This window comes from Acartia tonsa, chromosome 14 (genome assembly GCF_053477335.1).
Source record: "Acartia tonsa isolate MP-2025a chromosome 14, ASM5347733v1, whole genome shotgun sequence".
NCBI classification, from domain to species: domain Eukaryota; kingdom Metazoa; phylum Arthropoda; class Copepoda; order Calanoida; family Acartiidae; genus Acartia; species Acartia tonsa.
In genome coordinates, this window is record NC_137273.1 from 39833902 (window position 1) to 39978080 (window position 144179).

Consider the following 144179-nt stretch of genomic DNA (forward strand, 5'->3'; position numbering starts at 1 on the left):
ATTTCTCTTAACAGGGTTGCGTTACCCTCCCCTATAGTATTTTTAAACCTTTCTAGGACCTATACCAAGCAACATTGTAAAGAAGAACCATAGCGGTCAAGTGGTTACCATCCGACTCATAAAGTTGCAGGGGAAAAAATGGTAGAGAATTAAAGTCTCTAAATTTTCCATTATTGTGAAACTTCGAGCTCAACTGTGATTGGCTGATAGAAAGTGCTAAACTCAATTCTATTGGTTGAAATATTTTTAATATTTATGAAATTTAAATACCCTTGAATAACAAATATTTTTATTTTTTTAATATTTTCTTTATAAAAACAAGAAAAAATGAAATTTTTTTACATTTTTAATGATCATAGACTAAAAATCATTAATGAAAAAGGGACATACAAACGTATTTTTGCTTGCTCTATGACATTTGTCAGGTACTTTGGGGTGGTTCTGTTTTGTGGAAATAAAATTATTTTGAAAAAATCCATTGTTTCTATATTCTATCTTCGACCATATAGCTCTTAGGGTTCAGCTAAGGAGGTTTGTTAAATAGCCTAAAACCAATCCAAGACATACACAAAGCTTTTCTGCACTAAGGACCAGCAATTTCCGAGATCTGTAGCTTCAAACAAACCTAACTACTTATTGTTATAGCTTAGTTATTTAATATTTACTGAAAACAATAAAAAAAATTTATGATTTATGGTGCTTCATCAAACGATTTGGTATAAAAGAGAATTTTCATTTATAATCAATTATTAGTTTTGATTTCAGAAAATCTTCCAAAAATATTTTGAGTCTACGAAAATCCGCCAAAATTCAAGATGGCGCCGATAGTGGTGGTGTGTGTGTGCGCGCCGTTAGTGCTGTGTGTGTGTGTACTGTACTCAAAGTTTATTTTGGAAACCAACCACCGAACCAATTGACTGCTGCGTTTCGTCATTTGCGAGAAAATCCGCCAAATATTCACATTTTGACGATAATTTATTGTTTTAAGTTAAATATTTGATAATATTCATTATTTAGTGAAAAAAAGAAAGCTTTGTTATTTTTACTACGCAGTGTTTTGATTTTATATTTATGACGCAACTACTTAAAAATGCTGTGATTTTACGGGGATATGATAATGGACGATGAATTGATGTGCATTTCCAATGATGATGAATTAAATTACCCTTTCTGTTGATCAAAAGTAAGGTGTTGAAAAGTTTAAACTCTTTTAGTTGGGAATTAATTTATAAGAGCCCAAATATATTATTTTAAGCACGTTTTCTCTGCAGATAACGTATAAGAATAAATATGGTTATATAACTATGGGTACCAGTGTAATTAACAGTCCATTGTCTCCTCCCTGTGTACTTAGTTACGATATATAATAAACTAACGAAAATATACCTATGTATTTTGATAATTCATCTAGCTGAAATTTGTACTTTAAAAAGTACCCAACGTTTGAAATGTACTCTTAATTTTTTTTCAGAAATCATGTAGAATATAATATGTAACGAATTGTTTATTAGAAAATGGTAAGTATTTTACATTCTTGTATAAAATTAACAGTGCCTCTCTGTGTATTTGATTGTACCGAGAATCTTGCTAACCGCTGAACCGATATGGGTCTCCTTACAATATTGCAATGTTTCTTTAGCTTTTTATAATTTCTTGGAAGGTTTATAACTTTTAGTGGGAGGCCTCTAGGTGCTTATTATATCCTTGAGTGTTTACATATTATACGTGCATGAAAGTTCTTAAATTTTTGATAGTTGGATCTAGGTTTTTTTGAGTTGTCTATTTAAAAAGTTAAAGAATGAATTTAGGCTTTCTTTTCAATTTTGGTTGGTTTCAGGCTATTTTTATCCTTTCCACCCTCTAGATAATAGGGGAGCATCTACTATATAGAACTTAACATGGCATTAAATAATTGTTATTGTTTTTATTAAAGGAATTATCCTCAGCTGGAGAAATGGAAGAAGATATTTCAGCAATTAACAAGGTGACTTTTAAAAAACTTTGGGTACTTAGTTTTTATTGGTTTATTTCAAACCATTAGTGTCAAAAAATTTTAGGTAGCACCTCCAACTGCACATTAAGTGCGATGCAGGTTTTAGGTTCAAGTCTAGCCTAAACCACGTATAAAAAAAACCTAAAACATTAGAAATTAATTATGTATTTTGTATTGGTTATAGATATAAAAGCATGATTTACTTTCAGCTGAGTCATTGTTCTAGAAAGACAAAAAAAAAAGAATTTTAACTGAAAAACATTGCTTATTATTACCGTCAAATCTTATTTTTGAAATTTTAAAGTCCTAAAATAACTTATAAACAATCGACGACAAAGTGAAAATAATCAGTTCTGAAATTAGCGTCATCTTGACTTATTAAGAAACTTTATTACTTCAGGACAGGCGTTATTAGATTTGACTGATTTTAAGATACTTTGGTTATATCTAGGGATGGGAATCCGTCGAATTTTTGGGCCGGATTCGGATTCCGGATTCTAAAGGAATCCGTCAAAAAAAGTGACGGATTCTTGCGGATTCCGGATTCTTATTTTTGGCGGATTCCGGATTCGGATTCCGGATTCTAGCAGTATTTTAAAAGGCCGTCCGTCACAGAGGGATAGCTTTTTTCGTTAATTTATCACTATGTTACTTGGTTGAAGCCTTGATTTGTTTAAAGTGTTGACTTCCAGCATAACTAAAACATTTACATCACATTAGTAAATTTAAAAATTTAAGTGCTACGTATGTCCTAAAAATGTGCTTGGTATTTTCTAACCTATTTAAATTAAATTTAGCCTACCAATTTAGAATCCGGAATCCGCTATAAAAAACGGATTCCGGATCCGGATTCGGATTCCAAAATTGGCCGAAAATTGGGCGGATTCCGGATTCGGATTCCGGATCCGGATTCCCATCACTAGTTATATCAGCCTTTTATTTAACCCTTTATGCACGTCCTTTGTATGCAGCTTAATAGATTTAGGAGTATTTTTTTGAGATTAGGTCTTAAGATTGAAATTAAGCCGTTTTTTTTTTATAATAAAGGTGTAAAGAAACTATGTTACAATTTTTTATTATTTCTAGATGGAGGTTGAAGATGAAATGGTGCGGGACGACAGCAGTGGAACAACCCCAGGGGGGAGCTCGCTCAGCCCGCGGGGGGGAGAAGCCCTCAACACCTCGGCAACCATCAACGATTCGTCCCTGGATAACTTATATGGGCGGTTGATAGAGGCACAGCTAGAGGAGAAGTTGAGCAGCGGCGGTGGCGGCTCCAGGCTGCAAGATGAAGCCGTTACTGTTAAGGTGAGCTGAAGTTTTCTTAAAATAATATTTTTAATTGTTTAAAGTATTAAGGCCTCTATGGTCATTTTATGGAAGAGGGGGGGGGGGTTAAGTTATAGTAGTTGTTAGTGCCTATTTTAAGCACATTGTAAAGGAGATCCAAATCGGTCCAGCGATTCAAATTACTGTAGGGAGGGGGGGGGGGGGGGCTGTTTCATTATTCATTGGCTCAAAAAGTTTGGGTAGGTACTTAATTTTGATTGGCTAATTCATAACAAGTAGTGTCAAAACTTTTCGACCAATAATTTTAATTTACATAATGGGTAATTTTGTCTTACCATCATCATGTAGTATGCCCATCAGTTTGTCCATTGTCTGATCCCTTAAGATCCCTGATATGTCTTTTTTTCAGGAGGAAGAAGCGGCAATGAAAGCAAACCTTGTAAAGATGAATATAATACCAGTGAATAAACCAGAACCAAAGCTACAAACCTTACAACAATCAATAACAACAGGCGGCGGTCAACCTCGCTTAATATCGACAATTGTAAAGCAAGAGGATGACTTAGACAATGTTAAACCTGCTAAAGTACATGATGTTAAGGATCTCATCAGCAAAGCTTCTGAAACAAATATCAAACGTGAAAATAATGACAGTATGGTAACTATACCACCACCTCTCACTGCACCCCCAGGTGGTAATATATCCAAAGACTTAAATAGACTTGCACCCAATATTTCTTCTTCAACTTGTGACTCCAAACACAGTGACCTGAATGTAATAAAGCCTAACACAACAACAACACATAGTAGTAGTGGTAAACAAGAATCTTTGACATCAAAGTCGACATCCTCTAAAGTAAAGAGTAGCAGTGAGCACCATAGTAGTAGCAGTCGCAGCAGTCATCACTACGATTCGGACCGTAAGAGCAGTAGTAAACATTCACATCGACACGACAAGCATCATAGCAGCAGCAGTAGCGCGTCAAAACACCATCATAGTAGTAGTAATAAGAAAGTTGTAAATACCGGTGTACAATGCGACGAACTGCCGAAGCCTTTATCAGAATCATGTTCTACAAAACCTTCGCTACCGCCGAGTTCGCTGGTGGGCGGAATCGCCCCGGTTCGACACCGAATGTTTGGAATGATGGGCGCAAATCCGTTGACTAATGTGGAGAATTCAAACTACAAATATGGCCATCTTATGTATGTGGAGAGGTAAGGATATATTGTTTTTTTTTTGGGGGGGGGGGGGGGTTATTCAGATTTTTGCACAATATGAACAAATCATTTGTAAATTGTATTTGAGATAGAATTAACCGATTTTTTCACGTAAAGTTCCTGTTAAGAACTGATAATCCCCCCCCCCCCCCTAATCTTAATTTTTAAAAGCAAAGCTTTTCGATAATTAGGGTCGGTCCGTCCGTACGTCCGTCCGTCCGTAATGGATAGCTTTTTTCGTTAATTTAGGCATGTTAGAATTGTCCTATCGATTTCAAACTTTGCATGGTGATTCCTGTAGTAGTTAGGTACGAGTTAGAAAGCGTAGCAACTCTATAATCATTACCAGAATGTCCGTACGTCCATTTTAAACATGTTGATTTTTTACATTTTTAACAACAAATTTGCATGTGACCTAATTATCCGATTGGTTTGATTTTTGGTATACTGATTCCTGGGACAATAAAGTACAATATTATAAGCGAAGCAACTCTATAATCAAGTCCTAAAAATGTAAGGTTGTCCATAAACATTATTCTGTATCAAGCAGTTTTTCATCAAATTTACTTACAATTTTGCTTTGACTCTTTTACATTTACATTCTGATTATGCAGTTCTGACATTATACAAGTGTTAATGTCCGATTGTCCTACCGTTTCAGAGCTTCGCTTTTATGGATGTTGTCATCCTTGTTTCCTATACCTAAATCCTTTATTTTCAATTATTTCAAAATATGAGGGAGTTTGGAAGTCATTAATGCTCAACAAGGAACTTTTTGTATTTTGGGGTATTTACAATGTTTTCTTTTAGCATCTTTAAAAAAAATTCTGTCTGATTCGCATTTGACCGTGGATTTTTATGGTTTTCCTATCTAATGACTCGGAAACTTTCATTATTATTTGAAATATCTTGAAATTACATTTTGGTTCAGTTGATACTCAAGCCTAATTTGTTGGATACGTTAATAACTAGGTACTATAGATAATAGTTGACTTTCTTATTTTTAAACTTTTAATGTTAAGGTATGCAAATGGAGGTGGACTTGTATTACATTCGTGGCAACATGATTTAGATCAACTTTCAGAGGTAAATTATAACAATTCACATTTGAAATAACAGTTTTATATGTAATAAAAAATATTTTGGTTCATGGAAAGAAATTAAAGTAGCGGGTTTCGTCGTATATTCACAGTAGCTTTGCTCCTACTTTTGGAACCTGCCGGACCTATTAATACTTCCTAACACTGCGGACCAATCATTAACATTTACCTAACCCATAACCTATAATAACCTATGCAAGCTACTGTAAAATACGACAAAACCCGCTACTTCGTTTTCTTTCCATGATCCAAAATTTGTAATTCAATTTTTATTTTATTTATGTGTAGCTTAGGAGATACCTCGTTTTATTAAGAGTACTTGCATAAAAATTGTATGATTCTTCTATTTTTATGTACCTGAGAGTTAAAATGATATTTAAAAGCTTCCCTGAAAATTTCAACTAATTCAGCTCAGCTATTTCCATGTTACTAAGCTTCAGATATAAAACATTCTTAATACTTGGTTAGAATTTTTATCTTATTATGACATTTGATTTTATATTTCTTACATATTTGGTTAACGATATTGATATAGATATCATATTCTTTCCTTGTTTAGGTGGAGAACAAAGATTTTGCTGAAGAGTTTGTAACTGAGGGATTCAGAGAAGATGACGAGGGATGGGCCATCTACTGTTGTGCTATCATTCATGAGGCAGCTAAAGGTAATGGAAAATTTCTTTTTTTAGCCTTAAGCAGCGTTTCGGAGCCGTTTAATTTTGATGCGGCTCCAGCTCCGGCTCCTACCTTAAAATTAATATATCAATTTTTGTTCATTATTGAATTTGATAAAATAATATAAAATATTTTGCTTTTATTTCATTAAAGCCATATAAAAGTATAAGGATGTGTGTCTATTTGTTAAGTAACAAGTTTTTTTCACCAAGAATGGAAAAACGTTTTCAGTTTTCTTATTTTTTTACATTTTTTTCCCCTCCAACCACTTATTTTTTTATTTCCCCCCCCCCCCCTGAGCCGGGGATCCCATGTAGAATATACACCCCTGTATATATTTCAAATTATTTTAAAATTAGGGGGGGGAGGGGCGGATATCAGTGTTCATGAGGCACTAAGTGAAAGCACTAAGTAATCTTAACAAATAAATACTTTTTAATTTTCTTTAATGGGACAACGCGAGTCTCCAATGTTATTAAAAGCTAGGTATCCTCTCCATTCAAATAACCGCTCTAAAATGAATTTATTTGTCTTGTCACACATAGTGCCATTTAGCACTCTCCTCCTTATTTATTTTGCAGTAAACTGTAAATAAGGGTGGTAGAATAAACGAAAGGGAAGGAAGTCGACTCTTCAATTTTATTTTTATTTTGTAAGAAATCAGGGGTGTATATTCTGCATAAGGTTAATTTTTTTTCCCCTGCTGCAATTTTTTAAATTTTTTCTAATCCTAGTTTTTTCCTGCAAGGAAGGGGATAAAATGGAAAAATATTATCAGAACTCTTTATTTTATTCATATCATGCCCCTTTCCACCTATTTTTTAGTTTTTTTCACCAAAGAGGGGAGAAAAATAGAAAAAAAATGCTTTCAGTCCTCTTAATTTTCACACTTTTTTCCCCCCAACCACATATTTTTTAGTTTTTTTTTACCCCCCTTAGCCTGAGCAATTTCAAAAATATACACCCCTGTAAGAAATTGTTTTTGGGAGGTTCAATTTTTTTTCCGAGCAATTCCTATTCAGAGGTTGGTACCCTCCTCAAAATATTTCTTAACCTAGCTATCGCTGTACCTAAGAGAATCTACATTGTAAATGAGAACATTTCGTTTCAGCGGTTTGCGATATCCTTCGTAATACAGTTAGACATTCTCTTACTTTAATTTAATTTTAAGGGCTGCCTGACTTCTTGGAGTACCTGTCTGACCAGCACAGCAACCTGGCAGTGAAGCACAGTATTATCGGTCACGCCAGAGAGCTGGAGACAACCACCATCTCCACCTACAGGGAGAAAGTCAGTGAACAGTACAAAAACGGCACTTTTAGGTAAATTTTCAATTTATTATTTTTTTATTATTAGTTAAGCTACTCCATAATTTACTTTGACTGTCTGTCCGTCTGTAACTCTATGTAGGCAATCTGATTTTTTGTTTTGATGTGACTGAGAACATTTGCTCTATAACTCGCATAGTCTGTATGTCTAAAAGTCTATCCATTATTTTGTTCTTTGCTACATGCTAATGTTGTCATACTTAATTTTTTAAAGGCAAAGATTTGAAACTCGTGTTTTTTTTTTTTGAAAAAAATAACATGGTCTCAAATTGCCTAATTCGGCGAGAAATGCAATAAAAATAATTTTTTGGCGGCGGCGGAAAATGGCGGTGAACAGCGGGAGCGGTGGACCCGCCGCCGTTTTTTTTTTAAAGATACCAAAACTTTGGGTAATTAGTGACCCAGTCCAAAAGGTTTTACCCAATTATTTCTAAAACTAAGGGAGTAGCACCCAAAATAAAATTGTATGTAGTGGCACGAGTCACCACATTTCCCCCCCTTTAACTTTTATTTCTTAAAATCTTATTTAAATTTTTTTGACTGTTTTATTTCACCCGTGTTTTAATTATCCTTTTAAGTTTATTGATTCTATTCTTTTTGGTACCCAACAGCTATTTGTTTAGATTCGGGTACCTGGACAATATCAGCCTTGTTGGGACAGCCGCCGAGGAAAGTGGCGGATACTTCCCCGATATTCTGGACATGCTGGAGGAGATACCTATTCTTTCACTGGTAAGTGTCTAAACGTTTCGACCACTAAAATTTTCAATATTTAATTTCTCACTATGTTAGAGCATGCTAGAGGAGATACCTATTCTTTCACTGTTAAGGGAGGGAGGGGACAATGGGCTGTTTATTACACTAGTCCCCAGAGTTTTATAATAACGTTTTCTTCTTCGTTGGCTCATCAACTTTGGGGACTTTAGTTTAATTTTTATTGGTTGTTGTTTAAGTTGAGTGTCCAAACCTTTCGACCACTAAAATTCTCAATATTTTAATTTCTTACTATATTAGAGCATTCTTGAGGAGATACCTATTCTTTCAATGGGTTGTATATTACACTAGTCCCCAAAGTTTATAATAACGTTTTCTTATTCGTTGGCTTAACTCCACTTTGGCTCAACTCAACTTTGGGGACTTTAATTGAATTTTGATAGTCTTTTCATTAAGTTGAGTGTTGAAACGTTTAATAATATTGTATATCATCATTGGGGTTGATCCCAGGGTAAAGTAATGTATTTAAAACTAGCGCCTACGCCATTAGAGACCTCTAGGGGCACTTGTGGGATTGGGGAAATGGAGTTGAACTTCCAGAAAGAGAAAACACATTATATCCTTTTTAAAAATTACGGAACTTTTGTAAAAAAAAATTGTCTTGAAGCTTGACTTAAAGACCGACGGACCAAGTGAATTAAATATAAAATGAATAAAGTGTTTTCTTTTCTATTTAAACTAATTCTGTTATATATTTCAGACAATGCCTTGGGGTGACCGGTCGATTCTCAAGGACGCTCCGCGCAATAAATCTAACGATGGTCCTATTCTGTGGATTCGTCCTGGAGAACAAAGCATACCTACAGGCAGGAATAAATGGATATTTGAATGGATTAAAAAAGGATTTGTGGACTGGACCTCAAATTTTTATAATAACTATTTCCTATTCGTTGGCATAACATTAACAACTTTGGAGACTTTGGTAAATTAAGTTTAGTGTTCAAACGTATTAACCACTAATTTTATTTTCTGAAAGGGTAGTTAAGTTTTGTGTATCATCATTTGGGTTGTACATAAATTTTCCGGCCTTTGTCTTATCCCTTGATATCTCTGGGAACTACTGTATATATTTTGTTACTTATTTATGACTTTATTAAGAATTAAACTTCTATGACGCTACATTTCTCATTTATATTAATAATTTTGTACTTATTTTATTTTATTTCTAACATCCATCAGATAACCAACCTTTTTATTTCATGACCTTTGTTTAAAAATCCTAATTGTAAATGGCATTGAATTGCGCCTGTTTACGGGCTTAAGCATGATTCTCCATACTCTTAATAGTTCAGTAACGTATTAGACATAGGAGCAATAACAACTATTTTTAACGTCTGTAATATGACACAGTGTGGTCCAGACTCGAACCCGACACCTCATTTATTTCCTCCATTGACATATCCCTTTACCCCCCTGAATGATTATAGGAGAACTGGGCAAGTCTCCCCTGAAAAGACGACGCAACAATCACATCAATGAGCTCAAGTCTTTGCGATACCTACCTAGGTAAGTTGGGATTTTAACATTCGGTGATACTTTTAAAAATCAAAGATGGAATGTACCTACTATAATTAAAGACGAAGCTTTTTCTACAATTAGGGTCAATACGTCTGTCCGTTTCTTAACGGATAGCTCTTTTCGTTAATTAAGGCATGTTAGAATTGTCGTATACCTAATCATTTTAAAGATACTACTTTTTTTTAATATAATAACAAGGTACAAAATTATAAGCATGGTGTATCTTTTAACTCAAGGCCCATAAATGTAAGTATGTCCTTAAACATTATCTTGTATTTAATCATGTAATTAGATACAATTTTGTTTATTCTCCTACAAAAGGGTTAATGTTCATTTGTCCTTCCGTTTCAGAGATTTTTATTTTCATAATGTTGTCTTAGTTTTTATACATTTTCATTTTGAATTGTATTCATGTTATTGCAACCTTTGGTGAAGAATCCTACATTACAAAAGTATTAATATTACAGATCTACAGTAGAACGAGAGGTAATATTTGAGGACCGAACTCCGGCCCATGCAGATCACGTGGGATTTGGACCTGATAGAATGACCACAGGAGCTGTCGGAGTGTTAAAGGTAATTTATTCAATAGATAGAACAGTAAATTGTAATACAGTAAAAGGGTATGCGGATCATGTAGGATTTGGACCTGATAGAATGACCACAGGAGCTCTCGGAGTATTAAAGGTAATGTCTTAACCTGGCCGATAAAGAAAATACAGGAGTTTATGTAAATATTATTAAGTTTTTCCCCGACTTTAAGATACTTAATATTGCAGGGCATACATTGTAGCGATAACGTGGACTTCAACCGTACTACCAAGGACACCGTCATATTCAGTGTTTCAGTAAAACTTTGGGTACCTAATTAGAATTGTGTTTGTAGGGCATCCATTGTGGTGATAATGTGGACTTCAACCGTACTACCAAGGATACCGTCATATTCAGTGCTTCGGATTTTCTACATCTAACAGAAAAGTTACAGTTGGACCTGCACGAGCCCCCAATGTCCCAGGTATTTATTGCATCGTTTCATAGACAGCTTTCCGCGGTTATAAAAAAGAAACACTAATACCAGTTTTGTTAACCCCGAGGGGCCGAAGGCCTAGGATACAAAAACTGATGATAATATTATGATTTTATTTTAATTTTCGTGGAAAATTGTATCTAATATATTGCTGTAAATGATTTTTTAGTATGGCTGAGAACTGGTTGTATTCCAGTGGATACTAATCGGTTTTGAAGCCTACTGTAAAAAAAACTCTAGAAATGATATGATGCTTCCTAGTAGCAATAAGATAAAATACCTAGTGGAAGATTTATTTACGTTGGTTGAAAAGTTTAAACACTATTACTTCAGAATTATCTAATGAAAATTTAATAAAAATACCTAAAATATTTAAGCCAATGAATAAGATAATATGATTTTAAACTATGGAAACCAGTGTAATTTACAGTCTAATGTCCCCTCCCTCCATGGTTAACACATTCAACTTGTTTTAGTGTCCTGTGTGGATCGACGAGGGCAAGCTGAACCAATTACGCCGGGAGGGCGTGAGGTACGCCAGGGTGCCCCTAGCCGACAATGATGTCTACTTCCTGCCAAGAAACATTATTCACCAGTTCAGAACTGTCACTGCTACCACTAGCATAGGTTAGTTGCTTGTCCTTGTTGCGGTTTGTTAAAGGAATAGTTCTACGAATTTTTTTTATCTATTAGAAATCTTTTAGGATATGAAAATGGATAATATGACGCCTCTTGCAAGAAAATATGTGAAATATAATTAAAAAGTAAACTTTTATTCCAAATAACTTAAAGCCTGACGTGAAAACATAGCCCAATAATCACTAAGAGAATTAAACCGGCAAATCCAGTCCCCTTAAAAAAAACTTTATGGAACTTCTCGATTCCCACTTACCATTGACAGTATTCTTAATTACATATCCATTACATATAGATTACTTTAGAAAACCAGTTTTATATTTTATTGAAAACCGTGAATTTTTTTTCTCCAAGCTAATTTAGAAAAATATATTAATCATTAATTTCTGTCAATGATAAGTGGGTCAAATTAAGAAATAAAAAAATCCTGTATAACATGATGTAAACTTACATTCTTATAACACGTTAGAAGGAGGTTCAAGCCTTGGTATTGGCAAAGCAAAATTATTCTACATAAAAATAAATGTATTTTTTTTAAAAAACTAAAGCGAAAATCTCCTTGTTAAATGATGTGAATCACAACCCCGGGCTGATTAAAACAAATTTGTTATTTGTATATCGTTTTGTTGTATTTTGACTAATTACTATTCTTAATTTTTCAGCATGGCATGTTCGGTTAAAGCAGTATTACACTCAACCTACCTCAATTACACCTACCTTACCTACACATGAGATAGAGGTAAGTTTCTTTATATAAAAGTAACAGGATGTGTCTGTGTGTTTTTAGCATTATACTCAATCTACCTTACTTTCACATGAGATAGAGGTAAGTTTCTTTATATAAAAGTATCAGAAAGTCTGTTTGTCTTTTTGTGTGAAGCTTAAGATATTGTTAACCGTTCTTAATATCCTTCTATCAAGTGCAACTTTGAGGCCTATTGGGTTTTAACTGCTGAAGTAGCTTAACTTTGATATGTATTTTTCTGTGGATAAACGTTTTGAACGACAACGTCCATCAAAGTCGTCGCTTTGTTTGATTTTTGTACTAAAGTATCTCTATCTGCTATGGAATTTGGCATGAAAGTTTATTACACTAGTCCCCAAAGTTTTAAAATAACGTTTTCTTATTCGTTGGCTTAATAATTTTGGGGACTTCAGTGAATTTTGATCAGTAGTGTTTAAAAGTTTCAACCATTTATTTTAATCTAGGTTAATGGAGAGACTAAAACCTCTAGTTCCGCCGTTGTGTCCGACCCCTTGTCAAGCGGCAGTGAGAAGGAGAATAATGTGGCGGCGGCAGCCGGCGGTGGACCGCCAGCCGCCAACAGAAAGAGAAAGGTTGCCGCCAGCCTGAGCAGCAGTTCCGAGTCTGAATCTGAGGACCCGGAGTATGTTCCAGCCGGGAAAATGTTTAGACCTGAAGGTAACTTTTAATCAGGGAGGGAGGGAGGGGACATTGGGCTGTTTATTACACTAGTCCCCAAAGTCTTAAAGTAACGTTTTCTTATTCGTTGGCTTAACAATTTTTGGGACTTTAGTTGAATTTTGATTGGTGGATTCATTAACTTGAGTGTCCAAAAGTTTTAACCACTAATTGTAATCTAATTGTTTATCATCATTGGATATATATATATATTAATTTATTGGCCATTGTCTTATCCATTTAGATCCCTGAAATTTTATTGTATATTGAGGTGGGGGGGGGGGGGAGACCAGGGATATTTATGGATAAGACAATAAATGATAAATTACTATATATTCCCAAAGATAAACATAAAATATCCTGTTTTTTTTATATTTAGATTTAACTAATGGTTTGGCCACTTGAATTGTCCTAAGCATAAATATTATTTAGGAAAACCAAAGGCGGCGAAGCACACCAGTACAAAATCCGAATCTAAGTCCAGCTCCGACTTGACAACAACAACAACAAAACCTATGAAAGAGGCCTTGACAACCAGCAGTAGCGGAGCTGCTCTACACAACACGGACAACAACAAACTGTCTCTGGGCGGTGGTGGAGATATTAAGCAGCGAGACAAAGATGCAGAGAGGAACAGGGAGAGGGAGAGAGAGAGGAAGGAGGGCGGGAGTGGAAAGCATAAGGAGAAGAAAGAGAAGAAAAAGCATAAAGATAAGGTAATTTTTAATTACTCCTTATTTATATTGGTTGAAAAGTTTAGACACTATGCTAGTTTAAACCAAAACTGTACCTAAAGATAGAGTAGATAGAAATACTCTATACCTAGGACAAGGGTTGTTGGTTAGGTCATTCTTTGTCAATTTGACACGACACATCTTATGTGATGGATGAATGTAAAAACGATACCTACCTAGTAAAAAAAAAGAGGCTATTAAATGCGTGATTAAAAAATACTTCATATTAGAACATTGTTTGTTGAAAAGATTGGACACTTTGTTCAAAACCAAAACTGTACCCAAAGTTTTGAGCCAACAACGAATAAGATGAGTGGTAATAAAACTTTGGGGTAACCAGTTTTATTTCCACGACATTCCAATGTTCTCTCTCTCTATTTGCGCCAAATGGCCCAATGCATCTTGAAATGGTTATTTTTCTTAACCTAACCTAACAGAAATATTAAGTAATTATAATTATGATGAATAAAATCGATTTTGCGTTCCTAGGTCAATTTTTAGATTGACTTCTGAGGACTTTAATCTTCTCGCTGATAACAAAAAAAAACATTCGCGGATTTTTTTTAATGTTTGGGACATTTCTAAAATAATATTCTTAGGATCGCGAGAAGCGAGATCGAAGCCGAGACAAGTATCGCGACAAGGACAAAGAAAAGCATAGAGATAGAAAACGCGAAGGAGACAGCAGCAGCAAGAAAGAGGGAGGAGAGAGAAGGAGTGAGGATAAGGAGAGACGTGGAGGAGGAGCAGGAGATAGCGAGAAAAGGAGGGGAGAAGGAGATAGGAAGAAAGAAGGAGGTGGTGGAGGGGAGAGGAGGAAAGATGAAAAGAATAATTTATCCTACAAACTGTCAGATGGAAAGGTAATATTTTACGTTTCTTAAGTAATATCTCTTAAATGGCCATTATACAGTATGTGCATTAAAAAAATTTGTTTTGAAGAACTTATTTTGTTTTTTCTCAAATCTTCGGTAACTTGGTGAAAAGGTACTCTAAAATTAACTTGTCCGTACGTCTGTATGTATGTCTAGGGAAACGTGAATTTCTATGCTTCTATTTAAGATACAAAGCTAAAAGTTTCGTTAAATATTCCTATGACCTATATGCGCATCTAGTATATACAACATTGTTTTGTCTATCGGTTTTTAAGCTAAACATGAATTTCTTATTAGATATCAATGGTTTTTCTAGTATGGCTTCAAAACCTATTAATATCCGCTGGAGTAGAACCGGTTCTCAGCCATTCTGAAAGTTTAATATCTGCGGAAAATTGTCTATAAAACTCCGTTATTTCAGAACAAGAGTTTGGATTTAAATGGCTTTTCTAGTATGGCTTCGAAACCGATTAATATCCGTTGGATTAGAACCGGTTCTCGGCCATACTGAAAGCTTAATATTCGCGGAAAGTTTTCTATAATACTCCGTTATTTTTAGAGCAAGAGTTTAGTAACGGACAACTCTGTGGAGAGTATTAAGAACATGCTCGCAGTTGGAGCTAAAACTCAGGTTTTTAATTTATTTTTTGTTATTAGTAAAACAAGGATGACAACACCCATAAAAGCGAAACTAAAGTTACAGGGATATAAAGGGATAAGACTATTGCCCTGAATCAATGTACATTGTACATCCCCAATGATGATACTCAAAATTACCTCCTATGTAGATTATAATTATTGGTTGAAACGTTTGGACACTCAACTTGATGGACCTACCAATCAAAATTCAATAAAAGTCTCCAAAGTTTGTTAGCCAACTAATAAGAAAACTTTGGGGACTTGTGTTATGAACAGCCCAATGTCCCCTTTCTTTCTCTTCTTGACTATACTAAAGTTGTATAAATTAAGGAATCTGAGAGAAAAGCTGGCGATGGAAGTCGGGACGTGAGCCGCGACGCGAGCAGAAACACCAGCCGGGAGGCCAGCATGGAACCTGGACGCAGCAGGCCTCCAGGCGATACGGAGGCTAAAACTAATGGAGATTCAGGTAAAGTTTTCTGCTGGTATGGCTTTGGGACCGAATAATATCCACTGGATTAAAACTGGTTTTGTGAACAATAATGAAAACTGTATCGTATTAAAGACAATTTTTCATAAATAATGAAATGAAAATCTTTTGTAAGCCCGGGCCTTAAAATTTTTTCCTTTACTATCCGCGAAAACTTGTTTATAACTATGGGATAAATAACTATTTTGGCAATACTATTAACTAGAAGCTCAGCAAATGAGACGGATGAACAAACACACATAAAGAAACATAATATATCAATGTATAGTTTGTTACTGTTCTTAGCTTGTCCTATTAGATTTTTGAAATCTCAGATCCTAAAAGAGTTCTTACTTATAGGAACTTGGAATGGCTTTAGGCTATTTTACTACTAAATGCCTAATCGTCCTAAAATCACTAACCTTATTTATTCTTTGTCCAGGTTCCTCTGCTGGAAGCAGTAGAAGGCCGAGTGTTGATATTATCTGTGAAGTTGAAAATTCAAGGTAAAGCATATGATAATCAAGTATGGCTACAAATAACGTTCATTTCTGCTGGATTAGAACCGGTCCTTAGCCATACTGAAAAAACATTTTTTTGTACTACTGACAATTTTCTACGACTATTAAAATCATAACTAGGTGTAGTAAATATATTAAATTATCACACTTGCTGTTTTCAAAACACAAACACACATTACACAAGTCCCCAAAGTTTTATAATACAGTATTTTTATTCGTTGGCTTAAAAACTTTGGGACTTTAGTGAATTTCGATTGGTTGGCCAATTAAGTTGAGTGTTTCAACCACCAATTTTAATCTACAATAGGGTTTATTTTGTGTATCATCATCGGAGATGTACATTAATTTATCGGCCATTTTTTTATCCCTTAAGATATAAATGTCATTGTTATTATAGGCCAGCAGTAGTGAACCCTAGCGGAGTGGAACGGATAAACCCCAGCGGGGTGGAGCGTGAACACATGTCCAAACTTTTCCCAGGGAAACATCCCTCCCACAAGCATGGCGGCGGCTCCTCCAAGCATTCCAGCACTCCAACGGCCAGCCCAGCCGCCAAGAAATCCGCGAATAGCAGTAGTAGTACAAATAGCATTAGCAGCAACAAAAAGCAGCCGCCGTCGGTGGATGTTGTGCGCAAAAATCTCAACTTTTCCCGGCCGCCGGGAGCTGGCAGCGGCGGGGCAGCTGGCGGGGATATTTTGGGCTCCATAATGATGGGAATGCAGAATAATATGCAGAAAAAAGACTGAGCAGAAAATTTTGTTGAGGTGCTTTTGCCTTTTATCCTTACAATTTTAGGTTTTAGGTTTATATCTAAAAAAATATATTTCTCTCTTAAAATTCTAGAATTTTATCCTATAATGTAATAAGTTTTTTTTGCCTGAAATTAAAGAACTCTAAAATTTCTGGTCCAATTTGATTGTACTATTCAAGGAAGCTTTATAAATATCATATGGTGATTTACCCTCTCCTAGAGACTAGGGGCGAAGAAACTATCAAACCATAAGTTGTAAGGATAATTTGCATTATCATCTTATTGTTAATTTTTAAGATAAATTTATTTTTTTCCGTGTGTCTTGTATTTAGTTGGAATCGGGGAGGCGAGGGGACAATGGGGTGATTATTACACTAGTCCCAAAAGTTTTATAATGATTTTCTATTCTTTGGCTTAACATCCTTGGGGACTTAAATTTTATTTTGATTATGGTCCAATCGATTCAACCACTAATTATCATCTACAGAAGGGGTAATTTTGTGTATCATCAATGGGGATGTTAATCAATTAATCGGCCATTGTCTTATCCCTTTAGATCCCTGAGTTGGAATAGCAGCATATAAATGAATACCTTTTTATGACTAAAGTATTACCTACTCCAAAGCATTTTTAAAAATATTTTCTGAACCGGTTTTTCATTTTACAGTTTATATACTGCGTTTCTAATGACCTTTATTCTTGTTTATTTAAGGTAAGGTTTTAATATTTTTATTTAAGACGTGAATTTTTTAAAAATTCATTTAATTTTTTTAGAAACAATCCATTTTTTCTAAGTCTAATAATATTGAACAAATGAATATAGTTTTTATGAAAAAAAACTTCATAAGTTGCTCATTTATTGTAAATTAATATTGTAATTTTAATAATTTAAAACTTTGAATTTACTTGACATGCACTACAATATGTTTATTTTTCTCCAAACCTAAATTTTTCAATATTATATACTACACTATGTACCTTAGTTTTTGTTATAATTTGTTTTCTCAGTTATATTTTTTTGCATTCTCTCTCTTTCTTTGCATTGCTCATTTGTTTGCAACTTGTACACTGTTTGAATATGAAAGAAAAATGCGCCAGAATGTATGTTTAAATGCGAAATGCCGCGTCGTGTTGCATTGCTGCGGTGACAGTACAATAGAAATTGCGCGCAAAATGTGTTTACAATGTGCAATGCCGCGTCGTGTTGCATTGCGGCGTGGTACGCGTGCGAAAATGTGTTTAAATGTGCATTGCCGCGTAGTGTTGCGGCAGTACAAGAGAATTTGCGCGCGAAAATGCGAAGCCTAGTGCCTGATAAATGAAAATGTATTAAGGCATTTTTTTAGTCCTTAAAATATGAAATATCTTTTGAAAAGTTATTAATAATGAATATTATATCTATCTACCTACTGTACAAAATATGTTTTGTTTTACCATTGTATCATGCTATTTTGCCCGTGGTGGTTTCAAAGACTTAAAAGGTATACCTAACTCCATTTTGTTATTATGTATTAAATGATTTTAAGTCAAAAAATTTTGTTCGTAATTCTGTTATATATTTGTTGCATAAGAGTATACTATTATTTCTAGTGGTTGAAATATTAATACATTTTCTAAAATTTTATTTCTTTAAATATTCTAAATTACTTTTAATTTGTTTTAAGCCCACTTGATAACTAATTATATGATTTTAATATAAAAACTAAGTTTTAAAACCCAGTAAGAGAAGGGACTTTGGACTGTAAATTGTATTAGTACCTAATTTTCATGTATTGCCTTAACACTTTGGCTTAAAAATTAATAGTGTTTAAGTTTTCAAAGAATAATTTTTATCTTCAGAAAGGGCCTATCCAATTGGGATTGTACATCAATTTATCGTCCATTGTCTTATCCTTTCTTGGCAAAAATATTAATTTTATCTACAACTGCTAGACATAATAATCTACAAAAATAAAATGAAACTAAACCTAAAAAGAGAGACAACAAATGAAGAGCGTCGCACACACACAAAATATCATATTATTCACAAGCCCTCTCTATTTTCAGATTTTACCCACATTTTTTATAAAACTTTTCTTGGATTTTTGTTTTTGATATTGTTTTGAAAATGGCTGCTAGAGCTACAAGAAGTTCCTCTAATGTGACCAGGGAGAACGTGACTCAGATTATGCTGCCAGCAAAGAAGTTTGGGGCAGGTAATGTTTATATTCACTTACTTAGGGAGGGGACATTGTATCCATTGGTACCCAAAGTTTTATAAGCTTGTTACTTATAAATTTGGGGTACTCCTATTAAATTTTGATTGGTTGGTTAGCATTCAAACTTTTAACCAATAATTTTTATCTATAGTAGGTACAATTGTGATTGATATCTATTTATCAACCAATGACTTATCCCTGTTTTTTCGAACCGTTTATTAGGTATATTGTTGATAAATTTTTGGTTGGGGATTTCTCACCATCCAAGAAAATAGCCTAAACCCTTTCACAGAACCAGTAGCTATGTTCCCTGAAGATTTGAGTCCATGGTTTCAAAGATCTTAAGCTTCAGACGGTCAAACAGACCTCGTTTAACTTTGTATTATAGATGTGAAATATATAATACAAATCTGATTGTTTGTCTGTAGCTTAAGATCTCGAAAACCGCTGAACCGATTGGATTCTATTCTCCAGGGAATATACCTACTGGTCCTGTGGATGTTAAAAGCTATTTTCTTCGGGGATAGGACACCTCCAACCCCCCCCCAAGAAACAAAAATTCTTTACAATGCAACCTAATTTCCTACAAAGAAACTGATCAAACCCAGTTCTTTACATCTTAGGGCAAAGCCCCTAGAGGCAAGGGGGCGAATCTGCTAGTTGATTATATTTCGACATAATGTTTTTATTTGCAGACAAGTCTTCCCAACCGCTGATCACAGCTGCCGCGGGAAAGAAACGGAAGGCCACAGATGAAGTCGACCGCCAGGGACTTGGAAAACGCGCTGCACTTGGTGAAATCACAAACAAGACGACTGCGGCAGCGGCTGGCAATAATTCTAGCACACTTAGCAAAGGTAACATTCTAAAGAATAAACTCCCCCCCCCAAAAAAAAAAAATTTAAATCCCTAATTCGATTAGGTAGTGATATTTGAACTTTTAAACGGACATACTAAAAGATTTTTCAACTTCATGAAATACTATCGGCTACTACCATGAAATAGCCTGTTAATGCACTTGTGATGTTGGGAGTTTGGGGAAGTTTAAAGATTAATTTTATAACAGAAAAGTATAAAAAATGTCTAGGAATGATTTCTCTTAGGGTGGTGGGTGATTACTGATTATAAACCTTCCCTGGGCCCATAAGAAACTACAATGTAAAATGGAACCATATCGGTTCGGTGGTTATCGAGATCCTTGGTTACAGACAGACAGATACACATTATGTTACTTAAATATATACGGGAAATTTTTATTCAGGTGGACATTTCATTGCTGGACTTTTACGCAAAAGTTTGCGTCGGGGTAAGAAAATTGAGAAATCAGATGAACAGAAAGATAACAAGGTATATACAAAGGTTTTGCTTTATGACCAAGTAGTTGGATGTGTGTGAGTGTCTATAGGGATGGGAATCCGTCGAATTTTTGGGCCGGATTCCGGATTCTGATGGAATCCGTCAAAAAAAGTGACGGATTCTTGCGGATTCCGGATTCTTATTTTTGGCGGATTCCGGATTCGGATTCCGGATTCTAGCAGTATTTTAAAAGGCCGTCCGTCACAGAGGGATAGCTTTTTTCGTTAATTTATCACTATGTTACTTGGTTGAAGCCTTGATTTGTTTAAAGTGTTGACTTCCAACATAACTAAAACATTTACATCACATTAGTAAATTTAAAAATTTAAGTGCTACGTATGTCCTAAAAATGTGCTTGGTATTTTCTAACCTATTTAAATTAAATTTAGCCTACCAATTTAGAATCCGGAATCCGCTCTAAAAAACGGATTCCGGATTCGGATTTCAAAATTGGCCGAAAATTGGGTGGATTCCGGATTCCGGATTCGGATTCCGGATCCGGATTCCCATCACTAGTCTGAATATTAGATTTTTGCCGTATCTTAGCTGTTTTCCAAAATGTTTTCAGTTGGCCAACATAAAGGTACCCTACATCCCTTTCTTTTATCCCATTTCCTCCCATTTTAACTAGATAAACGAACTGACCAATAAATGAGGACTATTGTACCAACCTAAATTGACGACAAAAAAGATGATTTTTTTGCTTATTCTCCGTAAAGTTTGGTGTTACTTTTTTGGACAAATGTTCTTATTAAGAACAATTTGACTTAATAAAGCATTTGACTGAAAGGATACACTCAACTTTATGGAAAATTCGCGAAAAAAAATAACCCCCTTTTTCCCATGACAAATATCCACAGTTATTTTTAGGGATCGGAAGCCTCACGTAAGCCGCGTGTAAGCCTCAGTGAAATCGTGATTTTATCACTATAAAATTCAGCTGGATGTATAAAACGGCTCTTTAGCAGACAATCCTTCTTTCTGAAATTTTTTTTTCTGCTCACAAGCAGGTTTAAAACTGAGGCTTATGCGCGGCTTACGTGAGGCTTCCGATCCCTGGTTATTTTATTATTCATTATGTTAAGGCGGACAATGAGAGCTATGGTGAAAGTGAATCCTCTATGGAAATTATCGGCTGCGGCCTCCAGAGTCCCGACTCCAGTGCCACCAGCACCAGGCAACAAATATGGTTTATCTATACACTAGCGGCTACGTAAATAATACGTTACCTATCAATGTTGCGTTCAAGTCTTTATAAGTAAAATTTTATTTTTATTTTTTTGTGATTTCTCTTGGGAGGGTGGTGGTATCCTCCCCCAAATAGTTATAAACCTTCCCGGGACCTATGAGAAGCTACCCTGTTAAGAAGAGCCTAATCGGTTCAGCGGTTAGCTAGGTCCTTCGGTACACACAAACAGACAGACAAGCAGACATCCTCTTACTTCATTATAAGGATAGATAAATATAATTCACTTTTCTAGTCCGTACGTCAGTCTGTAATGCTGTAAGAATTTATTTGAACAGCGGTTATTCAAGATAGACGGCTGGATTTTTTGGATGAAGTTTCCCTACACCATTGAGCATCCAGTATATGATTTGCTTTGTCCGTTGCTCTGTCAGTAATACTAAAACAAGGATGACAACATCCATAAGTAGCGAAGCACAAACAATTAAATAAGGATTTAGATATTAGTTGTCAAAAGCATGTATATTAGGAAAAAATCACGAAACCTTTTCAACATTTTTTTTTAATTTCTTAATATTTATATTTCAGTACTATGATAAACTGACTGATGGTTAAAGTAAATTGCATAGTGGATGCTCAAAACAACGGGAAATTTAATTTTGATATGTTTAACTACAAAAATTTAAAAAAAACGGACCATAATAACCAAAGATATTAAGAAAAATGTAAAAAATATAAAAATAGCCAAAAACCTGAAAAAAGGCAATACTGACCGTCATAGTTGTTTTCTTTAAACGATAGAAAATTTAATTTTGATATCTATAACTGAAAAAATTTTGGAAATCGGACCATAAACACCAAAGGTATGGAATAAAATGTGAAAATTCAAAAATAGCTTAAAACCGGCTTAAAGACCGTCACAGTTGTTTTCTTAAATCAACAGGAAATTCAATTTTGATATCTTTAACTGAAAAAATTTTGGAAATCGGACCATAAACACCAAAGGTATGAAAGAAAATGTGAAAAATACAAAAATAGCCTAAAACCTGCTTAAAGATAGTCTGACCGTCATAGTTGTTTTCTTAAATCGACAGGAAATTAAATTTTGATATCTTTAACTGAAAAAATTTTGGAAATCGGACCATAAACACCAAAGATATGGAGAAAAATATGAAAAACACAAAAATAGCCTAAAACCTGCTAAAAAGCGGTCCGACCCCCATTGATGTTTTATAGTTAATTGTGCTCCTTAATAATAGGAATGTTGTCTCAAAAAATTTCAGCCTTTTATCTTTTAAAGAAGCCGAGAAATTTACGTTTCCCCCAAACTAAGACGGACAGACGGACGGACATTTCAAATTATAGAGTAGCTTCGCTACTAAAAATATGAATATTAAAAGATAGAAAAGCACACATATCACATGAAAAAGTTGTAGGTATTTATTTCTATGTATATTAAAAGTTAGAAAGATGCAGAAAGAGGGGACATTAGGATGTAAAGGGGGGGGTTTTTAATGCAACCATCTCGTAATCAATGTATAAATGGCACTTAGAATTCGAATTTCGATCTCAAATTTTGCATGAATAATCCTTGGTAGGTCTATTTTCCCTAAATCGAACAAAAAGTTGGAAAAGTAACGGCTGGCAGCTGGCGGCTCAGCCATTTAGCCGTTTTTTGCCTATTTTCAGGGCAAATTCATCATTAATTACGTAGGAATCAATTTTTTAAAACATATTTTTAGTTTAATTCATGTTAAATGATAGCAATAACCATTTTTTAAATTTCTAGTACCAGCTGCTAAACGGCTAGAACCGGCTGAAAACGGCTGGGAGCTGCTAAGAGTATGAAGAGTTGATAGGGCATGTGACATGTCTAGGGGTAGGTTTTTATGGTTGCTGAGCTCAAAAATGCTACCAAAAATAGTGGCAGCCCATCCATATGGCAGCTGGGTAACAGCTGCAGCTCACCTTGGAGCGGTAAAGAGTAGAATGAGTAGATAGGGCTTGTGACGTGTCTAGGGGTAGGTTTTTATGGTTGCTGAGCTCAAAAATGCTACCAAAAATAGTGGCAGCCCATCCATATGGCAGCTGGGTAACAGCTGCAGCTCAGCTGGTAGCGGCCAAGAGTAGAATGAGTAGATAGGGCTTGTGACGTGTCTAGGGGTAGGTTTTTATGGGTGCTGAGCTCAAAAATACTACCAAAAATAGTGGCAGCTAAATCATATGGCAGCTGGGTAACGGCCGCTGCTGAGCTGGGAGCGGCCAAGAGTAGAATGTGTAGATAGGGCTTGTGACGTGTCTAGGGGTATGTTTTTAGGGGTAATAAGCGCAAAAAAAAATACTACCAAAAATAGTGGCAGCCCATCCATATGGCAGCTGGGTAACAGCTGCAGCTCACCTTGGAGCGGTAAAGAGTAGAATGAGTAGATAGGGCTTGTGACGTGTCTAGGGGTAGGTTGTTATGGGTGCTGAGCTCAATACTACTACAAAAAGTAGTAGCCGCCCAACCATATGGCAGCTGGGTAATGGCCGCAGCTCAGCTGGGAGCGGCCAAGAGTAGAATGAGTAGATAGGGCTTTTGACGTGTCTAGGGATAGGTTTTTAGGGGTGCTGAGATAAAAAATACTACCAAAAATAGTGGCCGCCCATCCATATGGCAGCTGGGTAACGGCCGCAGCTCAGCTGGGAGCGGCCAAAAGTAGATGAGTAGATAGGGCTTCTGATGTGTCTAGGGGTAGGTTTTAATGGGCGCTGAGCACTAAAATACTACAAAAATTAGTGCCGTCACTTCTATGTGGCAGCTGGGTAATGGCCACAGCTCAGCTGTTTTTTGAGGCTTAAAAAATTGATTATTTCAGTGGAATTAAACTTCTCCCAATTAACATTTTACCTTTTTTTTCATGGATATATTACTAATAACTCTTTTTAATTACTAGATTTCACTGTTTCAAGGGCTGAAAACTACTAAACAACGGCTGAGAACAGCTATCAATAGCCAAAAGTATATAGCATGTGATGTGTCTAGGGGTAGGTTTTTATGGGTGTTGAGCTCTAAAATACTACCAATAAAAGTTATGGCCTGTCTATATGGCAGCTGGGTAACAGCTACAGCTGAGCAGCAGCCCCTACCATGCTGCCATGTGGATGGGCTTTTCTATTTTTGGGAGTATTAATGAGCTTGGCACCTATAAAAACTTACACCTTTTTGACACATCACAAGCTATGTCTTAAACGTTTACTTTTATCTGTTGGTAACTGTTCTCAGCCAATTTCAGCCGTTTAACAACTAAATCAATACATTAATAAGGTGTTGTTATTAATAATATAAAATGACAATCGTGTATTTATACTGAAATATTCAATATTTGGTTATCCTTCAATAATCCAATAGTCAATGAGTCTTAAATAACGGCTAACTGCTAAGCTTAGCTGTTACCCAGCTGCAATATGGATGGGCGGCCACTTTTTTTGGTAGTATTTTTGAGCTCAGCACCCATGAAAACCTACCCCTAAACACGCCACAAGCCCTATGAACTCATTCTACTCTTAGCCGCTCCCAGCTTAGATGTAGATGTTACCCAGCTGCCATATTGATAAGCGGCCACTATTTTTGGTAATATTTTTGAGCTCAGCACCCAATAAAACCTATCCCTAGACACCTCACAAGCCCTATGAACTCATTCTACTCTTGGCCGCTCCCAGCTTAGATGCAGCTGTTACCCAGCTGCCATATTGATAGGCGGCCACTATTTTTGGTAGTATTTTTGAGCTCAGCACCCAATAAAACCTATCCCTAGACACCTCACAAGCCCTATGAACTCATTCTACTCTTGGCCGCTCCCAGCTTAGATGCAGCTGTTACCCAGCTGCCATATTGATAGGCGGCCACTATTTTTGGTAGTAATTTTGAGCTCAGCACCCAATAAAACCTATCCCTAGACACCTCACAAGCCCTATGAACTCATTCTACTCTTGGCCGCTCCAAGCTTAGATGCAGCTGTTACCCAGCTGCCATATTGATAGGCGGCCACTATTTTTGGTAGTATTTTTGAGCTCAGCACCCAAAAAAACTTATCCCTAGACACCTCACAAGCACTATGTACTCATTCTACTCTTGGGCGCTCCCAGCTGAGCTGTAGCTTTTACCCAGCTGCCATGTGGATGGGCTGCCACTATTTTTGGTAGCATTTTTGAGCTCAGCAACCATAAAAACCTACTTTTTAATAGTATTTATGAGCTCAGCACTCTAAAAACCTACCCCTAGACACGTCACAAGCCCTATCTACTCATTCTACTCTTGGCTGCTCCCAGCTGAGCAGCGGCCGTTACCCAGCTGCCATAGGGATGAATTTTTGAGCTCAGCACCCATAAAAACCTACCCCTAGACATGTCACAAGCCCTATCTACCCATTCTACTCTTGGCCGCTACCAGCTGAGCTGCAGCTGTTACCCAGCTGCCATATGGATGGGCTGCCACTATTTTTGGTAGCATTTTTGAGCTCAGCAACCATAAAAACCTACCCCTAGACATGTCACATGCCCTATCAACTATTCTTACTCTTGGCAGCAGCCAGCCGTTTTCAGCCGGTTCTAGCCGTTTAGCAGCTGGTACTAGAAATTTAAAAAATGGTTATTGCTATCATTTAACATGAATTAAACCAAAAATATGTTTTAAAAAGTTGATTCCTACGTAATTAATGATGAATTAACCCTGAAAATAGGCAAAAAAACGGCTAAACGGCTGAGCCGCCAGCTGCCAGCCGTTACTTTTCCAACTTTTTGTTCGATTTAGGGAAAATAGACCTACCAAGGATTACTCATGCAAAATTTGAGATCGAAATTCGAATTCTAAGTGCCATTTATACATTGATTACGAGATGGTTGCATTAAAAACCCCCCCCTTACATTGGTTAATAAAGTTTATAAACATGTTCTGGTATTCGTTGGCTTAAAAACTTTAAGCATTTTTATTGAATTTTGATTATCTGGTTCCAAACAAGACGTGTCCATAACCTAGATAAGGGTGATTTTATTTAGCATCATTAGGGCTGTATATTAATTTAGTTGTCTTATCCCTTAAGATCCCTGATATTATATAATAAACCTTATTTCTGTGTTGATAATAGTTCAGCAGATTTGGTGCTCAGTTTGCCCACACCAGATTTCACCATTGTCTCCCCTGTCCGTCCGCCTGTACCTCAAGGTAAGAAAGGCTTTATAATATAAAAGTAACAGGATGTCTGTCTTGTGTCTCACATTTTGAGAATGGAGTTTCGCAGGGATCTATATTTGGATCCACGATAATTGATGTATTTTTATTTGAAAAAACGGAAAATTCTTCAATTAATAAAAAATAATGCTGCCTCGTAATAATTATGGCCGTTGGGGCCTCCAAAACAGTGGTCTTCTAAAATTTTGTATATGTTATTTTGCTATATTATCATATTAAAAATCATTTTTTTAAATATTCAACTTTTACAAATTAGACAAAAGAAAGGTTAGATACAAATAAGGACCTTTTAATAGTTATTTATCGCATAGCTTTCCGCGGATATTAAAATGTACAATTATATGATTAAAACCAGTTTTTTAGCCCCGAAGGCAGGCGCGAAAAAAAAATGCAGGGTGACCACCATGTACGTTATGTTCAATATGTTCATATTGAACACCATTTTTAGGTTTTTTGGTACGTTTTTGTTCGTTATTGATTTTTGTGTACAATATGAACATTTCAGCATACGTTATTGTACGTTTTTCTGTAATGTATGATTAGTTTTAGTAATCATTAATTACATTTGTGTTTCATAAAAATTTTTATTTCATAAAAACTACAAAAAAATTTCTCTGCGCTTCGCGCGCCATTTTACCAATTTATCCTGGGATTTATGACGTCATAGTGAAGCTGCCATAAAATAAAAAAAAATCAATCAAGCATTTCAGTAAATATAAAAAAAATTCCTCTAAGCCAATTACAAACCTTATCAGGACATATGCAAAGTTAAACTTTAAAAGAGTATCATATTTGTTCATCAGTTAGCAAGATAATTTTTAGTTGATATTTATGTTTTCTTGTACATATAGGAATGCAAAGTAGAACGATGTCTATCTATCTATTCGTCTTTCTTAAGCTTAAGATCTCGGTAACCGCTGAACCAATTGGGTTCTACTCTTCAGGTAATATACCTACTGGTCCTGTTGTGGTTTTAGGCAAAGAATCCCCCCCTCCAAAAAAAAAATTCTTTTTCTTTTTGTAAAATATAACAAGTAAGTGAGGTGGGGAAACTCCCTTTAAAAAAAACTTTACAATACCTCTTTTGGTGATGCCCCTAGAGGCTAGGGGCGAAGATGCTGGAATATTTAATCGTACTTAAATAAATGAATATAAACCTCATTATTAGTTGGTACTATTTACATGATTAAATTTTTTTAGGGGATGTAATTAAGGGGGGGTAGTTAACACCCAGGCTTTGCCCAAAGAGGTTTAATCAAGAGGTGTTATTTAGATTTAGAAAGAAAAAGTAAAAAAAAGAATTGGGGAGGGGGAAATTTTTTTTTTTTTTTGGGGGGGGGGGTAAGCGGGGTAGTCGAACTTTCCTTTTTTGATTTCAGTTTTAAAAGAATTTTTTTTAGGGGGATATTTTTCATTTTTTTTTTGGGGGGGGGGTTGTCCCACCCCCCAAGAAAATAGCTTAAAACCATCCCAGGACCAGTAGGTATATTCCCTGAAGAGTAGAGCCCAATCGGTTCAGTGGTTACTGAGATCTTAAGCTTCCGACAGACAGACAGACATCGTACTACTTTGTATTATAGATGTATATGTGTTTTATGGTACGTTATTGTACGTTATTTTTTCAAAAGATGTACGTTATTGTGTTCATTGTAGTTTTTTTGTGGTACGTTATTTTCAATATTAATATCAAAAAGGCGGTGGTCGCCCTGAAAATGTTTTAATCTTGTGATTGTACATTTTTATATGAGTAGAAAACTGAATATAAAACGATGCTATACGTAATTTTTCAGTATGACTAAGAACCGGTTCTAATACTTGGATTATTAATCGGTTTCGAAGCCATACTGGAAATGCACTTGTTGTATTATAATTTTTGTTACCTAGGTGTTGAGGATTTTGATTTGTTGACCAAAGAAGACCCCAACGAAATTGCAGAATACGCGAGGGACATCTTCCAGTATTATAAATCTAGGTAGGTAATAAAAGACATGAAAACCAGGGAGGGAGGGTACATTGGGCTGTTTATTACTCTAGTACCCAATGTGTTATAATAACGTTTTCTTATGCTTTGGCTTAAAAGCTTTAGGAACTTTAATTTTGGTTTATTGTCCAAACTTTTCAACCTTTGATAATAACCTCAAGAAGAGGTAATTTTGTGTATCATCAATTTGGATGTTTACCAATTTATAGGTCATTGTCTTATCCCTTTAGATCCCTGAGTAAAAATCTTAATCTTTTGATTACTTATATTGAATTTTAGTGTAATTTAATTTTACAGAAGGGGTAATTTTGTGTGTAATCATTTGGGATGTGCATCGATTTTCCCTTAATATTCCCACATAAAAAAAAAATTGTTTTTTAGAGAGTCAGCGTTTACGGTGGTGGATTATATCCGCGCCCAGGCAGATTTGACACCCGTCATGAGAGCCATTCTTGTCGACTGGATGGTTGAAGTACAGGTAGCAGAATTTTTAAACTAAAGACATACTGAAAAATAATGTATAGCATCGAATATTCACGACTATTTTTGGATGGTAAAAGTATAGGTAGCCGCATTTTTAAAAGCTTTTCCAGCATGGCTTAATATCCGGTGAATTAAAACCGGTTTTAATCTACACGAGAAAGCTATGTCTAGTATCGTATTATATCCAGTTTTCCACGAATATAAAATGTACAATCATAGGATCAAAACCAGTTATTTTAGCCCCGAGGAGCAAAAAGTACATTTTATATACGCGGAAAGCTGTTTATGATAAGATTCGAAAAACAACTATTCCAGTATGACTTAATATCCGGTGGATTAGAACCGGTTCCAGCCATTATGAAAAATAATGTATAGCATCGTATTATAGACAATTTTCTATTAATATTTTTGTAAGCCCCTGTCTTCGGTGGATTGGAATCGGTTCCAGTCATACTGAAAAATTATGTATAACATCGAATCATACCTAGACAATTCTCACCGAATATATTGAATAAGATGCGATAAATAACTTTTCTGTGATCAGGGTCCGTATGTCCGTAATGAAAAGCTCTTTTTAATAATTTAGAACTGTTAGATTTGTTCTATTGATTACAAACTTTGTATGATGATTATTGTAACCGTTAGGTACGATCTATTAAGCGTAGAAATTCTATAATCGTTACCAGAAAGTCTGTGCTTCTATTTAAAGTCCTAAAAATGTAAGTCATTCCTGTATTTAAGAACTTTTGTTACAAATTGACTCACAATTTTGTTTAGATTTATACACACAGATATGCTTATTACAAGTTCTGTTACTCATTTTATAATCAGTCAATATTAGATATCTATCGCATCGTATCATAGACAACTTTCCGCGGATATTAAAATGAAAAACCATAAGATTGAACCCAGTTATATTTTTAGGAGAGCTTTGAGTTCAACCATGAGACCTTGTATGCCGCTGTCAAGATTGTGGACATCTATCTGTCTAAGAAAAAGGTAAATAAAAGGAGAGGTTAGTTGTGTTAAAATTTCGTAAAGGTGTGAGTTTTAAGGCTTAAAAACAGTAGTAGAACAATAATATTTACTAAATATATGTATTCCTTATTGAATAGAACCATAGACAATAATATTATATATTTATTTCTACTACCTACTGTTTTCAAGCCTTAAAACTCACACCTCTACGGAATTTTAGCACAACCTACCTCCCCCTTTCACAGTTTCACTTACTGGTTTAATGGATTTACACCAGATTTTCATGTACTCGTAATAAAGTGAAACTTGCAGCGGGCTAAAATATTTTTCCCTCACCTTTACCTCATACCTTCCCTCACGAGATTTAATAACTGATCAGTAAATGACGGGTGAAATAGCAACATAAAATGACGACAATTTTTCCCCTGTCCTAATATCAACATATGTTCTACAATTACATCCATTGCTGGTTTAAACAATACTAGCCTGCACGCCCCCTCGAGGCCTCTAGGGACACCTTAGTAAAGGGAAGGGGGGAGTCTACCCTCCTCTTATCTATTTTAATAAGCAAGTTTTAAAAAGTAGTAAGTTAAAACAGGACATCGCACATAATGCTCATATTTTGTTTTAATCCTTATACTAATGTAACAGGTTGTTTGTGTGTCTGTACCGAAGGATCTCGATAACCGCTAAACCGATCGGGTTCTCCTTAACAGGGTAGATTCTCATAGGTCCCGGGAAGGTTTATAACTATTTTTATGGGGGGTTGGACACTCCAAACCTCAAATGAAAAATATCCCCACCCCCAAAAAAAGAAAATTTAATTTTTTAACTAAAATTAAAAATGATGGGGGGGGGGGGCACCACACCTCCCCCCTAAAAAAAATTGGTCCAACCCCCCCCCCCCAAAAAAAAAAAAATATTTTTTAAAAATCTAAAATAAGAAATTGGGTTATCAAATTCGGCTTCCCCCTCAAGTGCCCCCTAGAGGCCTCTAGGGGCGTAGCCGCTAATTGTTATAAAAACTAACATGTATCTTATAAGGGGGGGGGGGTTTTAATGCAACCATCTCGTAATCAATGTATAAATGGCACTTAGAATTGGAATTTTGATCTGAAATTTTGTATGAGTAATCCTTGGTAGGTCTATTTTCCCTAAATCGAACAAAAAGTTGGAAAAGTAGCGGCTAATGGCTGGCGGCTCATCCGTATAGCCATTTGTTGGGTATTTTCAAGCGAAATCCATCACGAAACCTCTCTCTACATAATGCTCTTTTCCGATCCAAAACGTTTTCAAACGGTTCTAGCCGGTAGTTGCTGGTACTAGAAATCTAAAAAATGTTATTTTGTATCATTTCTCATGATTTAAGGCAAAAATATGTTTCAAAAAGTTGATTTCTACGTAATTTATGACAGATTTACCCTAAAAACGGCAAAACGGCTGAGCCGTTAGCCGTTACTTTTTCAACTTTTTTTTCGATTTAGGGAAAATAGACCTACCAAGGATTACTCATACAAAATTTCAGATCAAAATTCGAATTTTAAGTGCCATTTATACATTGATTACGAGATGGTTGCATTAAAACCCCCCCCCCCCCCTTAGGTGGCAAAGGACAACCTGCAGTTGATCGGCGCCGCGGCGCTGCTTCTGGCCAGCAAGGTGGAGGAGTTGATGCCACCCCTAGTCAGCGACTTTGTGTATGTGTGTGACGATGCCTACACTAGGGACACCATCCTGGCCATGGAGCGTAAGATGCTTAAGGTATCCAAAGTTATGTATGCTTTGTACCCAAAGTTTATCTATAACGTAAAAAATTCAGAGAGGGCGGGGATATAAAATGGACTGCAAATTGCACGGGTACCCAAAGTTTTGTGAACCATATTGGTTGGCTCAAAAACTAAATACTTGAATTGAATTTTAATTAATTTGTTCATATCTATAGTAGTGTCCTAATTTTTCAACCAATTATTTTAATTGACATAAGAGTTAATTGTGTTTATCTTCATTTGGAATGGTGATCAGTTTATCGTCCATTGTCTTGTCCCTAAAGATCCCTTATTCTTAATTCTGGACATTTATCGTAAGGGGAATGTCATGAACTAAAAAAGGATTAACCTATTACCATGCAGAGTTAGGTCTTAGTGACTACGCCTCAAGGGGCACTTGAGGGAAAAGAGGGGGGGGGGGGGTGGGTAAAAGTCTACCTTCAATTTTAGTTTTAAAAAGAAAACGTAACAAATGTTTTATTTTCCATGGATGATTTCTCTGTACAGAAGTTGAAGAGATATTAAGCTACACAGACTGACGGATATCCTGTTACTTTAAATATTAGATTTTATTCTGGATTGTCTTTTACAGGTTGTTGGATTTGATATTGGTTTCCCGCTGTCCTACAGATTTGTCAGAAGATATGCTAAAGTTTGCAAGGTCAGTTTAATATTTTAATTGTGGTAGATTTGGTAAAGATACTATTCTATAATTTACTTTGTCTGTCCGTCAGTCAGCCCGTAACGCTTGATATATACCTAAGATCGCCCAATCAGACGCTATTTAAGCAACACCTCATTCTACAGGTTTCAGGCCATTTTAACTTTGAAATACAAAAGCATTTTTTAGACAAAATATATCAAAAACCTTATTGTTAATACGAGCTTATTTTTTGCAATCATAAGATGTATTTAAAACCAATCAGTAAGATATAAAAAAAAATAAACAACTATAACAAAACATTTAATATTAATTTTATTGAACATAAAATTCACATATTCTGATTCAAGATAGACAGCTAGAATTTTCAGGGATTGAATAAGTTCACATTATACATATTTCCATTAAATTTCATTAAGATATTCATTGGCCTATCAACTTTGGGGACTGCTTTTTGATAGGTTGATTCATTCAGTTGAGTGTTTAAACATTTCAACCACTGATTATGTTTAGGTTGGTGTATCTGACCTGACCTTTGCAAGGTATGTTCTAGAGACTAGCCTCCTGCAGTTGAGTGTTTAAACATTTCAACCACTAATTATGTTTAGGTTGGTGTATCAGACCTGACCTTTGCCAGGTATATATTAGAGACCAGCCTCCTCCACTACGACCTCAACATCAACACCTCGCCGTCCGTTTTGGCGGCAGCAGCCCTCACACTTGTCCTCAAGATCAAAGGTACGTGTAGCAACTTTTTATACCAGCAGATACGCCCCTTAAGGCCTTTAGAGGCACATAAGATGGGGTTTACGAAGTCTGTCTCCCAAATTATTTTTTAGAAAAGAATAAGCAAAAGAAAAGTTTTAGTTTTTTTTCCTCGCTTATATTGGTAAGGCCGTTTTTCCAGTAGGAGTGGAGGGGAGGGGGGAGATTGTTATTTTAGCCCACTACATAGTTTACTTTATTATAATGCATGAAAATTTGGTGTAAGATCCAAGTAAAATAAATCATTTTTAGGTGTTTCTGGGTGGGAGAAAACCTTGGAGCACTACAGCGGCTATGCCCTCAGAGATCTGGTGCCTACAGTACAGCAGCTACATGCCATGCTCCTCACACCATTGCCCGATCAAGTTCAAACTGTTAGGTAAGCAATAAATTGATGTACATTCCTAATGATGATACACAAAATTAAACCTACTGTAAATTACAAGAAGTGTTTTGGAGACTTAATGAACCAACCATTAAAAATTAAGTACCCAATGTTGATAAGCCAACGAATAACAAAACGTTCTGGGACTCCCAGGTTAATCACAGCTGAAGTGTTTGTTCATGTATTGACTATTGTGTTCTCTTTTGAGATAATATACTTGGAAGGAGGTGGACATTGGGCTGTAAATTATACTGGTATAAAAAATTTTCTCGTTTTCATTCGAATTCGGTGGATAGGATCTCATCCATACGAAAAAACTATGTATAGCATCGTATTATATCCAGCTTTCTACGAATAGGTATAAAATGTACAATCATAATATTAAAACCAGTTTTTTTAGCCCGTGCCTTTGGCACCTCGGGTCTAAAAAAACTGGTTTCAATCTTATAATTGTACATTCTATATCCGCGGAAAGCTGTTTATAATACGATGCGAGAAATAACTATTATAAATTCTCTCATTCAATTGTACATTTTATAACCGCGGAAAGCTGTTAAGTGTTTATAATACAATGCGATAAATAACTATCCTCTGTTTTAGGAGCAAGTACAGCCACAAGGTGTTCCACAAGGTTGCCACCATCCCCATACCTTCCACCATCCAGTTTTAGGCCATTTTTCTTAAAATAGAAGATCCCCGAGAAATCATGAAAATTTTATGTTGTTTTTAAATCATTATAACATTTATTTTAAAAATGCTGTATGACTTTAAGAAAATAGGACAAGAAAGTCTTTTCGATTTGGTTTAAAGGATGTCTAAGCTTTTTTGCGGGGGGGGGGGGCAAAACCTCACCATCCCCATTCCCCATACCTCCCACCATCCAGTTTTAGGCCATTTTTAAAAAGATCCTCGAGAAATCATGAAAATTTATGTTTTTTTAAATTGTCAGTATGTTATTACGTTTATTTGAAAAATGCTGAATGACTCTGGAAAAAATAAGACAAAGTCTTTTCGATTTGGTTTAAATGATGTCCAAGCCTTTTTGCTGGGGGGGGGGGGACAAAATCTCACCATCCCCATACCTCCGACCATCCAGTTTTAGGCCATTTTTTAGAAGATCCTCGAGAAATCATGAAAATTTTATGTTGTTTTTAAATTATTATTACATTTATTTGAAAAATACTATATGACTACTTAAAAAATAAGATAAAGTCTTTTCTATTTGGTTTAAAGGATGTCCAAGCCTTTTTGCCGGGGGGGGGGGGGGGGTGGGGTGGGGGGGACAAAATCTCACCATCCAAATACCTTCCACCATCCAGTTTAGGCCATTCATTTATTAAATAAAATAGAAGATCCTCCGAGAAATCATGAAAATTTATGGGTTTTTTTAAAGCTTTTTTTGTGAGGTTGGGGACAAAACCTCAATGGGTTGTTATTTACCATTAAAATCAAAATTTTTAAGGGGGTTTGAACCTAATGAATTTATAGATATATTTTGGGGTGGGTGTCAAATTGTCAATCCACTTCTAAGGCCTCTCCCCCAATCACCAACATTTCTTTTTTGTGCCCAAAATTATATTTAGATTTTTTATAGTCATACAGTAGTTATATATTTTTATATTGATCTCATGCACGCTTGTTTGTATATTAATAATATGAATTTGACATAATGCACTGCTGTACTTTTATGTACTTTGGTGCATGTACCCCCTGATATATTACTTAGTAACCAAGTACCTTTTATCCATTTTATTATTATATGTACCTGATAAAAAGTTATAGTACTAAAAGAACAATGATTTACCAGTCCTTTCTTTTTAGTAGCGAAGCTACTCTATAATTCACTTTATTTGTCTAATCGCAAGTCTGTAACACCAAGTGGAAAATAAGTTGTTTTCGGCTGAAATTTCGTGACATGGGCATCTAGTCCATATATTGCTTTGTCAGTCCATCTGTCATACTTCATTTTTTTTGAAGGTTTCGTGATTTTCTTTGAATTTTTTACACATTCTTTCTTTGTCATGAAAACTGAACATCTGTTCCATAAATCGCTATGTCTGTCCGTCTATTCTATTATTTTTTGTGCTTTGCTACTTATGGATGTTTCTCCCTTTTCTTTTCTTTTCTTTGTCATGAAAACTGAACATCTGTTCTTTAAATCGCTTTGTCTGCCTGTCTATACTATTATTTTTTTGTGCTTCACTGCTTATGGAAGTTGCCTTTAATTGGAAATCAATCTTGTTTTTATAGTACTTTAACAACTTATGTAATTTGATATAAAAAACAGACTCTAAAATTACCTGCAACTGCAAGGAGGGAGGGGACATTGGACTTAAAATTACTCTGGTACCTAAAGTATTATGAACACGTTTTGGGTACTAAATTTTATTAAATATTGATTGGTTGGTTCCTAAAGCTGATATCCAAAATTTTTCAATCAGTAGTAATAGTTTTAATCTAAAGAAGAGCCAACTTTGTTTAAGATCATTGGTGCATACATTTATTTATCGTCCATTGTCTTCTCCCCGCTAAAAAAAAGTACCTGTAAATTTTGTGACTAAAATCACTGCTATAATTGTGTTGAAAATTGATGTGAAATTTATGTTTTTGTTGAAACCTTTTCAGAGACAGACATAATGTAGTGTGCTGCTGTAGGGTCAGACGCGTGCGAGTGTGTGTAAAGATTGAAAAATCTGCCAATAGTTTTTGCTTTTATATGTCAGTTATATTAGGTAAGTATAGTTATTTATCATGTCATAAACAACTTTCCGCGGATATTAAAATGAAAGTCTTAAGATAGATTCCGATTTTGTTAGCCCTGAGGGGCTAAAGGTCCAGTCTACTAACAAAACTGGTTTTAATTTAATGATTTTCATTTTAATATCCGCGAAAAATTGTCTTAATAAGATGCTACAAATAAATTTTTAGTATGGCTGAGAACCGATTATAATCCAGCGGATATAACTCGGTTTTTTTTAAGCGTACAAATATCAAGGAAAATCTTAGTTAGCTATTTTACTTCACATAGGGAGTAAGGGGACATTATGTTGTAAATTGTAATGTGCCGAATGTTCTATAAATCTCTCATTGGTTGGATTTAAAACTGGATTCTTTGTTTAGGAATTTGGTTGGTCCAAAATAGTAGTGCCCAAACTTTTTAAAAATTATAGTGATAATTTTGTTAAATCATCTTTAGGATTCATTCTATTCATCGTCTATTGTCTTATCCCATAGGAACCTGACTACTACTTGTACCTAGGTCGTGCCGAAATTGTCACACCTGCCAGCTGTAAAAATGGGACAGAGGGCCTCAACAATAGTCAACAAATTATCAAAGTAAGTAAATTTCCGGTAAGGCTTTGAAACCGGTTGATATCCGCTGGATTAGAACTGGTTCTGAGCCATACTGATTAACCATTTATCGTTAATATCTTATCTTAATACAGGCAAATTTTTATTAATAATTTGATAAAAATCAGTTATACCTGTTTTGTTAGCCCGGGACATATGCCTCTCTCGGGGCTTACATAACAGGTAATTATTTTCTCTTTTCTGTCTCAGATAGGTGTCTATAATACGGTTCGGACATCGGCTAAACTCGCTAAAAAATAGCAAAGCTTCTTTAAGCAATAGTAGTGTCTGTTTGTCCTTATGTAACACGACATAATATAATCTTTTTTTTTGCATTTTCTTGTGACAACTTTGTTCGTTTTTTTTTGTGTTTCTTCGCTATATATGGATGTTGTTAAAAATTCAATTGCTGATGATTTGAACTATTGTTAGTAGCCAGGCCACTCTATAAATTTTTCCGTTAGTTAGTCCGTAACGCTATGGAGAAAATGAGATTTTCTCGGCCTGTGTTAAAGATAGACAGCTGAATTTTTAGTGAAGATTCCTTTGACGTATGTTCAGCTAATGTATAAATTGTTTTGCTTTTTATTTTTTTGTAGTTATTTATGAGAACTGAACATCTGCTCTAAAACTTAATTTGCCTGTCCATTCCATGATTTCATGTTGTGCTTGGCTACTTATGGATGTTTTTATGACCTTGTCGTTTATTTCAGTTCATTCTCTTACCACGGCGGGACGGGAGAATTTGGGGAGGATGGAGTGGACGGCTGTACGGGGAGAACACTTGCTAGCTTCAAGGGAGGGACGCCCTTTGTTTACTCAAGACAGGGGTAAGTGTCTAATTTTAATTTAAGATTCCCAAAACTATGTTATCAAAACTTTTGAGTAAAAAAATGAATATTTTTTTCACTTCTTTATTTTTTCACACACATACATTTCCTATCAAATTCTATATATCCATCTATCTATCTATCCTAGGTCTATGTATTTTGATGAGGATGGTGATTTAGCGCACGAATTCTATCTATCTTTTACAAATTCTATCTAATATCTATCCTTTCTATCTATCTATTTCATCTATCTATCTATCCTAGGTCTATGTATTTTGACGAGGATGGTGATTTAGCCCACGAATTCCATCTATCTATCTATCCATCTGTATCTATCTATGTATCCTAGGTCTAAGTATTTTGACGAGGATGGTGATTTAGCCTACAAATTCTATCTATCTATCTGTATCTATCTATGTATCCTAGGTCTAAGTATTTTGATGAGGATGGTGATTTAGCCTACAAATTCTATCTATCTATCTATCTATCTATCTGTATCTATCTATCTATCCTAGGTCTAAGTATTTTGACGAGGATGGTGATTTAGCCCACGAATTCTATCTATCTATCTATCCATCTGTATATATCTATGTATCCTAGGTCTAAGTATTTTGATGAGGATGGTGATTTAGCCCACAAATTTTATCTATCTATCTATCTATCTATCCATCTGTATCTATCTATGTATCCTATGTCTAAGTATTTTGATGAGGATGGTGATTTAGCCCACAAATTTTATCTATCTATCTATCCATCTGTATCTATCTATGTTTCCTAGGTCTATGTATTTTGACGAGGATGGTGATTCAGCCCACGAATTCTATCTAATATCTGTCTATTCTATCTTCTATTTATCTATTCTATTTATCTAATCTATCTATCTATCCTAGGTCTATGTATTTTGACGAGGATGGTGATTTAGCCCACGAATTCTATGAAGAAATAAAGAAGGGAGGCAAAAGAAGAATGAAACGAATTGAGAAAAATTTAACACCTCAGGTAATTGCAGGGAAAGAGGAGAAATTGGGCTAGCTGTTTATTACACTAGTCCCCAAAGTTTTATACTATCTAACGAATTCTGATTCGTTGGCTTTACAACTTTTGATAAATTGAATTTTTATCGTTTGGTTCCTTAAGTTGAGTGTCCTAATGTTTCAACCACTAAGAACTTGATTTACTTTTTTTTACTTTATTACAGTTTACATTCCTTTGACAGATTGATGATGATGAGAATTTGTCCGTCGGTCTGTCAGTCATGCTTTAAAAGATAAATATTAAAACAGGGGTGTATATTCTGCACAAGATTTATTTTTTTTCCCCTGCTACAAAATTTTTTATTTTTTTTCCCCCCTAGATTTTTCTTAAAAAGTAGGGGGGAAAATAGAAAAATATTTAAAGAACTCTATTTTTTATTTATTTTATCCCTCCTACCACACATTTTTTTAGTTTTTTTTAACCAAGGAGGGGGCGAAATGGAAAAAATGTTTTCAGTTTTCTTAATTTTTACATTTTTTTTCCCTCCAACCACTTATTTTTTATTTTTTTTCCCCCCCCCTGAGCCGGGGATCCCATGCAGAATATACACCCCTGTATTAAAATATACATAAGGTTTCGTTATTTTCTCGAATTTATTTCTATTCTTGAATTTAACAAATGCCCTACATATCTTCTTGTACAATACATATTCCCATCCATGATTTTTTTGTGTGCTTTGCTAATTATGGATGTTGTCATCTTTGTTTGATTACTCAAAGGTATTTTTTATTTCAGGGTGAGGTGAAATACAGATATCCAAGATTACATTACGACTTTCCTATTGTCATGTACTCGGACTAAAATTACACAAAGTTTTATTATTATCATGCAGAGGCTCGAACCTATATGGTCTATATTCAATTGTGAAATAAACTAATGATGAAAACGCAACGTGATGATTGATTGAACAAGAACGCCAATGATGCAAAGTTATGGTCATTTGTATGGTTGGGCCGGAAATCCGGCCAAATCGGATATCTGGTCCGACCCTAATGCAAAGTTATGGTCATTTGTTGTGGCTCAGACATTTGAAGAAGTTGCCCTTTTTTTTAGGGTTGGGCTTGATACTTTTTGGTCGGATACCGGATATCCGGCTGATTTATAATGCAGGATATCTGGTATCCGGCCGAATATCCGGCAACTTAAGGGATATCCTGATTAAGAAATCAGTCGGTTATCCGGTATCCTTATAGTTTTAATAACCGATTTCCGGCCGGATATTGAAAATGGCCGGATATCAGGCCCAACTCTACTTTTTTTACCATATATAATAAAAATTATTTATAAATTAAAACACTATCTTAGATTTTTTGACCAGTAGATTCAAAGACGTGTCTTTGGAATATAGGATTATCAAAAGGGTGCAGGAACGCCCCTAGAGGCCCCAGGGGGCGCTTGAGATATGGGGGAAGGTGGAAGATGACCCTTTACATTAAAAAATATTTTTTTCCAGAGAGTGGAAGTTTATCTACATAATAGTTTTGGCCCCCTCCTGGACATTTAATAATCTTAACTGTAAAGGAAAACCATATTGGTCCAGCGGCTAGCGAGATCTTAAGTTACAGACACACACTTAAATATATAGACATCCTGTTACTTTTATATACGGATTCAAATAGAATTTCCAATTCAAAAGACATGGCTTTTAATTTTTTGATCATTTTTATCTATGGTGATGAAATATGTTTTGGTGCTCTGTTATTTTTCAAATATACTTCAATGGGGGAGGGGACAATGGACTGTAAATTTCTCTAGTACCCAAAGTTTTACAACCAATTTTTCATAAACTTTGAGTACCAGCTTTTACTAAAATTTGATGGATTAATTCCAAGCTAGTATTTACCAAACTTATTATCTAATAATTTTATTCTAAAGAAGAGGTAATATTGTTTATCATCAATGGGGATTCATATCAATTCAACGTCCATTGTCACTCATATCCCTCAAGACTAATAATGTGATTTGTTTACCATTACTTTTCACATTTAATTTTTTTGAGAAAAATTTCAATAATCTTAGCCCGACGACGTGACGATAACTTGATGAAAAATGCGTATTATTTAATTTAGCTATTATAACCATTAAAATTCTTTCAGATATATATTCATTACAGTTAATGTACGTAATTTGTGTATTTTATGCAATGTTGCTCTATAACTATGTTTAAATAATAAACATACCTAATTCTTGGATAGATTTTTTTTCACGTTAAGTTTTTTGAAGAATTAGAAGTCAACTTATGAAACAAAATATGCTTTTTTTTCTTTAAATATGTGATTAACATTCAAAACTATGCATATTTTGTTTCATTGGTTGACTTCTAACTCTTCAAAAAAAAATTTTTTTTTAATTTTTACCTGTACAGAGAGGACCTGGAGGCCTGCAGCTCCGGAACCTGGAGGCCTATCCAAAAAATCTTAAATCAGGGGGAAATTCATCATATAAGAATGATTTTATCCCTAATAACCTATCCTCTCAGTCCAAAGATAAAGCCTATACTCACTGTTTACGCAAATATGTCAAAACTCCCCCCCCCCCCCTTGTTAAGCACGGCAACCCTTTTCTTGTAATAAATTGAAAAGTTGGGGGGGGGGGGGGGGGGCGGGTCATAATTCTTAATCCCAGTACTAAATATAACCTAACCTCTACCTGGCCAAAAGTAAAAATTAAAAACCATCCCCTATTACTCCCATTTATTTAATTTTATGTAAAGAGGAAAGAGTAGTTATTTTTGCTCATTAAGGTATTTTTTTGTAAAATGCAAATTTTTTACTATTTCCTGTCTTTACTAAACATTGCTTAGCTACCATTGGACAAATTATTTGTTGTTTGTTTAAAACTGATTTTATATTTTAATTTTGTTTTTATGTATGATTTATATTAAAAACACCAAATTATAAAATGTTCAGTTCAGTTAATTTGTTGGTGCTTTTATACATAGTGACTGTTGTGCACTGCTAACCCCCCTTCCCCCCCTCACTTTAAGCAAATTATTAAAAATGGATTCGATTGAAAATATTTAAGGGGGTCCATATTTTCTAATATAAGGGGGGGGGGTTTCAGTGCCCTACAAAGTACTTTATGTGAAAGCGTCAATTTTTCTTTTATATTTTGATTAAATCACAAATGGCCTTTCTTTTTCCCTTTAACTTTGTTTAAAATCACTAAAACTTGTTATTATTATTTTATTGTTTTTGTTGTGTTTATAGATAAATTTAAGTTTAATATTTTTTACCAATTAACCTATCCCTGTAACTTTAAAGGGGGTGGGCAAAAAGTGAAACCCGATCAAAAAATTGGCCGTAACAACTTTGGGGACTTTTTGATTTGTTGTTTTATTAAGTTGAGTGTCAAAACGTTTCAACCACTAATTGTAATCCGCTAAAGGGGGTAATTTTCTGTTTCATCATTGAAGAAACTTTTTGCTCATCCCCCCTTTTTTATTTACCATATCTAGTCATATATAAATAACATACAAATTTAAGTCATGAAATTCCAAGTTTTTAAGATATACATATTTCGCCTGTTTTTATATGAAAATACTTTTGAAAGTAAGTATATATGCATATATTTTAAATCTGAGCTCAAACGCAGGGAGGGAGGGAACATTGGGCTGTTTATGACACTAGTCCCCATAGTTTTAGAATGTTTTTTTTATTCGTTGTCTCAACAACTTTGGGGACTTAAATTAAGTATCCAACTTTTCAACCACTACTTGTAATCTACAGAAGGAGTATTTTTTTGTATTATCATTGGAGAATTACATAAATTTATCAGCCATATTGTCTTATCTCTTTACACCCCTGGCTCAAACGTCAGACATCACATAAAACGATAATTTTTAATATTGTTTAAACCTCCAAATATAATTATGTATTAATAAAATTTTGTATACTGAATTATTGTATTTATTCATATAGTTTTTTCAGCCTTAAATATTAACTCAGAATTTCGTTCTGTTTTGTTACATGGTTGTTTCCTTAACAGTGCCTAGTTAAGCATAGAATACCCCCACCATTTAAATAATTTGAAAAATAAAAAGGTTGAGGTAGTTTGTTAACCTAGGTTTGGTTAGGTCAAATAGATTGTGTCTTTGGCGGATAGAATGCTATATTGAATCTTTATAATAAAACACCGAACTCCTATTTTACTGATGATTAAATTCAATCTTTAAAAAAAGTGATATATATATTTAATTTTAATTTGTTCACAGGAAATATGATAGGTATCATTTTTGGTTTTGCAAGCTGTTCAAAAAATTTGTGAATAGGTATTGTTTATTTTAATCTCTATACATTTACACCTAAGAAAATTTAAAATATTAATATCAAAGCTACTCAATTAATTAACTTTGTTTGTCTGTCCGTCAGTCAGTCAGTTCGTAATGCTATGGGGGGGGGGGGGGGAATGTGATTTTCTCAGATGCTATTTAAGACGGACGGCTGATTTTTTTGTGAAGCATTATATATATATTTTGTTAAATTATGTTCGTATTCCCATCCATGATTTTTTTAGTGGTTCGCTACTTGGATGGATGTTGTCATCCTTGTTCTTTTCTTTGTTCTAATAACTGACCATCTGCTGTATAACTCACTTTGTCTTGTTTGTCTATTCCACGATTTTTTTGGTGCTTCGCTACTTATGGATGTTGTCATCCTTTTGTGTTACCTATGTATTATTATTTTGTCGCATATTGTGAAAATAAAGAATATACAATCATAATCATGTTTCTATACTGTTTTAGAAGTTATTCTATAATTAGGCTATGTACCAGTACCTGCGTCCGTCCAGTTGGCTGTTTTCGTTAATTTTGGAAAACGGATTCCTAGGACAAATAAGTACAATGTTATAATCAAAGCATCCAATTAAATAAGTCCTTAAAACATTGTATTGTTGAAATAAAGATTTTAAAAATATTATGTGTTTTATTCTCATATTAATAATTTGACTCCAATGTAATCGAATCATAGTTTTTGTATTTCTAAATCTAATAATAAGTTGATATAAAAATCCTTTATTTATAACCTTCTCTTATTATCTATTTGTTGAAAAATGGAAACGAGTTTATTTTGATAAGTACTTAGTTTTCTTTGTACCTATCATTCTAGAAAGTTTGTCGCAAGTCCTATCATTATACTTAAGGAACAGGATCTTTGTGTGTTTGTCTGTACCGAAGGATCTCGGTAACTACTGAACCGATTTGGTTCTCCTCTACAATGTACCCAAATGATAAAGAAGGGTACCACCACAAACCTCCCAAGAAAAATTGCTTTAAATATTTTTAAGTGCCAAAACTGAAGATGTAAGTGAAGGTTGACCTCCCTCCACCTCATGGGCTCCTTAAGGCCTCTAGGGGCGTGTCCGCTACATGGTTAGCAAATTCCCACGTACATGTATTTGCAAATTACGTTTCTCGTATATGAATTTTTAGGTATAGTCCCTTACGTGGCAACGCCTTTAAGTTTTTCACAGTAGCTTATGATAGGTTAGGTTAAGAATTGGTTAGGTGATTGCCTCGCATGCGCAAAAAATAGGGGAAAAGCTACTGAGAAAATATGACGAAACGCCCCTTAAGAGACGTTGCCACGTAAGGGACTATACCCCTAATGTTATTAATGTAAAATTTTAATTGGGTACTAGCTAAATAAATAATATGTTTTTAAACAAATTTCAGAGAAACGAAATGATTTTAATAAATCAATCCATGGGTAGGTAAATTTTCAATAACATCTAGTGTCAAACTCACTAGTTAAGTCTAAAGAACACAAATGTCAAATCTGGTATAGTCTGATTTAATACAGGAAATAATCCGTTGAGGTAGGGGACATTGGTCTGTTTATTACACTAATCCCCAAAGTTTTATAATACCGTTTCCTTATTCGTTTGCTCTACAACTTTGGGAACTGTTATTGAATTTTTATATGTTGGTTTATTAAGTTGAGTGTCAAAACGTTTCAACCTCTAATTGTAAAATACAGGATCGGCAATTATATATGTGTGTCATCATTGGGGATTTACATCTATTTATCAGCTATTGTCTTATCCCTGAAATATTGCCTGCGTGTACATAAGATTTCAGGGATGTATATTCTGCATTTAATATTTGTGACCATTGTCTATACTACCTATGCTATACATGATTTTTCATTGTGGCTGAGAACCAGTGGATATTAATAGGTTTCGAAGTCATGCTGGAAAATGTTTTATTATTCATTTGCTGTTTAAACTTGCGTGTATTCTAATGGGTTTCGGTCAATAGGTATTTATTTAATTTATTATCAGTGGGAAAGTTTGTATATCATCATTGGGGATATACAATACATGAACTTATCTTTAGATATTATGTAAATACTTTTAACTTCATCTTTAAGTTTTATGATCGACTGTTTGTTAGCTTGTATTTCAAAAAATAATAGTTATTTCTCACATCGTATTATAAACGGCTTTCCGCGGATATAGAATGTACAATTATGAGATTAAAACTAGTTTTTTTAGCCCCGCGGTGCCGAAGGCACCGGCTAAAAAAACTGGTTTTAATCTTATGACTGTACATTTTTATATTCGTAGAAAGCTGGATATAATACGATGCTAGACATAGTTTTTTCGTATGGATGAGAACCGGTTCCTATCCACCGGATTCGAATGAATACGAGAAATATGATTCTTTCCCACAAAGTGCCTCTGTTGAGCACAAACCACACTACACCCCCCCCCCCCTCCCCCCCCCACTTATTTTAAAATTACTTAAAGATAAGAGAATGACGGGGGGGGGGGATAGATTACTAGAACCCCACCACCCCATGATGATTTTCAAAATATAAAGGGGGGAGGCCGTATTCTGTGCTTAACTAGACACTTCGGTGGGAAAACCGTATCACCCCCAAACTATTTACTTACAGGTTTTCTGTCTTCTATTGGGTGTCAGTTCTCATTGGATGATGACAAGCTTACTGGTACCCAAAGTTTTATATAAATCCCCCAAACTATTTACTTACAGGTTTTCTGCCTTCTATTGGGTGTCAGTTCTCATTGGACGATGACAAGCTAACTGATGAACAAATCAAAGAGGAGGAGGTATGCGGCCCCTCGGGGCTAACAAAACTGGTTTTAATATTATAGACAGCTCTCCGCGCATAGTAAAGTGTTAAATAAGTGATCCTAAATTTGAGTAATTTGGTTTCGACTTATAAATTAATATTCTGCTATTTAAGTTCTGACACTCAACAATTGTTAATGTTCGTTTGTCTTACCGTCTTATTTTAAAGCTTTGGTTGGTCTGTAAATTACACTGGTACCCAAAGTCTATTAACCTCATTAACTCATTTGTTAGCTTAAAAACTTTGGTTACTTTTATTGGCTGGTTCCAAACTAGTTTAAAGTTGTGTGTAAACTTTTAAACCAATAATTTTAGTCTACAGAAGGGATAAGTTTGTTTATAATCATTTACAATGAACACAATTTATCTTCCATTGTCTTATCCCTTAAGAAGTTAAGATCCTTGGTAAGTAGAAAGTGAGGTCGAGGCAGGTTTTTGGGTGTCTACCTATTAAAGCTTAAAAAAATAGGCGCTTTCACACCAATTACCCTGTTGAGCACTATTAAATGCCTTCCCCACCGACCCTTACTTTTATAATAAATTGAAAATAGGGGGGGGGGGGAGTTTTTAATTTGTTTTTTAGTTTGGGTTAGGGTAGCCCCGTATTGGTTATGAAGCTTTACAAAGTGTCTCATAAAATCAGCCATGTGACGTCAGGGAATTAGGGATAAGAGAAGAAGTGGTAAAGAAAAGCCCTAATAATGAGATGGATAATCCCTCAATTTTATGACGTCACTTAGCTGATTTTTGAGACACTTTGTAAAGCTTTAATAGTTATAAATAGGGTGGAAAAATTACTTACACCACTTATTATTACAAAATAACGGGGTGGAGGGGGGGTATCAGTATAAAAATAAAATCCGCTAAATATTGTGATATAATCTAGGAAAAGAAGGATAAAAGAAATCAGCTGATCAAGATTTTCCTATCCGCGGAGCTGAAACAACAATTAGCAAAGGAAAATAAAATATAGCATTGCTTCAAGTTTATTTGTGTGACTAATAAAAAATGACGTCATACAATACAAATGACCGATGATGGGCCAGTTTACAATATACATTGTAATTGACCAATGGTAAAATGTTTATACAGGCCTTTCATTGGTCATTTATATTGTAAAATTTTGGGTATTTGTATTTAATTTTTATTGGTTTATTTCAACCTAGCAGTGGCCAAATATTTCAACCTATAATTTAAACTACAGAGGGGTTAATTTTGTGTATCAATATTAGGGATGAATATTAATTATTTTAGCTTGAATTCAAAATTGGAAGAGGATGGTCGACTTCCCCCACCCATTACCTCAAGTGCCCCTAGTAACCTTTATTTGCGCACTCGCTATCCTATAAGGATTTCTGAACCGAAATAGTTCTCATTTACAGTTTCTTAAAGGTTCAGAGAAGGTTTTTAACTATTTGGGGGAGGGTATCTTCACCCACTCAAAAAAAAGGACACTCCCGAAAAAAAATATTTTTTACTTTTTTCTTTCAATGGGAGTTGGTCGAATTTTTCTGTTAATGGGAGGGGGTCGACTTTTCCCCTCCCCCATTAAGTGCCCCTTTAATATACTAGAGGTTACGCCCCTAGCATCTAGGAAATATGAAGGACAAAGAGGGACTATAAAGATAGCTTAAACCATCCCAAGACATAAATCTAAAAATTAAATAGCCTAAAACCATTACAGGGCCTTTATTAAGGCTTCTTAAAAGAGAGAACCCAATCGTTTCAGTAGTTATTAATATCTTAAAGTACAGACAAAAAACCTTACTGCTTTATATAACAGCAATGACATTGATGTTTGCACCCAAGGAGAACCAAGAATTTGAGGCAACCAAGAAAATGTTGCAAAATGAAATTGAAATTGCCGAGCAGATTGTCGAGGCTCATAAACAGCAATGGTAATAACAATATTATAAACAAAGTAACAGGATGTCTGTCTATCTATGTTTGTGTGTCTGTTTGTAGCTTAAGATCTCGTTTCATTGATGTTTACACCCCAAGGAGAACCAAGAATTTAAGACAACCAAGAAAATCTTGCAAAATAAAATTGAAATCTTGAAAGTAACAGGATGTTTGTCTGTCTATGCTTGTGTGTCTGTTTGTACCTTAAGATCTCGTTTCATGCAGTTCCGACAGACATGGTTCTTATTTACTGTGCAGTGAAATAGGAAGTTTAGAGAAGTGTGAACTCATTTTTTCCCCTGGAATAATATTTCCAACATGTCTTTGGAAACCGATTAATATCTGCAGGATTAGAACCGGTTCTAATCCATACCAAAAATTATGTCTACCATCGTATTATGTCCAGTTTTCTACGAATATAAAAATGTACAATCATTATTTTTTTATGTTAATACCCGCGAAAGCTGTCTAATTCTATAATACGATGCAATAAAAATAACTATTATTACAGCCAGGCAAAGCTGCAAAGTAGCGGAAAGTCATATGGTAGAGGATATGGTCCTCCTCCAACAACAAATAAGACCAACAAACATGGCGGCTACGGCAGAGGAGGTAGACCTATACACAGCGCCGGAAATTCAGCTCCTGGAAACTCATGGAATAAAAATGGCGGGAAGAACAATAACGGAAACAAATATGGCGGCCATATTGGCTCTGGAAACAAAAATGGCGGACACGGCCAAATCTCACGTGCAACTGCTGAAGGATTTATCAGCAGACAGGTAAAAGTCTGGGAGGGGGGAAGGGGCATTGTACTGTAAATTACACTGGTACCCAAAGTTTTATAGTAACAATATCTTATTTGTAGTATTTTTCACGTATTTGATGCACGTTGTAAGATAAATGTGCATTACTTGAGATTAAGTTAAGGCCTATTTATTCTAGTTACAGTAATTTGCTAACATAACATGTAAGTTCAACCGTTTGGCCGTTTGCATCCTTAAATAATCGATTCAAGCATTGTTTTACAGTGAACTGCTCCTGACTATAACCTACTTTGTCTGTCCTTTTGTTCGGGATTTTGTATTCTTCGTTGATTCGTTGGCCATTGTACTATAGATTTCTAGGTATCCAAAGTTTTTCAAAACTTTGGGTACTTTTTGGTTAAAAACTAGCAATGTTTAAACTTTTCAATCTCGAGTTTTAATCTACAGTAGGTGTACATATGTTTATCATCATTGGGTACGTATGTCAATACACAAATCATTGTCTTATCCCTTAAGATCCCTGACATATTTGCCTCTAGGGGTATCTGGAGAGAAAGTTAAGAAAGCTGGAAGAGGATCATAGTAGGATTATCAAGGTTTTTGGGTACTTTGGGTACTTTGGATACTTTGGGTACTGATATATCAATTCATTATGACATATTTGCCTCTAGGGGTATCTGGAGAGAAAGTTAAGAAAAGTGGAAGAGGATCATAGCAGGATTATCAAGGTTTTTGGGTACTTTAAATACTTTGGGTACTTTGAATACTTTGGGTACTGATATATCAATTCATTGTGACAAATTTGCCTCTAGGGGTATCTGGAGAGAAAGTTAAGAAAACTGGAAGAGGATCATAGCAGGATTATCAAGGTTTAGGGTGGCGCTTTCTCATAAAGTACCTTGTTGAGCACTAATACCCCCCCCCCCCGTTAATTTTACCTGGTCTTAATTGTCCTAGGAATCCATATTTCAACAAGGATTGCACGATCTAAAATCAGATGTAAGGACATACCGACAAATATCTAATAGAGTATTAGAACTTTGATTTGCAAGTCTGAATTAAATTGTACGTAAATATTTTGCAAAATTGCTTAGATAAACGATAGAGTAATAGGACATACTTACATTTTTAGGATTTAATAATAGAGGTGCTCGCTTATAATATCGTACTTTGTTTTCCTAGGAATCATTATTCCAAAAACCAGATGAAAATGTAACGAAAATAGAGTTGCTATACTTCCTAAATCGTACCCAACTTCTATAGGAATCATCATGTATTTAGTTATAAATCTTATAAAAAGATAAAGATCATCAGGTTTTAAATGGAAGAATGGACTTATATTTATTATAGGATTACTACGATTTATAAATAGTATAAAACTGATATAGGAATCATTTTAAAAAGCTAAATATCATCTTACTACGTTACCTAATAGAATTATTTTAGATTAGGTTAGGTTATATTGGGCAGTGTGTTAATTTCGCATGATTAAGGTCTTCCCATAGGGGTTAGGCATAGAAAAAAAATGTGAGGGGTTAATGCTCGTAAAGAAACTTTGTATGAAAGCACCTCAACTAAATGGAAAGGCCCTGCAGACGTTCCGTGGCATCGACATGAAGATGAACAACAAGTTTGTCAACAGGAAACTCACCACTATCAGCATGCACAAACAGGCAAGTATAAGTTTGTCAACAGGAAACTCACCACTATCAGCATGCACAAACAGGCAAGTATAAGTTTGTCAACAGGAAACTCAACACTATCAGCATGCACAAACAGGCAAGTATAAGTTTGTCAACAGGAAACTCAACACTATCAGCATGCACAAACAGGCAAGTATAAGTTTGTCCACAGGAAACTCAACACTATCAGCATGCACAAACAGGCAAGTATAAGTTTGTCAACAGGAAACTCAACACTATCAGCATGCACAAACAGGCAAGTATAAGTTTGTCAACAGGAAACTCACCACTATCAGCATGCACAAACAGGCAAGTATAAGTTTGTCAACAGGAAACTCAACACTATCAGCATGCACAAACAGGCAAGTATAAGTTTGTCAACAGGAAACTCAACACTATCAGCATGCACAAACAGGCAAGTATAAGTTTGTCCACAGGAAACTCAACACTATCAGCATGCACAAACAGGCAAGTATAAGTTTGTCAACAGGAAACTCAATACTATCAGCATGCACAAACAGGCAAGTCTTTTTATGATAGTGAAGCTTTTTGTTGTTTTTTAATGACGTTTTTTGGAAGTGCATAGTTTTTTGTTACAATAGATTGCAGTCATCCTTGTTTAAAGTTTGTGTTTGCTTGACTTAAAAAAGTATTTGATTGACATTTTGAAATCCTTTTATGAAAGTAACAGGATGTTTTTCTTTCTGTCTGTTTGTACTTACGGATATATATCGCTAACCGCTAAGGTTCTTCTTTACAGTGTAATTTGTCATAGGTCCAGCATAGCCCCCAATCAAACTTTGAAACCCTAATTTAACCACCCTCAAAGTTTTAAAAAGTACATTAGATTACCCCCCTCAAACCCTTGAAATCCCTCATTTTAACCCCCTCAAAATAAAAAAGCTTTGACGTTCCTAAGATCCAGTGAAGGTCTATAAAAATATATATTTTTTCTTTTTAAAACTTAAAAATATAGTGTACTGTCAACCATATTAATGATTATGAAAGAAAATGTAATTGTAATCAGGAGATGCTTGGTGAGCTAACCAAGGAGAAAGCAGCAACTGTGGAAGATTTGTTATAATAGATAGATAGATAGATAGATAGATAGATAGATAGATAGATAGATAGATATATATATATATGTAGATAGATAGATAGATAGATAGATAGATAGATAGATAGATAGATAGATAGATAGATAGATAGATAGATAGATATATAGATAGATATATATATAGATAGATAGATAGATAGATAGATAGATAGATAGATAGATAGATAGATAGATAGATAGATAGATAGATAAATAGATATATGAAAGAAAATATAATTATAATCAGGAGTTGCTTGGTGAGCTAACCAAGGAGAAAGCAGCTACCGTGGATGATTTGTTGTAATAGATAGATAGATAGACATATAGATAGATAGATAGATAGATATAAGATAGATTGATAGATATATGAAACAAAATGTATTTGTAATCAGGAGTTGCTTGGTGAGCTAACCAAGGAGAAAGCAGCTACTGTTGATGATTTGTTATAATAGATAGATAGATAGATAGATAGATAGATAGATAGATAGATAGATAGATAGATAGATAGATAGATAGATAGATATATGTAACAAAATCTAATTGTATTCAGGAGTTGATTGGTGAGCTAATCAAGGAGAAAGCAGATACTGTGGATGATTTGTTGGTGTGCCTCAAGGTTCAACTTCAGGTCGGGGATGTATATTCTGCACAGGATTACAAAATTTGTTTCCCCCCCCCCCCTTAAGTTTTTTCTACCAAAGAAAATTATTTTTAGAAGGAACACAGTAAAAGTGTCTGACTGATTGTGACGTAACAAAAAAAATTAGCCAATGAGAGGCCACTATAAATTTTACCATTGGTCAATAATGGCCTCTCATTGGCTAATTTTTTTTGTTACGTCATAATCAGTCAGACACTTTTACTGTGTTCTTTATTTTATTCATATCATCCCTCCTCGCATATAAGTTTTTTTTCATTTAGGAGGGGAGAAAATAGAAATTTTTACATTTTTTCCCCCAACCACATATTTTTTATTTTTTTTCCCAACTCATGCTGAATATACACCCGTGCTTCAGGTCGAAGAAAGGATTAATCAAAATTACTTCCAGTCTGCCATAGAGAACTAAGTAACTTTACAAAGTGTCTCAAAAATCAGCCATGTGACGTCATAAAAATGAAGGAGATGAGAGAAAAGTTGGACAAAAACTCCTTAAATAAGATATGGATATTCCCTCATTTTTATGACGTCACATGGCTGATTTTTAAGATACTTTGTAAAGATAAAGAATTAAGAATCCAATTTGAAAAATCCACCAATTTTTTACAATATGTTATACAAAAGATTTTTTATACAATCTTTAAAGCTTAGTTTTTTAAAATATAAATTTGATTTTTTTTGAGCTTTAATTTGATTTTACAGAACACAGTAATAGTGTCTGACTGATTATGACGTAACAAAAAAAAATTAGCCAATGAGAGGCCGTTATTGACCAATGGTAAAATTTATATTGGCCTCTCATTGGCTAATTTTTTTTGTTACGTCGTAATCAGTCAGACACTATTACTGTGTCGATTTTACAAATTAAATGTATTCGTTTTGATTATTTTTTTGTATACCTACTAGTTTTCATTATTTTTGAGCGTAATTTTGGAGGGCAAGGATTGCTATCTACTGACTGATAGTATCAATATATAGCTCCCTTGAAACTCTAATTGTTTAGTCTGTAAGTTTCAGAATATTATTCCTATATATCATTACAGTACTTACTTATTTAAAGGCATCAGTTTTCATGTAATTTCTGTCGTTTTAACAATATTTTTTTTAAAAGTAAATTAGTATTTTGATACATTATTGTAAAATAAAGTATTTCCATAGATTATAAGTACATAAAGTTCCAAACTTTACAGGGTTGTATATTCTTCACGGGATAGCCGGCTAAAGGGGGGGGGGGAGGTTGAAAAATATGTAGGGTGGTAAAAATAAAGTCAAAGATATCTATGGGGAAATATTTGAAAAATCAGCAAAAAGCTACTTGTCATCTTGTCCTCTCATCTACAGACACAAAAATTTCCTGAAAATGATGGGAACTTTAATTTTACTGGGGGGAGGGGGGGGTAATTAATCATGTGTAGAATATACACCCCTGAAAAGGGTAAATATTATGAAAATTATGTTTGTTTGTTTTTGTGTTACAATAAAGTATTTTTTTAAAATTTCTATTAAATTTCATAATATAACTATTACATCAATTACGTAGGGGGAGAAAGTTACTCTAAAATCATCTACGTGACGTCATAAAAATTAGGCAGATGCGAGGAGAGTTGAGAAAGAACACTCCTCAATGGAGATGGATAATCCCTTTTTATAATAATTTTTATGACGTCACATTTTGAGTGACTTTCTCCCCCCTACTCAATTACCTCACACAGGCGAGACTGCTGTCCAACAACCCAGGATAACTACATACACGGGGTATTAGGTTAAGTAACACCCATCAGACAACCAACTCTTTAATTGTACGACCTTTGTCTGAGAAGTCCTAACTGTGCATGGTAATGAGTTACACCTGTTTTAGGCCAAGGAATTCCCTCTACTCTAACTATTAATGTTGCGCACCTGACATATCAGCAGTAGGAACCATTTTCAAAGTCTTTTAGTTATGATACTTTTAGGTAGAGATTCGAACCTATCACCTCCCCAGCGACAATTATATCCAAGATTAGCCAAGTTGCAAATTGCCAAATCATAAATATGTTATCTACATTGTATTTTGAAATTGCTATTTCTTCCAATCTAAATTGTTGCGCCCCCAGCATCGTGTAATGACAAGGATGACATCATCCACTAAAGTGAAGCTCTGAAACGGTAGAACAAACGAATATTAACACTTGTAGAGTATCTGAACTATAAATGTATAAGTATAAACAAAATTGTAAGTAAATTTGTTGCCAAACTGCATAAATGTAGGATACTGTTAAAAGACATACTTTCATTTTTAGGACTTGGTTACAGAGATACTTTTAACATTGTACCTTTTTGTAATAGGAATCAAGAGAAACGCCAAATTGTGTTAAAATTGAGTCAAAAATTATTCATGTGACGTAATAATAAAATGAGGGAGATGAGTGGAGTAGTGGGAAAGAAAACTCCTAAAAAAAGAGATGGATAATCTTTCATTTTTATTGCGTGACATGAATCATTTCTAACAGAATTTGGGCTTTGTCGGAATCAGTATTCCAAAAATCTGATGAATAGAATAATTAATTATAACATTCAAAAAATTATTTGTAAAAAAGTAAAAAAAATCAGCATGTTTGAAATGGATGAACGGACTTTCTGGTTTCATTTTACCCCCCACCCCCCCCAAAAAAAAAAAAGAAAATAAAAAATCTAACAAAAATATTTTTGAATAATGAATATTTAATAAGATTTAAATTACCCCCCCAAAAATTTTACCCGGGGGTAAACAAAATTTACCCTTGCCAACAGATTTCAGTGGTTTAGGGGATAAGATCGATAATGGCCGATTAATCTATGTGCCTCTCCAATGATGATAAACAAAATTAACCCTTCTGTTGATATTATTAAAATTATAACATTATACACTTAAAATGATTACATTATATAATAAGCAATAATTTCTAAGCTTTCCTGAAACAAAATTTATGCCTAAAAATAGATTTATGCTGATTACACAACACAATTACAACATTACAGTAATGAAAACATCCATAAAAATGTCATTACTTCATGATCAACTTTACTTGCTTCCATAGATCCTAACTAATCCTTAATAATTTTTTTCCTATTTTCCTTTCAATTTATGTAATTAAAATCATATAAAAATGTTTTAAAATGACTAAAATTTCTTTATGTTTTACGGAAAAAAATTAACGATAATGATATTTTATTTAATAGCATTTTTTATCTTAAAATTAGTTTTGTAAAAATCAAAAATTCAGACAAACTCAAATATTGAATATACTTTTGCAGTTATATGTGCATATGTTTATTGACGTATGAGGGGATGTACAGACAGACTGCGAATACGAGTATAGAGTAGCTCCGATACAATTTAATAATCAATAATCTAACAAAGTATTTCTAAAAAAATACACATTTATTAAACATATAAAACTGGTTAGAAATAGGCAGATTAATGGGATTATTATTATAGGATATATTTATTATGATATATATATTAAAGGCTTGGACGTCCTGTTTCTTAGTTAGGTAAGAAACGACGTACTTGAACACGTGGGAAATATAGATACCGCCAGCCTAGACTTATAGGCTTGTATCTAACCGAGTGCAGACGGGAGGAAGCGTATTCACTCTTTGGCCTGCAACAATCAACTAGCCCTCAACACAGCAGGATGGAGTATGATGGCGGTTACAAGTGGAGGTCTGACTCAGCCAGAGAAGTATAGGAATGTGAACAGGGATAAGGATACATAAACTTGGGTGTTGATTACCACACTTGCCCCCTCTGAGGGAATATGAAATATTCCCTCACAGTTGACCTGCACGCCGGCTTCTGCGGGTTGATGTGGTACTCGCAGGTTCTTCGATTGCGGCCATGGCCCTCTCTACGATATCCACAGGATTGGGTTCAGCGGGAGTAGGATTTTCTGGAGCTGCTGGAGGCTCTGGAGCAACAGCATTCTGGAGAGCTAACATGCCCTCACAGGGAGCCGTGGCTACTGGATCTTCAGAGGCAGCGCCAGCCTGCGGATTAACAGGCAGATCAATTCCAGATGGAAAGAGCTCATTGATTTGATTATCGAGCTCTGTGTCACTGTTTTCCTCTGCAGGATCCAGGACCTCTGGATTGCCTTCTCTATCGGTGGGCCTGTACTCATCAGAGCATTCAGAACCGCCATAATGGGAGATCAGCTCAACTCCATCATCATCTGGCCGGGGTACGTCCCCAGCAGGAAGAGATGCCTCTATGGGTGCCACATTCTGCCCAGGTACATTCATTACATTACAACGAGTATTAATATATTTAATTACCCTGTCAGAGTTTTGGTCTAACAGTCGACTAGTGGCCTCAATAACCGTGGTCATTCGTGATTTTAACTCAACGGTCGAGTCCTCAGAGACGGTGCGAATTTTGTCGCGCAAAGTTCTGCGGTTCCGCAGTAATTCTGCGGGAATTTCAATAAGGCGCTTGCCATGTTGTATATATGCTTTCTCAACAAATGAAGCATTGCTAGCAATTTTAGTTTCCAGACTTCTCTGGAAGGGGAGAAGAGCTTCCTCCATTGCTTCTTTTACAGTGGAGGATAGGACTTTTTTCCATTCCTCAGCGGTCACCCAAAAAGCCTTAGGCTCACTTTTGTTTTCTGCTAATGTTTCTTTCTTTTTAGGGGGTAATGGAGGCGGTTGAATTTCCACCTTAGCCTTTTTGGCTACTGGGCCGCCGCTGCCTGTTGGTGTTGGCGGACGTTTTTCTACCGCTTTTGGGGCAGATTTTACGGCGACTACCTCCAATTCAGGTGAGGCACTACGTTTTGGCGGCGATTCCACCCGATTTTTTTGCGGTTCCCCTCCCCTATTTTGTTCCATTAGAGGCCTGGTTCTAGACCTGGCTTTATCGGAATATTCGTTGGCTTCTAAGTTTTTAGCCTGCCGCAATTTTTCTTGCAAGTCTAGGAGTTCCTTTGGAACATCTTTTCTCGCTTGGCGGTAAACGTGGATTGACTTTGAGACACATTGCAGTTCACTGAGGTTTTCAGGGTTGCGCGGCGGTTTTACACGCGGCTGATACCTGTTTTCATCAGGTTCATAGTAGGCTTCCTCAGGGCCGCCCTGGGGATAGCCATGATTGCTGTCATAGTAATAGTCCTCTTCATTGTAAAAGGGTGCCTCTTCATATTCTCGACGGTATGAAGAGTGACCGGCCCCATGGGAGTGGTGAAAACCCCTTGAAAAATTCCGCCTGGGAAATCCTAAAACAAAAATAATAAACTTAAAATTAAGGGTCATTAATTCCTTATACCGAATAAGGAAATATTTTTACAAAGACGACCTTTAGGGACGACAATTTTATAGGTACATATGCTTGATACAGGTCGTCCGTTTTTGAGGGGATTAGTTTTCCCCATTATTTGCAAAATCCTGCAATTCGTGCGTTTCACTCGTACCTCCTTCTTTGTACGCGTGAATTTTGGTGCAGGCTAATATGTAGATAATAAAAGCGACGCATAATAACGACCCTATTCCTGTAAGGATGGCTGCTACTACAAGCACTATATGATACCAAGTACTGGATAGAAAATCAACCACCTTATGATACGTTTGAATAAACCAGGAGTCAGTTATTTTTACTTCAAAATTATTGGAGTCTGCGGCAAGTTGGCTGAGGTATAATTCCTCGGCACTTTCTGAGAAATTAGTTTTTTCTAGGCTTTGCCAAGAATGATATAGAAATAAGCTAATCGGTTTATCCATAAGATATTGATTTACATTTAGTATTTGCATACCCTGCCCTTGATTACCGAGGAATTTTCCTTGGTACAAATGTAAGAAAATTGGATTTTCGGCACATTTAGTCGGGGTTAAATGGGTGGTATTAACCAATCTGCGTGAAAATGGGGATATTCCCATAGTCTTATTATTAAATGAAACCGAAAAATGATCCACAAAACAGGGTAAATTTTCTCCCAAAGAAACATTGATTTTAAGACTGTCGCACTGTATTACTAAATCCAGCTCACCGAGCGCCCTAACTAGTTTTTTACGATGAGTCTGAATACTGCTTTTAGACAGAAAATGGTTCTGTAAACAGCGAGTTTCGGGGACAATTAATTTGTTATATTGTTGGTAGGAATAGAAAATCTCTAGTGGTAACATATCATCTTTTTCCTTAGCGTTTAAGAGTGGGAAATATGGTTTTATAGCATTTGTGAACCATACCATTAAGTTATCAATATTAGTTTTGTAATAAAATAATTCGGGAATTAGACTTTCAAAATGTTTTTTATCTTTAAGTTCTAGTGCTAGAGTAATTTGGGGATCGATCACTAGATATTTTTGGGTACCCTGTTCTCCTTCAAATGTAAACAATGAAATATTAAAGATGTCTACCGTTCGCCAAGGAGAAGTGAATTTTTGTGCGCTATCAGTTTTATCATCTGAGATAATTCTATCGTAGCCTAATCTCAGATTGTGATCTAAACAATTGTTTCCCACCCAGTGACTGCCCAGGTAACAGCCCGCTTTTGTTTGTAATAATTCAACAGGCTCAGCCTGGACCCCTATTTGTTTTTCCTCAAATGTCCCAGGGATAAAAATGCCGTTAATGTTTACGCCGTTCCCCTCGCAGGCGGGGTCGATGCCGTTAAGGATGTTGTTGGGGTAAGTAAGTGTCCCGTTTACCAGGAAACGCGTGTATGACATCTGGTGTTCATACACTGAGACTGATTTTCCTTCAAAGTTAAATATTTTAGTTTTGGACATGGTGTAACAGTCTTCATAAGTTACGAGGTTCGGTATCTCTACAAGAGCTGGAGCAGCGAGGTGTATGTGGCTATATCTGCCACAATACCAGTAATGAGTACTGGTTCGGAGGTGGCAACGAATTCCAGGTATAATTTTTCTTTCAACCTTTTGCAGCAGGTGAAATTGTTTTTGTTCAATATTAGTAATATTAAGAAACGCAGCGCATTCAGAGATTTTCAAACGCGGATTTTCGTTTGCTACACATTGAGTCGCATCTATTTGTATTATTTCGGACGCATTTGATTTTGCCAAAATAATAAAAAGCCCCAAGAATCCCAAAATAAATTTACCTCGAGCTCCTGGTGCCTTTGCCAAATGATGCTGCATTTTATTTTTATGCTTCTCGTTTTTCTCTGAAATATGTTAATTAGTTAGTTTTAACATATATTTTTTTGTTTATTTTCGTTATTATACATACGTAGATTAAGCTATATACATTTGCCACCTTGGTTTTATATTATATAATTATATACATTTTATTTTTTCCTTTTAATTGGGTTATGCAGTCCGATTTGGACATGTATGCGGTTATCCCCCCCTTGTGACCTAGTTTTTCTTTCTTCTTCTAATATATACTTGGGTACTATGCTTTGTTTGTTAACGTTGATAACCTTTTCAGGGCTGGATTGTTTGGGTCTTTGTGCAAAGAAAGAAGCCTCGGACGGGACGGTTTCTTCCAAGAAACTATTTTCGACGTGAATTTGAGGACCGGATGACCGATCTGTGCCAGGGGATTCTTGATCTTTGGGCTGTGACTCAAATGGTGAGTTTTTTTCCATTATATCCCCTCCCCCATCACAATCCACCTCCCCCTGGGGTAAATCCTGACTAGTTTCAGGGTTTTCTTCTATAAAATCGTCACCATTGTTATCTAGGTAGGTAAAATCGTCATTTTCCATACCTTTATTATCGTTTATTTTGGCTTGCCCGGTATTATCTATTCCTAAGGTTATTTCCTCAGACGGGACGATTTCCTCAATAGGAAAGACGTTGAAGGAAAGTGTTTCCCCCAATAATTCTACTTTAGAATCAATTTTCCGTATTTTATCTCTACTAACAACTTGGTTAGTTTTTATTGGATTTGATCCAAAGGGACTGAGCTCAAAAAGGGCCTCTGAGAATTTTTTTGTTACAATAAAAGGACCCCCATAGAAAGATTGCAATTTTTTACTGACCCCTATTTTGACTAGGTTAAAAAATGCAAAGACCACGTCGTTAACAAAAAGGGGAGATGAAGCCTTCCTAGATTTATTTTGAAACTCTAAATAAATCTTAGATTTTTTGGAAACCTGTGCAATAATTTCTTCCAAATTTTTTAGGTAGTTCAAGTAAGATCTGCAATCAATGTCCTGCCTTTTCTGCAAGATTGGAGAAAAGAAATCGAGATTGAGAGTTGGTTGCCTGCCGAACATGAGGTAATAAGGCGTATACCCCGTTCTTCTAGACGTACTAGAGTTAATTACAAAAGTGGTCAAGGCTAATTTTCTTGCCCAGTCTTTACTTTCAAATCGGTCATCGGATCTTAGACCTGCATAAATGCTTTGATTATGCCTTTCACATGGGTTACTATTAGGGTTTCTTGGGGGAATAAGTTTAGTTTCGATACCTAGTTCATCCATAACCTTTTTGAAAACTTCCCCAGTAAAATTTGTTCCCCTGTCACTTCTCAATGACCGAAATAAGCCGTAGATGGGTACCACCTGTTCAAGGATGACCTTCACCGTGCTTTCCACGGTGGCGTCCTTGATGGGGTGAGCGATAATATACCTAGAGAATAGGTCAACTAGTATAAATATGTAACGGACATGTTGTCCTTGAAAATAGTTAGGGGTTAAAGGACCGATAAGGTCTACTGACACCTGGCCAAAAATCTCGTGACTAATGGCTGAATGGGTGATAGGTTGCTTGTGTTTAGGTACCTGTCCTATTTTTCTTAGGCAGGTAATACAATTTTTAATGCGTGATTCGACAAACTTATTAATTCCTATAAGGAAGAATCTTTCATTTATCTTGCGTGTTGTTTCGTTAACCCCCTTGTGACCTATACTATTATTATGTGCCAATTCAAAAACTTTATTATATAATCCAATGGGTACGACGGGTCTTTCAATGAATGTTCCATTGCTAAGAGGTTGTCTAAATATTAGAAGTCCTTCCATAACGTATAAATGTTCTATTAATTTAAAAAGGACCTCTTTCCGGCCGGTTAGTTCAGCTTTCTCAAAGCTCGACAACTTCTTTTTTTCGAATATCCACCTACGAATTTCAGATAATACTTGATCTTTTTGTGTTTCAGATTGCCAAACATTGTTCACACCGACTTCCGAAGCCGAATGTAACTCAAAAATCTGGTCTTGGTATGGGCAATCCTGTTCATAAGGATCCAAGGTAAATGAGCTAGTACATTTTTCACAATCGGTTTCCTTATGTTCTTTGCATAAAAATTGCCCTCTAGATAAATTGTCGGCATTACAATGGTCCCTACCCTTTCGATGAATTACTGTAAAGTCAAAACTTTGGATGAAGTAAATCCATCTTACAGTTACACCATTTATTGTTCCTTTTTGCCATTTTTTGTAATGAACTAAGGAAATCGAATCTGTACGCACAATAAAGTTTCTGAATCTTAAATAATGAAGAAAGGTTTTAAGAACAAATACTAGACATGCTAATTCACCTTTATAACTTGGATAATTTTTCTCTGCCCCGTTACATTTTTTGGAACATATTCCAATAATTCTTTCTACCCCCCCCTGATTTTGGCTGAGAATTCCAGCGAAATAACTCGTAGAAAAATCTACGTCTACTATAAAGGGGTTAGGATTATCCCACTGGGGGTAGCCTTTACTTATAGAATTTGAGAACATATTTATGAAATTTTCCCAATCTTTTGATAGGGAATCGGTCCAATCGATAATTTTATCATTTCTGTGTTCATCTAGGGTACAAGAATTTTTCGCGTAGGATGGGAAATAGGCCCTATAATAATTGGAGAAGCCCAGGAAACGCTGGAGTTCCTTGCCAGTCCTGGGCCTGCTCCAATTTTTAATTTGTTCTAAATATTCGGGGTTCATTTTAAGCCCTTGGGAACTGACTATATGACCTAAATATGTACATTCGGATGTGAAAAATTTACATTTGGCTAGATTTAACTTAAGTTTTGCTATTTTTAGGACTCCGAAGAGTTTTCTGAGATGTCTCAGATGTTCCTCAACATTCTTTGAGAATATGATAAGATCATCAAGGTAAGATATTATAAACTCATATAAGCCAGGGATAAGGGTTAGGACTTTGTCCATCAAGTGGCAGAAAACACTTGGCGCGTTACACAGTCCAAACGGCAGTTTCTTGAAAAGATACTGCCTGTTAAGGGCTGTGAACGCGGTCAAGTGTTTACTTTCCTTCGAAATGGCTAGCGCATGGAATGCGCTAGTCAAATCGAGGGTGGTAAATACATTACCAGTGCCTAATTTTTCTAAATTACTAGAAATCAGGGGAAGGGGCCAATTAATTTTTCGTGTTACACTATTAAGCGCACGAAAGTCGATAACGAACCTAAGCTTGCCTTCCCCCCCAGCCGTCGGTTTTTTCTTTACCGCAAAGATTGGGGAGGACCACTCGCTGTAGCCCTCCTCAATGACGCCCCCCCTTAGCCAATTTTCAATTTGTTCTTTTAATTTGGCTTCGTATAATGGGTTTAACTGAATGTTTCTAGCCTTAATAGGTTTAGCCCCGGGGATCAAGTCTATTTTATACTGTAAGAGGTCACAGTTACCGATATCGGCATCGTCAGCCGAAAATATATCAAAATGATCAAGGCATAATTTTATTACCTTTTCCTTCATCCCTGGGTTATTTTTGATAAGATCACTATTTTCTAAATCTAATTTTTCTTTAATGAATTTAATTCTTTTAAGAAGTGTAGTTCCTGATAATTCATTTATTTGATTAATACTTTTATTGCAGGAATTTGGGGGATCTGATTCGAATTCAAAGCAGTATCCAACTTTAACGTTATCCAATAAGGTAATATTTTTTCCTGCTAAATTAACAAAATTTACCCAACATTCTCCTTTCTCATTTACATTATAAATACCCTCCATAAGCATTAAGCCGTTATGGCTTGTCATTTTAGAATTATTTGGGGATATATACAGCTTCCTATTTTTCTGATGAATAGGAGTTATTATCACCGTTGTATTCCCCCCCGGCAAGAATGTTGTTTTCTTTGCTAATTTTACGCATGTTTTATTTTGTTTCAATGTCCCAGTACCCCCCTTGTTACTCCAATTTATTCCCGGGATAAGGGAGTTTTGTTCCGTATGAACATTATTTGTAGGAATTAAGGGTACGTTTTTACTTTCTTCAACTATATTAATTGTTGAATTTTCTATGGGGATTTGCTCGCCATTGGGGAGCTCAAAGGAAAACTTATCTAATAATAAATTAATTCGATTAACTTTGAGAAATTCATATCCTAGATTTATAATTTTAGACGTCGTTTCAGGGATGTAAAACGTTTCTTCGAATATTTTATCTGACCCATCAAAGCTGAATTTTAAACTTACATGTCCTATGATATTTACTGGTTTTAAATCTACAGACAGAGCGCTAAGATTGGCGGGGGTGAATGTGATTTTATTATCATCTAAGATTTCTCTAGAAATAAGGGACCTAAAGTTATTTCCTGTATCCACTAAAGCGTGTTGCAGGAATTCCCCCCCCACGGGATTAAGAACTTTTAGTTTTGCACAGATAGGCATTATAAAATAAATTATATTTTTAGTCGAAGCCTAAGATGCATATTTTCCAAGATTCCCACCTCAGCGGTTAGACGATGGTAATCCTCACACAGAGACTTCCTGTGTTCCAGGTATAGTTGTCTGTCGAAATTTTTTAAATAATGAAATGTTTTAACAATATGGTTAAAATAATTTTGTATAGCTTTCTGGGTTTCATTAAGTTTTTTATCAAGCGCTTTTCAGCTCCAGAAATGTCTCAATAAGCATGAGAATGTTAATAGTTCTAAAGAAACTACTTAATTTTTATACGGGTCCTTATTTATATACTTGGATATATGATAGAAACCTATCGGAATAAAACTGAACTAAAAAGTTTTAAAAGATTGAAGGGCTACAAAGTAGCTTAAAAATAAGTGTTCAGCTTGCAACTAACAAGACATTAAAAACAGACTGACTTATTTTTTGACTTACATCTGTATTTATACAAAATATAGTGTCATTAGTCAGTATCTGATTCACGATACAGATAATTTAAGGTTAGCGCTAAATTATAGCTCAAAAATTATTAGATATGGTTAATATAATAAAGAGGGTCAATGATGACTGGTTTATTATTCTGATATTGTTAGTATTTATACTTAATTTTTACCACCTATGGGGTAGAACAAGCTTATATAATTACTAGAGTATAATTAATGCTGAAATCAGCTTAAAAAAATAGGATGTGGTTTGTAGTAACTGCTTTGGTAGTAACTGGCCTCGATTAATAATGTGCATTCACTTTTATATAGACTTTTTATTCCACTGGTAATCCTAGCGGAAGCTAATAGAACTAACTTTATTTCATTCTGCTAGTAATCCTAGCGGAAAATAATTTAATCAAAATGTTTTAAGATTTTATTAATCACATCTTAAATGATTAAAGATTTTAATTTTTAAATGCTGCTTGATTGCAGCTCAAAAATGAGTAAATGATAACAACAAAGAACTGAAGGACAACTGAATTAGATTTGAAAATTTGCTTGTATTTATACAGATTTTCCATAGACCCCCCCCTTCTTAACCTTATCATTTACTTATACGGACCGCGGTAGCATTCTAGGCGACATCTTTCGGATACATAATAAATTAAATATAGTTCTATTATTGTCACTGTACAAAATGCAATAATATGTATCCATATGGATAAGTTAATATACATAATTGCTGAGATATTTCAGCTACAAAAATCAGAGGCTAAGAGTGAGCAACTCTCAGATAAAGTCGATACTGAGGGTTCAACTCAAAAATCATTGTTTATATACAGATAATTCGCTTAAGTTCCCCTAGCGGTTAAAAATTAAACTAGAATGTTTTAGATTCTTACTATATATACATTCAAAATATACGATATTTACATATTAGATAAGTCGTGCAATATTAAAAATAAATACTACTAAATAGAAAATAGGTATTCACTTATTAGCTTCTTGATAAAGACTATAGATTTTAAAAAATGGAAATATTAAGTGCATGTGAAATGCTCCTCAGGTTACTTCCCTACTTCCCCCAATTTCCTGTATCAGCTACATTTGGATAGGGAAAGGAGGGGGAGGAGTTTATTTTGTGTTGCTTAGTCAGACTTAATAACAATAATTTGTTTTATTTTTTCGCGCCAAAGCATTGCTTGGCAAGGGATATTTGATATTAAGGAATTTGCAAGCTTAGCTTGGCATGGGATATTTTGTTTATCTTTCATATCAAAATATGAAACTCATTCAGCAAATTTTTATTTTCTGGGATAGGGACAATTAATATCGCATAAATCCACTTTTATATTTAGAGGACGTGATTTTTAACAATCGCTTGAACATATTTATCTATTTCAGATTCTTCGCTGGCTTCCTGATCCATTTGGTTGATAGTTTTACGCGCATACTGCTCAGGTATTTTATTACTATTACTTGGAGCTTTTCTGGGCGTGAATTTACTCCGTGTTTTACCAAAGCGGGACTCAGGATTTGGGGGCTCCCCAGCTTTCTTTTTGTTGCAATTTTGCACTACATGGCCAGGGATATTACAATGCCAGCATTTAATATTTTTACTCCTCCCATTAAAGGCTCCTATAACGCCCTCGATTTGATCCCAAGCAATAGGATCATCCTCATGGTCTACCCAAGAAGGAACCTCGTCAGGTTCTTCGGTTAAGTTTTCTTTATACATTGCCGTGTTAGTGGGGATATTATCTTCGATAATACTGATTATGGGTTGTTTTTTCGTTTCCGCAGAATTTTTAGGTAGGAACATTTCCATAGCTTGAGAATAGCAAGCAGAAAGGTTTTCCTTGCTAATATGGCCAGACCCATCCCAGTTAACGTATCTCTGTCCGAGATTAATAAGTTTATTTAAGTAAGCGTTGTAATCGTCCAAAAATTGCATGCTCTCAACATAATTGGCCATGTCTATGGCAAGGTTGGTATACAGCAGATTTTTGCTAACGTTAAGATAGAATTCTTTCCACTTCTTTTTAGGTATGAGACCAGGATTCATGAGTTTGAACACCCTAAGTTTGTTTTCAAAATAGGTGTCAAGGGGTTGATTAGTCTCCTGTTTTAGGTTGTAGAAGTACTGAGAGGCTACTTCTGGATCCGAGAAAGGAGTGACCAGCCTCCTAATCATCAGGTAATAACTTAAAGCAGATAAGGCCTGATTTCTTTCAGGCGTAATTAAGTCTCCTAATCGTTCCCCTCTAGAGTCATAAATTCGCTGGTATAAAATATCCTTAAAAAGGATTGGGTCACAGATTCTATATGTCTTTGCAACCCTCCACATATTAGAAAAGAAGTTATCAAAATCAGCCCTACCGTCCCACCTAGGGGCATCCCTCGCAAAATCGGAATCCCATTTTTGTCCCTTAATAAAGCATTCTTTAATAAAGTCATCGTCGGCGGCGCTAGTTGTTGCCGTTGCGGCTGCGCCTGTGTTTGGCGTATTTCTTGTAGAGGGTCTATTTGCTACATTGGGTGCAGACCTTGTAGTTTTACGGAGGGGTTCTAACGACTTAATCCTATCAGGGATAAAGGGAATCCTTTCTAGCAAGGTTTTTTCATATTCAGTTAGAGAAGTTTCTCTTACATTCATCCAATTGTCATTATCCGCCGGACCTATAAAGCCTACAATTGAATAGGCCATACAACCTGGGGCTGTCATCCTATCCTTGGCGACCCATTCAACCACGTTTATCTTTTGCTGGACCGATATACGGTCATAAAAAGTGGCATTAATTGAATCGTCACCTATGGTGTTAAAATGAGTCATGTTAAGACTTTCGTTTAGCGTTTTTTCCGCAAACAATGGGCCAAGATTTCCGTCCGCTGGGAGTTTTGATACTCTGCGTTTTAGGTCTAAAATGTCGGTATCGGCTAATAATCTGCGATGTGATTCTGTGTCCTTAAACCCTGCCCATTTTGTTTCTAATTCGAGCTGCATAATCTCGGATTCTTGTTTTATTAAATCTCTATAATGTGCCGAATATTCGTTTAACTTATCATTTAACGCTTCCGATATGAGATCTTTGATTTTTTCAGGGGAAAGCGGGTCAGCCTGCTGCTGCTGCTGCTGCTGCTGCTGCGAGGTGCCAGAGACGGCCGGAGCCGGCGGAGGCGGCGGTTTTTGTTTATCATCATTTTTCTTATCGGTCATGGTGCTGGAGTGTAGTGTTCGTTAACACTGATTTGTCTACCACGAAACTTTTTAAGAACTTGGGAATATCCCTTTCTTCCTGTTTTAAGGAGAAAATATGAAAATGTGTGAAATTAAATACTAGTGTGAAAATAAAAGGCGGGTTCCTTTTTATCTTTATTTGGCAGTTTGCCACGAAATAATTATTATAAATATTCTGTAACAAATTGTTACTGTAAACCGTTCCGTGAATAAACTTAGTTATCAGGAAAATATTAATTTCACTTTGCAATCGAAGCTACTTTACAATTTAATTTTGTCTGTACGCTAATTATCTAAACCTTCCCCCCTCAAAAAATGAGTGGTAGACAAGACTGCGCCAAAATGACGTATGAGGGGATGTACAGACAGACTGCGAATACGAGTATAGAGTAGCTCCGATACAATTTAATAATCAATAATCTAACAAAGTATTTCTAAAAAAATACACATTTATTAAACATATAAAACTGGTTAGAAATAGGCAGATTAATGGGATTATTATTATAGGATATATTTATTATGATATATATATTAAAGGCTTGGACGTCCTGTTTCTTAGTTAGGTAAGAAACGACGTACTTGAACACGTGGGAAATATAGATACCGCCAGCCTAGACTTATAGGCTTGTATCTAACCGAGTGCAGACGGGAGGAAGCGTATTCACTCTTTGGCCTGCAACAATCAACTAGCCCTCAACACAGCAGGATGGAGTATGATGGCGGTTACAAGTGGAGGTCTGACTCAGCCAGAGAAGTATAGGAATGTGAACAGGGATAAGGATACATAAACTTGGGTGTTGATTACCACATTATTAATTATAAAACTTCAGCCAAATTTGAAAAATTACAAACTTGGTTCAGCTAAATAAAAAATGGTATAAAAATAGTGCTATTCAAACTTTTTCTAATTTACCTAACTAGGTTCTAATACAAAGATTAAAATCATTAGATTCTTCCTAAAACATAGATACAAGAATATGAATATACAATTACAATATTACAATAATAAAATTACATCCATTAATCTGTCATTATTTAATTTGATAGAACTTTACTTTTTTCCTGTGTTTAAACTTAAATAATAGTAGAAAAATGTTATGCATATCGTTAGAACTGTCATAGCCTCTAGTTTTTTAATATATAAGAACCATTCCTGTGCTACGTACAGTATAGGAGCTACGTAGTAAAATGTTCCAATTACTTAAAACTTTTTATTCTTTTTCTCACATTTTTCAACGTAGCTCCTAAACTACAAATAGCACAAAAACGGTCTTATATTTTCAAAAACTAGAGCTTATGACGATTCTAACGGTATACGCAACATTTTTCTACTATTAACACAAGCCACGCAATTTGAATTTTAAAAATGTGTGTATTTTTTTCACACCCCTTAAATTCATAAATCTTCGAAAAAAAGGCCGTTGGAAAAACCGGTTTTTAGGCCATAATTTGTTGAAATAATCATTTTTAATTATTTGAAACATAAATGTCCCATAATAGGTTTTCCGAATATATAAAAGATTTTTAAAAAATTATTTATTTTCTATGCATAATTAAGTTTTTTTTAAAATCATTTCTCTTGAATGACCCTGTACAATAAGTAATAAGTTTTTTTTTAAAGAGTATAAAGTTTAGCATTTCTTTAATCTTTACGAAAACAAAGATGACAACATCCATAAAAGCGAAGCACTAATATGATAGGACAAATGGACATTAACGCTTGTTTAGCGTCAGAGCTGAATAATCAGAATATAAATGTTTAAGAATCGAAGCAAAATTGTAAGTAAATTTGTAGAAAAACTGCTTGAAACAGGATAATGTTTATGGACATACTTACATTTTTAGGACTTGATTATAGAGTTGCTTTGCTTATAATATTGTACTTTCATGTTGCAGGAATCAGTATACAAAAAATCAGATCAATCGGATGATTAGATCACATAAAAATTAGTTGTTAAAAAAGTCAACATGTTTAAAATGGACGTACGGACATTCTGGTAATGATTATAGAGTTGCTACACTTTCTAAATCGTTCCTAACTACTACAGGAATCACCATGCAAAGTTTGAAATCAATAGGACAATTATAACATGCCTAATTTAATGAAAAAAGCTGTCCTTTACGGACCCTAATTATAGAAAGCTTAGCTTTTAAAAATCATTGCCTAAACTAACTATAAAATGTGCTCTGTCTAAAAAACACATTTATGCTAAATCATATAATATCAACACATAATCAAATATATAAATACAATAATAAAAAGTTCAGTAAGAATTTAATATTAAACCTTACTGAATAACTAACAAATTCCAATCATTATCATTATATCTTAACTATTTTGTATATCTATAGCAGTATAACACGGATATTATTTCAAATAATAAAAAAATGATTATTTTTTACATCAATGAAAATCATAGTTCTAAATGAATATTTACAAGTAACAAGAAACAAAAAAAAGTCTTAAATTGATTTTAAAACTTTCCTCTTTTATCTGTAAACTTTTCAAATAAATGCAAATTGGTTACCAGTTGAAGCGATTATTAGAACTTGCCAGCTATTTTCTGGATAGCATCACTGTCTAAAAATTAAACAGATAATAAATTAAATGTGACAGCTATTTGTCCTCTTATCGTAAATAATACATCTGTAATGATATATGTACATTGGTTATTTTGAATTGCCACCAAAATATACTTAATTTTAAAATGACTACAATTCCACAAAAAAGAAATTTAATACTTTTTGTTTATAAAGCATAATCAGATATAGACCTCTCACATTTCTAATAATATTCTGCTTATCATTGATGGAATCTTTAACCATAAGTTTTTTGTAATTAAAAAGAATATTTAGAGACATAGCATAAAATAAAATATTTCAAAGTGAATTATGTTTACAAGCTTTTAGAGTTAATAAAACCTCAGAAATACCTTTATCTTATTTAGTGACAGCAGATCTGATCTTCTTGATGATGAAGCTGTTGTTGATGAACTGAACAGTCCAGACAACCAGATCATGAAGTCCCAGGACAGATAGTCCTAACCAAAGTCCTAGGCTACTGCCAACATCTATGATATACTTGAACATATCATAGTTTGGCACCCTCTCTGTAACAATAACTTTTTGATTGAAAGTCAGATAAGCTCTTGGGATACCAAACATAGAACCCTTTTCATTTACAACATAAGTTGTTTCCTTGCAAGAATGTTTGCATTCCTCTTCAAACTGGATATTACTCAATATACCCACCATGTCATGATGTCTACATAGTTCTTTGCAAATTCCTCAATAAATTTGCCATAAAATTTATAGTTTTCAGGGTAAGTTTAGTTACATTGTTTGTGATATGACAACCATGGTGGCACACAACTAATATTATTCTTCTCAAACTCAATTTGAATTTTATTGTCAACACATTTCTTGAAATCTTCCTCTGACATTGGAATTTCCTCCTTTTTGCAATAATTTCTTTCTTGGATCATAACATTGATATAATCCTTTGTCCTTGGTTTTATAAAAAGTTTACTCCCAACATGAGAAGCAACATCCAGCATGAAATAGCTTCTATAATTTCTGTCTGTTACAAACACTCTGGCATCATCTTGATTGTAATTGTATAAAACTATTTCTTGAGTATAATTTAGAAATGACGTTTCTTTACACAGTCCATAATTAGGTATGAAAACTGAACTGTCTTTAAATTTTCCTATACTTATATATATGCTTTTCAACTTTTTAAAATCAAATACTTGTTGTGTGAGCTCATCAAAAGTAAGATTCTTGTGATCTCCCCAAGATATAAAATCAGTTGTTATGTTGATACATTCACCATATTCATAAAATATGAAATCTTCCCAGCACTCAGTTTTTTCAGCATAGCCATAAAGCAGTCTATCATAAGTAGGATATCCTAGTTCTGTTAGCCTTGTGAGATTGGTCTGATTTGTAGGACATACAGTGATAAGGGGCATATCATCATCAGTGATATCTCTTTCATACTGTGACAAAACTGTAGGTGGGTCCATCAAGTTTATTGTGGCAATGTTTAGCTGATAACAAAACATGACAAAGGAAATTGTAAAGACAAGACATTTGAGGATTCTAAGAAGATCCATTGCTAAACTTCAAAAGCTGTGATTAAATTAAAATTAGTAGAATGAACCTGGAGGTTGGTGTCAGCTTGTTTAGGGACAGATCTCTCAAACTGGGAAGAAAAGATTCTCAACGAGCAGCAAACCTGTCTTTTATAGTTTATTTGTTAGTTATATGTTTATACACTGTTACTTGTAACTATTGTATGTGAGTGTTGATTAACCTTACTCCTAAAAGTATGAAAGCTTAATGTAACATTTGCTAGGTAGGTCTTAAATTATTTGTATTTTCCATAGAGACATAAATGTTTATAGTTACATACATACCTTGGTATAATATCAGGGTTATGGCCGAAAATTTCAATAACTTTAAAAATAAAAATTTAATTACACTCCAACAAAATATCATTCCTTTGGGTATCTCTTTGGGTTCCATACCTCTCCATGCATCCTGAAACATACTCCATTTACAATTGGAGTTCAAATCTTCTATTTGCCCATGAGACAACCAACCCTTTGATTGAATGACCTTTTTCTGAGAAATTTAATTGTGTGTGACAATGAGTTGCACCTGTTTTGGGTCAAGAAATTTCCCCTACTCTAACTATTTATGTTGCGTACCTTACATATCAGCAGTAGGAACCATTTTAACGTCATTAGTTATGATGCTGTGTCAGGCTGATATTTAAAACAATCACCTTCCTGATGTTGAGCGGAGTACATGTTATCAATAGAGTTTTGAGTTTCAGAAAAAAAACCTATAAGAAGGTCAAGCAGTTATGAAGCTCAGTTTAAACACACAAAAATACAGACATCTTGTTGTATCATATTATGTAGCCTTACAACTCTAGGGGCTTCCAAGGGTACTTTAGCCCATAAGATTTACACACAGTGCAGGAGAACTATATCAGTTCATTGGTTATCAATTATCAGAATCTGGATAGGATTAAAAAATATTTTTGTAAATATTATAACTAAGTTCTATTTGTGGCAGTATTTCTATTGAAAGATTCATCATTTTAAAAAAATTATATAATAATGAGAAAGTCAAATTCTTCACAACCCTAGACTTTTTTTTATGTAAAGTTATTTTAATTATGAACTAACACTTCAAAATTTGTTTAACTAAATGTTGGGTTACTGAAATATTTTTTACTTATTATAGTTATATCATTGGTTTTACATTTTTGTTGTTGATTAGTTAGACATAAATTTAACAATTAGTATTTAGGTTTGATTGGCTTCCAATAATAAGATCAGTTTCCTTTTGATATAAGACTTGGTTTGTAGGTCCAGCATAAGAATGCTTCTTATATAACATTAACCAGGCATTAGTTAAATTAGAAAAGCTAGAATTTGATTTCAAAATCTGAGTCTTTTAATTGATCATATTTTCTAAATGATATGAAAGTATTTTTTTGTCCCCAACTGTTTTCACTTTTTTTGGTTGGAAACTTTATTTATTTAATTATATCAATTGAGCAACAATATTTTGGCTGGGAAGGAGAGAGGAAAGGGGGGGGGGAAGAGGTCACATGCCCATTTAAATATTAAAATAAAAGAATAGAGGGTTATGAGCTAATCAGACTTCTTTTTACAAAACCTGGCAAGCACAGGGGCATCCAAGCCTTTTTATTTGGGGTGGAAATAAAAAGGCGCACGATGTGTGCTGCAATTTGTTTTACCCACCATAAAATTTTCACCTAGGGGATAAAATTTCCTTGGGGATGTTATTACCCCCCCCCCCCTTAAAACTTAATAAAAGTTTGGTCAAAAAATATATTTTCTCTAAAATTGTCCCTTTCCACAGGTGAATTGAGAAAGCAAATTTTGTTTTTATCTGTTAGCATATATAAGGGTCTTTGTTACATGTCTGGAATATACATCTATAATTTTACATTTATTTTTTGAATAGTGAGCATAACAAGGATGATAACATTATTAAGTTAAAATAATTATATATGATATATAATATTTTAATCATGTAGTTATTTATTACATCTAAAAATGTGGGTATGGTAAAAAAATATAAATGAAAAACAAAAGTCAATATTAAATAAAAAGATCAAATGATATACTTGTTAAAAAATTACTTTAGAAAATATTTCCTGTATTATGCTTTTATGCGTAAATGTTTGTTCATTTCTAACCCTTTTTGTAGAGATATTGATTTGACAAACAAAATTTTTAATTTGTGGTAAAAGGTAAAGTTTACCCAAACATTATTATTAAATGTTCAAGGGCTTTTCAAATTAATTAATTTTCATTTTATTGAAACTAATTGAAAAATGTAATATCCTAAGGATGACATTATTATTATGTGAAAATAAAACATTTAATACAATTTTGTCTAAACATATATTTATGAAAGATAATTGCAATTAAAACATTGTAATGATAGATAATTTTCCTGGGTCTAATTTAGCTAGAGACTAAATTTGATATGAAATATTTTATGATAATCTCTATAGCTTTAAAGGAAGCCTGCAAGAAATACCACGCTTTAACTGCTGAAAGACTGCCACAAGTAGACCAAATACCCCAAATTTGAAGCCTTCAGCTTCTATAACAAAAAAGTTCTAGGCATTTTAAAATGACATTTTATGTACAATGAAAATTTTGAAAGAATTGCAATGCTCATGTTGAAAACTTTGAAATTAAATTACGTGGCCTAGAAACAAAATTATAAGCTTATTTTTGTCATAAATTTAGGTTTCCAGTAACTAATTATATTTTTACAATAAAAATACCCATTTTTATAGTCAAAATCATTTTTAAAAATTAGGTTTTACTTGCGTTGTAACGAATGTACTGTAGCCAATCAGAAGGCTGAATCAGCTTAACAACCAATCACAGCTAAGCTTGTATTAGTTTACCCCTTTGTTTCCGCTATGATTTTTGTTTAAAAATGCAATTAAAATTGATTTTTTTTCATAGATTTTGACTATGAAATGTGGTGTTTTTATTGTAAAAATGTAATCAGTTACAGGCAATCTAAGTTTCTGACAAAGATAAGGTTATAATTTTGTGTCTAGACGACGTAATTTAATATTGTTTTTTCTTTTATGAGCATTGGAAATCTTTCAAAAATTCCATTGTATATAAAATGCTATTTTGAAATGCCTAGAACCTTTTTGTTCTTGAAGCTGAAGTCTTTAAATTTGGGGTATTGTGTCTTCTTGTGGCAGTCTTTCAACAGTTAAAGCGTGTTATTTCTTGCAGGCGTCCTTTAAGAGCACCTCTATATAGGAGGGGACTTCCCTCTAAGGGCTAGTAATAGATAAATAGTAGGGTTGGGCCGGATACTTTTTTGGCCAGATATCCGGCTGATTTCTAATGCCGGATATCCGGTCCCGGCCGGATATCTGGCCAAAGTTCGATATCCGACAAATTACCGGATATCCGGCGTCAAAAATCAGCCGGATATCATGGAACCGGATAGTTTTAATATCCGGCCAGATATTGAAAATGACCGGATATCCGGCCGGATAACCGGCAAGACTGGATATCCGGCCCAACCCTAATAAATAGCAGGGTCTAAAAAAATAAAATAGAAACTTGACTATTTTATGAAGAATTTTATTTCATTTTAAATATCAAACATTAATTGATGAAAATGATATCTAGAATCTTCTAAGACATCTTGCAAATAATATAAAAACTCTAATAGAAAAGATTTGGTACAAATTTTATAAAAAACAAGCTTTCATAAGTCAAAAATTATTTTACATGACTTAAAGTTTAATAAAATTAAGGTCACATGTTTTTTGGAAAAACTCATTAACATAGTTGTAAGGTATTGACATGACAAACAAAATGTTTAATTTATGGGCGGGTAGAAGTTACCCATTTATTGTTAATAAATTAATGAAAACTTTATACAACATTTCATTCAACTTTAGGTTTAATTAAAAGAATAGAAATAGGAGAGAAGAACTATAGTGTGAACCCCTTTTTCGTAAATCTGACAAAGGAACATAGCTAACTTATTAAAGGATTTGTAATATGCTTTCTCGTATTCATTCGAATCCGGTGGATAGGAACCGGTTCTCATCCATACGAAAAAACTATGTCTAGCATCGTAGAATATCCAGCTTTCTACGGCACCTAGGGGCTAAAAAAACTAGTTTTAATCTTATAATTGTACATTCTATATCCGCGGAAAGCCGTTTATAATACGATGCGAGAAATAACTATTACACTATACTAGAAAATAAATTTTAACACGATATAATTTACGTGAGAAAAGCTTTATCTTAAGAAATGCGACTATTTACAGCTGACTCTTTATATGAACAAAATGAAAAAAATATGCCCTTTCCCATATGTGTACAGTGTATGCACAGTACAACGCTAGGTCCTGTTGAAAACGTAACGAATGTACTGTTGTATTGCTATTTGTTGTTATTTTATTTTTATATAATTTATTTCGAGGTAAACATGAAACAAACTATGAATTTATGTATTTTAAATGTTTATAATAGATACGAATTACGAATTAAAGATTATAAATCATGTACATTTGAAGTCCGAGATATCATTTTTTTGTTTTAATAGAAACTCAAGAAAAAAATATGATTTTATTAACTTAAATTCATAAAGGGATTTTTATTATTTTACAATGATTGCAATAGATGAAGCATATTTATTATTAATGCACAGATAAAACATAGATGTGAAACAACAATATGAAGGCAGTACTTCATGTGATGGACTTGATTCGAGTAAAAGTTGAAAGAACAGCTCTAATTAACTCTAATAAAAAATCTAGAAAACTTCAGTTTAATTCAACCAATGAGATTTCATGTATGCTCCGATGCGATTCATTTATTGGCTCAATTAGACATTCCCTCTCTTTCTTAGTACCTTTATTATTAAAAGTATTCTTTCATAAAAGCTCATTTTTCAACAGAGGGCTGTAAATATCCAAAGATTTTATTTTTAATTTAGAAGTTCATAGCAATTCAATTAGGATTTATGTTAAACCATACTGGGCTAAACCCTGCAGGGTCTAGCACAACCCTCTATGTCAAATGTCCGGGTTATGCTTCTTTTATTCCAGGCACGAGGTATAGGACATCTGATTTCCAGGGAAGGATTAATTTTATACCTCAGATACAATCCACTCTCAGTAAATAGATGCAGGTCTCAGTCTGATGTTGATATTCTCTAATCATCTTTACCAGGAAGCTTTACCATAGTCTTCCGCAATTAGGCATCGAACAGTTGGTAGCAAAAGAATATACTCAGGTAGATGTACGTTGGCTTAGCTGATTGGCTTGCCAGGACTTGATCATTAAACTGCAAAGAAAAATGACAAAATTAATTTTTTTGAAAGTTTATGCATTTGGTAGCAAGTTTAAACATCATTCCATAAAAAATTATTCTTTTTATTGCAAAATTATAAATGTTTTAAAATATATGAAAATATGGTGCTACAAAATATAACCCGGAGTTTACTAGCAAATTTTATAAATTAAATACAAATATAATGGCTTTTACCTAGTCAGGGATTGTAGATTTCTTAAATAGGAGCTTTTTCATCATCACACTTTGCAAGTTGAACTTTTTAATCTTAAAAGGAAATAAATTTTGTAAGTAAAAAAAACATTATTTTCTTTCTTTTTCAAAATCTTTAAAATGATAAATTTTCATTCAATATTAAATAATCATTGTACCTTACTCAAAAACCACTATTGTTTTCGGGCTTTTACAGGTATACAGATACAGAACAGAATGATTCCAGATACAAACAGGTACAACTAAAAGATTTAAACATTTTTTAATTGTCTTTCTATTTTTTGAAATATCTTGAATCTCTTTATATTGCATATTAACGGTAATTTTGATAATACATTAATTAACAAAATGTATAATATAATCAAACAAAGCTCAGAATTCCTTTAAATGTCCTCTAAGGGCTCAAATGTTACAGGTAACAGGAAAACTTCATTTTCTAAATACAATATAATCTTTTAAATTTTCTGTTTTTTTAAAGTAAAACTTTTTCAACAATGATTTTAAACAAATATTGAAATCGTGTTATGACCATTTTGGTCCTGCTTTAATGCTAAAATTACTTTTTCTTAAAAATTAAATATTATAACAACAAATACTTACAACTTCCATGGCCTGGATAAGCGGCTCCTCTTTGCTATCCACAGCGGCAGGATATATGCCGGCAAGTTCACAGAATCCAGGTAATGTTTTTAAAGTCTGAAATAAGTAGCTATTGTTATTTTTTTAGCTAATTCTTAATTCAAAACAATAAAATAATACATTACAAATTCTGGATCCATCTTCTGGAGTTGTTTTAAATGTTGGAGGTGGCAGGTAATTTTCTCCAGACCTGAAACAGCATCAGTTGGACATTTGACACTCTAGTCAAATTACATTAACCTAACTTAGGGTAAACTAATGAAAAGATTTCATTTGCCTTGAAAGCCCCACTCACCCTTTTCTTCTAACCTTACTTTCATTGTTCTTGAAAAAGCTGGAATTTTGAAAGGTTAGTGTGCCAAGAATTAAATTCTGATATCTTTTGATGAATTTCCATTAAAAATACCATAACATGATATAACTTTCTGTATAAAAATTGGCTAAAGATTACTAGAACTGTCAAGAAGAGAAAGATTAACATTACATCATAATCCTTTAATCATTACTAGCTGCTACGCCCCCTAGAGGCCTCTAGGGGCACTTGAGGAGAGGAGAGTCAAATTTGATAACCCAATTTATTATTTTATATTTTAAAAGAAAAAGTTTTTGGGTTGGGTAATTTTTTTCTAGGGGTGATTTCTCTTGGGAGGGTAGTGGTACCCTCCCCCAAAATATTTATAAACCTTCCCGAGACCTATGAGAAGCTACACTGTTAAGGAGAACCCAATTTGTTCAGCGGTTATCGAGATCCTTTGGTACAAACACACATATATTTTTTTTTAAATCAATAAGGACAGTTTGATTCTAATTGATATGAAATATTTTGATATTGATTAGCAGCAATATCTCAAACCTTAAAAAGAGAAAATTTCAATTTTACAAGTTTCCAAAATAAAGATTGGCTTGAACCAAGATGAAGCTTCCCCCTTATCCATTCTGTTTTCTGGAATTTGAAACCTTGGAGGAGGGGGTTGGAGAGGTTCATTGAAAGCTTTATCTTCCTATGCAATTAGATGGCTTTCAATTTGCTTTTTAAACAGCAAATTTACACCTATAACAATTAATAATTGTCACTCTTTAATAAGAAAATGGATGTAATTTTGTCTTGAATTGCTTAAATCAAGGCCTTAATATATATAGAAAGGGACTTTTCATTTGAACAAAAAATTATTATATATGTACAAGTACATAGAATTTATTAGTGAGGCCATTTTGTTTAATTTTTGGGTGTTAACTTTATTGTTATTAAGCTTTTTAGGTAGTTCTTTAGAATTTATGAAATTATTGGATTTATATCAATGCGTGGAGGTTGAATTTATTTGCTTAAGAGTTTGTATAATTTAAAGGGTTTTTATTAGTTCTTAGAATTAATGAAATTATTGGGTTTTTATCAACATGTGGAGGTTGAATTTATTTGCCTCAAGAGTTTGTATAATTCAAAGTTTTTTTAGTTGTTCTTGGAATTAATGAAATTATCGGATTTTTAGCAATGCGTGTAGGTAGAATTTATTTGACAACACAGTTTTTATAATTAAAAGGTTTTTTGGTAATGAAATTATTGGGTTTTCAGCAATGCTTTTGGTAGTTCTTAAAATTAATTAAATTGTTGAATATTTATCAACGGCTTTAGGTTGAATTAATTTAACCTAATCATATACAGCCAAATTACATAGCCAATGAGGGTTGAAATATTACACCCTCTTAATTTTGAGGAAACTATTTTAACATAATTAATATAGCTACAGATTTCTTCATTTACACACTAGAAGGAAAGTAACAAAATTTAAATTTAGTTTTAGTTTTAGTTTTATAGGTAGATCCAATCATATGAGGGCAAAATTTTATACCAAAATTTCTTTTCCTATAAGTGTACAAACTTTCCCTCCCCCCTCATCATAAATAATAATTCCAATGAAAAAGAAATATATAAATTTGGGCCTAGGGAATATTATTTTTGTTCAAACATTACAAAAAATTTTGAGTGTCCATAAATATGGAAAATTCAAATGAACAATTGAACCAATGGAAACTTAGCATAGGAACAATTTAATTAATTGGTTACAGAAATTATTTTAATCCCAGTATTATATATTTTAAATCGATAACAAGATCTAATGTAATTGTTTATAACCCCCAACTGTTTTGATTTATACATTTTAAATATTTATATATATACAAATATATATTAAACATAAAAATGTTGTCAACTTTTACCTAATAATTTGAGGTTCTTCATCAGTCTCTTGGGTGGCTTCTTTTGAAGTATAACGTCAGCTTATCGTGGCCTTACAAAGTGCATCACAGCAACTAAAGGTTCCCAGTTGTTTTTGTTGTCACAAAAAAAATAGCCTCTGGCTCTGCCATTATAAAACAATGAATTAATAATAAATATCTAAATTATAATATTATATAGCAATAATTTGACCACCTGCGGAAATGTATTGATGTTTTGTAGGGAGCATCTTGAGAAAAAGGAAAGTAAATAGGGGGAGAGTAACTAAAATAGGGTAAAAAGTTTAAGACCTATACATACTGTACAAAATATAATTAATTGTAAATAAATATTCATATAAATTAATCTAGATGTGTATTTGCCAGTGTTGGATGTATTTATGACATATCATCGAAAAAGTATGGATGTGTAAATGCCAGTGTTGGATGTATTTATGACATAGAATTGAAAAAGTATGGATGTGTAAATGCCAGTGTTGGATGTATTTATGGCATGAGAAAAAGTAAGAAAACATTTTGCCAAAAATACATCAACTGTAAATTTGCTGGATGTGTAAGTGCTATAGCCCCAAACAATCACCTACTAGAAATTCCCTTTTGAAAATAAAGCTTTTCTATAATCAAAATAAATCAGTATGTATTTGATTGCTCTTATTGTTAATTTAGGCATGATATACTTGTCCTATCAATTTTAAACCATCCATTATAATTCTTTTAACTGTAAGGTACTACTTAGACAGCATAGCAACTCTGAGATTGTTCCAAGAAAGCCTGTTCATCCATTTAAACCAGATATTTTTCACTTTTTACAACTATTTTAGTAGGATATCTATCCTGTTTATCTTATATTTGAAATAATGATTCCAAGGAAATATAATAGAATATTTTAAGCAAAGAGTCTCTATAATCTTATAATTACATTCTATATCCGCGGAAAGCTGTTTATAATACGATGCGAGAAATAACTATTCTTAGATTTTTATTAATATAGAGAGTTAGAAACTTTTAAAACTTCCGAAGATAAGTTATATTTTGTCACCCTTTTTTATATCAACCTTTTGTTTAAGGTTATTCTAAAATTAATTTTATGAATTTTATTTTTATATATTCGTGGAAAAGTGTCTGTAATACAATCGGTTTCAAAAAAATAAATAGACATATTACCACTAAAAAAATAAAAGAAATTTATTTAAATCAATAGAAATTTTTTAACAATATATACAAACTTTTATAGGTTAAACCTTTAAACAAAATTAACAAATACAAAATATTCATAAATATGATGAAAAACAATAAAAAATTAAATAACAATTGTCAAGTTAGACCTTACAAAAATTGTATTTCAAATATGTTTTACAAATACTTTTTCTATTCATTAGGTAATAGGTATTTAATTATGTAGAGTAGTGTAATCTGTAATTAACAAGGCGTTTTGTGAGAAAGCAACCTTTATCAGGTATAAGGTATTACGACCAAGTGAAATAAATCTTAAATTATATTTGTTGCCCCCCAATGACAACTGTAAACCAAAGGTTTCGTGATTATTTTCGGATTAATTTTGTTATTGGTATAAGCTGACCCGTTATTCTTATTAGATAGACAAATAATATGAAAACAATAATTTTAACCAAAAAAAATTCATTGGTAGCTGTGTTTAGTGCCCTAGGAAAATGGGGATAGTTATCACCGCTTTTGGCCTACCTATTCTAGTGACGTCATAGTAGAGGGAAAGAAAAAGGGAAGGGGGAAAGAAACCCCCTAGAAAAGAGATGGAGTATAGGGAATTTCCTGACGTCAATAAAATAGGTAGGCCAAAAGCAGTTACATCTATCCCCATTTTGCTAGGGCACTACAGAGAGCTACCAAACAAAAACAATTATTTAAGTCTTTGCATATATTTATAGCTTTGAGTGATGGTCTGAATATGCGGGTACAGCGTTACAGGTAGAAGGGATAGGTCATCCTTAGAAATTATAACTATTTTGGGGGATAGTACCCATTATTCTGAATAGAAAGACACAAAATACAAAAACAATCATTTTAGCCTTTGGATATATTTATAGCTTTGAGTGATGGTCTGTACATGCGGGTACAGCGTTACGGGCAGCAGGGATAGGTCATCCAAACAAATTCGTTCACAATTCTGAAAATAAAAATATTTATCCTTATATAAAAGTAACAGGATGTCTGTCTGACACTGTACCAAAGGATCTCGCAAACCACTGGACCGATATGGGGCTCCTTTACAGTGAATATTCTCAAAGGTCCTTGGAAGGTGTATAACTATTTTGGGGGACAGCACCTCCACTCCCCAAAGAGAACTCGCCTCTGAAAAATGACCCCCCCACCCAAAAAATTGACAACTTCAGAATTTCTGCCAAACGGGGGGGGGGGGGGGGGGGTTAAACCTTGAGAGGGTAAAAGCGCCGCATGGAAATTTTAATGGATGTATTGACACCAATCTATACCCCCTTCCTCCGCACGCCCATAAACTAAAAAAAAACAGCATATTTTCAGGGATCTTAAGGGATAAGACAAAGTTTTTGAGTCAATTAATAAGATAACGTGGATACTAAACTTTGGGTACCAGTGTACTTTACAGTGCAATATCCCCTCCCTCCCTACAAGTTTATGACTATTTAATATTTTTACCTCGGCTAAAGTGATGGAGGCTAAATCTTTCAGTGTGACTTCTGTGTTCATTTCCAAATCAAATTCAATCTAAAACAAGAATAGATTATATTTATATGTAGAAAAAGAGCAATGTACTGTAGAAACATGGTTGATTTTGCACTTTAAAAAAAAGTCGCTTTAACACTTTAAAAGTTCAATTCCAGTTTTGTTTGCTAAGGGGCCGAAGGTTAGGACTAACAAGACTGGTATCAATTTTATGATTTTTATTTTATTATTTGTAGAAAACTGTTCAGTATGGCTTAGAACCGGTTCTAATCCAGCAGATATTAAACGGTTTTGAAGCCATATTGGATATTATTAATATGTACCTGTTGCGAATCAAAGAAATTTTTGAGTGTCCAAATGATTTGATAAGAATTCTTCTTTTCAAGGCAGGGTTTCAAACGCATGCTACTCGATGGAAATAACTCAAAGAACTTTCTAAAATAAAATAATTTGATAAAAATTAATAAAGAAGAATTGGGATCTTATTTTGGTGTATCTCCGATCAAAGTCTTGCTAATGAAGTTCATAAATATAAGGTAAAACACCCGTCAGACAACCAACCCTTTGATTGCACGTACGACCTTTGTCTAGAAGTCCTAGTTGGGATTTAATCAAGATTCTCAACCAATGAACTAACCCCCCCCCCCCAACAAAATTAAAAACAGTGAGAGAGGTTTACTTATTGTTTTTTTTGTGCATTACTTCAGGTTAGGTTATTTTAATTAGTTTTGAGTAATGGGTTGTCCTGCAGGGTTAATTCCTAAAAAAGGCCATCCTTATTTAAATTTTGGTGAGGCGGGGTTGTTGTTGCTCGACAGGCATTTGCCGGAAAAGCACAAGAGCGTGTGGGCCAACACAATTAACAATCCAATGTTCCCTCCCTCCCTGAAAAGTTTGTCATGTCATAAAACCAGGTAATGGGGGGGGGGGGGGAGACATTAAAATGATACCCAATATTTTGTAATCATGTTAATTTAAGACTAGTCCGAGCTTTTAAACCAATAATTTTAATCTACTGAAGAATTTTGATTATTTTGTCTATGACCATTGGGAATGTGAATAAATTTATCGTCCATTGTCTTATCCCTCAAGATATTTTATTGTACTGTAATTGGTTGGTTCCAAACTTTTCAACCAATAATTATGATATACAGATAACTTTTTTTAACATTGGGGATGCCTTAGATAAAACGGCATAATACCTGTGGTGTATAAGTTCATATTGTCTTGTAAATATTCTGTAAATATGTTCCAAACTTTTCAACCAATAATTATGAGATAGAGAATGGGGATTCCTGAGATAAAAACGGCATAATACCTGTGGTGTATAAGTTCATATTGTCTGGTGAATATTCTGTAAATGTCTTCCTCCGTGTACTTTTTTTTCAATCTAAAATAAATAAAGTTAAAATGTATTTGAACCCGGGAATCTAAAGGGATAAGACAATGGCCGATAAAATGATGTACATCCCCAATGATGACACACAAAATTACCCCCTTCTGTAGATTAAAATTAGTGGTTGAAACTATTGAACATTTAATGGATCAACCAATCAAAATTCACCAACGTTTAAGATGTTAAGCCAACGAATAAGAAAACGTTATTATAAAACTTTGGGGACTAAATTAATAAACAAGCTATTCCTCTCTGTTTTCAACCTATCCTTGTATAAAAGTAACAGTTTGTGTATCTGTCTGTCTGTGTGTAACCTCTAAACCAATATTTTTCTCCTTTTAAGTGTAGCTTATCATAGGTCCTGGGAAGGATAATAACTATTTTGGGGTATTCAACCCCCCATCTATTTTTTAATTGTAATAAAAAAAAAGAATTTATTTTTTGGGTGGGAGGATTTATTGCAATGGTTTCTTATTCGTTAGCTCAACATTTTTGGGGACTTTTATTGAATTTCATTTGGTTGGTTCATTAATTAGAGTGTCAAAACTACTAATAGTAATGTACAGAATGAATAATTTTGTGTATTAACATTGGGGCTGTACATAAATTTATCGGCCATTGTCTTTTCCCTTTAGAACCATGACAACATCTACAAAAGCAAAGCTCAATAAATCAGGCAATAGAACAAACTAATAGGGGCGTAATCAGAGAAAGGTTAAGAAATATGCCAAAATGTCCTAGGAATCAATCTAAAAAAAGGAATTACCTTTCTCCATGAGTTAAGATTATAGATTTTATCCACTGATAGAAATTCAGCACATCTCTGAAATAAAAAAATATTATCAAAAGTTTTGAAATAATCTTTTTTTGGTTAGGTTATAGTGGGTATGAGTAGCCCCTAAGGGTTATAGCCTCTCCCCCCCCCCCCGGGAATTATGAATAGGGGGGAAACTAACCCCCACATTGTTTTCAATTAATTTCAAACTGTCCGGGGCCAACTAAACTGGTATGGATTTATGTTTTATATTTTATTATTCGTGGAAAACTCTCTTTACTACAATATGATATTTTACTGTGGCTAAGAACCGGTTCTAATCCAGCGGATATTAATTGAAGCCATACTGGAAAATTACACAGAGAGAGAGGTGACAATTGCCAGTTTATTACACTAGTCCCCAAAGTTTTTAAATATTCTTATTCGTTGAATTAACAACTTTGGGGACTAAGTGAACTTAAGTTGAATATTCAAACATTTTAACCACTAATCATAATCTACAGAAGGAGTAATTTTGTGTATCATAATTGGGGATGTACATTAATTTATCGTCCATTATCTTATCCCTTTAGATACCTGGGAAAAAATAAAACTTACGGGCTTAAAAATCTTGCAAGAAATGGGAAGGAGGAGTAAGTGTGGAACCACAGGAAAATATCATCCTCCAATTTGGCAACCAGATCCTAAATAAATATAATTATGAATGGTAGGACAAACAAACATTATCACTTGTAGAGTGTCAAAACTAAATAAGCCTAGTGTATCAGAAGGTGAAAAAGGAGAATTGTATCAAAACTACATCCATAATTATCAAGGATGACAACGTCAATAATAGCAAAGATCAAATAATTGGATAACAAGGATGATAACATCCATAAAGGCAAAGTTCCAAAAGCAGACAGTTAGGACAAACGAATATTATCACTTGTGTGAGTGTCAAAACAGATAAAACATTTTTCAATTTGACGTAAGGACTTTCTGGTAATAATTATAGAGTTGGTACGCTTTCTCAATCCATACTGTTACAGGAATAATCATTTAAAGTTTGAAATCAATAGGTTATTTATAACATGCCTAAATTCACAATAAAATAAAATGTTACAGACGGAAGGACATAACCTAATTATACAAAAAGCGTCACTTTTTATACAAGAATGAAAGCAAAGATCAATAAATTTTAGGGAAAAAATCACACAACCTTTCGTGTCTTTTGAAGCAAGACCGACAAACCAAGTGAATTATATACAGGATGCTCATATGTAAATTGAATTTTCACCAAAAATTTGATCAGAATATTTTAAGTAACCCTACGCGTTACAGACTGACAGACAATATAAATTAAAGAGAATCTTTGCACACACAGGGAGGGAGGGGACATTGGGTTGTTTAATACACCTGTCCCCAAAGTTTTAAAATAACGTATTCTTAGTTGTTGGCTCAACAACTTTGGAGACTTTAATAAATTTTAATTGGTTGGTTCATTAAGTTGAGTATCCAAAAGCTTCCATTACTGATTGTAATCTACAGAAGGGATAATTTTATGTATCATCATTAGAGATGATCATCAATTTATCAGCCATTGTCTTATCCCTTTTTATCCCTGATCTGCGCAACTAAAAAACTTACTTCTTTGTAGTCAATTTCTGTCGGTTCCAGAAATTGATAATCTTCAGAAAGAACTTCATCAGCTGTCTTCAGCACCACGGACAATATATTTGGTATATCAAGCTCCGTAGCCAGATTTTTACCTAAATATTTAAAAACATTTCTCGTATTCATTCGAATCCGGTGGATAGGAACCGGTTCTCATCCATACGAAAAAACTATGTCTAGCATCGTATTATATCCAGCTTTCTACGAATATAAAAATTGGTTTTAATCTTATAATTGTACATTCTATATCTGCGGAAAGCTGTTTATAATACGATGCGAGAAATAACTATTAAAATATATATCCCATTGGACTATAAAATACACTGGTACCCTAAGTTTTAAGTCCTCTTTATCTTATATTCGTTTGCTCTAAAACTTTGGGTACTTTTATTGGGTAGTGATTGGTAAGTTCTAGCATTTCAACCAATAAATGTGATCTACAGAAGGAGTAGTTTTGTTTATCATCATTGGGGATGTAAATTAATTCATCGCTTCTTGCCACCCAAGAGGGCGGGTGGGGAGGGGGGGGGGCTAGATCCCCCCACCCCTAAATTTAATTTTGTTATAACCAAACCAATTCCTCCTCTAATACTTTTCCTCCAAGTGCATTGTTGACGTTAAGACCCCCCCCCCCCTAGATATACCACACTTTTCTGGGATCTTGCTGAGTCAAGTATCAACTGTTGGGAATATCAAAGGATGACTCCATGCAAAATTTGAGCCGGATCCGGCCAAAACCGGCCGTGAATTTTATGAAAAACCGGTTTTTTCCGGTTTTTAGGGGGTATCTGTAAATCGATTCAGCTGGAGCAAAACCGGTTAGAGGTACAAAAAATTTTACTTCACATGAAATTTAGCCAATGCAATTGCGTACAAAAATGTACTTCATCATCAACTTGATTGGACAACTCTTTCCCCTCCTAAATGTCCATTAAAATCTCGGAAACGGCAAAAATCGCCAAAAATCACGCCTTCGGCGGCAAATAACGGCTAAACGGTCAGCCGGAGGCGAATGAAACATAAATAAAGAAATGTTTGCCTCAAAAAGTTGTTCAACATCAAAGAGATGCTTGAAGTCTCTAAAACGACTCCTTCCCCTCCTTTAAGGGGAAAAACTGAAAAAACGTGATTTTCAAAAGTATGCACACTTTGTGGGTGTGGGGGGCACTGAACCCGTCACCCCAGGGTCACCAAATATAAAGTCTAGGCGGCCCACAATGCTGAATTTTCACCAAGTGAAAGTTTTGTGTCATTATCTCTTATGAGAAAAAAGTTATTAATTAATTAAAATTTCAAATTGTGATTTTTTGATGGATTTCTTTGATGAAATGACAGGCCGGTCAATTTTTAGGCCATTTTTTGCGGTTTTTGGGCCGTCACGCCCAAATGGTTTGAGATAATCTCATGGGACCTTTTGCCCAACCTAAGTCTGGTTATTTGTGAGGTCTAGGAAAAAAAACAGACTTACGCAAAAGATTATAATTATAATCTTTACACAGAAAAATGGCACGAGGTGAGGGTTTGAGGGGGCAAAAAGAGCCGACCAACGATTTTTGACGGCACGCAGCGACGTCGTGCTTCATCCAATCCGGGATTTTTTTTCTTCTTAGACCTTACAAATAACCAGGCTTAGGTCAGGCAAAAGGTCCCATGAGATTATCTCAAACCGTTTGGTTGTGGCGGGCCGAAAACAGCAAAAAATGGCCTAAAAATTGACCAGCCTGTCATTTCATCAAAGAAATCCATCAAAAAATCACAATTTGAAATTTTAATTAATTAATAACTTTTTTCTCATAAGAGATAATGACACAAGACTTTCACTTGGTGAAAATTCAGCATTGTGGGCCGCCTAGACTTTATATTTGGTGACCCTGGGGTGACGGGTTCAGTGCCCCCCACACCCACGAAGTGGGCATACTTTTGAAAATCACGTTTTTTCAGTTTTTCCCCTTAAAGGAGGGGAAGGAGTCGTTTTAGAGACTTCAAGCATCTCTTTGATGTTGAACAACTTTTTGAGGCAAACATTTCTTTATTTATGTTTTATTCGCCTCCGGCTGACCGTTTAGCCGTTATTTGCCGCCGAAGGCGTGATTTTTGGCGATTTTTGCCGTTTCCGAGGTTTTAATGGACATTTAGGAGGGGAAAGAGTTGTCCAATCAAGTTGATGATGAAGTACATTTTTGTACGCAATTGCATTGGCTAAATTTCATGTGAAGTAAAATTTTTTGTACCTCTAACTGGTTTTGCTCCAGCTGAATCGATTTACAGATACCCCCTAAAAACCGGAAAAAACTGGTTTTTCATAAAATTCATGGCCGGTTTTGGCCGGATCCGGCTCAAATTTTGCATGGAGTCATCCTTTGATATTCCCAACAGTTGATACTTGACTCAGCAAGATCCCAGAAAAGTGTGGTATATCTACCCCCCCCCCCCCCAACTTTCAAACAAAATCAAAAATAAAATAACAGAGGGGTTTTGATTTTTTAATATAAATTTCTATTTAGGTTAGGGTATATTAGGTTAGGGTTAGAAAAAAACTTTAATTTAGATAAATTTTAAAAGAGTAGGGGGGGGGGGGGGTGGGGGTGCTCCACAGACAATTTAAAGTACCGATTTTTTTCAAACAAACAAAAAATATAAGAACCTAATTGGTCCAGTTTGATAATATAGATATGATATAAATTATAACAGCAAAAGTTGTAAAATAAAATATATATCTTTTAGCGCATCGTATTATAGACAACTTTCCACGGTTATTAAAATAAACAATTGATTAAAACCAGTTTTGTTAGGCTAGAAAGACCGAAAGCTTCACCTTCTTTTTATTATCCGAGGATGGTTTATAAAACGCTGTTATGCATGATTTTTAAGAATGGCCGAAAACCGGTTCTAATCCTGCGGATATTAATCGGTTTTAAAGCCATACTTGATACTTACTTCTACACAAAGACACTCTAAAAAATTTATTTTGAACACTTTCTGCCATTTTAAATAACTCCAAAGTTTGATTTTATAAATCACTTTAACGATAACAATTATAATTCTTTTAGTAACAAGCTTGGCTTGTTATTAAATACTAAACAAAAGTTATAAGAAGTTTTTTAAACATGATATAAGTATAAGGATTATAGAATATGATGAAATATTATGAGCATGAGCATCAAGGATAACAACAGCCATAAGTAGCGAAGCATACAAAATATCATGGAATGGAGGACTAACGGACAAAGTGTGTTATACAGCAAATGTTTTGTTGTTATAAAAAATGAAAAGAAAGAGATAAAAGAATATGCAAAAATTAAAAGAAAAAGGTCTTTAGAAGCCTGACTAACAGACAGACAGATGGATAAAAACATGCGCATATGTAAAAGGTGTCAGCTATCTTCAATAAGAAAACTACCGACTGAGAGACAATGTAAATTATAGAGTAGCTTAGCTACTAAAAAGGTAGATTACATTCTAAAGGGGAATAAAGGGGAAATGGTTTTACTTAAATTACGTTTTCGCATTATCGTATATGATGAAATAATATGAGCAAAAGAGGGGTAAAGTTAAATCTTTGGGTTTTAGTAAAATGTTTCAATGTTCCAGCAGACGGAATTGTTAAATAAAACAGCCTAATACCATCCTAAGACCTAAGTGAATTTATACTAAAATGAAGAACTCTTTCGGTTCAGTGGTTAATGAGATCTTGAGGACCAACCTTAAGTATACAATAGGATTTATATGTTAAAGTAAAGGGGAAGTTATGTAATAATAGGTGGCTTTATGATTTGAAAATTTTATATAAGGAAGCTTAGACTGTAGCTTAAGATTTCGATAACTAATGAACCTATATTGAGTTCTCAATTTTAGAGAAGCTTGAAATTAATTGTTGAGATGGTTTAAGTCTATTTCCCTACTCTTCTCTTCCCTTTCAAATACAAACCCCTAGATGCTATGAAAAGTTAATCTTAAACGCAAATTTTTCATATTAATATTTATTTTATAAAAAAAAACATGTCTAAAGCCAGTCTCCCTCTCCCAATAAAGGGTTGTTTTGTTTGTAATAAGTGAGTGAGGTAATACTTTGGGGATTAAAACGGACAGTACACTTTAGGGGCGAAGTTATCCTATGGCTTTTCTTAATATATATTTTACTGTTGCTATTCCCCTAGCCTCTAGGGGTCTCAGGGGAGTTTAGAAAAATATCCTTAAACCAACCCAATACATTTACAAATCATCCCTGGAAAATATAACCCATACAACCGGCAATTTCCGAGATCTTAAGCTTCAGACAAAAACGCTTTACTACTTTGTATGATAGGATATATCTGTGTTATAAATTATACCTAACTATTAAAGTAATCATTATGCCAACTTCGAAATCAATAGGACAATTTACCATGTCGAAATTGTCCTATCGATTTCAAACTTTCCATGATGATAATTTCTATAACAGTAGCAACTCTATAATCATTACCAGAAAGTCCCTACGTTGATTTTTAGCATATTAGGCAAAATTATTTTATGTGAATTAATTATACTTTTCATCTGAATTTTAAAATAATGATTTCTAATACAATGAGGTACAATGTTATAAGTGTAGCATATCTATAATCAAGTCCCTAAAAATGTAAGTAAGCCCATAAACAGTATCCTGTATTTATGAGGTTTTGCAATAAATATACTATTAATTTTCTTAAGACTTATACAATTATATTCTGCTTTTTCAATTCTGACACTTTACAAGCGGTAGTGTTCGTTTGTCCTTAAGAGCTTCGCTTTTATGGATGTTGTCATCCTTGTTTGTTAATAAACTTACAAAAATATAACTAGCTTAAAATTTATAGTAATGAGAAAGATCCCATTTGGAAAACCCAAATCTAGTAGAAATTACGATTACAACAAGGATGACAATACCAGAGAGAGGAAGGGGACAATGGGCCCTTTTTTTTATTACACTAGTCCCCAAAGTTTTATAATAACGTTTTCTTATTTGTTGGCTTGACAACTTTGAGGAATTGGTTCATTAAGTTGAGTGTTCAAACATTTCAACCACTAATTGTAATCTATAGAATTGGTAACTTTGTGTATTACTATTGGCGATGTACATCATTATATCGGCCATTGTCTTATCCCTTTAGATCCCTAAATACTAGTTAAAACTTAAAATACAGGATAAATGTACTTTTCATGATTAAATGGTTAAATGACCGTTCAGTTGCTCGCGAAATTACCTTACTTTAAGCCTTTCAGGTAGTGGCGTAAACAGCAATTCATCTTGAGGGGGGGGGGGGGGGCGGGTGAAACCATTAGGAGATGAATAAAGGGGAAAGGAGGCATTTCTAATTTCATTTGACACCTAACTACCATCAAATTCGGTTTTGTCTGGATTTTAATCCTTATATAAAAGTAACATGATGTCTGCCTATCTGTAGATTAAGATCTTGCTAACCACTGAACCGATATGATTCTCTTTTACAGTGTGCAGCTTCTTATAATAGATCCTGGGAATATTTATTTAGTATGGCTTCTGAACTGATTAATATCTATTGGATTAAAACTGTTTCTCAGCCTTACTGAAAACTAATCTATATCATCGTATTACAGACAAAATTAAAATAAAGATCATAAAATTAATACCAGTTTTGTTAGGTCTTTGACAAAAAATATTTCAAAGCTAAGTAAGGGAGGGAGGGGACATTGGACTGTTTATTACGCTAGTCCCAAAGTTTTATAAAAACGTTTTCTTATTCGTTGGCTTAACTTTGGGGACCATATTTAATTAGTTGGTTAATTAAGATGAGTGTCTTAACGTTACAACCACTAGTTGTATTCTACAGAAGGGACGTAATTTTATGTATCATCATTGTATGTAAATCAAATCATTGGCCATTGTCTTATACCTTTAGATCCCTGGATAAAGTACAAATTAAAAACGAATATTGTATTAATTAATTGGTAAATTACCATTCAAATAAATTTAGGTTTTTAATTTTCTACGTATCTTTATAGCAGGGATCTGCGGGGATAAGACAATGGAAGATAAATTGAAATTCATCCCCTATGATTTGATGATAAACAGCTCAACCTCTTCTTATGAAAATTATTGGTTGAAAAGTTTGGATAAAAGTACCCAAAGTTTTTCAGCCAACGAATAAGTATTTTGTTGTTACAAAACTTTGGGTACCAGTGTAAATTTACAGCCCAGTGTCCACTCCCTCCCTTTTCAATGTATCTTTATAGTGATGAAATTTATCATTAACAAGGATGACAACATCAATAAAAGAGAAGTCCCGAAATCAAACAGTGGGACAAACGAACATGAATTTTAGTAGAGTGTTAAAACTTAATAAGTAAATATTAATTAAGTAAAAACAGACTTTGATTTAACTTATTAAACCTGTTGCAGATTGGCTTAAGTACATGATTCTGTTTAATGACATACTTACATTTTAATACTTAATTATAGATTGGTAGATATACAATGAATAGGATAATATTAATCATATCATAAAAAATTGCTAAAAAGTGACGTACGGACTTTCTTGCAACGATAATATAGTTGGTACGCTTTCTAAATCCTACCTAACCATTTCAGGAAGTATAATCTAAAGTTTGAAATCGATAGGACAATTCCAACATTTCCAATAAACAGGTGGACGTGCAAACCTTAATTACAGAAAAACTTCGCTATAAAAAATTTACTGCCCGAAGTTTAAAAATCATTAAAAATCAAAAAAAAACTTATCTTCAATGGAAATGTGTTCATAAAATAAAGTTATTATTTATAAGAAATTTGGTAATCCTTACAATAAAGTAACAGAATGTCTATTAGTCTGTATGTCTGTCTGTTTGTACATAAGAATCTTACTAATCGCTGAACCTATACAGTGTAGCTTTTTATAGTTCAATATTTTATATGTAAAGCTAATTAGTAAATAATCATGTTCTTCTCTATCTTTTCTCTATATATCTCTCTCTTTCTTTCTTTCTCTTTCATTCGCTCTCTTCCTCTATCTCTATCTCTCTCTCTGTCTCTCTCTCCTGTCGATAGGACAATTCCAACATTTCCAATAAACAGGTGGACGTGCAAACCTTAATTACAGAAAAACTTCGCTATAAAAAATTTACTGCCCGAAGTTTAAAAATCATTAAAAATCAAAAAAAAACTTATCTTCAATGGAAATGTGTTCATAAAATAAAGTTATTATTTATAAGAAATTTGGTAATCCTTACAATAAAGTAACAGAATGTCTATTAGTCTGTATGTCTGTCTGTTTGTACATAAGAATCTTACTAATCGCTGAACCTATACAGTGTAGCTTTTTATAGTTCAATATTTTATATGTAAAGCTAATTAGTAAATAATCATGTTCTTCTCTATCTTTTCTCTATATATCTCTCTCTTTCTTTCTTTCTCTTTCATTCGCTCTCTTCCTCTATCTCTTTCTCTCTCTCTCTCTCTCCCCCCCTCTCTCTCTCTCTCTCTCTCTCTCTCTCCCTCTCACTCTCTTATAATATGCTCTTTTGTACAGCTTATATTTTCACGAATCCTTGCAAACATTGTAAGTAATCGTTCTTGACATATTTTGTTGTTGTTCCAATGCAACACCATTTTATAATAGTGTATGTATGTATTTTTTGGTGCTTTCATACAAAGTTCTTTCTGAGCATTGATATAACCCCCCCCTCCCACCTCTAATTTTAGAATTTTAAAATTGAACGGGGGGGGGGGGGGCTGGAGGTTTCCTATGACTAAACCCTGCCTTACCCTAACCCTACATTAATAAACAAACAAACAAAAATCTTCCCCTTACTATCATCAAAAAACAAGGATGGCAACATCCATAAAAGCGAAGCTCTGAAACGGTAAGACAAACGAACATTAATACTTGAAGAGTATCAGAACTGAATAATCAGAACATAAATGTATAAAAGTAGAAACAAAATTGTAAGTAACTTTGTTAAAAACTATGTAAATACAGGATATTGCTTAAGGACATACTTATATTTTGAGGACTTGATTATAGAGATGCCTCGCTTATAACATTGTACTTTGTTGTCCTAGAAATCTGTATTCCAAAAATCAGATCAATCAGATAATTTTATCACATAAATATTTGTAAATTACTTGTTTTAAATGGACGTATGGACATTCTGGTAACGATTATAGAGTTGCTACGCTTTCTAAATCGTACCTAACTACTACAGGTATCACCATGCAAAGTTTGGAAGCGATAGGACAATTCTAACCTATTTAAATAAACAAAAAGAGCTGTCTGTCTGTGACGTACGGAAGGACCAACCCTACTTATAGAAAAGCTTGGCATTAAAAAAAAACAGGATGGGGGTGTTTAAGAGTGCCCCACAAGATGCTTTGTAATATAGCGCCTATTTTAATGTATATAGGTTTGTCCTGCTTCAGTTAATAAGTTACATCATTACTGATACAATACACGCGCAATAGTTATTTACCGCATCGTTTTATAGACACGATTCCGCGGATATTAAAATGAAAAATTAGATTATAACTAGTTTTGTTAGCCCAAATTAAGGGGGGGGGGGGCGAATGGCTAACAAAACTGGCATTAATTTTTATGATTTTAATTTTAATATTCATGGAAAATTGTCTGTAATACGATCCTATATTTTTCAGTATGGCTGAGAACCGGTTCTAATCCAGCGGATATTAATAGATTCCGAAGCCATACTTGAAAAAAATCATCTTTTTAGACGTTTTTGTACACTTTTTAGCACAATGAAATGTTATATTTGGTGTTTAATAGGTATTTTTTTTTTAAAGCGTAGCTTCAATTTAGATGCGTTCGTCCATATGTTTGAAAAGGCATGTTAGAACCATTTTTATCTATTTTAAACCATGCATTGTCAACAAAATTGTGTCGTTATTATGTCAGCCAACAATAGTCATTTCTCGCATCTCGTTTTATAAACAGCTTTCCGCGGATATAAAATGTACAATTATAAAGTTAAAACCAGTTTTTTTAGCCCCGAGATCACAAACATATGCGTCACATTTTTCTACTATTAACACAAGTCGCGCAATTTTAAATATTAAAATGTACGCATTTAATTTTGCACACCCTTTATAATCCAGGTATAATTCTGGCAGCTGAACACGTGTTGTCAGCAGCTGAGTGTAATGGACACTCTAATCAGACTGGCCAATGCATCAGAACCTTACAGGTATAGAAATTTTATAAGATTTTTAGTAACAAAGTTACTCTATAATTAACTTTGTCTGTTTGTTTGTCAGTCAGTCCGTAAGGCTATGTGGGAAGTGTGAATTTTTCAGCTGCTATTTAAGATATATGATTACTTTTTTTATATTATACATACATGGAATGTTCTGTCTGTACATAACGCTATTTGGTCGTGTGATTTCTTCAATAATAGCGGCTGCATTTTATGAGAAGGGTTCCAAGTATAACTTTATTTGGTCCGTCGGTCTGTCTGTAAAGCTACAAAATAAAAAAAAATAAACCTCATACAATTTGCATGGAAGGCAGTGCAATGTATTAAAACTCTGCAGGTTTGAGAATTTTAGGTGCTTTCATACAAAGTGCCAGTTTGAGCACTTATTCCTCCTTTATTCTTAAAATTAATTAATAAAAAGGATAAGGAATTTATTTAGGAAAAAATAGTACCTTTATGGGATCTATCACAAGCAATACTGTAAAGGAGAAGCATACCAGTCGAAGATTTTTGCTAATTCCTTTACTACAAACAGACAGACGGACAGACATCATGTTACTTTTATATACACAAAATTTACTTTGTTCCTTTAGTTATAAAGTGTCTAAGAGAAAGTAGGCAGCATATAGGAGAATCATATCAGTCAAGGGGTTAGCAAGATCCTTTATACACACAGACAGACGGACAGACATACTGTTACTTTTATATAGATAAATTATTTTAATTTTAGTGTCTGCGAGAAAAAGGACAGCATATTGGCGTTTGTCAAATGCCTACTGGACGCACTGGCAGTTGCTGTATTATAGAGGTAAGTCATCCAAAAATTTTAAATAATGGCTTTAAATTTTTTTGGTTGGGGTTGGGTAGTCTCATATATTTTCAAAGATTTGTTTGAGGGGGGGGGGGAACACCTCTTTATCCCCCATCCTTCTACTTACAGGTTGATTTCCCCCATGTTGTATCTGAAAAATAAACGAACATTTAAATCTAAAAATTAAACAACATGAAACCTTCCCGGTACCTTTGTAAAGCTTCTCCAAAAAGGTGAACAACCTGGAAAGTAAAACTAATTCGGCATTTACTTAAGAATGTAACTTTACAAAGTGTGTCCTCAAAAAAATGAGTGATTATGCATTTTTATGACGTCACTTTGCTTATTTTTGAGATACTTCTTTCTTTAAGAATTCGACAACAAAGACTTACTTCTTTTAGGAAAGAAGATCGACAGAGAAACCGCAGGACGAGGTGAAAAGTTCCAGAGCTTTCAACAATGTCATCAGTTCTTCTGTAAATTCAAAATGTCAGGTACTAGTTATCCCTTAAGATCACTGATTTTTCTTAATGTTCTATGTTTATAGGCTTTGCCCCAAGACGTAATTTAAAAAAATTAAATTAAAAAAATGATAATAATTGGAGCTGCCCAAGTATCAAATTCGAAATTGTCAGAGAAAAAAAATGGGATTGGGGGTATTTTTTGTTTTTGGAGGGGTTGTGGTTTTGGTTGTCCGAAGATAGCCCAAAACCACCACAGGACCAGTAGGTATTTTCCCTGAAGAGTAGAATCCAATCGGTTCAGTAGTTACCGAGATCTTAAGGGACGGACGGACAGATAGACGGACAGACATCAAGCTACTTTGTATTATAGAGTTTATATAACTATGATTTACAGATGAGAAATTATAATTCTAAACCTCACAGTTAGAAATATGGAATTTTTCAACACCAAATTTCTACATGATGTAATTGTTTAATTACTTATGGATGTTGTCATCCTTGTTATTTTTTCTTCAGATAACAAGAACAACTCAGCGAAGTAGGCGGGGCAGAATCATTGGGGGAGCTCAAGTTCTAGATACCAAGTTTCCTTCTGCTGTTAAGGTATCTATCTATCTAGCTATCTATCTGTCTATCTATCAATCTATCTATCTATCTATCTATCTATCTATCTATCTATCTATCTATCTATCTATCTATCTATCTATCTATCCATCGATCTATCTATATATATAACTAACAAGAACAACGCAACGAAGTAGGCGGGGCAGAATCATTGGGGGATATCAAGTTTCAGATATGTTTCCATCTGCTGTTAAGGTATTTATCTATCTATCTATCTATCTATCTATCTATCTATCTATCTATCTATCTATATATATATCTATCTATCTATCTATCTATCTATCTATCTATCTATCTATATATATATCTATCTATCTATCTATCTATCTATCTATCTATCTATCTATCTATCTATCTATCTATCTATCTATCTATCTATCTATCTATCTATCTATCTATCTATCTATCTATCTATCTATCTATCTATCTATCTATCTATCTATCTATCTATCTATCTATCTATTTATCTATCTATCTATCTATCTATCTATCTATCTATCTATCTATCCTAGATAACAAATGATTTTGGTGCCCCTTTCTTTTACAAACTGGTTTGTGGCGGAACTTTGATACAGGTATCTAGTAGTAAAGCTACTCCATAAAAATCCATGTTTGTCCGTATGTCTGCAGGTATCTAAAGGGATAAGACAATAGCCAATAAATTGATGTACATACATCCTCAATGATTATACTTCAAATTACCCTTTCTGTAGATTACAATTAGTGGTTGAAATGTTTGGACACATAACTTAACAAACCAACCAATTAAAATTAATTAAAGTTCCCCACGTTGTGTAGCCAATGCATGATAAACTTATTATAAGATTTTGGGGACTAGTGTAATAAATAGCCCATTGTCCCCTCCCTCCTTGGTGTTGCTGTAACTTTTAGAGGAAACAAAAAATTTTCGGTTGCTATTGGAGATAAACATTTTAATTTCTAGAAAAATTTTAATTTCTAGGGGTGAGATATCAGGAAATAGTTGAACACCTTTAAGAAGTTTAACTGTAAAAAAGAGCCATGTCGGTTCAGCGGTTAGTGGCATCTGAGACAGACACACATCATGTTACTTTTTATGAGAAAAATTGGCTATGCCCCTAGTTTTTTTAAAGAATTTTTCTGAGAAGGGGAAAATTTTTTTTAGGGATATCTTCCCCGAAATTAGTTATAAATTTGAAGCTTTATAAATTTGAAGCCATGTGACGTCATAAAAATGAGGGATTATCCATCTCTTTTTTAGGGGTTTTATTTCCCACTTCTCCTCTTATTCCTCATTTCTATGACGTCGCATGGCTGATTTCTTGAGACACTTCATAAATCTTTTCCAGAACCTATGAGCAGCTAAATTGTAAAGGAGAACCATATAGGTTCAGTGGTTAGACATAGAAACTCACAAACATCCTGTTACTTTTAATAAAAATAAAATTTATTTTTAGAATGGTTGGGTGATAACTGCAGCTCACTGTCTAGAAAAAAGCGATGAATTAAACCCAGAAAAATACAGGTATGCAATGAGAGAGCCTAAAATGTCACGTGCGAAGTCACAAATATACAGACAAATTAAAGTATATATTGGCTATCTGTGATTTATTGATACTGCATACCAGAAATTTACGTATATAGTACCTGGACAAAGTGTCTCAATAAATCAGCCATGTGACGTCATAAAAATGAGGCATTATCCATCTCTTTTTTAGGGATTTCTTTTCCACTTCTCCGTAGCTGGACAAAGTGTCTCAAAATTCAGCCATGTGACGTCATAAAAATGAGAGAGATCAGAGGAAAAGTGGGAGAAAAAACCCCTAAAAAAGAAAAGAATAATCCCTCATTTTTATGACGTCACATGGATGATTTTTGAGACACTTTGTAGAGCTTAATTCCAAGTTGAAGTATAGAGTGGATATATGTGAATTATTGGCACTGCATGCCAGAAAATTTACCTATACCGAAATCAGCCTTGTGACATAATAAAAATGAGGCATTATACATCTTTTTTTTAGGAATGTTCTTTTCCACTTCTTCAAAGCTGGACAAGGTGTCTCAAAAATCAGCCATGTGACGTCATAAAATTTTGGGAGATGAGAGGAGAAGTTGGAAAGAAAACCCCTAAAAAAGAGAAGGATAATCCCTAATTTTTATGACGTCACATGGCTGATTTTTAAGACACTTTGTAAAGCTTCCAAATTGAATTATAGAGTGGATATATGTGATTTATTGACAATGCATGCTAGAAAAAATGGAACACAGTATTATATTTGGAATGCTTCATTCTTTTTTTATGTACACAAGTCTAAGGAGTGGAACACAGTAATTGTGTCTGACTGATTATGACGTAACAAAAAAAATAGCCAATGAGAGGCCGTTATTGACCAATGGTAAAATTTATAGTGGCCTCTCATTGGCTAATTTTTTTTGTTACGTCATAATCAGTCAGACACTATTACTGTGTTCGAAAAAATGACCTCATTCTCAGGTATATTGTGTACAATCCTTCCACTGGAGAGAGAGAAGAATTTTCTCCACTCCTGACTCTGATACATCCATCTTGGAATTCTGAGTAAGTTTTTTTTGGCATTATTCTCATAGAAATTTGTTTTTCAATTTTGAAAATTTTATTCCCCCCCCCCCCCCCCATGACAATACTATGAAACCTGGACGCGGCGATTTTTTACAATTAGGTTAGGTTAGTTTATAGGCTAGGAGGCCGAGCGCCGCGGCCAGGTTTCATAATTTTTTCGGGGGGATGGAGGGGGAATACTCAAATTATCAAAGTTAAAAAAAAAGAGGATAATGCCTTTTTTTAACTAGCGGCTACGCCCCAAGAGGTCCCCCCATTTTAATTGTAATTTTAAAAAGTAAAAAGTAAAAAAAAATTGTGGTGGCATTTTTTCTAGGGGCGATTTTTCTATGGTTGGTGTATTTACCCCCCCCCCCCTAAAGTAGTTAAAAACCTTCCCTGAACCTGAATAGGAAGCTTCACTGCAAAGGAGAACCATATCGGTTAATATGTTAGTGAGATCCTTCGCTACAGACAAAAAAAAGCTTACTACTTTATAAAATTGGATTTGTAAGGGAGAAACCACTTTATAATTTACTGTCAGCCTGTAACACTATTGGGGAAATGTGATTTTCTCAGGTGCTTTTAAAGATAGACAACTGAAATGCTCATCTATACTTTACATTGTTTAATTTGTCTGTCCTTCTATCTGTCTGTCTGTATGTTCTTCTGTATGTCTCTCTTTCTGTCTGTATATTTTCTGCTTGTCTGTTCTTCTGTCTGTCTGTTCTTCTGTCTGTCTGTTCTTCTGTATGTCTGTCCTTCTGTTTGTCTGTTCTTCTTTTTGTCTGAACCTATGTCTGAATATCCTGTCTGTCTTTCCATCTCTCTGTCTGTCCTTTTGATTGTATACCCTTTTTGTCTGAATGTCATTTTGTATGTCTCTCTTTCTTTCTCTCTATCTGTCTGTCTGTCTATTTATCTGTCTGTCTCTTTTTCTGTCTGAGCATATGTCTGAATATCTGTCTGTTTATTCATCTCTCTGTCTGTCCCTTGATATTATACCCTTTTTGTCTGACCGTCGTGTTGTCTGTTGGTCTTTCTGACCGTCTATCTGTCTGCCTATTCTTCTGTCTGTCTGGTGCTTATGTCTATCTGACCGTCTTTCTGTTTGTCTATTTTTCTGTCTGTCTTTTTTTTATATGTCTGAACATGTGTCTGATTGTCCTGTCTGAAAGTCTTTCGTTCTGTTTTTTTTTGTCTGTTAGTCCTTCTGTCTGTCTGTCCTTTTGTCTGTCTGATTGTCTGTCCTTTTGCCTCGAAATCCTTCTGTCTGTCTGTCAGTCTATAACACTAGTTTACTCCAAATAACTCTGTGAAATTTTTTCATGTTTTTTTTTTATATTTTTAGAATATGATTAGATTACAAAATCTTAATTTCTTTGTAGGGATAATTTTAAATATGACGCTGGCTTGGTCAAGTTAAACATTCCTAAAGAGGTAAAATATATATATATATGATGATAGAAAGATAGACATTTATATAATAAGAACAAGGATGACAAAATCCATAAAAGCGTAGCTCTGAAATGGAAGGACAAACGAACATTAACACTTATTAACAAAATTATAAGTAAATTTGATGCAAAACTGATTAAATACATGTTACTGTTTAAGGACATACTGACGTATTTAGGACTTGATTCTAGAGATGCTTCGCTTATAACATTATACCCTGTTTTAATAGGAATCCGTATTTTAAAAAATCAGATAAATAGGATGATTTAAACATTCCAGAATTTGTTGTCAAAGAAGTAGAAAAATCATCTAGTTTTAAATGTACGTACGGACTGTCTGGTAACGATTATAGAGTTGCTGCGGTTTCTAAGCCGTACCTAACTGTTATAGGAATAAGCGTGTAAAGTTTGAAATCGATGAGACAATTCCAAATTAACAAAAAAAGAGCTAACTGTAACGGACGGACGTACAGACCAACCCTAATTATAGAAAAGCTTCGCTTTTAAAAACAGAAAGACAGATAGATAGATTGACAAACAGACAGAAAAATAGACTGCTATTTGTCGAATTGAACTGAAAAACCATCTAACAAATAGATTTATTAGGAGCGCACAAATAATGCACATAAAGTTTGGTTTCCATATAATTTCTTTGCATATTTACATCTATGACTGAATACAAAATCGTTTAACTGACATAGTTTTAGACATTGGAACAGTTATCGCCTGCCTGCTTATCTCCAACCGAGGTTATAATGATTTTTTATATATAAACACAGATTTTCTGAAATAAAACCTTAAATATTTCGTTGGTATTTTGAAACAAAGTAAAAGAATAATTTTAATCAAAACATGCATACTGGATACTAAATGATTTCTAGGGAATCTTCAAGAAAAAATTCTGCCGTCTAACTTGAATAACAGAAGAGTAAATCACATTTTCCCAATAGCGTTACAGACTGGTGGACGGACAGACATACAAAGTGATTTATAGAGTAGCTTAGCTTATTTGATAAACAAAATATTGATATTTTAGAGACATAGTAGAGTATCTAGAAGATGATTAAAGTCCCTCCACAGATTATGACGTCATACGATAGAATAGCCAATGAGAGGCCAGTATATACTGTAATTGACCAATGGTAAAATTTATGCTGGCCTCTCATTGGTTATTCTATCGTATGACGTCATAATCTGTAGAGGGTCATTTTTCATAGTTAACCTAATCTATATTTAACATTGTCTGTCCGTCATTCCGTAATGCCGTGGGGGTAATGTGATTTTCTCACCTGCTATCTATAATAGACAGCTGAAATTTTTAGTGAAGATTCCTTTGATCTGTGCGTATCTAGTCTATACATTCGTTTACCCATCTGTTTATTTTTTTATGCTTCAAGCCATATAAAGAACTTATTTTTGGTTCTTATTTCGTGAATTTCTCTGATTTTTTTTGCAATTTCTCTCTCTTTCTTTCTTTGTTATGTAAGAGCCAGAATAACTGGAAGTTGTCATCCTTGTTAATATAATAAATATTCCCGTATTCATTCGTAAGCGATTAATATCCAGTGGATTAGAACCGGTTCTCAGCCATACGGAAAACTTATGTTTAGCATCGTATTATATCCAGTTTTCTATGAATATAAAAATGTACAATCATAAGAGTAATCAGTATTTTTAGCCCACGCCTTAAGCATCTCAAGGATTAAAACCTGGTTTTAATCTTATATTTGTACATTTTTATATCCGCGGAAAGCTGTTTATAATACGATGCGAGATGTAAATATTATCTCTCAGGGCTAAATAACCTGGTTTTAATCTTATAATTGTACATTTTTATATCCGCGGAAAGCTGTTTATAATACGATGCAAGAAATAACTATTACTATAATACAGGATTTGTCTAATGTAACAGCAAGTATAACTGGATGGGGGCTGGAGGATGCACAGGATAGGTACAGCCAATCAGATCAACTCAAAGGTATCCAATGTTTTTTAAAAGGTCATTATCGCATCGTATTATAAACAGTCTTTTTAGCCTTCAAGTTGCCGAAGGCACTTGCTAAAAAAACTGGTTTTAATCCTATGATTGTACATTTTTATATTCGTAGAAAACTGGATATAATACTTTACTAGACGTAATTTTTTCGTGTGGATGAGAACCGGTTCTAATCCACTGGATAATAATCGATTTCGAATGAATACGAGAAAAAATATTTAGAAATATTTTACATTGCTCTTTTATGTCATTTTTTATAAGTAAAGCTACTCTATAATTAATGTCGTCTGTCCGCCCGTCCGTCAGTCCGTTCATAATGTTATGGGGGCAATGCAATTTCCTTGACTGCTATTAAAGATAGACGGCTAGAAGTTTTAGTGAAGATTCTCTGTATCAATGAGAAGCTAGTTTATAATTTACTTGTTACGTCAGTCTGTCGGTGATGCATCAAAAAAGACGTTAAAATACTCATATCTATTACATTAGAATAAAACACTATAGGGGAAAGGGGTTAAATAACTGTATGTCCCCATCCCAAGGATATTGTGCCGACTCTCAATTGGTCTTTGAAAATCAACCAATACTAATAGCGTCGGGAATATTAACACAGCTAAGAAGCACAAAACAATTTGCTAGCAGACGAAAAAGGTCTTTAGAAAAGGGAGACAGGTAGTTATCTGTACATTAGATCTTTTCATGAAAATACCCTTTTTCGAATTTTAATCTTCTGCTAACCTAAAAAGTTACTTTAGGGGCCTAGAAATATATGTACAAAATTTCAGCTCTCTATCTCTACTGGCGACCTAGCGCCAGGCATGTAAAATATCAACAGATAACGGTAGCACGGCGGTTTTAACAATATCTCAGTAATGTGAAGGTTTTAAGCTCTTCTGCATATTTCAATTTAAACACATAAGGCCAAAGATATTATATCCAAAAAATCTTTTGTCAAAGTCTACTCTAGACCTAGCGCCAGTCATTTTTCTAAAATCATGCATTTTATACCTGTGAAAAATGAAATCGCCAGCGCTAGGTGTAGAGTAGACTTTGACAAAAGATTTTTGGGATATCATATCTTAGGCCTTATGTGTTTAAGTTGAAATATGCAGAACACCTAAATTCACCTTCCAAGCCATTCTCTAAGCATTTAAATTTTTTTTTGAAATAACGGGATTTCAAAACTGCCTTTTGAAAAGGCCTAAAAAATATCTTTTTTTGTCCCTTTTTTCACTGTATATAGTTACAACTTATTAAGATATTATTCTCAGTTAAAAAAAAATTGGCGCTTCCAGCACCAAAACCGGCAAAAACAGGCAGTTAAACTTCTGAACCCCTACTTAACCCCCTGACAGACCCCCCCTCTATCTCGGCTCCTGTTACAGATAGAGACGTAAAACTTTTTTCTGGTTGTTCATGTGTATTTTTAGAGAATTGCTTTTTCTAGTCATAGCGGTCAGACTGCTACTTATCCGCTTTTTAGCGGCCAGTCGCTAAATATTATAACAGCTGTAGAGCGGCCAATTTAAAGCTAAGAAAACCAAATTTTATGACAAACTATTATTTTTTATAATAAAAAAATACCTTTTCTGACCATCGCCAAAAAACGACAAATAACAGAAACCGCCAATTTTGGCTGTAAAACGGCCAATTTTAAAGCTAAGAAAACTAAATTTTATGACAAACTATTATTTTTTAACGGCCAATTTTAAAGCTAAGAAACCCAAATTTTATGACAAACTAATATTTTTTGTAATAGAAAAATACCCTTTTTGACCATTGCCGAAAAACGTCAAATAACGGAAACCACCAATTTTGGTGGTAAAACGGCGATTGGCGGCGCTAAATAATATTTTTATCTGTTTATAGTTACAACTTATTAAGATATTATTCTCAGTTAAAAAAAAAATTGGCACTTCCAGCACCCAAACCGGCAAAAACAGGCAGTTAAACTTCTGTATCCATTCATAACCCCATAACAGACCCCCCTCTATCTCAGCTCCTGTTACAGATAGAGACGTAAAACTTTTTTCTGTTGGTTCATGTGTATTTTTAGAGAAAATTACTTTTTCTAGTCATAGCGGTCAGACTGCTCCTTATCTGCTTTTTAGCAGCCAGCTGCTAAATATTAAAAAAGCTGTAGAGTGGCCAATTTTAAAGGTAGGAAAACCAAATTTTATGACGAGCAATTATTTTTCATGGCCTTACTATTCACGGAAGTTTATTATTACTCAAGAATTAATATATATTTATCAAAAAATTTAATTGATTTGAAGCTTACATGGACTGCCGCCACTGGCTGCGGTCAGCTGGAAACAACAGCTGATTTAAAAAAAAATTTAATATGTCATGTAGGCATGTAAGATAAGCTTAATTTTACAATTTTAAGTCTATGAGTAAAAAAATAAATACACTGGAGCCATTCAAAGTTATTTGAAGACTAGGAGGATTATATCCTGCTGGATCATACCTGAACACCTAATTTTCATCTTATTTTTTACTAAGGTTGATTAAATATTACAAAAGTAATTACAAGAGAGTTGTCCTTACTTCTGATCTTAGAGCTTTGTCTTTATGGATGTTGACTCCTATTTTTTGTCTGTATTTAATCACTTATTAATGTTGTCATCATTGTCATATTATTTGATAAAAATATCAATGCTTTACAAATAAAATTTATAGAGAAGATCATCTTGATGTTTTTAATAATTAGATTTGTATATTTTGATTTTGTTGTTAACCCTTTGTAGACAAATTGATAATATTTCTAAATGTTATATTTTTTTAATTGTCTGCGTCTGGCATCTGACTAAAATAAAAATCTATTACATTAGTTTAAACAATTAACTGTCTTGACCCTTTCCAGACCTTAATCAGCCAACTTTTGTATGTAGTCTTTTATTGTGATCATAAACAGATAAAAATATTAATTGGTGCCGCCAACCGCCATTTTACCGCCGAAATTGGCGGTTTCCGTTATTTGTCGTTTTTTGGCGATGGTCAGAAAAAGCATTTTTTTTGTTATGAAAAATGATTGCTCGTCATAAAATTTGGTTTTCCTAGCTTTAAAATTGGCCGCTCTACAGCTTTTTTCATATTTAGCAGCTGGCTGCTAAAAAGCGGATAAGGAGCAGTCTGACCGCTATGACTAGAAAAAGTAATTTTCTCTAAAAATACACATGAACCAACAGAAAAAAGTTTTACGTCTCTATCTGTAACAGGAGCCGAGATAGAGGGGGGTCTGTTATGGGGTTAAGTAGGGATACAGAAGTTTAACTGCCTGTTTTTGCCGGTTTGGGTACTGGAAGCGCCAATTTTTTTTTAACTGAGAATAATATCTTAATAAGTTGTAACTATAAACAGATAAAAATATTATTTAGCGCCGCCAACCGCCGTTTTACTGCCAAAATTGGCGGTTTCCAATATTTGTCGTTTTTCGGCGATGGTCAAAAAAGGTATTTTTTATTATAAAAAATAATAGTTTGTCATAAAATTTGGGTTTCTTAGCTTTAAAATTGGCCGTTAAAAAATAATAGTTTGTCATAAAATTTGGTTTTCTTAGCTTTAAAATTGGCCGTTTTACCGCCAAAATTGGCGGTTTCCATTATTTGTCGTTTTTCGGCGATGGTCAAAAAAGGTATTTTCTTATTATAAAAAATAATAGTTTGTCATAAAATTTGGTTTTCTTAGCTTTAAATTGGCCGCTCTACAGCTGTTTTAATATTTAGCGGCTGGACGCTAAAAAGCGGATAAGGAGCAGTCTGACCGCTATGACTAGAAAAAGCAATTCTCTAAAAATACACATGAACAACCAGAAAAAAGTTTTACGTCTCTATCTGTAGCAGGAGCCGAGATAGAGGGGGGGTCTGTCAGGGGGTTAAGTAGGGGTTCAGAAGTTTAACTGCCTGTTTTTGCCGGTTTTGGTGTTGTAAGCGCCAATTTTTTTTAACTGAGAATAATATCTTAATAAGTTGTAACTATATACAGTGAAAAAAGGGACAAAAAAAGATATTTTTTAGGCCTTTTCAAAAGGCAGTTTCTAAATCCTGTTATTTCAAAAAAAAAATTTAAATGCTTAGAGAATGGCTTGGAAGGTGAATTTAGGTGTTCTGCATATTTCAACTTAAACACATAAGGCCTAAGATATGATATCCCAAAAATCTTTTGTCAAAGTCTACTCTACACCTAGCGCTGGCGATTTCATTTTTCACAGGTATAAAATGCATGATTTTAGAAAAATGACTGGCGCTAGGTCTAGAGTAGACTTTGACAAAAGATTTTTGGGATAAAATATCTTTGGCCTTATGTGTTTAAATTGAAATATGCAGAAGAGCTGAAAACCTGCACATTACTGAGATATTGTTAAAACCGCCGTGCTACCGTTATCTGTTGATATTTTACATGCCTGGCGCTAGGTCGCCAGTAGAGATAGAGAGCTGAAATTTTGTACATATATTTCTAGGCCCCTAAAGTAACTTTTTAGGTTAGCAGAAGATTGAAATTCGAAAAAGGGTATTTTCATGAAAAGATCTACTGTACATACATCCATACAATATATCTGCTTCTATTACACACACATCAATAACTAAATAATATTTAATTTTTCTTTAGAGTTAGAAGTTAAAGTTTATCCTCCAAGTACATGCTTCTTTGAGGAAAGATATGAAATCAATATTAAGAAGTAATGGAACAAAGTGTCTTAAATATCAGCCATGTGACGTCATAAAAATTAAGGAATTATCCATCTCTTTCTTAGGGGTTGGTTTTCTTTCCCACTTCTCCTCACATCTCCATCATTTGTATGACGTCACATGGCTGATTTTTGAGACACTTTCTTTCCCTACATATCAGAACAGCAAAGCAAATTAAAGGAAATGACAAACAGACAGACAGACGGACATAGTGAGTAATGGTACAGATTCATACAAAAATAACAGAGGTTAATCTTTAATAACAGCGGAGAAATATGATTGTTATATCAGAGATGGAGGGGACATTGGGCTGTTTAGTGTTTATAACACCAGTCCCCAAAGTTTTATATTATTAATTCGTTGGCTTAAAAACTTTGGGGACTTTTATTGAGTTTTGCTTGATTGGTTCATTAAGTTAAGTGTCCAAATGCTTCAATCACTAATTGTAATCTACAGATGGGGTAGTTTTTTATATCATCATTGGGGATGTACATCAATTTATCGGCCACTGTCTTATCCCTTTAGATTCATGATTTTATAGCATAACCAATATACCACGGCAAAAGTTTTACCAAAAAATAAGCATTCTATCTTAAAATAGCAAAAGAGAAAAACACATTGGATGTACTATAGAGTATTACAGACAGACTGACAGACCAAGTGAGATATAGAGTAGATGCTCAATGATGATTTATCATTTCTATTGGTGGAAAAGTTAGTGCACAAGATGACAGATTTGACCTTGCAGAGTATTACAGACAGACTGACAGACCAAGTGAGATAGAGAGTAGATGCTCAATGATGATTTATCATTTCTATTGGTGGAAAAGTTAGTGCACAAGATGACAGATTTGACCTTGCAGAGCATTACAGACAGACTGACAGACCAAGTGAGATATAGAGTAGATGCTCAATGATGATTTATCATTTCTATTGGTGGAAAAGTTAGTGCACAAGATGACAGATTTGACCTTACAGAGTATTACAGACAGACTGACAGACCAAGTGAGATATAGAGTAGATGCTCAATGATGATTTATCATTTCTATTGGTGGAAAAGAAAGTGCACAAGATGCCAGATTTGTTCTTGCAGAGTATTACAGACAGACTGACTGTGTCGGTATGTATTTCTTGTATTCCCCGGCAAGTTCGAACCCATTAATCCCTTTTTCCTTACACCAGAATTCCCCAGAGAATGAGTGTGTTACGTGGCATTCCTAACTATCTCCGCGCGTGGCTTGTAAACAAACAAGAGAGACGCGCACTTTTCCTTTGATATTTCCCATGTGAGGAGCTACGTGAATGAAAATAATGTATTGCTTGAATATACATGCGCTCTGATGTGTGGAAGATCTCAAATAAGCCTTCCTGCTTAGTTTGACATCATATGTGGTAAGAATTTATCTTTTAATTCTTGAGAATAAGCGTAGAATGGTACAATTTTATGAAGAAATTTAAATCATTAATTTTTCAACAAATAGACCATTTAACTGCTAAGTTTTGATATACGAATATTTACTTTTATAATGTTGATTATTTTATTCTAAAATTATCAATTTCTGATGCGATTTAATATGATTCGTGCCAATTTTAAGTTTTTTAGAAAATTCATATTTTTTATTAAATTAAAATCACGCAACCTTGATGCTAAAAAAAATAATAACAATTAATTTTATGTAACTAATTCTTATATTTTTGTTTTAGACTTACTGTTTTCATGGTAATAAATACACATTCGTAAACTTCACTATGTTGATCATTCGGGAGGCTTCGAGATAAGATTTCGAGAACGGCTAGGCATTGCGTTCCGAAACAATGAAAACAAGACAGAACAGATGCAGCTAAGAAGAATCTGTGAAGTTTTGTGAATGTGTTGGTTGTGATACCTTACCACACATTATTATAGTCATAATCAGTACAGTTAACTTTAGTGACAATCATGGGTCCTAAAAAGAATAAAGGTGATCAATTGAGAAAGCGGCTGCGCCCAGCCGTTGATGCCCTAACCAGTGAGCTAAGTAGAGTGATGAAGTTGGTCAGTGATACTTCAGAACTTGATGTTAGACATCTCACTAAGGAGTCAATCCTTGTCCACGACAAGTTCGAAACGTTCGACAGCATCATGGACGGTTTTAGCAAGCTTGGTGTGAGAATCCAAGAGCTTGATGAGTTTAGTGACATTTATTCTGATATAGTTACTGTGCAAAAAGACTATAGTGCCTTGAAGGATGCTCTTGATGCTATAAAAGAGCTTAATGACATTCAAAGTGTTATTGATTTAGTTGGTGATAATTTGCCTAACCATCAGGCAGAACTATATGATCGATGCTTGAAGATCGTGAAAGTTATTAAAGGGTCATATTTTCCCTTGCCCGATCCAATTATAAACACTTTGTCTGCATTGATGAAACAATTGGCTGAGGTTAAGCTTGAACCTGTGAAGCCACCCACGACGACGGCGGGTGCCCCAGCAGCATCGCCATTTGTGTCACCGTTTGGCACACCACAGTTCGCCACCGGTTCTATGTTCACGCCAGGATATATGAATCGTGTTGACGAGCGGCTTCTCCCCTCATTCGACGGCCAGGAAGCATCTTACGTAAGTTTTAAGGACAATTTTAAAAAGCTTACTGTAGGACAGGACCCGTCGTATTTGCAGTTATTGTTGAGCAGTGAGAAGGTCTGTAAAAATAAAGAGCTGAGACTCCAATTAACTCAGATTCAATCGCATGAATCTCAGTGGGCTTACCTTGACTCGCGTTTCAAGTCTAAGACACGTCAAATGCTCTGCCTTTTCAACCAATGGGAGAAAAAGTCTAAGCCGTCGGACTCCAACCAGATTGTGACTGTGTTAGCAGAGTTCGGTGGTGCAGTTAGCCAGCTGGAGCAGCTGACTAAAGATGATGAAGATGATGAGGTTACCACCAGCCAGTGGTTGACCGTGATCCTCCTGGAGATGTTATCCAAGAAACTTCCTCGAGACTTTCAAGACAAGCTTAATTTGGCATTGGGCAGCATGGACACCCCAAATGTGCCAAAGTTGATGCAGATTATCGAAGAGCAGAGGGGCGCTATTTTAATGCGGTGCTCGACTGATATGGACACCCCCTCTAAGAAGAAGGGTAATCCTGCGGCAGCAGCTACAGCCGTAGGTAAACCTGGGTCTCCAGCAAAGACCAAGAAGAAACAGCCTTGCCCGTCGGAAGGTTGCAGTTCTGAACACTTGTTGTTTAAGTGTTCTAAGTTTAGGGATCTGTCTGTTCCTGAACGTAAAAACTTTATCAAGAAGATCGGCGCCTGTCTGCTTTGCCTTCAAAGGGGACACAAGGTTGCTGATTGTCCTAAGGCCGAGAGACTTGGCAGCTGTACCATAGACAGCTGCAACCAGCCTCATAATTCATTGTTACACGAATCTGTTGCTGGTGGACAAGTTGCGGCAGTTTATGAATCACAGTTGTTCAGCAAGAACAATTATATGCTGATGTTGCAGCAGCTCCCAGCCGTGGCGGCTGACAAACGCCAAGTCACCGTCAACGCGATGTGGGATTCTGGAGCAAATCTCACACTAATTTCTAGAAGTATCGCCAAGAAGTTAGAGTTGCCATCAACTGGTCGCACAGCTACTATTTCTTTGGCGGATGGAAAGAGCCAAGCATGTCCTACGGTTAAAATCTGCTTGGTTGACCGCAACCGGAATTGCCATATTCTGGAGGCGGCGGTAGTGCCCAGCATTGGTACTGACGAAGGGTTACGTTCTATTGATCCTGCAGCCGCCGCCGAGATTTTCGATATGAAGCCTGATAATTTCTCTATGGTTGATGGTAAGATAGATGTTCTTATTGGGCACCTGACACCGGCTATGTTCCCGTGTGCAGATAAAATGGTTGGTGATTCTAGACTGTACAGAAGCTTATTTGGTACAGGTTATCTAGTTGTGTCTGCAGACGGCAGGACTGTTGCTAATCCTGTCGCTTGTAAAGCTACTAAGCTAGAGGTCAGCAAGATGGAGTTCCTTCCCACGGAGAGTCTGGGGATACAGCCGCCATCAATGTGCAGCGGCTGTAGGAACTGCCGCCATTGCGCTGCCATTGCCGCCGGGCAGTCCGCCTTGGACGTGCGCAAGCGGCAGCTGATTGAAGAAGGTTTGACGCTGGATCTTGAGAGCCGTATCTGGACAGCTTCATATCCTTATAAGACGCCGCCAAGTGTGTTGTTTGATAATTCGGAGCAGGCGTACAAGATTGCGCTGCGTGACCGGCAGCGAATGGTCAAGAAAGGTGAATATGATACTTTCTGCCAAGTGTTTAATGAAGCTGTTTCTCGTGGTGTTTACGTTAAAGCATCGCCAGAAGATCTGTCTTATACTGGGCCTGTTTATTATTCGAGCCTGGTGTGTGCATATAAAGACAGTATTTCAACGCCGTTGAGGATATGCGCCAACAGCAGCCTCTGTTGCAAGGGGATGAGTCTCAACAGTATTATGATGGATGGGCCAGTTCCATTATATTCCCTGATGCATAATCTTATTCGGTTCAGAAGCTACAAGTGTGCGCTTGTGGCTGATATCCAGAAGTTTTATAATAGTTTGTTAGCTACCTATGAAGATTCTCAGCTGAAACGCGTATTTTTTGCTGATACAGTTGATGGAGAGCCGGAGGTTTACCTCACCAAAACTGTTAATTTTGGTGAGGCCCTCGCAGGCGATATGGCCGTGACCGCCCTCAGACTCACTGGTCGTATTTTTGGTGGAAGATCCCTGCAGGATGTTCATGATGTTTATGGATCTGAGAAAATTAAAGGTTCTGATGTTGTAGCCAATCAAGATGTGTGGAGAGATGTTCAGCAGCCGCTCAGATCTGAATTTGTGTTGTATCAAGATCCTCCTTCTGTAAAATTGGAGACTTGTACGTACGTAGATGACCACTTAAGCGGTCATAACAGTAAACCTGAAGCTGTCCAGCTGGTCCGAGAGCTGGAGCAGATGATTGAACCTGGAAATTTCAGATTTAAATCTGTTATTTATTCTGGAGATGATGTTGACAGAGCAAAAGTTTTGGGCATTGTTTGGGACCCAAAACAGGATGTATTGTTTTTGTCTGTTAGAGCCAACCACGGCGCGAAGATTAAAGGTAGAAAGTTGCTGGAGGACCTGGACTTGGAGGATCTCTGGAGAAGTCTACCTGAAACGATAACTAAACGAGAAGTTTGGAGAATCGTACAACAATTGTACGACCCGTTGGGTTTAGCTTCACCATTGTTGCTTAAATCCAAGCTATGTCTACGCTCAGTTTGCATATATGGATGTGACTGGGATGATTCCATACCTGGAGAGTTGAGGTCTGAGTTTGTGAGCAGCCTCCAGGACAGGGCGGCACTTGGAAATGTGTCGTTCAGACGTTCGATGGTTCCTGATAAGCCATTGGGGCTTCCAATGGTAATTGGTTTCTGTGATGCATCAAGCTCAGCCTATGCAGCCATTATTTACCTGAGGTGGCCAACTGCTGGAGGATTTGATGTAGTTTTGTGTTGCGCCAAGTCACGTGTCGCACCAGTTAAGATGGAGTCTATACCGAGGTTAGAAATGTTGTCTTGTCTAATCTTGGCAAGGCTTGTGGATACAGTTGTCAGAGCCCTACCATTTGACATCTCTGGCAAAGTATTTTTCAGTGATAGCAGCTGCGCCCTAGCACAATTATCTAGTGACAGTGTTATGCTAAATGTCTTCAACAGTCATCGTGTTTCTGAAATACAACAGTTAACGAGCCCTGAAGATTGGAGATGGGTACCTACCCAACACAACATCGCGGATTTAGCTACGCGAGGTTTGTGTACAATTGAAGATGTACAACCTGGATCTACTTACCAGAAAGGTCCAAGCTGGTTGCGCCTGGAACAGGACCAGTGGCCCGTTAAAACGGCGGGTGAGGTTAACGCATCTATTCCTGAGAGTGAGCTTAATCCAAAAATGGCGAAGCTCAAGTGCATGTTCACACAAATGGTGGACAATGATTTCTGGAGGTCGCTGGCAAGGAGGACCTACAAGCAGGCAAGAAGGACTGTAGCCGCAGTTCTTAAGGCTGCTAACTTATTCAAAATGTTACTTGTCAAGAAACGTGGTGTTGCAACAAATGAGGATGGTGGTAGCAACAATGATAGTTCTAGGTATTATGAGAACTATACTTTCACAAACACTTATTTGGATTCTGTTTGTGACCTGTTTTTGACATCCTTCAACCAAGGGAAGGAAATGACCATGGACGCCGAGGGGAAGTTCGATTCTCTTCAGCCGTATCATCACAAAGTCCAGGTTTGTTGGCCCATAGTGGGTCACGATGGATGTTTTCCTCTTCGGACATTTACAATACTTAAAATGGCCGCCAGAGGTGACGAAGCTCTTGAGGCCGCAGCTGGAGGCCCAAGGAAAGTTATGAAGGACAGCCCAGGTGTTGTCTTGCTTAGCCGCCACAACAGGCTGGTTAAGCTGATACTGCAACAAGCTCATGATGAGCTGGGCCATGGAGGCCACAGGAAGACTTTGGCTCAAAGCCGAAGGTATGCTTGGATCACACATGGCCGCATGGAGGCTATGAAAGTGGTCAAGAATTGTGCTGCATGTTCCATTGAGTATGCCAAGCGTTCGAGTCCCGCAATGGCTGATGTCCTGCCCGATCGTGTGGAGCCGTCAGTGCCTTTTCACCATGTCCATATGGACCTTGCTGGACCCATAGAAGTTGTGAAACCTGGCGTTGGCACCAGGAAAACCAAGACAAAGTACAAAGTCTGGTTGTTGATAGTAGCTTGTAGATTTACACAGGCTGTGTTTATTGATGTTTTGACAGATTATTCAACTGAAGCCGTGCTGGTCGGCTTGAGAAAACTTCAGGCGTTTTACAATATGCCAAGAAGAGTTACAACTGATCGTGGTACCAATTTTGCAGGTACTAAACGCATTCTGGATGAACTTTTGAAGGATACAGGGATGCATTTTGAGTGGCATCTTGTGCCCACAGCTGCACATTCATTTGTTGGCACTGTGGAGAGACAGGTTGGGCTGGTCAAGCGAGTGTTGAACAAGAAGTTGGCCGGAGCTACCGTAACCTTCAATGATTTACTGTTGTTGTGTGCTGAGACAGCTAGAGTGCTGAATTCTAAACCATTGACTTATGCCACTGCTGGCGAAGATGTCAACACCTGGAGAATTATTTCACCTGCTGATTTGCTTGGAGGCAGGACAAATGATGCAATCTGTACGTTTGAAACCGGTTGCAAGGACAAGATTACCAAGAGGTTGGAGAACTTGGAGGAGTTGACTAGGCAGTTCCATCAGGTGTACAAGGAGCAGCTCATGCCCGAGCTGTTGAAGTCCATCAAGTGGCGCCGCAACGAGGTGCTGCTTGAGCCAGGAGATGTGGTGCTTGTTGATGACAGCACAAGTTTGACGAGGAAATACCGTTTGGGACGAGTTCAAGAGGTGCGCCCAGGTGGAAGGACCGTGGTTGCCAGATACAAGTTATCAGACGACGCCGCCGCCACAGATAACAAGATTTCCGCAAGACGACTACTGAAGATCAATCTACCCAAAGTTTAGTATAAGTATCGTTCTTGTTTAACTTTGATTTTATTTTTTCGGTAGATTTATCAGATTTTTTTTCGAAAGACAAAAAACGCAATTTTTGATACAATTTCGTTTAAACTTTCAAATCGATGCAAGATTTTTTCATTTGAAATGCAAACTTAAGTTTTTATACGTTTTCGCAAGTTCTTTCAATGATTTAAGTCTTTCCGAGACCTGGGATTTTTTTCAAGGAAAATTTCCTAGGTACCTATGCAGATATAAACATTTTTATCCTTGTTGGATTGAAATTTGATATGATAAGAAATTAACAAAATGAGAGTTTATACATCATTTAAATATTTCTTTATGAATTCTATTACAATCACATAAATAATTTAATATTACATGCATATTAAAATTATTACTATTTACCTTTGAACTGATGTACCTAAAGAAAAAATGCAGATTTTTTTCGCGATGAATTAAGTAGATTCTTTGATTTTCGTAGAATTTAGCTTAATAAGACCGCTTTGCGACGTACCTAAGCTCTGTTTCCTCGGCCAGGCCCGACGCAAAACGGCAAAACTAAAGCATAAAATATTTTATTTTTGATTTGATTTGCTTTGATTGATGAATTTAAAAGTTTCTTTGAATTATTTCATGATTCTTTTTATTTTTGCTTTGAATTAAACATCACTAATTATGTTTGTTTCAGTTGATGCAGCCCTGCGCCAGAAATCCTGTTAGAAATTATGCAGTATCAAAAGATGTGATGGAAAGTCATAACGTCCAACAGGATAGCTGGCACGAGGCATTTATTATTATTTGATGGACATTGTTAGTTTGTATCTTGAGGGATTCATTCTAACTGAGGCCCAGATTGCCTTTAATTATGACTGTATGAATATGTATATGTTGCTTTCTTCTTAAAACAGAGAGAAATTGGAGATTCAGCATTTTAGAGAAGTTCTTTTCTTACATTGAGCTTTTGTTTTATTTTAGTAAATTTAATTTGCATATTTCAATTGCAATTTTAATTTTACGCAATTTTGATTCACGAAGATTTAAAATTATGAAATTTTAATTTTCCGAAGTTTGATGATTTTTTTACAGTCATATTTTATTTAGATTTGAGTATCTATTTTATTAAAACATGTTTAGATTTAAGGATCTTACTTATCTTATCTGAAGAATGTTTAGATGTAAGGAGAATTATTTTTCTGTCGGAGAAAAATTCTAATTATTGAGAAGTTTTTATGCAATTTTACTTTTCTTTTCTAGCAAAAAGATTTAGTAGAAGAAATGTTATTATTTAATCTTTCTTTATTTTGATTAAAAAGTTTGAGTTGATTATTTAATTATCGATGCGATTTTTAGTATAAAAATCATTTACCTATTTTATTATGTAGGTACCTAATTGAAGTCTAGGTACTAATGATTATTAATTCATGTATTCGCAATTACATGGTCTGTAATTCTAATTTTATTTGAGATTATGAGGCCATGATATAATGAGATGTGTGAGTGGTAAATGTGCAATTCATGAATGTTGAATGCTTTTCCCATTCCCTTATTCCTGTCCTTATGTGGTAACTGAGGCAGTTTGAGTCGTTGTGGTATACGTAAGTTTCCATAACCAATTTTAGGCCTTATGGCCATGACATATTAAACTCTTGTAATTTATGCGTTATGAGATTGTGATTTCGTGGACACTGTCTGCACGCATGTTGCAAAGATGAGGTATTGTGTTCGATTCCCAGTGAATAGACGAGTGTGTGTCGGTATGTATTTCTTGTATTCCCCGGCAAGTTCGAACCCATTAATCCCTTTTTCCTTACACCAGAATTCCCCAGAGAATGAGTGTGTTACGTGGCATTCCTAACTATCTCCGCGCGTGGCTTGTAAACAAACAAGAGAGACGCGCACTTTTCCTTTGATATTTCCCATGTGAGGAGCTACGTGAATGAAAATAATGTATTGCTTGAATATACATGCGCTCTGATGTGTGGAAGATCTCAAATAAGCCTTCCTGCTTAGTTTGACATCATATGTGGTAAGAATTTATCTTTTAATTCTTGAGAATAAGCGTAGAATGGTACAATTTTATGAAGAAATTTAAATCATTAATTTTTCAACAAATAGACCATTTAACTGCTAAGTTTTGATATACGAATATTTACTTTTATAATGTTGATTATTTTATTCTAAAATTATCAATTTCTGATGCGATTCAATATGATTCGTGCCAATTTTAAGTTTTTTAGAAAATTCATATTTTTTATTAAATTAAAATCACGCAACCTTGATGCTAAAAAAAATAATAACAATTAATTTTATGTAATTAATTCTTATATTTTTGTTTTATACTTACTGTTTTCATGGTAATAAATACACATTCGTAAACTTCACTATGTTGATCATTCGGGAGGCTTCGAGATAAGATTTCGAGAACGGCTAGGCATTGCGTTCCGAAACACTGACAGACCATGTGAGATAAAGAGTAGATGCTCAATGATGATTTATCATTTCTATTGGTGGAAAAGAAAGAGCACAAGATGACAGATTTGACCTTGCAGAGTATTACAGAGAGACTGACAGACCAAGTGAGATATAGAGTAGATGCTCAATGATGATTTATCATTTCTATTGGTGGAAAAGAAAGTGCACAAGATGACAGATTTGACCTTGCAGAGCATTACAGACAGACTGACAGACCAAGTGAGATATAGAGTAGATACTCAATTATGATTTATCATTTCTATTGGTGGAAAAGTTAGTGCACAAGATGACAGATTTGACCTTGCAGAGTATTACAGACATACTGACAGACCAAGTGAGATATAGAGTAGATGCTCAATGATGATTTATCATTTCTATTGGTGGAAAAGTTAGTGCACAAGATGACAGATTTGACCTTGCAGAGTATTACAGACAGACTGACAGACCATGTGAGATATAGAGTAGATGCTCAATGATGATTTATCATTTCTATTGGTGGAAAAGAAAGTGCAGGACGATAGATTTGACCTGGACCTGATGATTTGCGCCGGACAGGAAAATAGATATACAACATCTAGATGGTTTATCTGGCCCTATAATCCGTCAAATTTAAAACAAAACTAACTCTTTTTAAAGGGTGTTTTCTTAATGGAACAAAAATATTGCTTAATTTAACCCACTAACCAATAACAAAAATTTATAATTTTATGGTTTTTTACAAAATATGACCTAAAACCAAATATTTCCAAAGTGTCTATTTTTTTCCATTGCCAATTTAAAGGGTGTGCAAAAATATGTATATTTTTAAAATTTAAATTACGTGGTTTGTATTAATAGTAGAAAAGTGTTATGCATGCATACCTTTCGAATTGTCATAAACTCTAGTTTTTGAAAATATAAGAACCTTTTCTGTGCTACGTATAGTTTAGGAGCAATAAGGTAAAATGTTTCAACTGACTTGTTAATCTTTCTCACATTTTTCAAAGTAGCTCCTAAACTACAAATAGCACAAATATGATACATATATTTTTTAAAACTTTGACGAGTCTAATGATATATATATAACTTTTTTTTCTATTAGTAACAAAAGCTGCGTTATGTGGCCATATTGTTCCTTCACTGGTTTCCTATTAGCTGACTTAGAGAGTAGATATATAACATTTAGATGCCCAATCTGGCACCCACAATCCGTCAAACTATAAAAGGGATTCCAAGCAGTCGAACCATTTTGTATGATATAATTTACACAAGTAAAGCTTTATTATTAGTCAATAAAACGATCTATAGTATAGTTGTATATGCAGATAACTACCCCCTCCCTTATTCAATGACCTTTTTCGTCTGCTACCAAATTGTTTTCTGCTTCTTGGTTGTGTTAATATCCCCTACACCATTGCAGAGGTTGATTTTGATTGATTCTAACGTCAAAAATATGGCTGGATTGTTTTTCCACTTTTTTCCTATTGGTTGGCTTAGAGATTATGTATCTAGATCTTCTATATCTATTTGGACAGGACAGAGAAATACAAGGACAGGATCCATGCAAAGGAGACTCAGGTACCAAATTACACTGGTAACCAAAGTGTTGTAACCAATAACTTTGGGTACTTTAATTAAATTGTTTGATTCCAACTAAGTAGTGTACAAACTTTTCAACTAATAATTTAAATACATGTTTTTTCATCATTGTGGATATACATACATCAAATTATACATCTTAACCCCTTATAATCAAACAACTACATGCCTTAGTCTTATATGACCTTCATTTCACAAAACTTTTTAAAAGCAAAGCTTTTCAGCAAATATGGTCTGTACGTAACGCATTGGTCTTCACATTTTATAATTATTCTAAGGATTTCCAACTTTCATAATGATTTCTGTGTCAGATAGATACAATTTAGAAAGTGTAGGAACTCTATAATCATTATCAGAAAGTCTATACATCCATTAAAAATATGCTGTAACTGTAATTCCTAAGGCAACAAGGTGCAATATTTTAAGCATAATTTCCGGTGTCTATTTAAGCAATTTTGCAATAATTTTGATGAGGCTTATAAATTAATATTCTGCTTATTAAAAGCATTGGCACTCTGTAAAGTGTGTTACCTTTTTTTTATGTTTTATTATTATTTGGCCACAACTTGGTCAAAAAATGCTCACAAATCAGACCTTTTTCGACCGAAGATACTCAAATGGTTCCTTTACAAGCCCAATCAATCAGTTTTAAGATATCTTTGTATTTCAAGGAAAATTGATGAAAATACTAAAAAACGGCAAATTTGGGTGTTACCTTTTATATGCACAGATACCATAAAATCAACAGAAAAAATACTTATTTTTACTTTTCTGTCATTTTTTAAGTTTGATTCTGTTAAATTGGCTATTCTTGAAGGGATTTATGCATAGATTATACTGAAACATAATATTGGGCAGAAATTAATGTATTTCAAAGAAAGAAAATTTTGAAAATAAGAAATTCGACCTCTATCACTTCAGAGGACAGCTGCCAACCTCCAGTTGACAGGATATAGTTAAATACTTGTTAGCAATAATAATTAGCTCAAAAAGTAAAACAAAAAGTTTTTTTAATATGGCAAAAAAATGATAATCTAAATCATAATTTTGGGGATGATGATCTTAAAGACGCTCTTGCTGTTGGTGATGATGACCCAGATGGTATCCAAATACATGAGCATTATGACAACTTATCTATTTAACTATGGCCTGATTTTTGTATTTGTAGCATTCTCCAATCAAGAGAAATCCCAAAACATACAATCATGGTTTTTAAATTCTCCAATTCATAAGGTAAATATAGTAGTTTTTAAAAGATGGTTATATTTCTTGTTACAACTTTTAATTGGAGGCTGCTACAAATACAAAAATTAAACCATAGTTCAATAGATGAGTTGTCATAACGCTCATGTACTTGGATACCATCTGGGTCATCATCACCACCAGTAAGAGCATCCTTCAGATCATCATCCCCAAAATTAAGATTTAGATTATCATTTTTTTGCCATATTAAAAAACTTTTTATTTTACTTTTTGGGCTAATTATTATTGCTAACAAGTATTTAACTATATCCTGCTTGTAAAGGAACCATTTGAGTATCTTTGGTCGAAAAAGGTCTGATTTGTGAGCATTTTTTACCTAGTTGTGGCCAAATAATGATAAAACATAAAAAAAGGTAACACACTTTATGTTCTAATGTCCGTTTGACCCACCTTCAGATTATAGAGCGTACCTTTTTTTGGACGTTGTCATCCTTGTTTAAAGGAACCCTGCATGAAATAAATCGATATAGCTGGTAAAAGACTGCCCCAAATTTGAAGCCTTCAGCTTCAAAAACAAAAAAAAATTGAGGCACTTTCATTTTATATGAATATGAAAAATTTGAAAGTTTTCCATGTAATTATGGCTACAATTTTTGTGTTATTGAACAAAACAAAATTGGGGTATTGGGTCTTTGTATTTGTATTTCCTGCAGGCTTCCTTTAATTGCTAGGTGGGGGATTATTGGTGGCTGAACGGGCTCTGATTGGTATAGTTAGCTGGGGACTTCATTGTGGCAGAAGAAATAGACCTACAGGAATTATATTCATCAAAACCAACATAATCCAGGGAACTAAGACAATGGCTGATAAATTTATTTACATCCCCAATCATGAAACACAAAGTTATATTTCTGTAGATTGAATTAAGTGGTTGAAACGTTGAACACTCAACTTAATGAATGAATCAATCAAAATTTACTAAAGTTCCCAAAGTTGTTGAGCCAACAAATAAGAAAACGTTATTATAAAAATTTGTGGACTAGTATAATAAACAGCCCATTGTTCCCCATCTTTCTGAACATAATCAATATAGGGGTTAAGGGAGTGCCCATGATTTTGGCAGAGTGGAAGGGGGTAAAATGTAACTCATACTCAGAGAGAGAGATAGAGTACAATAGGCTGTTTATTAAACTAGTCCCCAAAGTTTTATAATAACGTTTTCTTATTGGTTGACTTAACGAAAGCGGGGACTTTTATGAATTTTGATTGGTTGGGTCATGAAGTTGAGTGTCCAAAGTTCTAACCACTAATTGTAATCTACAGAAGTGGTAATTTTGTGTATCAACATTGGGTTTGTACATCAATTTATCGGCCATTGTCATATCTCTTTTGACCCCTGACTTATACCTCCTTGTTTAAAGGGAATAAACATAAAAACAAAAAGGAGTATTAGTAGACATGCATTAAAGAAAGACCAACAGTTTTGTTTGCCTTTCAGGGACCTCTAAGGGGGGTTAAAGCAGTGATTATCCCCCCCTCTTCCACCTTGAAAATTTTCTCCCCTACTTTATTTTTGAGGGTGTATGAAAATTATCCCCCTCTCTCTTAAAATAAGCTTGCACATCCTTTATGGCTTTTGGTTTTGATGAATATAATATAATTGTTTAGTATATCAGAGAATTGAGCCAATTAAAACTTGGATTGATAACATAACTGCTTAGACTTATGTTTTTATTAGCGAAGCTACTCTATAATTCATTTTGTCTGTCTGTCAGTTAGTCAGTTTGTAACACTGTGGGAGAAATGTGATTATCTTGGGCGCTGTTGAAGATAGACAACTGAAATTTTTATATTACTATGATATATGCCAATCTAGTCTATCCATTGTTTTGTCCATCTGTCTGTCGTTTATGCTTCAAAAGACAAACCTTGTTTATTTAGTTTGTTGTACTTCGCTACTTATGGATGTTGTCATCCTTGTTCTGAGATAAATCATATTAATTGTAATATTATTATTTCAAATTAGCTATAAGAATGATATATTTTTATCACGTTGAATTTTATTATTTATAATAGTGCAACTATATCATAATTATGTTATGTCCGTACATCCAGCTATCCGTGTGTATGTAACTCAGCAACAGCTTTTAAACTTCTGGTACTTTTATAAAGCCTTTATTAGTTGGTTCCTTAGCTAGCAGTGTCCAAATGATTTAACCAATAATTTTGATGTACAGAAAAGATATTTTGTTAATAAACATTCCCTTTACCTATAGGAAGCAGGTAACGAGATCTTAAGCTGCAGACAGACATTTGACATACTTCCAATTACTATTATATAGGCAAAAGGGTGTTGAAATAATAAAACAAAACAATTGCTCACAATTTGAAGCAACTTATTCTTGAAATGTAAAGACCTTTCTAGACACCTTAACCAGGTATCTAACCCAGTCCTTACCAATGTGAAATAAAAAGCCAGGCCCATTAAACATTAGAGCTAATCACAAACGGTTTATTAGGGACCCCTTAAAAATAAGGGTATCTTTAGCCTTACTTTAGTTTAGGGGAGATAGTCTACCCTTAAATTTAGTAATGTCAAGCAATAGAAATAGAAGAATAGAAGCATATTCTGAACCCTTTTTTCGTCAAATCTAAGAAGGAACATTTCTAGCAGACAAAAGTATTGTTTACTTTCGACTCAAGCTGATGTGGATTCTTAAGAAATTATGGACTCGCTACTCGATGGTGAGGCAAAATTATTTTTGTGAAAAATCATCCAAAAGCACATTAAAAATCTACAAAAATTAAACAAAATCATATGTTAATAACCCTTTAAGATTTTATTTAATTTTTGTAAATTTTTTTATTCGATTTTGGAGGATTTTTCACAAAAATAATTTTGTCTCACCAGCGAGTAGCCAGCCCAACTTTTTTTTAAGAATCCACCTCGTTACTAAGCTTTCAAATTTAAACGAAATTTTTGGGCAATTAATTCTGATTCCGCAAAGCTTTCTACTAAGAAAATGGACTGTTTACAGCTGACTTTTATGTATGTATGAAATGAAAAAAAAACATGCCTTCGTAGTAAAATGTGTACACAATTTCAACCAATGAGATCCAATGTAAATTCCGATGCGATTCTCCTATTGGCTCAATCAGACATTCCCTCTCTTTCTTAGTACCTTTATTTGTCAAGCTTAGGTAAAGATTTTGATAGGAATACTTTAGCCTTACATAAACCTATCATATCAATAAGTTGTCTTCCTTTGCCAGCCCCCCCCCCTCCACATCTACCCTTTTCAAACGATTCCCCCTGTCCCTTGGTGTTCTTTCAATTGGGGTTATATAAGAAAATTTTCATTAGCAAAGTTTCATTAGAATTAGAGGCGTTAAAAATTATCATGAATGAGGCTGTATATTCTATTTTAAGTTTTCTACATTTTTTCCCTTAATCTTAATCTTGTTTTTACTAATTAAGAGATTTTTTAGCTGATTGATAAAAACTCTTCCTATCTTTTAAGTAAAAGATTTAGGAATCCCTATCATAAACCCCTCTCCCTTTATGATGCCCCAGCCTTATAAATCCTCCCTTTTCATATAATTCTCCACCTAGGGTTACCTAAGGGTGTCGTTTATTTATTTTAAAAAAATAATGAATAAAATTGTTTCTTAGCTTAACAATTTGATATATTTTTTTAACAAAAAATTTTGTGGATTAAATTAAACTTTAATACAATAGAAAAAAATCTTATAGAATCATATAGAACTAAAAGCATACTCTTTGTAACAAGTTTTAAATATAACTCTTTGTAGAATTTAATTTTCACATCGCCATAGTTGTTCATTCAATTTAACAAAAAAGGATCAAAGATTCAGCACTTTTTCCATTTCAAATATTTGATTATGAGTCATGTGATTTATCTATATTTCATGTAGTGCCTGTATACCAAGCAAAGAAATCACTCTGTACAAAAAAAAATTTTAAATCTTTCTTTATAAATCTTACATCTTTAAAGTTTAGAGAAGTAGCCGCAATTATGTATAACAAATATAGGATGTATGTCTGTGTGTGCATGGGAATTAAATAGAAACTTCATTTGAAACTAATTAAGGCCATAATATTTTTTTTTTAATTCAAGCTAAAAGAACGATTTGCTGTTTTAAAAAATAACCAAAAAAATAATAAGGAAGTACAGCAGTACTACAGTATAATTAACCAATAGATATAATAGAACTAGATGGTCAATCAGGATCCATAATTTGTGAGACTTAACCCTTAACAGTTGGGCCCCTTGCCGCACGTTTATCAGTAGTTCAATGCCCCCCCCCCCATTATCTCAGCTCCTATTAAAGCTAGAGGGCTAAAAAAAATTGTGCATGTCCCCTGTTTGATAATGAATTTTCGCTTCCTCCACACTTTTATTCAACAACCTTTTTTACTTAGGGGGGGGATCACCAAAAAAAACATAAAAAAAAACTTGGGAAAAAATACAACTTTTTGGGAGATATATTTTTCATCCCCTCCATTTTATTGTATTTGGGGAGGGTTTCCTGAACCCCATAAAACATCCCCCCAAACCTGTAGTAGTACATCCTCATCCTTATACTAAAGTAACAGGAAGTTTGTGTGTCTGTCTGTGTGTCTGTACCAAAGGATCTCGCTAACTGCTGAACCGATTGGGTTCTCCTTAACAAGGTAGCTTTTCATAAGTCCCGGGAAGGTTTATAACTATTTTCTTGGGGGCTGGGATACCCCCAACGCCCCCAAAAATGAAAAATACCCCCCCCCTCCCAATTTTTAAAAATTTTTTTAACTGAAATTAAAAATGATGATGGGGGGGCACCCCCCTCCCCCAAAAAAAAAAAATTTTCTACCCAACAAAATTTTTTTTTACTTTTTCTTATAAAATCTAAAATAAGATATTGGGTAATCAAATTTGACTCCCCCTCCTCAAGTGCCCCTAGAGGCCTCTAGGGGCATAGCTGCTAGTAAGAAATATAGGTATACAAGTCAATTTCAGGTTCCATGTATAATTCTGATGGTCCTGATCCCCCAGGCATAGATGTCCAAGGGGGGGTGAAGTGGGGATTAACCCCCTCAAACAATTTGAGGAGGGATAAATACCCCCCCCCCCCCAAAATAAAAAATCTAACAAAAAAATTTTTGGCGTGCTTCCAGTGCATTTTTAATACTAAATATTTAATAAAATTTAAATTACCCCCCAAAAAATTTTACCCTAGGAGTAAATTTGGGGGGGGGGGGGTAAACAAAATTTACCCCTGCAAACAGATTTCAGTGAGGGTAATTAACCCCCCAAGCAAATTTTACCCCCAGGGTAAAAATTTTAAGGAGGTTAAAAAAAATTTGTGGCACGCTTCGCACGCCATTTTTTCCCCCTTAAAAAAATTCCCCCCCCCCCACAAAAAAAGCTTGGCGGCCCCGCTCCAGGTATCCAGAAATTTTTTTAAAACTCCTATTTTGAAATGAAAGAAACTCCAACCCCCAAAAAATTGAAAATTGAAGAAAAAAAAATTTGACAAGAAAAATCTTTTTAGTGGGTGTGGAAGGTCACCCCTTTTCAAAAAAAAATTTAATTTGAAATTGAAGAAAAAACATTTTTTAAGAGGGTCACCCCATCCCCAGAAAAATTAAAAGTGGAAGAAAAAAATATTTGTACCGGGGGGTGTGGGAAGTCACCCCATTTCATGGAAGAAAAATTTTAAAATGGAAGATGGAAGGGGGTTTGGGAGGGTACTCAACCCCCAAAAAATATAAAAAAAAAGAAAAGTATTTTAAAAAAAATTTAAGGTGGTGTTGGAGATCACCCACCCATGAAATAAAAAAGTTGAAAAATTAACAAAGGGGTTTGTCTTATAGGAACCCCTTTATATGTATAACAGAATTTGATGCCAGATAGACCATCTAGATCTTAAATATCTATTCATTGGTTGTCAAAGGTGTTTTAAAACAAGTTAGAGAAGAAAGAAAAATTACCTGCTTTCTCATTCATTTAAGAATACCTTAATTTATTTAGGTGTCCCTAACTTTTAATGTAAGCCTACCTTAAAGTTTTACTAAAAACCTTACATAAGTTTCCTAAGTAACCCTTATAAACCCCCCATCCTTCCCCTCTCTTCTCTCCTCTACCTGCTTTCTTTCCAATTAGGTACCCTTTATCTATACCTAACTCTATATGTAAAGCTAGTCTAATCCCCTCCCCCTTTTCAATGCCCCTAACTCATATATCAACCCTTTTGATCCACTTCTCCAAGGCTTACTTATAAAAAATAAAGGTTACCTTAATTAATCTTAAAAATAATAAGAATTAAAATTCTTTCATATGCAGACAATTTGATGTCGACTTTGTGTGGATTATTTTTAATTTTACTACAATAGAAAAAAATTATAAGGCAAGATCTTATAGAAATAAAAGCTACTCTTTGTAATAAACATATCAAATTTGATAATATGTGACTCTTTGTAGATTTTAATTTTAACATCTATATAGATGTTCATTCATTTTAACAAAAAAGTACATAGGTTCAACACTTGCTTATTTCTAATATTCGATTATGTGTCATGTGTTTTACCTATATTTCACATGGTGCCTATACCAAGGTAAGAAATCACTATATAACAAGGATGACAACATCCATAAAAGTGAAGCTCTGAAATGGAAGGACAAACAAACTTTAACACTTGTAGATTGTCAGAACTTAATTAGCAGAATATTAATGCATCAGTACAAAGAATATTGTAAGTAAATTTGTTGCAAAACTGCCTAAATGGATGATACTGTTTAAGGACATACTAACATTTTTGGGACTTGTTTATAGAGATGCTTTACTTATAACATTTTACCTTGTTGCATAAGAAATCAGTTTTCAAAAAAATCAGAAGAATCGGATAATTTTAATATACAAAAATTTGTTGTCAAAAAAGTTAAAAATCGACATGTTTCAAATGGACGTACGGACATTCTGGTATTGATTATAGACTACTACAGGAATCATCATGCAAAGTTTGGAATCGATAGGACAATTCTAACCTGTTTAAATTAACGAAAAGAGCTAACTCTCTGTGACGAACGTACGGACCGACGTACGGACGGACCGACGTACGGACGGACCGACCATAATTATAGAAAAGCTTCGCTTTTAAAAAACGTTTTTTAACCTAACTTAAAAATCTAACATCTTTAAATATTAGGGGTTGTAGCTATCATGTATAACAAAAACAGGATGTGTGTCTGTGTGTGTGGGACTTCTTAAAGGGAGTGTGAACGTAAAAATTTCTCATCTGATTATCAAATCTTAACATTTACTAAGCACATTTCACTACACTGATCAACCAAAAATGTTCTATTCACTAAAATATCCAGAAATAATGCCTTGATTTTATGGTATTTTGAGAGGGAAAAAGAAAAAAACAGGGAAAATCTGAACGTTTTTGTTTCTTATAATGTTTGTAGGGATATTTAACTTGTCATATATAGTTGAAACAATTTACTTACTATTAAAGATTTATTTTATGCAATAAAATTGCCAATTCGTTTTTTTATAACGTAGTAATTAGGTAATAAAGACATATTTTAAATTCGTATTATTGACAAAAAAATACCTCACTGTCTACAAAGGGTTGAATCTCATAGGTTATATAAAATAATAATATCCTTTTTTATTGTGTTGAACAATAAATAACCCACTTTGGAGAATTAGTTTACACTTTTATCAGACTGTTTATAAAGAAATATTGCGTCTTTATTATTTACAAATTTGTAATTAAAGGTGGGCGAGAGATGGGCCATTTAAAGTTAATTGGATACTAATAAAAAACCTGTTTCTGGCTTTGTTATTGTATTTGGTTTTCAATAAAAAAATATTGCTTATTTTATCAATTTCTAAGTAACTATACATTGGATTAAAGCAAGGATTATGTTAAAAGCCAGCTTAACTGTTAGGAAAAATCTAGAACTATGTGAAAAAGTTTAATTTTAGCTATAATGGGAGAAAAAAGCAATTTAATGCACATTTTATATAATACGGAAAATTTCTTCCTTTCCCCGTACCTTATAAAAATCGTCAAAAAAAGCCGTTTTTTAAGCAAACAAAAGCGCGTTATGCTCTATCTGTGAGATATTATAATGAATGAGATAATGCTAAGATTTGATATTAAGATGAGAAAAATTTACGTTCACAGTCCCTTTAAAAACTAATGAAGGCTATAATACTTTTTTTAAATTTTTAAGCTAAAAGAACAATTAGCTGTTTTAAATAATAACCTTTAAAAAAATATTCTACAAAGAAAGTACAAAAGTAAAGTATAATGAAACAATAGATATAGTAGATCTAGATGGTAAATCGGGCCCAACTTGATAAGGAATTTCCAAAGAGTTATCTTTATCCCAAAAAAAGTTAACTATTTAAAGATGATTTCTTATATATGTTATGTTGTATGCTTTACATCATGCGAGGGAAGAAATTTTTTAACCATATGATTAACCTAAGCAAAGGGTTTTCCTATGAAAGACTATTTATAGCTGATTCATTTTGCGAATGATATGAAAGGATAATTGCTCTTTCTAACCAAATTCTGTTTACTTTCTAACCAATATATGGCAGATTGATCCTCCCCTGTATTCCTATTGGCTGAATTTGGGAGTATGTATCTATATTATACATTTTAATAATTCTTACTTGATATTTTCTTTATTGGTGTTCCTTTATTTCTTCAAAACTTGAATGACAGCTTTAAATGACTTATTTTTGATTACATTTTTTTACGACAATTCTTCGCCTATCTTTTATGAAGTGTTGATTTTGGGATGAAGAGAACACTGAAAACATTTTTTACTGTGCTAAGAAAATTGCTAATAAAACATCACATGTTTTATTTTAATAAAGCTTTATTACATTTGTCCCTAAGATTTCAAAATAATGTTTTCTTATTTTTTGGAATAACAACATTTTGGACTAGTAAAATTTAATTGGTTTTTTCATTAAGTTGAGTGTTCAAACGTTTCAACCCCCAATTTTAATTTACAGTTGGCGTATTTTTGTGTATCATCATTAGGGCTATACATTAATTTATTGGCCTTTGTCTTATCCCTTCTAACCTTATACCTGATTTATTACATTTATCCCCAACATTTCAAAATAATGTTTTCTTATTAGTTGGCTTAATAACTTTTGGGACTAGTAAAATTTGATTGATTGTTCCATTAAGTTGATTTTTCAAACGTTTCAACCATCAATTTTAATTTACAGTAGGGGTATTTTTGTGTATCATCATTGGGGCTGTACATCAATTTATTGGCTTATGTCTTATCCCTTTGGATGCCTGTTTTTTTAACCTTTCTTTGTGAATCTAATATCTTTAATTTTGAGGGGTAGCTGCTATTTTAAATAACAAAAATAGGATGTTTATATGTGTGATGGGAAATCCAAGAGGGGAGGGGTATGTATGACCATTGTATTTACCTTCACTTTTACTTTATTTCTAAATTTTAGCGCATATGAAGGAACACAAATGAATAAATCAATCAGATAAATGTAGATGAAATCAGGGAAATAAAGGGATAAGACAATAGTAGATAAATTGATACCCCGCCCAAATTGAATTTTGAGATGCCTAGGCAAAAATTTTTAATTTTGAACCCTCCTCCCCCAAATATAAAAAAAGCTTGGACGTCCTTGTCCTGTACAATTAGTGGTTGAAACGGATGGATATTAAGATTAATGAACATACTAATTAAAATTTCGAAAAAAGTCCCAAAAGTTATTAAGCTATTGAATAAGAAAACGTTATAATAAAACTTTGGGGACTAATGTAATATTTTAGAAAGCCCAATGACCCCTCCCTTCCTGGATTGAATGCGAATTTGTACTTGCTTTCTACCTGACTTAACTAGATAAGATATCTTTAATATTTTAAGTATACCTAAGTAATTTTATGTAACCCTATTTAAATAATTAAGAAATAAAATAAAAAAAATATGAAAGATAAGTCTTAATTAGAGCAAAGTTTTTTTCGTCTACATAAATAGAAAAAAAGAAGCATTATAGATAACTAAAAGTGTACTCATTGCAATAAATTTTGAATCATGACTCTTTAAATGTAGAATGAAATGATTACATCTATTTTGTTGTTCATTCACTTTAACGAAAAAAATAATTTGCAAATGTTTAGGACACCTACCCATTTCCAATATTTGAATATGATTTGTGTTTTTTATATATATTGGGGGAGGTTAATTTACCATATTTTCTATTAAAAAAAATCACCCTATAAAAAAAATTTTAAGTAACCATTCATTCATAATTAGAAAAATCAAAAATATCTTTAAAAAGGCCTTAGATGGTTACTTGCTATTATGTATAACACAGATAGGATGTATGTGGCGGAATTTATAAGGAACCGTGCTCAAAAACTTTAAAAAGATAGGAATATTTTTTGAAAATTTTAGTTAGAAAAACAATTAGCTGTTTTAAGACATAACCTAAAAGGTACTCGTATATCAAACCTGCTTTTTCTTGACATAGCTTTATGTAACTAAGAACAAAATAGGAACCCCTAGTAAACTTCATAAGGTACCCTAAACCTTTCCTAAGTCTTACTTAACATTACTACATTTAGGAATACTTAACAATAACTAAGAAACTCCAAAGGGATACTTAACTAAAAGCTTACATAAGCCTGACATAAGAAAATACCATTAGGGACACTTATCTTCATTTGTGATTCTCACTATTGACAATATCTGCAAAAGAAACTAAAATAAACAATCTTCAACATTCATTCATTAAATTTAATTCAAACTTGACTTACAAATGAATTATAGAGTAGTTGAAAAAAGTGTTATTGAAAAACATAAATAATTGTTAGCCTATTTTATTACTGTATTACACATGTTTACATTATTCTTAAGATAAGGATAAAAAAGTTATTACAAAAAACCACAACAATTTTTGCATTTTTTCAAGGGTTTTTGTTCATCCTTGATAATAGAGTTTGTATTTACAATTGTTATGTTTAGTGTTGGAATAAAATTTTAATCTATAATTATAATGTACAAATACAAATTTACAAAGAGTCATTAAAATAAAATTAAATAGAAGTGATTAAAGTGAAATGAACAATAGAAATTTTAATTTCACCTTTTAAAACATTTAAAGTTATATTATAAATCAGTGGCGTGCACAGGATTTTGCTTTTCAAAATTAAGGGGGGGGGGGGTAGCTTTTGGAGGTGTTATATAGACAACAAGTAAGGTGTTATTTTATTGTTAGGAAGTGGATACTCCCCCTTAAACTTCAACCTTTACATATATACTAGAAATTCTCAAAAGGTGGATCATCACTCCTTAAGAAGTTTAATAGTTTCATCACAATTATCCACACTTTTTACATCCATCCACTTACACTCAAATGAATAATACAGAGCTGTATCGCCTAAAATAAAACATAAATCAAGTATCATTATTGGATGTTTAAAAAGAGTACTAAATAATTTAATACACATTATAAGCATTAGTGTCCTTCAAAAGTGTCAATACAAATTGTAATAAAAGGTAATATAAAAAGATTTGGAAAGATTTATTGATAGTTTATTTTATTAATTATATATTGATTACATGAAATATCGGTACTTACCACCATCATCCTTAGCCTGTACATCAGCATCGTGTTCTAATAATATTTTTACAACTTCATGGTGTCCATTCACAGCTGCAAACATGAGACTGGTCCAACCTAGGATATATTGAAGTAGACAGATAAAATAACAATACTTAAGAAGTAAGAAAAGAAGTAGTATATTTATTTACAAACATAAATAAACATAATTATATAATAACTAGATTAATATAAGTACCTACCATCATTATTCCTTGTATCTACATCAGCATTGTTTTCTATTAATACTTTGATAACTTCAGGTCTTCCATAATTAGCTGCATACATTAGACTGGTCTTGCCTAGAGAAATATACAAAGTAGATAGATACATTTTCAATTTTATTTATTTGGAAATAACAATGAATAGAAGAAAAAAAACACTTTTTAAATATTCCTTATTTGCTGAACCCTTCTTTAAATATATATTGATGTAGATAAATGGAATAATAAGTAAATATTAGTACTCACCATCATTATCCTTAGCCTGTACATCTGCATTGTGTTCTAATAATGAATATACAACTTCAGGGTGTCCATACTCAGCTGCAAACATTAAACTGGACTTGCCTAGAGAAATATACAGAGTAGATAGATACATTTTCAATTTTATTTATTTGGAAATAACAATGAATAGAAGAAAAAAACACTTTTTAAATATTCCGTATTTGCTGAACCCTTCTTTAAATATATATTGATGTAGATAAATGGAATAATAAGTAAATATTAGTACTCACCATCATTATCCTTAGCCTGTACATCTGCATTGTGCTTTAATAATAATTTTACAACTTCATAGTCTCCATATCTAGCTGCATAAATTAAACTAGTCTTGCCTAGAGAAATATACAGAGTAGATAAATACATTTTGAATCTTATTCATTTGGAAAATAACAATGCGTAGAGAAAAAATTACACTTTTTAAATATCTCATGTTTGATTCAGCATTTTGTAAATACTTTAAATAATACAATAAGTGAATATTAGTACTCACCAATATTATCCTTAGCCTGCACATCAGCATTATTTTCTAATAATAATTTTACAACTTCAGGGTGTCCATGCTCAGCTGCCAACATTAAAGTGGTCTTGCCTAGAGAAATATCATAAAATAGACAAATATATTAACAAAAATATTTAAATGCAAAGAATGTAAATGAAAAAAAAGAAGAAATATAAGTTGTTAAATAATTTTTAATTACTAGATAAATATTATTACTTACCATAATTATCCTTAGCCTGTACATCAGCATTATGTTCTAATAATAATTTAACAACTTCCAGGTGTCCATATCTAGCTGCAAACATGAGACTGGTCGATCCTAAATAAATATTACAGAGTAGATAGATAAAATTACCAAAAATAGTTAGCTATAGATAGAAAATAATGAATGAAAGAAAAGAAGGAATATATTAAGTTTGAAAAACACTAACTAAATTATTTGACAGGCTAGATGAATATTTATACTGACCAAAAGTAATTTCCCTAGCCTCTACATCAGCATTGTGTTCTAATAATAATTTTACAACTTCCAGGTGTCCATATCTAGCTGCATGTAGTAGACTGGTCCAGCCTAGAGCAATATAACAAAGTAGATAGATATATTTACAAACAATAGTTAGATAAATTGAAAAAAATAATGAATGAAAGAAAAGAAGTAATATATTAAGTTGGGAGATAAATAGATATAATTAATTAATTGCTAGATAAATATTAGTACTCACCATAATTGTCCTTAGCATGTACATCAGCATTTTTTTTTAATAATACTTTGATAACTTCAAGGTCTCCATTCTCTGCTGCATAGATTAGACTGGTCTGCCCTAAAGAAATATAACAGAGTGGATAGATATAAATACAAACAATAGTTTAAATACATAAACTAAATAAACTATTTTGTAAATTAGATAAATATTTGTACTCACCTTTTTCATTTACCTTAGCCTCTACATCAGCACTGTTTTTTAGAATTGATTTTACAACTTCATGGTGTCCATTCACAGCTGCAAACATTAGACTGGTATTACCTAAATAAATATTACAAAGTAGATAGATATATTTACAAACAATAGTTAGATAAATAGAAAAAAATAATGAATGAAAGAAAAAAGTAATATATGTAGTTAGAAAGGTAAATGATTATTTGATTACTAAATAGATATCTGTAATCAACAATAGTTAGCTATAGAGTAAAAATAATGATAAAAGATAAGAAGTAATATATGAAGTTGGAAAGAAATAAACTCAATTATTAGATTACTAGATAAATATTAGTACTCACCAGCATTATTCTTAGCCTCTACATCAGCATTGTGCTCTAATAATATTTTGACAACTTCAAGATGTCCATGTAGAGCTGCAAACATGAGACTGGTCCAGCCTAAAAAAATATTACAAAAGTAACAGATATGATTTCAAACAATTGTTAGGATATACAGAAAAAAATGATGAATGAAAGAAAAGAAGTAATATATTAAGTTGGAAGATAAAGAAATATAATTAATTAATTACTAGATAAATATTAATACTCACCATCATTGTCCTTAGCATGTACATCAGCATTCTGTTCTAATAATAATTTTACAACTTCAAGGTGTCCATACTCAGCTGCAAGAATAAGACTGGTTGATCCTAAATAAATATTACAGAGTAGATAGATAAAATTACAAAAAATAGTTAGCTATAGATAAAAATAATGAATGAAAGAAAAAAGGAATATATTAAGTTAGAAAAACACAAACTAAATTTTTTGACAGACTAGATGAATATTCATACTCACCATCATTGTCTTTAGCCTGTACATCAGCATTCTGTTCTAATAATAATTTTACAACTTCAAGGTGTCCATATTTAGCTGCATACATTAGACTGGTGAAGCCTAGAAAAAAATTACAAAGTAGATAATTTTCAGAATAATTAGGTATATATTAAAAAATAATGAATGAATAAAACAAGTAATATATATATATAATTAGAAAGGTAAATAATCATTTGATTAATAGATACATATAAGTACTCACCTTTTTTATCCTTCCCATCTACATCAGTAATGTGTTCTAATAATAATTTGATAGCTTCATGGTGTCCATTCTGATCTGCATACATAAGACTGGTGAAGCCTAAAAAAATATTACAAAGTAACAGATTTAATTTCAAACAATTGTTAGGATATACAGCAAAAAATAATGAATGAAAGAAAAGAAGTAATATATTAAGTTGGAAGATAAAGAAATATAAATAATTAATTGCTAGATAAATATTAGTTCTCACCATCATTGTCCTTAGCGTGTACATCAGCATTTTTTTCTAATAATAATTTTACAACTTCAAGGTGTCCATACTCAGCTGCAAGAATAAGACTGGTTGATCCTAAATAAATATTACAGAGTAGATAGATAAAATTTCAAACAATTGTTAGGATAAACAGAAAAAAATAATGAATAAAAGAGAGAAGTAATATATTAAGTTGGAAGATAAAGAAATATAATTAATTAATTGCTAGATAAATATTAGTACTCACCATAATTGTCCTTAGCCTGTACATCAGCATTTTTTTCTAATAATACTTTGATAACTTCAAGGTCTCCATTCTCTGCTGCATAGATTAGACTGGTCTGCCCTAAAGAAATATAACAGAGTGGAAAGATATAAATACAAACAATAGTTCAAATACATAAACTAAATTATTTTGTAAATTAGATGAATATTTGTACTCACCTTTTTCATTTACCTTAGCCTCTACATCAGCACTGTTTTTTAGAATTGATTTGACAACTTCATGGTGTCCATTCACAGCTGCATACATTAGACTGGTCTTACCTAAATAAATATTACAAAGTAGATAGATATATTTACAAACAATAGTTAGATAAATAGAAAAAAATAATGAATGAAAGAAAAGAAGAAATATATTAAGTAAATATAAATAGATATATATTTATAAATAATAACCAGAATTAGTTTTAGGCTCTACATCAGCATTGTGTTCTAATAATAATTTGATTATTTCCAGGTATCCCTTCTGAGCTGCATACATCAGACTGGTGAAGCCTAGATATATATAACGGAGTTAAAATACATAAATTAAATAATTTGATTATGGTATAAATATTAGTATACTTACCATATGAAGTTTTATCCTCTACATCAGCGTTGTGTTCTAATAATAATTTGGTTACTTCAGTTTGTCCATTCAAAGCTGCATCCATAAGACTGGTTCTGCCTAAAGAAATATTACAGAGTAGACAGATGTGTTAACAAATGATAGTTGTAGATAAAAATTTCTTAAGATAAATATTAATACTTACCAAAATGTTTATCCTTAGCCTTTACATCAGCATTGTGTTCTAATAATATTTTGACAACTTCCAGGTGTCCATTCTGAGCTGCAAGGATTAGACTAGTGTACCCTAGAAAAATATTGCTGACATAATTAAGTTAGAAGTAAAGAAACTAATAATAGATAAAATAAAGTTAGAAAAATAAATTAGTATAATTATTTGAATAGTAAATATATACACAGTGGATCAAAAAAAATGCATCTTCCCGTATTGGGAATCATCCATATGGAGCATGAAATAAATAATTATAGGTCCATGTTATCTGCAAAATGTACATCAGAATAATTACTTTTTGCATTTTTTGATATCCATAAAAAAGTGGCTGTTGGTAAAATGATCCTAACAATAACAATTAGATTTCATTAACTTATTTATTTTGCAAGAAATTGGATGAAAAGTACAATATTTCCTTTTTTTTAGCTTTATACAAAGGGCTTTTTAGGTTTTTCAGAATTTTTTTTTATTTCTCTATGGCAAAGTCATTTTTAGTAAATAATGTCTATTAATACTGTGTGCATTGACAAATAAAACAAGTAACTATTTATTTCATTTCAATATCTTAAAAAATAAGTTATCTTAGTTTAAAATCATTGCTAAATCGCACTTTCAAGATTTTTTACAACTGCCCAAAATCAAAAGACTATATGGTTCCACCAGATTAAAACAGTTCTGAACTATGATAAAAATAGATCTTATAGTTTGCAATGGCCCTTTAATTAAACAATATTCTGGGTGTGTCTTAGGGTGGGCCCATTTCCCCCTTTTTTTAGATTTTACTGTTATCATAAGTTGCGGAAGTCATATATATTAGGGTGGGTCGATTTTGGACATTTTTTTTCTGATGCCAAAGCGGGGATCTGCACTCAATTTATATAGATATAATACACCTCTGGATGATTTAAAATTTATCCTAAGTCTTAAAACCGCTGACGACCAGACATTCAATTGTATAGCTATTTGTAAATGGGGGTCAAAAATTTATTGACTCAGAACTATGGCTTCATGGTGCTCCCTGGAAATGCCTTGAGGAGCTGAGTCAGGAACTTTTGTCCGTTTCAAAAAATCTCGTTCCTAGCCTGAGAAAATCTAAAAAACCTCTACAAATTGGACAATTCTCAATAAACCTTAAAAATTTTTGGTTTTTTAGTGATTTCTAAGGCTAGGAACGAGATATTTTGAAACGGACAAAAGTTCCTGATTCAGCTCCTCAAGGCCTTTCCAGGGAGCACCATGAAGCCATAGTTCTGATTCAAAAAATTTTTTGAATGTCGTCTTTGCATACTAATAAGTAATGAATTATATTTTTAAGTGGTCATGTTCTAAAACTCTATTTTTTAAAATTCTTTTTCGGTCAGAAATGTTTTTAAGGTTAATTTTATCTGTTGCATATCCCCGCTTTGTCTAATTCCGATATGAACCCACCCTAATATATATGCATGATAAGCCCCATTCAAGTTTCAAAAGTGACTTGGCTCTTATAGCTGCCGGCGCACGGGGGGTTTAAAAAGTGCCCATCCCTCTTATAAAACCAAAAATTTTAATTCCTTCAAACACAGGCATGTTGCATATCAAAATGACCGCATTGAAATGCTGATTACGAATCTGAAAACCGTTTTGAAAAATATTACTCCTAGTTTGAATAAGATCTCATTAAGTATCTAAAAACAGCTGATTTAGTCAAAATTGTTCATTTTGGTAGGTTATTTGAAAATCTTTTCAGACTGAATCTATATTTTTCAAAACGGGTTTCAGATCTGTTATCAGCATTTCAATGCGGTAATTTTGATATGCAACATGCCTGTGTTTCAAGGAATTTCAATTTTTGGTTTTATAAGGGGACGGGCACATTTTATACCCCCGTACGCCTGTTGTTTTTGGATATTAAAACCTCTTTCAAGTTTCACAGGGTTTTGTATTGGCCCAGTAACCCTTGCCAATGTGAGATTCCAAAATCTACCCACCCTAGATCTAAACAATCTATAATACAAAGTAGAATGATGTCTGTCTGTCCGTCCGTCTGAAGCTTAAGATCTTGGTAACCACTGAACCGATTGGATTCTACTCTTCAGGGTATATACTTATTGGTCCTGTGGTAGTTTTAAGCTTTCAACCCCCCCCAAAATAAAAATTTCCCCCCCAAAAAAATAAATTTCATATTTTTTTCTAATCTTGATGTTTTTACTTATTTTTATATATTTTTATATTTTTTTATACTTTTTTATATCTTTTTATATTTTCAATTATTTTTCTTTTTTTATAAATTTCTTTTCTTACTTTGTTTTATCAAATTCAAAAAGATTGTGAAACCTTCCTTCTCCTGTAGGGGCGAAGCCCCAAAAAGGCTAATGGCAAAGAAATTTTAAAAAACAATAAAAAAAAGAAAAAATTCAAAGGTTTTAAATAATATTAAATCAATATAAAAGTTATAAAGAGTTATAAAATGTTATAAAGGGTTATAAAATGTTATAAAGAGTTATAAAATGTTAAAAACTACAGAAAATATCTAAAAAAAATCTAAAAAAATTTAACCTCCAGAACACAAATTACTCCCCCCCAATTAAAGAATTTTACCGCCTCCAAATAAAGAGCTTGGATGCCCTTGAGTCCTACTGGTTGTTTTCCAAAATTGAAAAACATAGTTTATTTGGTCCACCTGATATTATGATTATCTTATAATTATCCAGAGTCTCTACATCAAAACAATCAATATGCAATATACATATATCCAAAACTCATTATGAAAACTTACCATCAAATTGATTATCATCAACTGCATTGACATTGAATCCAAAAGAAATTAATTCTTTCACAGAATTAACATCACCATCTTTAGATGCTTTAAACCATTCTAAATGCAATCATTAAATGAATATTTCATTTATAAATTCTTTGAGACTAAATAATTTTATATTGGAATAAGATATATTATTCTTTTCACATTTTTTCATATTAAATTTTGTATTCTATGAAATCTTTTAAAAGCTCACCTCTATAATATTTTCTATTTAATATTCTATTTTCATATTCCTTGTATAGCTTCTGATATAAAAAAAATATGCTTTACTTATTGCAAAATGTCTAATAATTGATATTTATATCATATTAAAGTTTTGAATATAGTAGTATTTGACATAAGAATTTTACTATATAATGACTAGTTTTAAAGTTTAATATTTTAAGATAATTTCATACCAAAGTAGTTTCATTTACAGTACAGTTATACGCTCTTGATATTTCTACAATATCTGCTGGCGATAATTTGTCCTAATATTTATATAAAAGAATCAAAATTATATATGATAAACATAGCAGATATATCATGAAGTTTGTTTCTAAAATTTATTCATTTTATTTTGGTTCTTATGAAGGGAGTGTGAATGAAAAAATTTCTCATCATATTATCAAATCTTAACTTTTCTAAGCACCTTTCACTATACTGATCAACTAAAAACGTCCTATTAACAAAAATATCAAGGATTTATACCTTGATTTTACAGCATTTTGGGAGGGAAAAATGGAAAAACAGGAAAATCTGAACACTTTTTTTATTCAAATGTTTCTAGGAATATCTAACTTATCATACAATTAACTTACTATTGAGAATTCATTTTATGAGATAAAATTGCCAATTCATGTTTTGTTAATGTAGTAATTAGGTAATAAAAATTTATTTTAAATTCATATCATTGACAAAAAAATACCTTACTGTCTACAAAGGGTTGAATCTCAGAGCTTATTTGAAATGATAATATCCTTTTTTTATTGTGTCGGATAATAAATAACCCACTTAGGAGATTTAGATTACACTTTTATCTTAAGAAATATTGCACCTTTATTATTTCACAATTTGTAATTTGTAAATTTTGACCGCTTCCCCCTTCATTTTTTGTATAACCATCTTATAGTAAAGTCATACATATTTTTTCTTAGTGAATTGTTAGTACCTATATAATGCTTTTTATCATAATTATTTGTTATCAAAGTTAGGTTTAAATGTTTTACCCTTAAAGAATGTTTTATCATATACTTATTTTGTTGTTTTTTTTCCAGATGCGATTGATAATGAGTATTTTTTACTTGAAATATATTTTGGAATGATGAAGTAGACATTTTTCCTTTTAAATTGGGTTGAGAAAGATTTATAACTAAATAGTTAATTAAAGGTGGGCAATAGATAGGCCAACTGAAGTTACTTGGATACTAATAAGAAAACCTGTTTTATGCTTTGTTATTGTATTTGATATTAAATAAAAATATTGCTTATTTTATCAATTTCTAAGTAACTATACTTTGGTTTAAAGCAAGGATTATGTTAAAAGTAGGCTTAAAAATTAGGAAAAACAGAGAAGCATGTCAAAAAGTTTAGTTTTAGCTATAGAAGGTAAAAAAGACAATTGTCTGCACATTTGTATACTCTGGAAATTTTCCCCTAATCTTTGATACAGTAAAAATTGGCAGAAAAAGCTGTTTTTTAAGGAAACCAGTTTCCATTTTGCCCTATCTTTGAGATTGTATAAATGAGAGGGTGTTAAGGTTTGATAATCTGATGAGAATTTTTTTGTTCACAGTCCCTTTAATGTGTTCATTTATTTGCTTGTTTGTCCAGATATGTTTAGAAAAAGAATTATACAGATGTTTCAAAATTAATTAAAACTTTGCTTACTGGATACTTCTCCAGAACATTTTCATCCAAATGGACTTTATATTCTTCTTTAATCTCTATACATGTAGTGTTCCATTTACAACCAGTGGTCTTTGGATAGTGCATAACACTGTAGAAGTCATATATTGTCTGAATTTGTTGGAAATATTTATATTTAAATAAATTAATTCTTTTAAAGGTGGGGAGGGTTTATAGAACCACAACTCAGATACTTTGCCCAAAAGATAAAAATCACATTCTTTTTGCCATTTATGCTCAAAATTATAATGATAATAAGCATCCTAACTCTTACCAAAACTGCTGATGACAGGATATCTGTCAACAGAAATATCTGCTACCTGTAGTATAGTGGTTACTTTATCTGGCATTAAACTGTCTTTGATTTAAAATGTGTAAAATTTAAATAAATGTATTATGCAATACAACAAATTTATTTTTATTACTAATTCAAGTGTGATATTAAATAAGATTATTCAAACTTTTTTAAATAATTTTAAAGAGCCCCCCCCTCTAGTTTTTTCAATCTCATTTTTTTGTAGGCAAGATGGAGAATTGTGACTTCATGAGTTTTTAAGTTTAGTAATTATACGATGGCAAGAGTTGATTTTATCAGGATATCTGGTCTGTGTCGGTCGTGGCACTGGTCAAAGTCGGTTGGGTAGCACCAAAACTAGAAAAAATTCTAAATAAATCTTAGTTTCTACATTATGATTTTTGTGTATAAGGTAGAAACCTAAATTTTTCTTTGGGAATACTTAGATATTAATGACCTTCAGAGAAAAGTGGTGTTATGACCGTTTGACCGCTCCCTGACCGACTTTATGCCTGATTTTTGTCTGGCTTTTACCACAGACATATATAGTAATTTTTTTGTTATGAAAAATAAAAGTTCGTCCTAAAATTTGGTCATCCTAGCTGCAAAATTGGCCATTTTACAGCTGTTTTAAAATTTAGCGGCTGGCTGCTAAAAAGCAGCTAAGGAGCGGTCTGACCGCTATGACTAGAAAAAGTAATTTTCTCTAAAAATACACATGAACCACCAGAAAATTCAAAATTTATCCTAAAACTTTAACTTTTATGAATTAAATCCAAAGAGCTATTTTTTACTATCATTATGGGCTAAATATTTCCAACACTTTCATTATAAGTTTCACCAAAATCTTGTTCTCTAATTTCCATTGCTCTTCTAGCTCTGAAGTCCAGATTTTCATTAATAATTTTAATATAGTCATCTCGATCAGGCCTTAAACAAAAATTTTTCTGTTATTGATTTTTTGTTTAATGGATTTTAATCAAAAACAAATATATTTAGATTCTTTGATACATGGTATACCTGTTTTGTTCATGAACCATACCAAGAACATGGCCCAACTCATGCAAAATGACAGAACCTAAAGTGTTATTAAAATATAAACTGCAAACCAAAAAAATAGGCAAATCCGAATTTTCAGAATAGCAGCTTCATTATTCATTTGGGACGAAATTACTGTAAATATAATATGTAGATGCATCTTTTTGTTACAAGTTTCCACCTTTCATTTTTTATTAATCAGCACCAATGAAGCACAAGATCTCAAAAACAGCATTTTCACAGTGGGATCCAGTGGGACATCCAAAAAATTTAAAATTGACTTTTATCTATCCTAGGAATTAATAATAGCTGTAAGTAGACAGCTAGAAAAGAAATTTTTAAAAAATATTCATTTTTGGCGGATTTATGCCATTTTTAAAAAAGGTAGTGAAAAATTTCTTTTCAGTTTTGATGATTTTCCAGATTTTTTTACACAATTTTTTCAAAGCAACAAAAAATACATTTATGTTCATCTTATGAAAATAATTTTTGATTGAGGTACTTCTCAGATACCTGTACCAATGTCTAATTAAAGAAATATTTAAAAAAATATTTTTTTTGGTGGTGTAAATTGACATTTTGTGAGAAAATTTCACCAAAAATATTAAGATTTTTAACCCCAAAAAATCAGTTTTCTCCATTTTACCCAAAAACGGCCAGGATGCCCCGGGTTTTGCAATAATAACATTAATATGCAACATGTATTGTGTTTAAAACAGTTTTCATAACCTGGGGCCTCCCGGCCGTTTTTGAGTAATTGAGCATTTTACATTGCATGGTTTGAACAATTTCGTTCTTGTTAATTTGAAATTTTCCCTCGTTAGAGGGGGAAGGAGTTATTTTAGAGCCTAAAGTCAACTCTGCAATGTTTTCTAACTTTTTGAGGCGGAACTTTTTTTACTTATGCATTATTTGCCT

General features: G+C 33.8%; 7 protein-coding genes across 19 annotated transcripts in view; 5 read left to right on the plus strand and 2 right to left on the minus strand.

Annotated features, from left to right (window-relative positions):
- Positions 1-1462: 1462 nt before the first annotated feature.
- LOC145305862 (uncharacterized) lies at positions 1463-19024 on the plus strand. Of its 8 annotated transcripts, XR_013874753.1 has the most exons (23): positions 1463-1517; positions 1934-1984; positions 3080-3301; positions 3693-4501; positions 5527-5590; positions 6164-6269; positions 7451-7601; positions 8231-8339; positions 9082-9187; positions 9809-9887; positions 10367-10475; positions 10786-10914; positions 11403-11553; positions 12225-12301; positions 12772-12985; positions 13418-13701; positions 14319-14582; positions 15154-15225; positions 15564-15702; positions 16145-16208; positions 16621-17021; positions 17752-18569; positions 18910-19024. XR_013874753.1 is itself a non-coding variant. In XM_080147695.1 (22 exons), the coding sequence occupies exons 1-21, from the start codon at positions 1515-1517 to the stop codon at positions 16970-16972; spliced, it is 3555 nt and encodes a 1184-aa protein (XP_080003821.1). In that variant the 5' UTR covers positions 1463-1514; the 3' UTR covers positions 16973-16990; positions 17752-18077. The 8 variants fall into 8 exon arrangements, 6 of the variants coding, with proteins under 6 accessions (XP_080003821.1, XP_080003820.1, XP_080003819.1 ...); XR_013874754.1 differs by lacking the exons at positions 17752-18569; positions 18910-19024 and adding an exon at positions 17238-17288 and having other exon boundaries at positions 16621-17028; XM_080147695.1 differs by lacking the exon at positions 18910-19024 and having other exon boundaries at positions 16621-16990; positions 17752-18077.
- Positions 19014-36243, plus strand: LOC145305864 (G2/mitotic-specific cyclin-B3-like). Of its 5 annotated transcripts, XR_013874755.1 has the most exons (15): positions 19014-19172; positions 19871-20032; positions 20437-20522; positions 21617-21708; positions 26844-26920; positions 28832-28919; positions 29310-29406; positions 30336-30410; positions 31992-32150; positions 32748-32816; positions 33425-33554; positions 33834-33960; positions 34567-34725; positions 35572-35747; positions 36217-36243. XR_013874755.1 is itself a non-coding variant. In XM_080147696.1 (14 exons), exons 1-13 carry the CDS (start codon positions 19085-19087, stop codon positions 34634-34636), a joined length of 1320 nt encoding a protein of 439 aa, XP_080003822.1. In that variant the 5' UTR covers positions 19014-19084; the 3' UTR covers positions 35069-35166. The 5 variants fall into 5 exon arrangements, 2 of the variants coding, with proteins under 2 accessions (XP_080003822.1, XP_080003823.1); XR_013874757.1 differs by lacking the exon at positions 36217-36243 and having other exon boundaries at positions 35561-35741; XR_013874756.1 differs by lacking the exon at positions 36217-36243 and having other exon boundaries at positions 35569-35741.
- Positions 36244-36589: 346 nt separating this feature from the next.
- LOC145305865 (tumor suppressor candidate 2-like) lies at positions 36590-40064 on the plus strand. The gene is made up of 5 exons (XM_080147698.1): positions 36590-36698; positions 37226-37302; positions 38031-38147; positions 39038-39146; positions 39918-40064. Exons 2-5 carry the CDS (start codon positions 37262-37264, stop codon positions 39981-39983), a joined length of 333 nt encoding a protein of 110 aa, XP_080003824.1. The 5' UTR covers positions 36590-36698; positions 37226-37261; the 3' UTR covers positions 39984-40064.
- Positions 40065-44860: 4796 nt separating this feature from the next.
- Positions 44861-52029, plus strand: LOC145305466 (uncharacterized). The gene is made up of 8 exons (XM_080147084.1): positions 44861-44890; positions 46180-46256; positions 47165-47231; positions 48083-48176; positions 48692-48962; positions 49760-49816; positions 50534-50620; positions 51973-52029. The coding sequence occupies exons 1-8, from the start codon at positions 44866-44868 to the stop codon at positions 52027-52029; spliced, it is 735 nt and encodes a 244-aa protein (XP_080003210.1). The 5' UTR covers positions 44861-44865.
- A 29759-nt stretch (positions 52030-81788) lies between these two features.
- LOC145305639 (uncharacterized) lies at positions 81789-89704 on the minus strand. Its single transcript, XM_080147341.1, has 8 exons — positions 89542-89704; positions 86578-86699; positions 85549-85634; positions 84943-84999; positions 84099-84170; positions 83104-83215; positions 82754-82822; positions 81789-82244 (listed from the first exon to the last, which is right to left on the minus strand). The coding sequence occupies exons 1-8, from the start codon at positions 89588-89590 to the stop codon at positions 82137-82139; spliced, it is 675 nt and encodes a 224-aa protein (XP_080003467.1). The 5' UTR covers positions 89591-89704; the 3' UTR covers positions 81789-82136.
- A 5440-nt stretch (positions 89705-95144) lies between these two features.
- LOC145305929 (chymotrypsin B-like) lies at positions 95145-123252 on the plus strand. 2 transcript variants are annotated; one of them, XM_080147809.1, is made up of 16 exons: positions 95147-95375; positions 95705-95793; positions 96533-96610; positions 97015-97107; positions 97594-97680; positions 98214-98276; positions 99138-99205; positions 100175-100258; positions 101647-101698; positions 102423-102464; positions 103609-103693; positions 108320-108361; positions 118956-119002; positions 119962-120010; positions 121966-122047; positions 122901-123249. In XM_080147809.1, the coding sequence occupies exons 1-16, from the start codon at positions 95348-95350 to the stop codon at positions 122953-122955; spliced, it is 1044 nt and encodes a 347-aa protein (XP_080003935.1). In that variant the 5' UTR covers positions 95147-95347; the 3' UTR covers positions 122956-123249. The 2 variants fall into 2 exon arrangements, with proteins under 2 accessions (XP_080003937.1, XP_080003935.1); XM_080147811.1 differs by lacking the exon at positions 100175-100258 and having other exon boundaries at positions 95145-95375; positions 122901-123252.
- Positions 123253-132470: 9218 nt separating this feature from the next.
- LOC145305467 (uncharacterized) overlaps positions 132471-144179 on the minus strand; it is a 17424-nt gene continuing 5715 nt past the window's right edge. Inside the window, exons 8-33 of the mRNA XM_080147085.1 lie at positions 143244-143301; positions 143045-143153; positions 141911-142039; positions 140440-140511; positions 140235-140286; positions 139997-140095; positions 137215-137316; positions 137031-137129; positions 136859-136957; positions 136625-136726; positions 136428-136526; positions 136178-136276; positions 135928-136026; positions 135687-135785; positions 135440-135538; positions 135189-135287; positions 134833-134934; positions 134632-134730; positions 134379-134480; positions 134130-134228; positions 133901-133999; positions 133644-133742; positions 133378-133476; positions 133111-133209; positions 132887-132985; positions 132471-132685 (exon numbers count right to left, since the gene is read on the minus strand). Of these exons, the coding sequence (XP_080003211.1) occupies positions 132591-132685; positions 132887-132985; positions 133111-133209; positions 133378-133476; positions 133644-133742; positions 133901-133999; positions 134130-134228; positions 134379-134480; positions 134632-134730; positions 134833-134934; positions 135189-135287; positions 135440-135538; positions 135687-135785; positions 135928-136026; positions 136178-136276; positions 136428-136526; positions 136625-136726; positions 136859-136957; positions 137031-137129; positions 137215-137316; positions 139997-140095; positions 140235-140286; positions 140440-140511; positions 141911-142039; positions 143045-143153; positions 143244-143301 (2507 nt within the window). The 3' untranslated portion in view covers positions 132471-132590. The remainder of the gene's footprint in view (positions 132686-132886; positions 132986-133110; positions 133210-133377; positions 133477-133643; positions 133743-133900; positions 134000-134129; positions 134229-134378; positions 134481-134631; positions 134731-134832; positions 134935-135188; positions 135288-135439; positions 135539-135686; positions 135786-135927; positions 136027-136177; positions 136277-136427; positions 136527-136624; positions 136727-136858; positions 136958-137030; positions 137130-137214; positions 137317-139996; positions 140096-140234; positions 140287-140439; positions 140512-141910; positions 142040-143044; positions 143154-143243; positions 143302-144179) is intronic.

Bases quoted from the DNA above. Each gene is read 5' to 3' on its own strand.
- LOC145305862 (XM_080147695.1), top strand. The intron at 7,602-8,230 runs GTAAATTTTCAA...CTATTTGTTTAG, and splicing joins TACAAAAACGGCACTTTTAG to ATTCGGGTACCTGGACAATA. The intron at 9,888-10,366 runs GTAAGTTGGGAT...TTAATATTACAG, and splicing joins TCTTTGCGATACCTACCTAG to ATCTACAGTAGAACGAGAGG.
- LOC145305929 (XM_080147809.1), top strand. From the start codon at position 95,348: ATGAAATGTTATATTTGGTGTTTAATAG. The intron at 100,259-101,646 runs GTAAGTTTTTTT...ATTTCTTTGTAG, and splicing joins CATCCATCTTGGAATTCTGA to GGATAATTTTAAATATGACG. The intron at 102,465-103,608 runs GTTATAATGATT...ACTATAATACAG, and splicing joins CCTGCTTATCTCCAACCGAG to GATTTGTCTAATGTAACAGC.
- LOC145305466 (XM_080147084.1), top strand. From the start codon at position 44,866: ATGATTTTAATAAATCAATCCATGG. The intron at 48,177-48,691 runs GTAATAACAATA...CTATTATTACAG, and splicing joins GAGGCTCATAAACAGCAATG to CCAGGCAAAGCTGCAAAGTA. The intron at 48,963-49,759 runs GTAAAAGTCTGG...ATTTGCCTCTAG, and splicing joins AAGGATTTATCAGCAGACAG to GGGTATCTGGAGAGAAAGTT.
- LOC145305864 (XM_080147696.1), top strand. From the start codon at position 19,085: ATGGCTGCTAGAGCTACAAGAAGTTCCTCTAATGTGACCAGGGAGAAC. The intron at 20,523-21,616 runs GTATATACAAAG...CATTATGTTAAG, and splicing joins ATGAACAGAAAGATAACAAG to GCGGACAATGAGAGCTATGG. The intron at 32,817-33,424 runs GTCAGTTTAATA...AATTATGTTTAG, and splicing joins GATATGCTAAAGTTTGCAAG to GTTGGTGTATCAGACCTGAC.
- LOC145305865 (XM_080147698.1), top strand. From the start codon at position 37,262: ATGGGACAGAGGGCCTCAACAATAGTCAACAAATTATCAAA. The intron at 37,303-38,030 runs GTAAGTAAATTT...CGTTTATTTCAG, and splicing joins ATAGTCAACAAATTATCAAA to TTCATTCTCTTACCACGGCG. The intron at 38,148-39,037 runs GTAAGTGTCTAA...TATCTATCCTAG, and splicing joins TTTGTTTACTCAAGACAGGG to GTCTATGTATTTTGACGAGG.
- LOC145305639 (XM_080147341.1), bottom strand. From the start codon at position 89,590: ATGGCAGAAAGTGTTCAAAATAAATTTTTTAGAGTGTCTTTGTGTAGA. The intron at 82,823-83,103 runs GTACATATTAAT...TTCTTGTTTTAG, and splicing joins ATTTCTTTGATTCGCAACAG to ATTGAATTTGATTTGGAAAT. The intron at 82,245-82,753 runs GTAAAAATATTA...TTTTATTTTCAG, and splicing joins CCTCCATCACTTTAGCCGAG to AATTGTGAACGAATTTGTTT.